The sequence below is a fragment of the Cherax quadricarinatus genome, chromosome 51 (assembly GCF_038502225.1).
Source record: "Cherax quadricarinatus isolate ZL_2023a chromosome 51, ASM3850222v1, whole genome shotgun sequence".
NCBI classification, from domain to species: Eukaryota; Metazoa; Arthropoda; class Malacostraca; order Decapoda; family Parastacidae; genus Cherax; species Cherax quadricarinatus.
This window is the reverse complement of record NC_091342.1, coordinates 19,301,220-19,437,350: the sequence shown is the minus strand read 5'-3', so window position 1 is coordinate 19,437,350 and position 136,131 is coordinate 19,301,220. Positions and strand designations below refer to the sequence as shown.

The window sequence follows — 136,131 nt, the reverse complement described above, 5'->3', positions numbered from 1 at the left end:
ACAAGGTTCTTGTCTTAGTCCAATTCTATTCAATATTTATGTGAATGATCTTCCTCAACCAAAGTTTAATGATACAATTATAACGCAATTTGCAGATGATGTTATCCATGTCGTCTCGTCAACTCCAGTAAGAGGAAAATACAGGTATGAGAGAGTCATAGAAAAAATGAATATTGAACTTCGTCGAACATTTAATTGGGAAAAGAAATGGAGAATTACGACTAACCCTGACAAAGTCCTGGTTAACACGATAGGATGTTTTGCATCAACCATCGAAGATAAGGGGGGTATCTCCATCAGAGGTACACCTGTAGCCATTAGAAGTCCTAACAAGATCTTGGGATATGAAATAGACAGGCTGCTCCACTCAACATCTCACGTCAATAAAAAGATCAACATAGACAAAGCCGGTCTTAACAGTCTCTTTAGATTTAATCAAGCCACTTCACATGTCAAAAAACATCTGTATAAAATGATGATAAGACCAATACTCGAATACCCATGTGTTCCAATGTCGTTAACAACAAAGACCAACATGCTAAAGTTGCAACGGGTCCAGAATAGAGCTCTCCGCTTTATTACGGGTACCAGGAGGAGAGACAGAGTCAAAATGGAAGATTTACACGTACAACAGGATATTACTGCCTTAATGTACGCCTTGATACGCAGAAGAAGAGACAACTCTATGCAATGCAAGAACTCTACACACCAGATAGAGAACATCCTCCCCAAGTTGAAAATACTACTGACTATATCATTAATACTCCTCCTCACAGGACCCAAAGAATGACTCTCCCACAGAGGCTGCGTCGCTTCATCCACAAAGACGATTACCATCGACCAATGATCTTGAGCAACCTCCCTGCAGATGAAGTTGATTGGGTAACACCAGAACCCTTCTATGTCTACTAAGAAAATTATCGCCCCTAATTATGGAGATATCTTGTATAACATTTCTACTTCTACATCTATTGTTATAAATACGCTACATTTACTATGGCAGGACACCACCTTAAAAGAAGCTAACGTGTCAAGTAATTCTTAATGAATTGTTCAGACAATTATCACCTTGTCTTGTCGTTTAAATATTCGTTATGCAATCCCAAAAAAAGCAATTGCAACTTGTATATCTACTACCAATTCAGAGTCATGTACCTATATATCTGTTATATCTATGTGACTCTGATGGTTTAGTATTATACCCCTTCAAGAATTTTCTATTACTACACATACACTTTTTAAATTGCACCAAAGTGGTTGTGCCACTTACCTTTTATATCCTACCTCACTCCCCCTCCCACCCTTTTATATCCTACCTCACTCCCCCTCCCACCCTTTTATATCCTACCTCACTCCCCCTCCCACCCTTTTATATCCTCACTCCCCCTCCCATCCTTTTATATCCTACCCCACTCCCCCTCCCACCCTTTTATATCCTACCTCACTCCCCTCTCCCACCCTTTTATATCCTACCTCACTCCCCCTCCCACCCTTTTCCAATATTTCTATCCTTACCCATCCTTCTTCTTTACCCTTCTTACCAAAGCTCTGGTCACAAAAAGACGAAACCCGGTTCGACACCCTCAGTACTTTATTAATATCTCCTTTGTTTATGCCCGTCATCCACTTATACACTTCAATGATATTTCCCTTCATTCTACGTCTCTCTAGAGAGTGGAGATTTAAGGCTTTAAGTCTATCTTCATACGGGAGATTCCTTACACAGTAAATCATTTTAGTCATTCTTCTCTGTATGTTTTCTAATGAGTCTATATCCACCCTGTTGTAAGGGGACCAAAACTGAGCAGCATAATCTAAACGAGGCCTCACTAGTGATGTATTGAGCTGTAAAATAACTTTTGGACTTAGGTTACTTATACTTCTTGAGATAAATCCAAGTATTCCGTTAGCCTTGTTGCGCACACTTAGGCACTGCTGTCTTGGCTTCAGGTTTCTGCTTACCATGACTCCCAAGTCTTTTTCACATTCTGTATGATCAAGCTTTACTTCACCTAGTTTATAGCTTCGAGGGTTATTTTCATTACCAAGGACTAGTACCTTACACTTATCCACATTGAACTTCATCTGCCATTTTTCAGACCAAGACATTAATTTGTCCAAATCCTCCTGGAGTTCATTGCTATCCTCCTCAGAATGAATCATACGGTCTATCTTTGTATCATCAGCAAATCTGCTCATGTCACTCGTAATCCCTTCAGCAAGGTCATTAATGTAAATTATGAACAAGAAAGGGCCTAAAACTAATCCTTGTGGAACGCCACTAGTGACTAATCCCCATTCATATTTGACCCCATTAATCGAAACTCTCTGCTTTCTATTGGTAAGCCATGCCTCTATCCATGCTCGAACTTTACCTCCTATACCATGAGCTGCCACTTTTCTTAAGAGTCTCTTGTGAGGTACTCTATCGAAGGCTTTACTAAAATCCAAATAAACAATATCATATTCTTTATCACTGTCTACTGCCTCAAATGTTCTATTGAAGAACGTCAGTAAATTTGTCAGGCAGGAACGACCTCTCGTGAACCCATGCTGAGATTCATTTATCAAGTTATGTTTTTCAAGGTGACTTCTAATAATGTCAGCTATAATTGATTCTAGTAACTTGCCCACTATAGATGTCAGGCTTATTGGACGGTAATTTGAAGGAGTGGACTTATCCCCTGATTTGAATATAGGAACCACATTAGCCAGCCTCCACAACTCTGGCACAACACCAGTAAGGATGGACGCATTAAACACACTCGTTAATGGCTGACTAAGTTCCATCTTGCATTTCTTAAGTACCCTGGAAAACAACTCGTCGGGCCCCGGGGACTTACTTTGCTTCAGTTTGTCTATCTGTTTGATAACCATGTCCCTCGTGACAGTAATATTAGTTAATTTGAATTCGTCAGGAACTGAATAATTGTTAATTTATGGAATCTCATTTATGCCTTCCTGTGTAAAAACTGACAAAAAATAGTCATTAAATATGGAACACATTTCCAGTTCGTTATCCGTCAGCTGTCCATTCCCAATTTTCAGAAGTCCTACTTTTTCCTTCACCTTCGTCCTATACACTTGAAAGAACCCCTTAGGATTGGTCTTTGATTCATTAGCAACTCTAATTTCATAGTCACGTTTAGCCTTTCTAATCCCCTTTTTCACTTCTCTTTTAAGCTGAACATATTGGTCAGTAAGGTTAACCTCTCCTCTTTTGATGCGCCTATAAATTCCCCTTTTCTCCCCTAATAGATGCTTCAGTCTCCTGTTAACCCATTTGGGATCGTTATTATTAGACCTAATTTCTCTCTGGAGAATGTATATACTCTGAGCATGGTGTACATTATTAAGAAAAAATCATAAATGGAGATCCCTCCGTAATCATAAGTATGATCATCGTCAATAAAATCATTAGCTAGATAACCCCAATCGAGATTAGACAGGTGTTCCCTAAGTCCATTGTAATCGTCAGAACGAAAATCAGGGATTTTTACCGTATTATCGTTATTCTTGCATTCCCAGTTAATGCTAAAAGTGATGGATTTGTGATCACTTGCGCCAAGCTCTTCAGTGATTTCCAGATTATTTACGAGTGTCCTTATTTGACAAGACTAGACCGAGCAAATTATTACCCCTGGTAGGCTCTGTTACACACTGCTTTAGAAAACAGTCTTGAACTGTTTCCATAAAGTCACTGAACTCCAGATTACCGGTCAAAGAAGTCGAATCAATTGACTAAAGTTAAAATCCCCTACTGAAGTCTCCCTCTATCGTGATCCAAGCCTGGAGGTCGGTATATTATACCTAGAATTAGTTTTTCTTGACCTTCTACAAACTCTACCCAAACAGATTCTGTTACTGTTCCATCTATTTTTATATCTGTTTTTATGCAACAAGTAATATTTTCTCGAACATATAATGCAAATCCTACCCCCTTCCCATTACATCTATCCACATGGAACAACTTAAACCCTTGAATATTACACTCAGCAATCATATCCCGACTCTTTAAATCATACCACGTTTCAGTTAATGCAATGACATCAAAGTTCCCAGCACATGCTACCAAACGTAGTTCATTAATCTCATTTCTTGCACTTCGACTGTTAGCATAAAATACTATCATATGTTTTTTCTTCTGCACATTTTTCCTATTAACCTTTGTTTTTACACAATTTCTGAAATTATCATTACCCAGAGTTACTCCATGACAGTTACTATTAAGATTCTTAATATCAGAGCATAAGTCAATATATCCATACTCATTATTTATCATTTCTAAACCCATACCTCTAACTAATCCTAGTTTAAAGTCCTAACAACCCCCTCAACTGAGCTAACAAGAAAACCCACACCTGCCCTGGATAAGTGAACCCCATCCCTGGCATACATGTCATTTCGGCCATAGAAGTTGTCCCAGTTGTCAATAAATGATACTTCTTTATCCTTACAGTGTTTATCCAGCCAACAATTAATACCAATTGCTCTGGACAACCATTCATTTCCAACACCCCTTCTTGGCAAAATGCCACATATAACAGGGCACCCCCTCTTCTTCCTAATTATGTCTATTGCTGTCCTGAACCTTCTAACTAAATCCTCACTTCTGCGCTTGCCTACATCATTGCCTCCAGCACTGAGGCAGATAATAGGATTGATCCCATTACCGTTCATGATGTTGTCAAGCCGGCTAACAATATCTTCCATCCCAGCCCCAGGAAAGCAAACCCTGTCTCCTACTCCTGTCCTTCAAGCAGAACACCCTATCCATGTACCTAACCTGGCTATCCCCAACAACAACAATATTCTTACCTTCCTTGGTGTCGTTCGTTGTGACGTTTCCAGTAGTCGACTCACATTCGTCGGGTAGCACGGAGAATGCATTAGATGTTTCCACAACAGTTTCCACAGCAGTCTCTTTCTTCTTCATCGTTTCTACCTTTCCATTCGTCTTCTTGATCGTCAACTTCGTTCCATGCTGTCCAGCCACTGTCCAGGTTCCCTTCTTGACCTGAGGACTCAAAACAGGAGGACTACTACGAATCCTCTTGTTTTCCTCAGTCAATCGCCGTATCTCCATCTTCACTACTCCCAATTCTTCCTTAAGCTGCTGGTAAAGTTGCTTGATGGAGGGCATCTTGGTACAGCCCAAGGAGAGTACACTAACGTCCTCACTGAGCTAAGTACACATCACATACTACTATATAGAAAGCCCCTTGTTATACAGAGCATTTCGGGCAAAATAGGTCAGTTATGACCCAGGATGCGACCCACACCAGTCGACTAACACCCAGGTACCCATTTTACTGATAGGTGAACATAGACAACTGGTGTAAGGAAATGGGTCCGATGTTTCCACCCTTTCGCCGGGACTCGAACCCGGACCCTCACCGTGTGAAGCGAGAGTTTTTGCCACCACGCCACGGGGCACCCTTAGTTTAATTAAGAACATAAGAAAGAAGGAACACTGCAACAGGCCTACTGACTCATGAAAAGCAGGTCCATGTCCCCCGCCCCAGATTAGCCCAATGACCCACCTCGTCAGGTCACTTCCACTTAAGGGAGGAGCAAGGCATCAGACCTAGTAGCACAAGCTAGTCAGATCCAACTCACACCCACCCACACCCACTCATGTATCTATCTAACCTATTTTTAAAACTACCCAACGTTTTAGCTTCTATAACTGTACTCGGGAGTTTGTTCCACTTATCCACAACTCTGTTACCAAACCAGTGCTTTCCTATATCCTTCCTGAATCTGAATTTTTCCAGCTTGAAACCATTGCTGCAAGTCCTGTCTTGGGTGGAAATTTTCAGCACGCTATTTACATCCCCTTTATTTATTCCTGTTTTCCATTTATATACCTCGATCATATCCCCCCTAATTCTACGTCTTTCGAGAGAGTGCAGATTCAGGGCCCTCAGTCTATCCTCATAGGGAAGATATCTGATACATGGGATCAACTTTTTCATCCTCCTCTGTACATTTTCCAGAGCATTTATATCCATTCTGCAATACGGTGACCAAAACTGTGCAGCATAATCTAAATGAGGCCTAACTAAGGATATATAGAGTTGAAGAACAACCTGAGGACTTCTATTATTTATACTTCTAGATATGAAGCCAAGAATTCTGTTAGCGTTATTGTGAACACTAATGCACTGTTGTCTTGGTTTTAGATTACTGCTAACCAGAACTCCTAAATCCTTTTCGCAGTCAGTAGTATTAAGATCTGCATTAGTTTAACATCTTTATTATGTACCCCATACCCATCCCGTGGGCGGTAGTCAAAGGATCACAGTGGTACATAAAGAGTCCAGGGACGGAGGAGGAGAGTGATTTCTTGTACATCTAACATAAATATACTGGATCTTGGTTCGATTCCCAGCCAGGGTAAAAACATTGGCGTTTTTCTTTACACCTGTTGTCTATGTTCACCCATCAGTGAAATGGGTACCTGGGTGTTAGTCGACTGGTGTGGGTCGCATCCTGGGACAAAATTGACCTAATTTGCCCGAAATGCTCAGCATAACAAGCGGCTTTCTATATAGTAGTATGTCATTGATGTCAGCTAGGACTATACCTTGTACATGTACTTGTGGTAAATAAAGATAATAATAATAATAATAATAATAATAATAATATTAATATTATTATCTGATCCTATCTTTAATGTTAATGTAAATAACTGAATTTCCTTACCCCTAGTCTATATCCTTTTATTATAACTACTTTTCACATAGTTAAATTACTTATCTGTTTTAACTGTTAAATATAAATAATGCTTATTACAAGGACCCCAATGGAAATAAGTCACTTTATGTGACTCTTTTGGATGATCCTAGGTAATCTACACATATGCTGCTATGTATGATAATCTACCTCCCTATGTATATAATATAATATATCTTAATTTCTACAAGTACATGGAGGGATGTGTAATAGGACGGTATATATATAATTGGGGCCCTGATATTGTAATTATTTCAAGTCACTTTTCATATTGTATCTTTATATATGCTTCTAAACTTTTGTATCTGGGAGCCTCTGCAAAAACAGTGATTATGTATGAGTGAGGTGAAAGTGTTGATTGATGAAAGTATTTTCATTTTTGGGATTTTCTTTTTTGGGTCACCCTGCCTAGGTGGGAGACGGCCGACTTGTTGAAAAAAAAACATGTACAAGGTATACAGTCCTAGGTGACATCAATGATATACTACTATATAGAAAGCCCCTTGTTATCCTGAGCATTTCGGGCAAATTAGATAAATTTTCTCCCAGGATGCGACCCACACCATTTGACTAACACCCAGGTACCCATTTTATACCGATGGGTGAACATAGACAACCGGTGTAAGGAAACACGCCCAATGTTTCTACCCTCGCTGGGAATCGAACCCGGAAGCTCGCTGTGTAAAGCGAGAGCTTTACCTGTACTCGAATAAACTTACTTACGGAGGCAGTATAAAGACTTGCCTTGATACTAATCTGTACTGATACAAATCTATTTCAAAATTACTGAAGGACCACACGATGCACAGAATTTATAGTCAAATGCAAACGTCTCTAAATCATTTGTAGACAACCTGTGATAAGCTTTGCCTCATAATTTCCGTAGGGAAGACCATAATGTTTAATTCACACAAAGGTAACTGTAAAAGTGGACTAATACAATTAAAAGGCTAATGACAGGCCTTTTTATAATGTGGAAAATAATTTCCCAATATTATGCTGTGTAAATAAACCTTATTAAAAGTGTATTTTTAAAAGAAGAGAATGGAGCTGACAGGGAGGCTCTGCGCCTGTGCAGAAGAGACTGGCCATTGTTGTTTGAATTTGGATTAGAAACGTTGGTGAAATCGGAAGAATTTTCGTGCTCTAGAGGTTAAAATTGGGCTGACACCTCTCAAATAGGAGGCGAAATTGTTGGATGTGCATTCCTGCATAACTTGAGATATCAGGTGACTGGACAAGACAGCTCCAGGAACCTCAGATAAGTCTGTTATGTTTGTAGCTCTGGCCAGTGTTATTTTCATGTATAGACAGTGAGGTTTTCTGAGTATGATACATGATACACCTTGATTTCCAGTCAAATTGGTGAGTGATATTAAGATATTCTCCTGTTATGTATATGTGTATATATATAATTCTTTATTAATTTAATATACAGTCCACCAAATTTTATTTACCAGAATTCTTGTTGATGCATCTTTCATTTGTAATTAATAGGTCTAGAGCAACTTGTGGATATGACAGTGGTAGGTATCGAAGGGGGACATTTTTTGCGACCTAGGTGTCCCAAATTCCTACTTGTCTAACTGATAAATAATAATTATCTTTGTTCATTTACTGTTATGTACATAATGATACATTCAGATAAATGCAATTTTCCACATATAATATGTCTTGCAAATATATAGGTATTATTGCTTCACGTACACTAACAAGTATAAATACAATTAACCAACAATGTGAAGAAAGATAAAGCCTCAGAACTGTTGTAATAAAAATGGTGCAAACGTTAGAATTGCAAAATGGAAGAAATATTTAACATACACAAGATCACTGATAGTTTACCGCGCATCAGTAAAATCAGTGATTTTTTTTAAAAATTACACAAAACGAAGCCCTAAGAATTATTCTTTGCTCTCCTATAATCACCAAAATACTTGTGAAGGCTTACTCAGCCCTGTAACAACTTCAGTCAGTATTACCAAGGCTGGCTCCTCCTCAGGAAAATTAAATTGAAAAAGAAATAATAACATTCAATGATAAACATTTTATCATTTAGAAACAGAAAATGTAAAACAATGAAACATGAATGGGTATCCTAATTGAAAGAAAAATGAAAAATGAAATGAAAAAAATTACATTTGAACTCAATGCTAATATAGGTATATCGTGGTAATGGGGTGTCAGGTGTTGGTGACACTGAGTGTTTTGAAATCGTAGCCGTTGCTGATGTGGGGGGAGGGGGGTAGCAGGTGTTGGTGACCACCACTGGCTTGTTCTTCATAGAGTATAGCCGTGTGTAATTACTTTAGATGACCGGAAAACAGGTTTGTTACCACTGCTATGATGAGGGGTTAGGTCCTGTGTTGGCTTACATAACAGGTAAGTAGACTAAACATGGGACATCTCAGGACGTTAGTCCATCTCCTTCTATTCTTCTCGTTGGTTGGCAGGTGACCCTCTCTGTCATTCCAATCTGTAAAGAGAGACAGATTACCCACTGCTTAAGAAATCACTCTCCATGATAAGTACAATACCTAAAAGATGTGGTGATTATTAAAACATTTAACAGATAAAGACTGAAAGGACTAAGTTAATTATTGGTCAAAAGTGAAGCTTTCAACCAATAAGTCCACTAAAATATGATCAGGCGTGTACTTACAGTAGTGTTGGGAGCTGTGAGTCAAGTGATTTACTGTTTGACTGGAGCCCCACACGTCACCTTTCGGGGGGGGGGGGGAAGAGAGAGGGGAAGGGATAGCGGGAGCTAGACTGACCCTACCTTAACAAGCAGCTGGCAATGAAACTGTTGTTACTATACACTCCCTCGCTATTCCTATCGAACTTTTCCCTCACAGTACTTAATATTAAGGAAAAAAAAAAAGGTATACCGAGTGTTGCTCCAATCATATTATGATATGTAAACATACATTGTAACCTTAGCAAAGAAATAAATATTTTATTTTATTTTATTTTAAGACGTGAAATGTGATCGGACAGAAGTTGCTGCGTGGTGATCAAAACAGCGTCTTGAGAGACTTGCTAGAACATGCAGTTCATGGGACAAAACAATCAAAATGGGTTAAAATAACAGCCATACACAAAAATGTTGGATGCTCAATAAACCAGCTGTTCAGGAGGTACAACCAACTTTTGCCTCTGGAGCAGTTACTTTATTGTGTACATTGTGCTCATCTTGTGAGCAGTAGCAAATACATATATGTCGTGCCGAATAGGCAGAACTTGCGATCTTGGCTTAAATAGCAACGCTCATCTTGCCATATAGGACAAGTGAAAATTTGTGTATGCAATAATTTCGCCAAAATCATTCTGAACCTAACGAAAAAAATATATTTCACTGTGTTTGTTTAGTATTAAATTACTGTAAACAAATCTAAAATATATTTAGTTGGGTTAGGCTAAAATAAATTGTTCTTGTTATAATAAGGTTAGGTAAGTTTTCTAAGATTCTTTTGGTGCAAAATTAAAAATTTTTACATTAACATTAATGAAAAAAATATATCTCTAAACGTATAAGAGAAAATTTTAGAAAGGACTTAATTTTAAATGAGTTCTTTTTGCTAACTGACCAGTTTTACATATTCGGCACGACATATATATATATATATATATATATATATATATATATATATATATATATATATATATATATATATATATATATATATATATATATATATATATATATTTATATATGTCGTGCCTAATAGGTATTATACTTACTCTATGGAAAAATTTAATAATTTTCCTATGATTTAAATGTAATTATTGGAAGGGATAATAATCTTTATATAATAATGTCGGCGTGTGATGTTAATATTGGATACCGGTGATAAGTCACCGGGAACCAATATGTTACCCATAATTTACTTATATAATAAGGTAATTAAGTGGAATTATTGTAATATTGAAGAAATTAATATTCTGATAAGGGAAATGTATTACAAATCCAGAAATATCACTAATTTTAAATAAATATATGTGTACAAGATAGGAGAATGGGAGAAGCAAAAACGAGAAGGATGGAAGAGGAGCTGGATAGTTGATGAATGTTTCTCTAATTTTGTAGTGTTCGTTAGTAATATTAGCGGTTAATTCAACGCTACAATATAAGTGAAGAAGACAGACATCTGTAAATGTCCAGACAGAGAATGAAATGGAAGAACCTAATGATTGGACGACAGAAAATGTGACGTTGACTGTGAATGAGACTCCATATTGCCTACCACCCTGTGCACTCTTCAGTATTGTAGGTTCGCTTCGCAGTGTGTATTACAAATCATACAACAGGTAAGGTTACTTGATATTGGCTAATTTTCTTTGTAGGATATACAGGATATATAGTGGAACCCCGGTGTTAAACTTAATTGGTTCCTAGGTGGTGATTGAACTGCGAAAACTTCGATGCCTGAATCAATTTTTCCTATTGAAATACATGTAAATGCAATTAATTGATTCTGGGCCACGAAAAGTTACCCCCAAAAAGCAGCCCATAATATACTGTAATTATTTTTATGCCATATAAACTATGTAATTAATATAATGACTGTTAATAAAATATATAAACAGAGAAACTAGAACTTTACCTTTATTGATTTGAGCTGACTGGCACAGGTAGAAGTTGTAGAGGAAGGAGGCTACTGTTTGGAAAGGGAGATCATCCTCCATAAAAAAAACTTCCGGTAACTACCTCTGAAGTGATGTGGTCTCCTTTCTGTCTCTGCACTAACGGTGGAAGATTCTGGGGGCTCAGAACTGGCAGGTACATTCGACTTTTTCTTTTCTAAAAGGAATCTGTCCAATGCCTACCTCTCATAATCTTCCTAAAGTATTCAGCCACATTATCATTGAAGGAATTGATGTTGTGGCTCACCAGAGCAATGTCAGTGTGCCATTTCTCCACTGTGCTATGCGTTTTGACCAATAAGAAAACCTTTCAAGTTCATCAGTGGAAATTTTGGCATCGCGAACCTCCTCCTCATCATTTGGCGAAGAAAATTCTTCTGCCAGTTCCTCTTCCTGCTCCTTTAGAAGATCTTGGAGTTCTTTTGTTTTGAGTCCTCTGCTGTGGATATATATCAACTCCACATCCTCCTGGTTCACCTAGGGAGATGATTTCCTGAACCACTGGCTCTGCCTCAAAGTCTCTTCTTGCCACAGTCAGGCCACAACTTCAAAACAGAATTAATTGTCCTTTGAGAAACATCTCCTGGGCTTTAATTACCAGACTCACACACTGGAGGATGTTGAACTGACTCTTCCAAAAGTCTGAGTTAGGCCAGTGTCAGGGGTCACTTCAAAGCACTTTTGAAACAGGGCTTTCGATGTCAACTGAATTGTAAACAAGCCGGTGTGTTCGGACTCCAGAAAAACGTCCGAAGACTAGGTCAATTTTTTAATGAACGAAGTTGTTTGGACTCCGGTTTGTTCGAGGTCCGGTACGTTCGAACGTCGAGGTTCCACTGTACCACCAATGTAATCATTTGGTAAGTGTAATAATGTATGTCTTTAATATGAAATAATGTGATTAATAATTGCAACCTAGTAGACCAAACAAAATACTTAAATCAGTCAAGTCCACTTATGTTCTTCATAATTATACAGTCCACTTAATAGTCGGGAAGCTTGAGATGGAGGGCATCAAAGGAGGGATAGCGTTCGAGATCCCAGTGTTCCTGAAGTCCCACCAAGTCTCCAGGATGCATCAACTGCTTTAAGTTGCAATGCAGTGCTCTGTGTTCTCCCCAGTGTGTGGGTGGAAGGTTAATTCGAGATTGTGTTCTCGTGAAAATCCCCCCACATCCCCTATAGTCTCCAGAAAATTACTAGAACATATAAATAATATAATATATGAATCAAGGGGGATTCAAACAAGAGCCACACAAAAGTATTTGGAGTACATGAACTATATCATATGGGAGAGGTGGACAGCATTTCCGTCACCATGGTGAGTAAGTTTTCGATACCACCATGCTTACCTACCACCATGCTTACCACCATGCTTACCTACCACCATGCTTACCTACCACCATGCTTACCTTCCACCATGCTTACCTACCACCATGCTTACCTACCACCATGCTTACCTACCACTATGCTTACCTACCACCATGCTTACCTACCACCATGCTTACCTACCACCATGCTTACCTACCACCATGCTTACCTACCACCATGCTTACCTACCACCATGCTTACCTACCACCATGCTTACCTACCACCATGCTTACCTACCACCATGCTTACCTACCACCATGCTTACCTACCACCACGCTTACCTACCACCACGCTTACCTACCACCATGCTTACCTACCACCATGCTTACCTACCACCATGCTTACCTACCACCATGCTTACCTACCACCACGCTTACCTACCACCATGCTTACCTACCACCATGCTTACCTACCACCACGCTTACCTACCACCACGCTTACCTACCACCACGCTTACCTAGCACCATGCTTACCTACCACCATGCTTACCTACCACCATGCTTACCTACCACCATGCTTACCTACCACCATGCTTACCTACCACCATGCTTACCTACCACCATGCTTACCTACCACCATGCTTACCTACCACCACGCTTACCTAGCACCATGCTTACCTACCACCATGCTTACCTACCACCATGCTTACCTACCACCATGCTTACCTACCACCATGCTTACCTACCACCATGCTTACCTACCACCATGCTTACCTACCACCACGCTTACCTAGCACCATGCTTACCTACCACCATGCTTACCTACCACCATGCTTACCTACCACCATGCTTACCTACCACCATGCTTACCTACCACCATGCTTACCTACCACCATGCTTACCTACCACCACGCTTACCTAGCACCATGCTTACCTACCACCATGCTTACCTACCACCATGCTTACCTACCACCATGCTTACCTAGCACCATGCTTACCTACCACCACGCTTACCTAGCACCATGCTTACCTAGCACCATGCTTACCTACCACCATGCTTACCTACCACCATGCTTACCTACCACCATGCTTACCTACCACCATGCTTACCTACCACCATGCTTACCTACCACCATGCTTACCTACCACCACGCTTACCTACCACCATGCTTACCTACCACCATGCTTACCTACCACCATGCTTACCTACCACCATGCTTACCTACCACCACGCTTACCTAGCACCATGCTTACCTAGCACCATGCTTACCTACCACCATGCTTACCTACCACCATGCTTACCTACCACCATGCTTACCTACCACCATGCTTACCTACCACCACGCTTACCTACCACCATGCTTACCTACCACCATGCTTACCTACCACCATGCTTACCTATCACTATGCTTACCTACCACCATGCTTACCTACCACCATGCTTACCTACCACCATGCTTACCTACCACCATGCTTACATAAGAACATAAGAAAGGAGGAACACTGCAGCAGGCCTGTTGGCCCATACTAGGCAGGTCCTTTACAATTCATCACACTAACAAACATTTGACCTACCCAATTTTCAATGCTACCCAAGAAATAAGCTCTGATGTGCAAGTCCCACTCAAATCCAACCCATCCCACTCATTTATTTATCCAACCTAAATTTGAAACTACCCAAAGTCCTAGCCTCAATAACCCAACTAGGTGGAAATAAATGGTATGAAATACCGACACAATGGCAATATAAACACAAATGCAGTATAATGTGATCCTTTATTGACTACGTTTCGCCCACACAGTGGGCTTTTTCAAGTCACAAACAGAACTACCTGGGGTGGAAGGAACGCGAGTATTTATAGTCCGGCTGAGGTCAGGTGAAGAATGCTGCATCTGATGATGTACCGAGTTGGGTTGTAGAGTCTAAAAACTTGGGTAGCTTGGAAAGGAGACTGGACAAGTTTGTGAGCAGACCTTCTACAGTGTTCTTATGTGGGATAGCGATGAAGAAGTTTCTTGGCAAGTGGTTCAGCTATGTTATAGAAGCCACTATTCTGGTTGAAGTTGTCGGATATAGAAATAAGTGATGATTCCAGGATTCTTCGGTATTGGGTGTTGTCTTCTGTGGCGATAAGTCTTGAGTTTCTGTAGTGCACTCAGAATCTGCAGCAACGAGTTCCTTGAGGAAGAATGCACTATAATTGAACAGGTATTTTCCAAACTCCACTATCCTCGTCACTTCATCAGAGACTGCAGACGGCGAGCACTAAACATCTTCAACACACCCAGAGAAGACACTGCCGAGAAGAGATACATAGTCCTTCCCACCAACTCCATTGCCAAACATGTTTCCAACATCTTTGCCAAAACATCATTCCAAGTATCTACCTCCACAACCACGACCATCAAGGACATCACCAGTAGTAGGCAGGACAAGCCTCCATCCTCTGCAGGGGTATACATAATCCCTTGTGTGGGCGAGGCGTTTCAGGATAGGGATGCCTAACTGTTGCATATGTGTCTTACCTAACAACCTGTCGGTGTTTTATACCATTTTAATGTTCAACCTGTCAGACACTGCAACACAAGAGTATCTTGGTGCGGACCTGCAGTCAACTTTTGCAACCTCTACTAGTGAGAACGGCTGGATTTGAGAGGGACCTGACCTCCCAGCATCTGAGTTCTTGCCTCTCCTAGTGACCTACGTCTCACCTGTTGGCGCTATGAATAGGCTCCATCCTGTCACTTCATCTCCATATTGTTTCGTTCTATGGAGCAGTGCTCTCCAGACTGAGGGACTGACCACCTCAAGACTTTGGGGGTGGTGGGCTGGTTACATCGTCTTCGGGTGTCTTCTGCTTATGTCAGCTTTCCTGTTCTTGACTGAAGAAGCCTGCTGTGTGGGCGAAGCGTTTCAAGGTAGAGATACCTAACTGTTGCATATGTGTCTTACCTAACAACCTGTCGGTATTTTATACCATTTTGGTGTTCAACCTGTCGGACACTGCAACACAGGGGTATCTTGGTGCAGACCTGCAATCAACTTTTGCAGCCTCTACTGGTGAGAACGGCTGGATTTGAGAGGGACCTGACCTCCCAACATCTGAGTTCTTGCCTCTCCTAGTGACCTGCGTCTCACCTGTTGGCGCTATAAATAGGCTCCATCCTGTCACTTCATCTCCATATTGTTTCATTCTATGGAACAATGCTCTCCAGACTGAGGGACTGACCACCTCAAGACTTTAAGGGTGATGGACTGATTACATCGTCTTCAAGTATCTTCTGCTTCTATCAACTTTTCTGTACTTGACTGAAGAAGCCTACTGTGTAGGCGAAACGTTTCAAAATAAAGATACCTAACTGTTGCATATGTGTCTTACCTGTTGCATATGTGTCTTACCTAACAACCTGTCGGTATTGTATACCATTTTGATGTTCATCTTGTCAGACACTGCAACACGTGGCATCTTGGTACAGAAAACACCTTGAACAAGCTTTTCAAGTGAGAAGGGTTGGATCTGAGAGGGACATGACCTCTCAGTTGCCTCTCACTACTACTATTACTACTACTACTACTACCCTGCACCTCTCTTTCCGACAGTATTTAAGTCTCCGCACTGTCGCTTGATCTTCAGATAGTTCCTGACTATGGAACCGAACTTCTCCAGGCCGAGGGACTGACAACCTCAAATTCTACTACTTTAAGGGTGATGGACTGATTACATCGTCTTCACATCTCTACTGTTCCTGCCTACTTTCTGTATTCGACTGAAGAAGCCTACTGTGTAGGCGAAACGTTTCGGAATAAAGTTGTCTAACTGTTGCATATGTGTCTTACCTAACAACCTGTCGGTATTGTATACCATTTTGATGTTCATCTTGTCAGACACTGCAACACGTGGCATCTTGGTACAGAAAACACCTTGAACAAGCTTTTCAAGTGAGAAGGGTTGGATCTGAGAGGGACATGACCTCTCAGTTGCCTCTCACTACTACTATTACTACTACTACTACTACCCTGCACCTCTCTTTCCGACAGTATTTAAGTCTCCGCACTGTCGCTTGATCTTCAGATAGTTCCTGACTATGGAACCGAACTTCTCCAGGCCGAGGGACTGACAACCTCAAATTCTACTACTTTAAGGGTGATGGACTGATTACATCGTCTTCACATCTCTACTGTTCCTGCCTACTTTCTGTATTCGACTGAAGAAGCCTACTGTGTAGGCGAAACGTTTCGGAATAAAGTTGTCTAACTGTTGCATATGTGTCTTACCTAACAACCTGTCGGTATTGTATACCATTTTGATGTTCATTAGAAATCTTCCTTATGAAGAAAGATTGAAGACTCTTAAGTTACATTCACTTGTTAGACGAAGAATGAGGGGAGACCTGATCGAAGTGTATAAGTGGAAGATAGGTATTAATAAAGGGGATATTAACAAGGTCTTGAGGATATCTCTCCAAGAGAGAACCCGCAGTAATGGATTTAAATTAGATAAGTTTAGATTTAGAAAGGACATAGGTAAGTATTGGTTTGGAAATAGGGTAGTAGATGAGTGGAACAGTCTACCTAGTTGGGTTATATAAACACAAATGCAGTATAATGTGATCCTTTATTGACTACGTTTCGCCCACACAGTGGGCTTTTTCAAGTCACAAACAGAACTACCTGGGGTGGAAGGAACGCGAGTATTTATAGTCCGGCTGAGGTCAGGTGAAGAATGCTGCATCTGATGATGTACCGAGTTGGGTTGTAGAGTCTAAAAACTTGGGTAGCTTGGAAAGGAGACTGGACAAGTTTGTGAGCAGACCTTCTACAGTGTTCTTATGTGGGATAGCGATGAAGAAGTTTCTTGGCAAGTGGTTCAGCTATGTTATAGAAGCCACTATTCTGGTTGAAGTTGTCGGATATAGAAATAAGTGATGATTCCAGGATTCTTCGGTATTGGGTGTTGTCTTCTGTGGCGATAAGTCTTGAGTTTCTGTAGTTTATCAAGTGGTTGTGTGAATTACGGTGTTGTACGCAGGCATTCCTTGTGTCGTCAGACCTGCTTGCGTATTGGTGTTCTGAAATACGTGTTTGGAGGTCCCTTGATGTTTCGCCCACGTATAACTTGTTGCAGTCATTACAAGGGATTATGAACATTAAAATGGTATAAAATACCGACAGGTTGTTAGGTAAGACACATATGCAACAGTTAGGTATCTTTATTTTGAAACGTTTCGCCTACACAGTAGGCTTCTTCAGTCAAGTACAGAAAAGTTGATAGAAGCAGAAGATACTTGAAGACGATGTAATCAGTCCATCACCCTTAAAGTTTTGAGGTGGTCAGTCCCTCAGTCTGGAGAGCATTGTTCCATAGAATGAAACAATATGGAGATGAAGTGACAGGATGGAGCCTATTTATAGCGCCAACAGGTGAGACGTAGGTCACTAGGAGAGTTAAGAACTCAGATGTTGGGAGGTCAGGTCCCTGTGTGGGCGAAGCGTTTCAAGGTAGAGATACCTAACTGTTGCATATGTGTCTTACCTAACAACCTGTCGGTATTTTATACCATTTTGGTGTTCAACCTGTCGGACACTGCAACACAGGGGTATCTTGGTGCAGACCTGCAATCAACTTTTGCAGCCTCTACTGGTGAGAACGGCTGGATTTGAGAGGGACCTGACCTCCCAACATCTGAGTTCTTGCCTCTCCTAGTGACCTGCGTCTCACCTGTTGGCGCTATAAATAGGCTCCATCCTGTCACTTCATCTCCATATTGTTTCATTCTATGGAACAATGCTCTCCAGACTGAGGGACTGACCACCTCAAGACTTTAAGGGTGATGGACTGATTACATCGTCTTCAAGTATCTTCTGCTTCTATCAACTTTTCTGTACTTGACTGAAGAAGCCTACTGTGTAGGCGAAACGTTTCAAAATAAAGATACCTAACTGTTGCATATGTGTCTTACCTAACAACCTGTCGGTATTTTATACCATTTTAATGTTCAACATATGCAACAGTTAGACAACTTTATTCCGAAACGTTTCGCCTACACAGTAGGCTTCTTCAGTCGAATACAGAAAGTAGGCAGGAACAGTAGAGATTTGAAGACGATGTAATCAGTCCATCACCCTTAAAGTAGTAGAATTTGAGGTTGTCAGTCCCTCGGCCTGGAGAAGTTCGGTTCCATAGTCAGGAACTATCTGAAGATCAAGCGACAGTGCGGAGACTTAAATACTGTCGGAAAGAGAGGTGCAGGGTAGTAGTAGTAGTAGTAATAGTAGTAGTGAGAGGCAACTGAGAGGTCATGTCCCTCTCAGATCCAACCCTTCTCACTTGAAAAGCTTGTTCAAGGTGTTTTCTGTACCAAGATGCCACGTGTTGCAGTGTCTGACAAGATGAACATCAAAATGGTATACAATACCGACAGGTTGTTAGGTAAGACACATATGCAACAGTTAGACAACTTTATTCCGAAACGTTTCGCCTACACAGTAGGCTTCTTCAGTCGAATACAGAAAGTAGGCAGGAACAGTAGAGATGTGAAGACGATGTAATCAGTCCATCACCCTTAAAGTAGTAGAATTTGAGGTTGTCAGTCCCTCGGCCTGGAGAAGTTCGGTTCCATAGTCAGGAACTATCTGAAGATCAAGCGACAGTGCGGAGACTTAAATACTGTCGGAAAGAGAGGTGCAGGGTAGTAGTAGTAGTAGTAATAGTAGTAGTGAGAGGCAACTGAGAGGTCATGTCCCTCTCAGATCCAACCCTTCTCACTTGAAAAGCTTGTTCAAGGTGTTTTCTGTACCAAGATGCCACTGATTACATCGTCTTCACATCTCTACTGTTCCTGCCTACTTTCTGTATTCGACTGAAGAAGCCTACTGTGTAGGCGAAACGTTTCGGAATAAAGTTGTCTAACTGTTGCATATGTGTCTTACCTAACAACCTGTCGGTATTGTATACCATTTTGATGTTCATCTTGTCAGACACTGCAACACGTGGCATCTTGGTACAGAAAACACCTTGAACAAGCTTTTCAAGTGAGAAGGGTTGGATCTGAGAGGGACATGACCTCTCAGTTGCCTCTCACTACTACTATTACTACTACTACTACTACCCTGCACCTCTCTTTCCGACAGTATTTAAGTCTCCGCACTGTCGCTTGATCTTCAGATAGTTCCTGACTATGGAACCGAACTTCTCCAGGCCGAGGGACTGACAACCTCAAATTCTACTACTTTAAGGGTGATGGACTGATTACATCGTCTTCACATCTCTACTGTTCCTGCCTACTTTCTGTATTCGACTGAAGAAGCCTACTGTGTAGGCGAAACGTTTCGGAATAAAGTTGTCTAACTGTTGCATATGTGTCTTACCTAACAAGATTTCTAATGCTATGTATTAATTTAGTCATCCTACGCTGAATGTTTTCTAACGAATTTATGTCCATTCTGTAATATGGAGACCAGAATTGAGCTGCATAATCTAGGTGAGGCCTTACTAATGATGTATAAAGCTGCAGTATGACCTCTGGACTTCTGTTGCTTACACTTCTTGATATAAATCCCAGTAATCTATTTGCCTTATTACGTACGCTTAGGCATTGCTGTCTTGGTTTAAGGTTGCTGCTTACCATAACCCCCAAGTCCTTTTCGCAATCTGTATGGTTAAGTTCTACATTATTTAACTTATAAGTGCTAGGGTTATGGACACTCCCGAGCTTCAGAACCTTGCATTTATCTACATTGAACTGCAACTGCCACTTTTCTGACCAAGAGTAGAGTTTGTCTAAATCCTCCTGAAGTTCCCTAACATCTACGTTTGAATCAATTATCCTACCTATCTTCGTGTCATCGGCGAATTTGCTCATATCACTAGTAATTCCTTCATCAAGATCATTGATATATATTATAAACAACAACGGGCCCAAGACTGATCCCTGTGGAACGCCACTTGTTACTGATCCCCACTCGGATTTAACCCCATTTATGGACACTCTTTGCTTCCTGTCTGTGAGCCATGATTCGATCCACGAGAGCACCCTTCCCCCAATGCCATGAGCTGCTACTTTCTTCAACAGTCTTTGGTGCGGAACTCTATCAAATGCCTTACTAAAATCTAAGTAAATAATATCAAATTCTTTATCGTGGTCAACAGCCTCAAAAGCTTTACTGAAGAAAGTCAATAAATTAGTTAGACAAGACCGGCCTCTTGTGAATCCATGCTGAGTATCATTAATCAAGCTATGCTTATCAAGATGGCTTTTTATAATCTCAGCTATAATTGACTCTAGTAATTTGCCTACAATTGAGGTCAGGCTTATTGGGCGGTAATTTGACGGTAACGACTTGTCCCCTGTTTTAAAAATAGGAATTACATTAGCCATCTTCCACATATCAGACACTGCACCTGTTTGAAGAGATAAATTAAAAATATTAGTTAATGGTTCACAGACTTCCATTTTGCATTCCTTTAGAACCCTTGAAAAAACCTCATCAGGACCCGGTGACTTATTTTGCTTCAGTCTGTCTATCTGCTTCACAACCATTTCACTAGTGACTGTGATGTTACATAATTTATCTTCTTCTGATCCACTGTAAAAATTAATTACCGGAATATTATTAGTGTCTTCCTGTGTAAAAACCGAGAGAAAATAATTATTTAAAATCGAGCACATTTCATTCTCTTTGTCAGTAAGATGCCCATAGTTATTTTTAAGGGGACCTATCTTATCTCTGACTTTTGTTCTATAGACCTGGAAAAAACTTTTTGGGTTAGTTTTAGAATCCCTAGCAACTTTAATTTCATAGTCCCTTTTAGCTTTTCTTATCCCCTTTTTAATGTCCCTCTTAATGTCAATATACTGATTCATAAGATGACCCTCGCCTCTTTTGATACGCCTATAAATTCCTTTCTTATGCCCTAGTAGATATTTCAGCCTATTATTCATCCATTTTGGGTCATTTCTATTTGATCTAATTTCCTTATAAGGGATAAACGTTCTTTGAGCAGCATGTATTGTGTTCAGAAAACTGTCATATTGATAGCTCTCTTCGTTACCCCAGTCAACAGATGATAAGTGTTCTCTAAGCCCATCGTAATCTGCTAAGCGAAAATCTGGGACTGTTACTGAGTTATCCCTACTATCATACTTCCATTCAATTCTACATGTAATTGATTTGTGGTCGCTAGCACCCAGTTCCTCTGAAACTTCTAAATTATTAACAAGGGATTCATTGTTTGCCAGAACTAAGTCAAGCAGGTTATTACCCCTTGTTACCTACCACCATACCATACATACCTACCACCACGCTTACCTACCACCATGCTTACCTACCACCATGCTTACCTACCACCATGCTTACCTACCACCATGCTTACCTACCACCATGCTTACCTACCACCATGCTTACCTACCACCATGCTTACCTACCACCATGCTTACCTACCACTATGCTTACCTACCACCATGCTTACCTACCACCATGCTTACCTACCACCATGCTTACCTACCACCATGCTTACCACCATGCTTACCTACCACCATGCTTACCTACCACCATGCTTACCTACCACCATGCTTACCTACCACCATGCTTACCTACCACTATGCTTACCTACCACCATGCTTACCTACCACCATGCTTACCTACCACCATGCTTACCTACCACCATGCTTACCTACCACCATGCTTACTTACCACCATGCTTACCTACCACCATGCTTACCTACCACCATGCTTACCTACCACCATGCTTACCTACCACCATGCTTACCTACCACCATGCTTACCTACCACCATGCTTACCTACCACCATGCTTATCTACCACCATGCTTACCTACCACCATGCTTACCTACCACCATGCTTACCTACCACCATGCTTACCTACCACCATGCTTACCTACCACCATGCTTACCTACCACCATGCTTATCTACCACCATGCTTACCTACCACCATGCTTACCTACCACCATGCTTACCTACCACCATGCTTACCTACCACCATGCTTACCTACCACCATGCTTACCTACCACCATGCTTATCTACCACCATGCTTACCTACCACCATGCTTACCTACCACCATGCTTACCTACCACCATGCTTACCTACCACCATGCTTATCTACCACCATGCTTATCTACTCTCCCAAGAAACTAATACAATACTCATTTTCGACGAATTTCTAAACTTTGTTGTTCTCATGTATTTATAAAACATAGAACCATGTGGTTATTCAGTACTTTAAATTTACACATTCTGTTTCAAACATGATACTATAACGAACTGACACCATGAACACCAACTTTATATTGTAGTAGCCAGTTAATTCCCATATTACATAAATCAGTCACAATTCAAGTAAGATTTCACTTTTCATTGCATGTGGAAACGACAAGTTTATCAACGTATGTGTACAACACTACAATTCAAGTTTATTAAATGTTCCACATCATCTGCTAGGAGTGTGAGCAAATTTAGACGAAAGAGGAAATATCCCGATGATTTATGCCAAAAGAGATGCTGGATTTTAGGCAAGCACCCTGTAGGGAGAGAGGCCACCTACCAGTAATTGCAAACTACAAATACTGCTACTATAACTGGGCTACAAAGTATCTCTGGGAGGTTGCGTCACTAGCTGATGTAGCTACAACTAAATGTAAATTTGCCAGATGGACTATTGTCACATCTTGCGTCGTTATTTTCTGGAATACGATTAAATTAATTCAGAGACAACTCACTCACAGATGTTCAGGAAAAGTTAAAGTATTTTATCCACAGCTACATATTGCCAATCATTCTCGAAAAATACCCTGATATTGCCTATAGTAATTAACTCATAACCCCTTAAACTGTGTGACTGGTTAATGGGCCAAGTTGGACCGAAACATCGTCATAAGTTTCATTCTACTACGTGTGGGTTATTAATGTATTGTTTAAATTGAACCACGCACAAAATGCGCGCTAAAGGAATAACAGGAAAAGTCGGTCGATGGATCTATAATTTCCTCACTAACAGAACACAGAGAGTAGTCGTCAACAGAGTAAAGTCCGAGGCAGCTACGGTGAAAAGCTCTGTTCCACAAGGCACAGTACTAGCTCCCATCTTGTTCCTCATCCTCATATCCGACATAGACAAGGATGTCAGCCACAGCACCGTGTCTTCCTTTGCAGATGACACCCGAATCTGCATGACAGTGTCTTCCATTGCAGACACTGCAAGGCTCCAGGCGGACATCAACCAAATCTTTCAGTGGGCTGCAGAAAACAATATGAAGTTCAACGATGAGAAATTTCAATTACTCAGATATGGTAAACATGAGGAAATTAAATCTTCATCAGAGTACAAAACAAATTCTGGTCACAAAATAGAGCGAAACACCAACGTCAAAGACCTGGGAGTGATTATGCCGGAGGATCTCACCTTCAAGGACCATAACATTGTATCAATCGCATCTGCTAGAAAAATGACAGGATGGATAATGAGAACCTTCAAAACTAGGGAGGCCAAGCCCATGATGACACTCTTCAGGTCACTTGTTCTATCTAGGCTGGAATATTGCTGCACTCTAACAGCACCTTTCAAGGCAGGTGAAATTGCCGACCTAGAAAATGTACAGAGAACTTTCACGGCGCGCATAACGGAGATAAAACACCTCAATTACTGGGAGCGCTTGAGGTTTCTAAACCTGTATTCCCTGGAACGCAGGAGGGAGAGATACATGATTATATACACCTGGAAAATCCTAGAGGGACTAGTACCGAACTTGCACACGAAAATCACTCACTACGAAAGCAAAAGACTTGGCAGACGATGCACCATCCCCCCAATGAAAAGCAGGGGTGTCACTAGCACGTTAAGAGACCATACAATAAGTGTCAGGGGCCCGAGACTGTTCAACTGCCTCCCAGCACACATAAGGGGGATTACCAACAGACCCCTGGCAGTCTTCAAGCTGGCACTGGACAAGCACCTAAAGTCAGTTCCTGATCAGCCGGGCTGTGGCTCGTACGTTGGTTTGCGTGCAGCCAGCAGCAACAGCCTGGTTGATCAGGCGCTGATCCACCAGGAGGCCTGGTCACAGACCGGGCCGTGGGGGCGTTGACCCCCGAAACTCTCTCCAGGTAAACTCCAGGTAATATAATTAGGTAATTCAAAACCACATAAGCTACACGAATATTTTTGTGACTGAATTCATGTTTGCACAAAGAACTCATCTGGATCCATTATGTGCCTTTGTAATCTCGACTATCCCCCACAGGATGGGTATGGGGTACATGATAAAGATATTAAACTTAGCATTCTACTGTGTTAATTAAGGTGACCCGAGGGCGGGGTGGAGGTAGGTAAAGGGATTCTTAACTCGGTGTACCGAAACAAACATAACCTGCACACTGTAAACGATGGCCCTGACAATGGGAGGTAGAAAAAGGACGTTATCTAAACCAGCCTGATGGTACTATAGTACAAGGCTGCATTAGAATTAATGTATTAATTTTGCTTTAATTTGTTCACTGAGATGGCAAACAAAGGTGATGATTATGACAGTATAAATATTGTACGGTGGCCATGAGGACAGTTCTGTATAAAAACTGGATATATACTTCCTATCAACTGTGCTAAGTGGGGGAAAAAATTGTTGACATTTGAAAACCAATTCTTCTTTGATTTGAAGGATAACACGACAAACACATCCTAAAACCGCAGACAGCAAGGTCTTGAAGGCTAGTAAGATTTCTAACTTCTTTGCTATACTCCATAATAACAAAAAAAAAAAAAAGCTTAACCCGTGTGTCATTCAGAAAGATTTTATATTAAAACAAAAAATGCTGCTTAAAACTATAATAAAATATAGCATATTAAAATGTCTTTTCCCTATATCCGGTTAACTAAGTTTTAATAATATTAATGCACTTTATTAACTCGCTATTAATTATGGTAATATATAGGGCAAGGAGGAATAACATCTTGTAGGAGTGAGGAAGAGCCAGTTGTGAGTGTGGGGGAAGTTCGTGAGGCAGTAGGTAAAATGAAAGGGGGTAAGGCAGCTGGGATTGATGGGATAAAGATAGAAATGTTAAAAGCAGGTGGGGATATAGTTTTGGAGTGATTGGTGCAATTATTTAATAAATGTATGGAAGAGGGTAAGGTACCTAGGGATTGGCAGAGAGCATGCATAGTTCCTTTGTATAAAGGCAAAGGGGATAAAAGAGAGTGAAAAAATTGTAGGGGAATAAGTCTGTTGAGTATACCTGGCAAAGTGTATGGTAGAGTTATTATTGAAAGAATTAAGAGTAAGACGGAGAATAGGATAGCAAATGAACAAGGAGGCTTTAGGAAAGGTAGGGGGTGTGTGGACCAAGTGTTTACAGTGAAACATATAAATGAACAGTATTTAGATAAGGGTAAAGAGGTTTTTGTGGCATTTATGGATTTGGAAAAGGCATATGACAGGGTGGATAGGGGTGCAATGTGGCAGATGTTGCAGGTGTATGGTATAGGAGGTAGGTTACGGAAAGCAGTGAAGAGTTTTTATGAGGATAGTGAGGCTCAGGAGAGAGGAGAGGGAGATGATTTCCCACTAAAAGTAGGCCTTAGACAAGGATGTGTGATGTCACCGTGGCTATTCAATATATTTATAGATGGGGTTGTAAGAGAAGTGAATGCTCGGGTGTTAGCAAGAGGTGTGGAGTTAAAAGATTAAGAGTTTAACACAAAGTGGGAGTTGTCACAGTTGCTCTTTGCTGATGACACTGTGCTTCTGAGAGATTCTGAAGAGAAGTTGCAGAGGCTGGTGGATGAATTTGGTAGGGTATGTAAAAGAAGAAAATTAAAAGTGAATATAGGAAAGAGTAAAGTGATGAGGATAACAAAAAAGATTAGGTGACGAAAGATTGGATATCAGATTGGAGGGAGAGAATATGGAAGAGGTGAATGTATTCAGATATTTATGAGTGGACGTGTCAACAGATGGGTCTGTGAAGGATGAGGTGAATCACAGAATTGATGAGGGAAAAAGGGTGAGTGGTGCACTTAGGAGTCTGTGGAGACAAAAGACTTTGTCCGTGGAAGCAAAGACGGGAATGTATGAGAGTATAGTTGTACCAACACTCTTGTATGGGTGTGAAGCATGAGTGATGAATGTTGCAACGAGGAGAAGGCTGGAGGCAATGTATAGTGTGAATATAATGCAGAGAATTCGTAGTTTGGAAATTAGGAGAAGGTGTGGGATTACCAAAACTATTATCCAGGGGACTGAGGAGGGGTTGTTGAGGTGGTTCGGACATGTAGAGAATGGAATAAACCAGAATAACTTCGAGTGTATAAATCTGTAGTGGAGGGAAGGCAGGGTAGGGGTCGGCCTAGGAAGGGTTGGATAGAGGGGGTAAAGGAGGTTTTGTGTGCGAGGGGCTTGTACTTCCAGCAACCATGCGTGAGCGTATTTGATAGGAGTGAATGGAGACAAATGGCTTTTAATACTTGACGTGCTGTTGGAGTGTGAGCACAGTAACATTTATGAAGGGATTCAGGGAAATCAGCAGGCCGGACTTGAGTCCTGTTGATGAAAAGTACAGTGTCTACACTCTAAAGGAGGAGTGTTAATGTTGCAGTTTTATAACTGTAGTGTAAAGCACCCCTCTGGCAAGACAGTGATGGAGTGAATGATGATGAAAGTTTTTCTTTTTCGGGCCACCCTGCCTTGGTGGGAATCGGCCGATGTGTTAAAAAAAATATAACCAATAAAAGTGTAATGAACACTCGTCGATGATAAGTAATAACCGCCCACTTGGAGACAAACATGGAAAGTAAAGTTGGTCTTTATACTTTGACCTCCTACTTGGGGTCGAAAGATACTATCATTTGTTGAAGAGCACTCCAGCTGAAATATGCTAATACTGCCTTGAATTATTGAATCCAGTTAGTGAAATTAAATGTACAAATAAATAACAGTATGAATATATTTTCCACAAGATGCTTGAAGGTCACACCAGAGTTAGGAAGACCCGTTGTTGGCAGAGGCAGTGGTGCAGCGGCATCTTACATCATTAAGCTACCTTCAGAGTCATGTATTGACAAATGTGTAAGGGGATAGTGGAGGCCATGCAGATTTTTAGCCGAGTGATGTCATTACTGCCCCAGGAGACAGCTGTTTCTGGTCAATATACCACTGTGACCTGTCGCAATAGTGTTGTTTTTAAGGATCATGCAGCACGTTGCTTGGTTAATGGGGGGATAAAGTCAGTCCATTGCACGAGGGTCATTAAAGATTCACTAGGCAAAAGTACTTCCATCCCTAAGACAGACCTAAAGTAAACTATCACTATATATACACTTAAATACACCTTTCAAGGTACATATCCTGTGTTCATACACTGATAAATCTCCTTTTAAAGTTTCTTATAAATTTCCATTTCATGTGTACATCTGTATTAATATTTCAAATAGATAATTGCTAGCCCTGAGTCAGAAACTGAACACAATTCACAATACGTTTCACTCGCTAAAAATGTAGAAGATGAGTAATAATAATGATAATAAAATACTGATTAATAATAATAACAGCAACAGCAATAATAATAATAATAATAATAATAGTAATACTACTACTACTACTAATAATAATAAACGCTAGTGTTGCCAACAGAATGAGTAATGAAAAATAGATGTCAGCAAAGACGCTATACAGGTAACATTTTTCTCCGGACACTTATGCCCATCCTAAGAACCTTCACCTCTGGTATTTGACGGCCACTCTGGCGTCGCATCAAGATATTTAATATTTTAGGCCACGTTTGTACGCATTAGTGACTTTTGCCACCAGAACACTGATACTGTGTCAAGGTCAGGGGGAGACTGTATCAGAAATAGACATTAATTTCCAAAAACGGTGAAAAAATGCTTCTCAGCATTTTTTCCGTCGTTGCTTCGGGACTAATGTTTTTAGAGCATTCCACCAAGATCCAAGGCCATTTGATGCGCACAATAGTGAATTGACTTCGTCAGTAGTTTAGGAGTGAGATGACCTGGTCAGTAGTGAGTTGATCTCTTCAATAGTGAGTTGACCTCGTCAGTAGTGAGTTGACCTGTGTTGCATGTCTTATGTGAGTTCTAAGTAGCGGCACTCTCAGATGAAGGCACAGCTGCTAGGAAGGAGATACAGCTTGAGAAGCAAGAACCATTCCCAAGAACTAGGAAAAGAATACCAATAACAACGAAAGGAAATTAGTCTGAGAAAGGATTAAAACTGAAAATGAATAAGGTTGAAGAAATTGTAGTCGAGACTACCAGTTCGTTTTCTGCATTACCAGAAGAATGTGGTTCAGCCATTGAGGACACAATGAAAGCAACTAGTGAAGATAAAAATGTTCTTGTCTACTCTCGGATTAAATTTATGGAAAAGGGGTTCTGTCACAGGGATAGAAAGAGGAGGTAGAGGGTATATTTTCCCAGGGCTGGGATGGAGGATATATATTATAAAATATATAGATAATATACAGTACCGACAAGCTGATTAAGTAAGCTATATGTTCAACACTTAGATATCTTTGTCGAATCGTTTCAGAATGCTTCTTCAGTCTAATACGTACAGGCAATTATAACACTGGAGACAGTAGAAATGGAGAGGTAATTATGACGTAAACAGTCCCTCAGCTTTGATAGAAGATGGTCAATCCCTTACCCTAAAGAAGAGGCATGAAGCCAGAGACTTGTATATGAGAGCTAGATGTGATGTGTAGTAGCTGGAAGTAATGTCACAGGTGAGTGAGGCCCACTAGTAGAAGTAGGTCATGCTAAGCAATTGCTAGCAACAAATTTGTAAAAGACATATCTGTACCTGGATGCCATGGTGATGAGCAAGACACACATGCAACGCCTGGGTATCTTTATTGTCGAAATGTTTCGCCCATGCAGCAGGCTTCTTCTGCAGGATAAAGGCGATTATATTATTGGAGATATTAGAAATGGAAAGGTAATTTCGAAGTGATAGAGTCCCTTAGCCTTGATGAAAGTTGGTTAGTCTTTTCCAACTATGTTGTTAACAACTATATAATGTCACAAACATCCACTAGTGGGCCCCGTTCACCTGTAACGTCATCTCCAGTTGCCACAACTCACTTCTAGTTTCAGTATATAAGTCTCTGGACTCATGTCTCTACTTCAGGCTAGGCTTAAGGAATGATTGCCTCAAATTGTACTATTTTCAGTGCTATAATCGCCTGTATTTGACTGAAACAGCATGCTGCTCAGGTGAAACGTTTCGACATAGGGATACCCAAGTGTTGCACATGTATGTTACTCATCATGGAGAATATAGTTAGCAGATCAGGAAATATTATGAATAGTAATGTGATCAACTCTATTATCTGCTCCATCACTGGAAGATCCACTTACCATGAATATGACAAGCATAGACATAATTAGGGAGAAGGGAGGGAACCCTGTCATATGTGACATTTTACTTTATGGTAATGATAGCAATGAATAATTGTCCAGAGCAAATGACGTTATTTGCTGACTGAACAAGGACTGATGGGATATTTAGTACCATTTACTGATAACTGTGACCACTTCTGCAGCAGGAATGACACGTATTCCAGGGATGGGAGCATATAACTCGAGCATGGGTAGCATCATCTTTTAGATCAGTCAAGGATGCAGTTATTGTAGTGTGTTAATCTTTAATCTATGATGTTTTAAGTAGCAATTAAGGAGACTATTGCAGTGCTGCCTATTCCTCCTGGGTTCTCTGTAGATTATTTCAGCATTTATTCAGTGCATGAGATGGTTCTCTTTAAACCTGTGTACGACAGGATGTTTACAGCGTTGTGTCAGCTATAAGCATACTTGTGTTCTTGAAGACGCTTGAAAGGATTTCTCCCCGTTTCTCCCATGGGAAGGAATCTCGGAAATACATCATCTTAAGTACTGTGGCACACAAGATACTACTACGTGCTTTATCTCGGCTGTCACGTGTTGCAACAGTTATATGACCTCAAGTTGTTACCGGACCATCCACTATATACTGTGTTCTCACTCTCCTGTATCATATGGAGTGACCAAGGTCCCAGGGCTGAAATGTTCTAATTAATATATCCTTTCATAATGGGAATCCTACATTCGGACCAAATTTTAATTTATAATATTAAAGCAAGATGGAATTGTCTACTGATTTAGCACTCGGTAACCTGTGTTAGACGGCAGTAGTCGTGCAAGGCAGCAGTGGAGCATGTTTGACGCTGGGACACCTGTTTACTTAACTGAGCCGGTTTGGGTGTGGCTCCCGCACCCCACTGCCTCATAAGTAATATTTTTGATTTTTAGGTAAAAGGTCACAAGAGCAACTAATGAGATATTACTGCGGCCACTGTCGCTCTCCAGGAGCTTTATCAAGCTAGAGGGAACATCTCTATTTCAGACACCGTTAGATAGAACAAAGGCAGCTTCGTTGTCTGAAATGTTAGCTCAAATACTTAAAACAATTAACCACGCCGTTACCTGACAACAAGAAGTCGCGTCTGCTACTACTACTGTTACCAACATTGGGCAGTAAGCTTGCTGTAGTGCTTATGTGAATAAAGATATGCAAAGTTTAATAAATGTATTAAGGAAACGTCATGAACTGCGAGTTCTGTTGCTGTACATAGTCTGTCAGAATTACCGAACCTGTTCTTCCCCTCCCTGCAGTGCTGCTGTTCTCCCTGCAGTGCTGCTGTTCTCCCTCCCTGCAGTGCTGCTGTTCTCTCTCCCTGCAGTGCTGCTGTTCTCCCTCCCTGCAGCGCTGCTGTTCTCCCTCCTTGCAGTGCTGCTGTTCTCTCTCCCTGCAGTGCTGCTGTTCTCCCTCCTTGCAGTGCTGCTGTTCTCCCTCCTTGCAGTGCTGCTGTTCTCCCTCCTTGCAGTGCTGCTGTTCTCCCTCCCTGCAGTGCTGCTATTCTCCCTCCCTGCAGTGCTGCTGTTCTCTCTCCCTGCAGTGCTGCTGTTCTCCCTCCCTGCAGCGCTGCTGTTCTCCCTCCTTGCAGTGCTGCTGTTCTCTCTCCCTGCAGTGCTGCTCTTCTCCCTCCTTGCAGTGCTGCTGTTCTCCCTCCTTGCAGTGCTGCTGTTCTCCCTCCTTGCAGTGCTGCTGTTCTCCCTCCCTGCAGTGCTGCTGTTCTCCCTCCCTGCAGTGCTGCTGTTCTCCCTCCCTACAGTGCTGCTGTTCTCCCTCCCTGCAGTGCTGCTGTTCTCCCTCCCTGCAGTGCTGCTGTTCTCCCTCCTTGCAGTGCTGCTGTTCTCCCTCCCTGCAGTGCTGCTGTTCTCCCTCCCTGCAGTGCTGCTGTTCTCCCTCCCTGCAGTGCTGCTGTTCTCCCTCCTTGCAGTGCTGCTGTTCTCCCTCCTTGCAGTGCTGCTGTTCTCCCTGCAGTGCTGCTGTTCTCCCTCCCTGCAGTGCTGCTGTTCTCCCTCCTTGCAGTGCTGCTGTTCTCCCTGCAGTGCTGCTGTTCTCCCTCCCTGCAGTGCTGCTGTTCTCCCTCCTTGCAGTGCTGCTGTTCTCCATGCAGTGCTGCTGTTCTCCCTCCCTGCAGTGCTGCTGTTCTCCCTCCCTGCAGTGCTGCTGTTTTTCCTCCCTGCAGTGCTGCTGTTCTCCCTGCAGTGCTTCTGAACTCCCCCCTGCAGTGCTGCTGCTCCCTCCTGCATTGCTGCTGTTCTCCCCCTGCAGTGCTGTTCTCCCTCCCTGCAGTGCTGTTCTCCCCCCCTGCAGTGCTGCTGTTCCTTCCTGCAGTGCTGCTGTTCTCCCTCTGCAGTGCTGCTGTTCTCCCCCTGCAGTGCTGCTGTTCCCCCTGCAGTGCTGCTGTTCTCCCTCCCTGCAGTGCTGCTGTTCTCCCTCCCTGCAGTGCTGCTGTTCTCCCTCCCTGCAGTGCTGCTGTTCTCCCTCCCTGCAGTGCTGCTGTTCTCCCTGCAGTGCTGCTGTTCTCCCTGCAGTGCTGCTGTTCTCCCTGCAGTGCTGCTGTTCTCCCTGCAGTGCTGCTGTTCTCCCTGCAGTGCTGCTGTTCTCCCCCCTGCAGTGCTGTTCTCCCTCCTGCAGTGCTGCTGTTCTCCCCTGCAGTGCTGCTGCTCTCCCCCTGCAGTGCTGCTGTTCTCCCTCCCTGCAGTGCTGCTGTTCTCCCCCTGCAGTGCTGCTGTTCTCCCTCTGCAGTGCTGCTGTTCTCCCCCTGCAGTGCTGCTGTTCCCTCCTGCAGTGCTGCTGTTCTCCCTCCCTGCAGTGCTGCTGTTCTCCCCCCTGCAGTGCTGCTGTTCCCTCCTGCAGTGCTGCTGTTCCCCCTGCAGTGTTGCTGTTCCCTCCTGCAGTGCTGCTGTTCTCCCTCCATGCAGTGCTGCTGTTCTCCCCCCTGCAGTGCTGCTGTTCCCTCCTGCAGTGCTGCTGTTCCCCCTGCAGCGCTGCTGTTCTCCCTCTGCAGTGCTGCTGTTCCCCTTGCAGTGCTGCTGTTCCCTCCTGCAGTGCTGCTGTTCCCTCCTGCAGTGCTGCTGTTCCCTCCTGCAGTGCTGCTGTTCTCCCTCCCTGCAGTGCTGTTGTTCTCCCTCCCTGCAGTGCTGCTGTTCTCCCCCCTGCAGTGCTGCTGTTCTCCCCCCTGCAGTGCTGATGTTCCCTCCTGCAGTGTTGCTGTTCCCTCCTGCAGTGCTGCTGTTTCCCTTTGCAGTGCTGTTGTTCTCCCCCCTGCTGTGCTGCTGTTCCACCCTGCAGTGCTGTTCTCCCTCCTGCAGTGCTGCTGTTCTCCCTGCAGTGCTGCTGTTTCACCCTTGCAGTGCTGCTGTTTCCACCTGCAGTGCTGCTATTCTCCCCCCTGCAGTGCTGCTGTTTCCCCCTGCAGTGCTGCTGTTCTCCCCCCTGCAGTGCTGCTGTTCTCCCCCTGCAGTGTTGCTGTTCCCTCCTGCAGTGCTGCTGTTTCCCTTTGCAGTGCTGTTGTTCTCCCCCTGCAATGCTGCTGTTTCCCCTGCAGTGCTGCTGTTCCCCCTGCAGTGCTGCTGTTCCCCCTGCAGTACTGCTGTTTCCCCCTGCAGTGCTGCTGTTCCCTCCTGCAGTGCTGCTGTTCTCCCTCCATGCAGTGCTGCTGTTTTCCCCCCTGCAGTGCTGCTGTTCCCTCCTGCAGTGCTGCTGTTCCCCCTGCAGCGCTGCTGTTCTCCCTCCCTGCAGTGCTGCTGTTCTCCCTCTGCAGTGCTGCTGTTCTCCCTCCCTGCAGTGCTGCTGTTCTCCCTCCCTGCAGTGCTGCTGTTCTCCCTCCCTGTAGTGCTGCTGTTCTCCCTCTGCAGTGCTGCTGTTCTCCCTCCCTGCAGTGCTACTGTTCTCCCTGCAGTGCTGCTGTTCTCCCTGCAATGCTGCTGTTCTCCCTGCAGTGCTGCTGTTCTCCCTGCAGTGCTGCTGTTCTACCCCCCTGCAGTGCTGCTGTTCCCTCCTGCAGTGCTGCTGTTCCCCCTGCAATGCTGCTGTTCTCCCTCTGCAGTGCTGCTGTTCTCCCCCCCTGCAGTGCTGCTGTTCCCTCCTGCAGTGCTGCTGTTCTCCCTCCCTGCAGTGCTGCTGTTCTCCCCCCTGCAGTGCTGCTGTTCCCTCCTGCAGTGCTGCTGTTCCCCCTGCAGTGCTGCTGTTCTCCCTCTGCAGTGCTGCTGTTCTCCCCCTGCAGTGCTGCTGTTCCCTCCTGCAGTGCTGCTGTTCCCCCTGCAGTGCTGCTGTTCTCCCTCTGCAGTGCTGCTGTTCTCCCCCTGCAGTGCTGCTGTTTCCCCCTGCAGTGCTGCTGTTCCCCCTGCAGTGCTGCTGTTTCCCCCTGCAGTGCTGCTGTTTCCCCCCTGCAGTGCTGCTGTTCCCCATGCAGTGCTGCTGTTCCCCCTGCAGTGCTGCTGTTCCCCCTGCAGTGCTGCTGTTTCCCCTGCAGTGCTGCTGTTTCCCCCTGCAGTGCTGCTGTTCCCCCGGCAGTTCTGCTGTTTCCCCCTGCAGTGCTGCTGTTCCCCCTGCAGTGCTGCTGTTCCCCCTGCAGTGCTGCTGTTTCCCCCTGCAGTGCTGCTGTTCCCCCTGCAGTGCTGCTGTTCCCCCTGCAGTGCTGCTGTTTCCCCCCTGCAGTGCTGTTCACCCTGCAGTGCTGCTGTTTCCACCTGCAGTGCTGCTATTCTCCCCCCTGCAGTGCTGCTGTTCTCCCCCTGCAGTGCTGCTGTTCCCCCTGCAGTGCTGCTGTTTCCCCCTGCAGTGCTGCTGTTTCCCCCTGCAGTGCTGCTGTTTCCCCCTGCAGTGCTGCTGTTTCCCCCTGCAGTGCTGCTGTTTCCCCTGCAGTGCTGCTGTTCCCCCTGCAGTGCTGCTGTTCCCCCTGCAGTGCTGCTGTTCCCAATGCAGTGCTGCTGAACCTCCTGCAGTGCTGCTGTTTCTCCCTGCAGTGCTGCTGTTCCCCTGCAGTGCTGCTGTTTCCCCCTGCAGTGCTGCTGTTCCCCCTGCAGTGCTGCTGTTCCCCCTGCAGTGCTGCTGTTTCCCCTGCAGTGCTGCTGTTCCCCCTGCAGTGCTGCTGTTCCCCCTGCAGTGCTGCTGTTTCCCCCTGCAGTGCTGCTGTTTCCCCTTGCAGTGCTGCTGTTCCCCCTGCAGTGCTGCTGTTCTCCCTGCAGTGCTGCTGTTCCCCCTGCAGTGCTGCTGTTTCCCCCTGCAGTGCTGCTGTTTCCCCCTGCAGTGCTGCTGTTTCCCCCCTGCAGTGCTGTTCACCCTGCAGTGCTGCTGTTCCCCCTGCAGTGCTGCTGTTCCCCCTGCAGTGCTGCTGTTCCCCCTGCAGTGCTGCTGTTCCCCCTGCAGTGCTGCTGTTTCCCCCTGCAGTGCTGCTGTTCCCCCCTGCAGTGCTTCTGTTCCCCCTGCAGTGCTGCTGTTCCCCTGCAGTGCTGCTGTTCCCCCTGCAGTGCTGCTGTTCCCCCTGCAGTGCTGCTGTTTCCCCCTGCAGTGCTGCTGTTTCCCCCTGCAGTGCTGCTGTTTCCCTCTGCAGTGCTGCTGTTCCCCCTGCAGTGCTGCTGTTCACCCTGCAGTGCTGCTGTTCACCCTGCAGTGCTGCTGTTCCCCCTGCAGTGCTGCTGTTTCCCCTGCAGTGCTGCTGTTCCCCCTGCAGTGCTGCTGTTTCCCCCTGCAGTGCTGCTGTTCCCCCCTGCAGTGCTGCTGTTTTCCCCTGCAGTGCTGTTCACCCTGCAGTGCTGCTGTTCCCCCTGCAGTGCTGCTGTTCCCCCTGCAGTGCTGCTGTTTCCCCTGCAGTGCTGCTGTTCCCCCTGCAGTGCTGCTGTTTCCCCCTGCAGTGCTGCTGTTCCCCCCTGCAGTGCTGCTGTTTCCCCCCTGCAGTGCTGTTCCCCCTGTAGTGCTGCTGTTCCCCCTGCAGTGCTGCTGTTTGCCCCCTGCAGTGCTGTTCCTCCTGTAGTGCTGCTGTTCCCCCTGTAGTGCTGCTGTTTCCCCCCTGCAGTGCTGTTCCCCCTGTAGTGCTGCTGTTCCCCCTGTAGTGCTGCTGTTCCCCCTGCAGTGCTGGTGTTCCCCCTGCAGTGCTGCTGTTCCCCCTGCAGTGCTGCTGTTCCCCCTGCAGTGCTGCTGTTCCCCCTACAGTGCTGCTGTTCCCCCTGCAGTGCTGTTGTTCCCCCTGCAGTGCTGCTGTTCCCCCTGCAGTGCTGCTGTTCTCCCTGCAGTGCTGCTGTTCCCCCTGCAGTGCTGCTGTTCCCCCTGCAGTGCTGCTGTTCCCCCTGCAGTGCTGTTGTTCCCCCTGCAGTGCTGCTGTTCCCCCTGCAGTGCTGCTGTTCCCCCTGCAGTGCTGCTGTTCCCCCTGCAGTGCTGCTGTTCCCCCTGCAGTGCTGCTGTTCCCCCTGCAGTGCTGTTGTTCCCACTGCAGTGCTGCTGTTTCCCCTGCAGTGCTGCTGTTCCCCCTGCAGTGCTGCTGTTCCCCCTGCAGTGCTGCTGTTCTCCATCCTCTAGGCTTACCATTATTATTATTATTATTACATTCATGGAACAGCTTTAAAATTCGGAGGGTCGTTCAGAGTGGTGAATGGAAGACAATTTAGTTTGATTAAAGTATGGAGAGAATAGCTCCAATTCTTCGGAAACTGACAATTTTAGCGGCATCAAGGCTCTCCCATCCTCCTCGAAGGTATCACTGTTGGATTTCCACCACTCGTAAAATCAGTCATCAGTGTAGTGTTAAAAGTTACTTAACTACACGAGGGCCACCAGTCAATGATCTTAATTATTAATTATTAAGAAGAGAATAGATTATAATCATAACCATAATTTTTAAAGTGGTGGACCGGTAAGCCAGCGGAAGGCCTCGGTCAGATGACAAAAATCTCCCGCTGAGGGTCATTGTTACGACTTTGATGTCGTAACTTAAATAAAATGTTCCTGGCTCCTAAAGGCTGCTCACACTGCTGTCTAGGGGTTATAAAATTACACTGAAAAACACAGCACTCTAGGGCCAGCATGTACTCATATAAATTATGAAGCATGAGTGCAAATAATTAACGTTTTATAAGGAAGGACACAAACTCACCTATATAAAAATATATCTGTATTAATAATGAATAACTTATATACAACTTACAATCTTATACAGAAAACCACTACACTCCCGTTCACATTAACTCACTAGCGCACTGCTACTAATGCGTTAAACAAAATAAATGAACATTTATGAACAGGGAGGCTCCATAACACCCCCCCCCACCCTTTTCTGCAGGCTACATAGCCTACAGTGGAAACGTTAAATACTCTCCGAAACACAGGCTCGTGCACACTAGGGTTTTACAGCTATATGAGAGCACTTAAACACAAAACTACCTATAGCATACAAAAAAAAAAAAAAACTCGGCAAACCACCTATTCACACTAACGTCAACCCATGACGACTTCACCCAGCAGCCTTCCTACACTTCCTGAACTAAACACACCTCTCATCTGCTTCTGTCCTGGCCACTGCCTGACTGACAGGAATAAAACGCGTTTGCTTTCAGTTCAGTCCCGGGAACTATGTTATATAGAATATTTTTCTGCATTTCACTGTGTAACAGTCGTCAAATGACTAAGACCCGTGTCAGGAAACACTTGCCCTGTTGCCTGGCAAACATTGTATACGAATACCAGTTAAAGATATTTTGAGCCTTAAAATTAAAGTCAACCCTCAATACATTTACTCTGAGCGTTACACACTCAGTGTATATATATATATATATATATATATATATATATATATATATATATATATATATATATATATATATATATATATATATATATATATATATGTATATATATATATATATATATATATATATATATGTATATATATATATATATATATATATATATATATATATATATATATATATATATATATATATATATATATATATATATATATATATATATATATATGTAACCTTGCTCTGGCCTACACTGTATATATTGCTGATTGAATTTCTCATAATAAATAAAAACCGGGTTCTCTGTAGGTTAACCTCTTCTGAGTGTTTATTCCATGTATTTAGGTTTTTGTTTCCTATGAATTTTTCTTTATTCACAGGAAGTCCTAAACTGGTGTTGCCACACAGTGAGACTCACTGTAGATACATGCTGAAGCAGAAAGGAAAAAGAGACATCCTTAGCACTTTATTAGTTTGTGAAAACATGAAAGGAAGTGAGCATTGGTAGAGATCTTGACTCAAAACACCGGCGAAGATTGAGGTGTTAATTTTAAAATTTCAGTACTCTTGTGGTGGTAATCATGGGCTTCAACTAACCCCGGTTTATGTTTATATAAATGTTCAGGTGTGTACGTTACGTCGGCAGACTGTGACTGAACTCTCCTGTATTCACGTCTCTTATCTATGGTGAATTAACTTTTATTCTTAGACTTTGTTTCCATATATACAGACATACGTACTAGAAATATTGCTAATCTACATCCATCAAAATGAAAGTAGATTTTTTTTATCATCTGATACGTTTCATTAATAAGAAACCTTTCGTCCACAACTTAAAAACTTGCAGCAGGTGTCGGGAGTTTTCATATTCATTGTTACTGTTGCCCTGGACTTGACTTCCAGCAGGGCTGTTTGAGAGGCTAAAGACTCTGCTAGTATGAAAGAACAGTATGGCTCCTCTCTTTGTTTTCCGTATACGGTTTCTTTTTCTGGTAGTACATTCATATAGTAACTTCTTGTAACTGGTGGGTAGCTGACGTATATCTGGACCAAGGGAAGGATGGGAGCTGGTAACCAGGAAGGAAGGAGGGAGAGAAAGGCACCAGATTTTATTTATAAACTTCATTTATAGAACTAGCCTCTCTGGGAAAATGGTTTCTGTCTTTAGCGCATATCTGTATGGCGCGCCCCTTGCTGCTGCAAAATGGGGAAGCTCAACTTCTTGGACTCCTCCACGCAAGTTAATCCTCACACTCATTTATTTTACAAAAAAAATCAGAAGATAGACTTAAGGTCTTTACCTCTTATTAATGATATTAATCCCTTATTTAAATTAATTTTTGTCATATTTTTTTAAACTGCCAAAATAAAGATAATAAAATAAAGAGAGGCAAGCGAATATATATATATATATATATATATATATATATATATATATATATATATATATATATATATATATATATATATATATATATATATATATATATATATATATATATGCTTGCCTCTCCCTAAACTATTATCTTTATTTTGGCAGTTTAAAAAATATGACAAAAATGAATTTAAATAAGGGATAAATATCATTAATAAGAGGTAAAGACCTTAAGTCTATCTTCTGATTATTATTATTATTATTATTAGTATTATAATTATTATTATTATTGGTGTCACTCCTGGCACTTCTTTTCCTACATAAAACATGCTGTGCAAAACTTTATGGTTAAAAATCTTATGAAAGTTTATTTTTCAGAAATATAATAGCAATAAATATCTCCTTAAGGGAAATGTGTAAAAAAATATATCTCAGTGTATAATTAAGCCGAGATGTTTACTTTATTTTTTCAGCTTAATATAAAAATTTTTCGATGGTCATGAAGGGATAATATAACCCCAGTTTTTAATATAATCAGAAAATTGTCACCTACGAAGGCCAATAAAATTTCAAATTTTCTTTGAGTATGACTCCCCAGCAGCGAATGTTTGAAGTTGTTGTAAATAGCATCGTTAAGTCATCACTTAGAAGTAACTCACAATTTGTACAATAAAATTGGCAAATTGGCTCCTATATAGAACAAAATTCATACAATCTTTCCGCTAAAAATGGATCAGATTATGTTGCGTTAACTAAATAAATTCGAGTAATTATAACATGCAATAACATCAATTAATGAAAAGAAAGATGCCCGTGGCCCGGTTTTTAGGGTACTCAGCTTAGACTCTGAGTGTCCAGGGTTTGATCCTCATTACGGGTGGAATTTGGAAACATTGGGAATGCTTCCTTACACCTGCTGGCGCTGTTCACCTAGCAGTAAGTTGGTACTTGGGTGTTAGTCGACTGTTGTGGGTGGCATCCTGGGGGTGGTAGTATATCTTAGATAGCGCAAGGCTTTGATCTGAGGAAGGATAACAGTTCTTAGCCTGTAAAATTGATTTGTGTTTAAAAACCCATACATATAGGCGAGGCTGTTTCGATACGCAAAAAAATGGAGAGCCACCTGACAAAACTGAAGAAGAGTGACGGCGAAGTCCCGACGTTCACATTTTAGTACGGCATTCACTTCAGCGACGGTCTTGAGTCACAGTAAAATACCAAAGTGTGCAGAAGATGGGTTGCCATACTAGGTGACTTTGTCATCACTTGCCCGAGGTCTAGAGTGGTCATAAGGTCGACCACTATAATAAGAGTGGACATCAGATGACCTAGACGTCGAGGACACGCTACAAGTATATGTTGCCTTCTTCCCATGAGCCCGTCAAGAATCCAGTATATTAAAACTTGCAAATTAATGATCTCTACTAATCTGGTTACCTTAAAGATACACAAACAAGATGGGCATTCTCGAGGCGGGTTTTTTAAAGGAGGTTATTTTTTGACTAGTCTATATTTGTTTTCTCTTAATCGCTTTTCATAAGACTAGATACAATCGCACTCTGCGGCTACCATAATCTGAGATTAACCTCAAATAAACAAAAGTAACTTTGTTTCCCGATCCTATTCCACCCAGCATACTGAGATTTATACATAACATAATTAGATCTGTAGATGAATGGTTCAAAGAACCGAAACGTTAAATTAGACAAATGTGCAACTCTTGGGTATCTTTATTGAGGAAGCGTTTCGCCACACAGTGGCTTCATCAGTCCATACAAAGGATAAACTTGAAGAACAGGAGGAGAATGAGGCAATCAGTCCCTCAACCTTGAGTCGATGTGGTCAGTCCATCAATCTTGAATAGAATACGGCATATGAGCGGAGAAGCAGCTTATAAACCGTATGGCAGGAGAGGTGCAGCAGTCGTAGGTGGTGTCACATTTGTTCAATGTGGAAATAGGTCGTGCCCAAGGGTTAGGCAAGCGAAGAATTCCCAAGTATTAAGATCCCAAGAAGTTGCAGTGTCTGACAGGTTTGTAGATGAATGGTTCAAAGAACCGACACGTTGTTAAATTAGACACATGTGCAACTCTTGGGTATCTTTATTGAGGAAACGTTTCGCCACACAGTGGCGAAACGTTTCCTTGTGGTAGGGGACCTAAATGCTAAAGTAGGAGAAACATTTAGAGAGGGTGTGGTAGGTAAGTTTGGGGTGCCAGGTGTAAATGATAATGGCCTTGATTGAACTTTGTATAGAAAGGGGTTTAGTTATATGTAATACGTATTTCAAGAAAAAGAGAATAAATAAGTATATAAGATATGATGTAGGGCGAAATGACAGTAGTTTGTTGGACTATGTATTGGTAGGTAAATGACTGTTTAGTACACTTCAGGATGTACATGTTTTTAGAGGGGCCACAGATATATCAGATCACTTTCTAGTTGTAGCTACAGTGAGAGTAAAAGGTAGATGGGACACAAAGAAAATAGAAGCAGCAAGTAAGAGAGAGGTGAAGGTGTATAAACTAAAAGAGGAGGCAGTTACGGTAAGATATAAACAACTAGTGGAGGATAGACGGGCTAGTGAGAGTACAGGTAATGGGGTCGAAGATGTATGGGGTAGGTTTAAGAATGTAGCGTTAGAGTGTTAAGCAGTAGTTTGTGGTTACAGGAAAGTTGGTGCGGGAGGGAAGAAAAGTGATTGGTGGAAAGATGATGTAAAGAGAGTAGTAAGGGAGAAAAAGTTAACATATGAGAGGTTTTTACAAAGTAGAAGTGATGCAAAGAGGGAAGAGTATATGGAGAGAAAAAGAGAAGTTAAGAGAGTGGTGAAGCAATGTAAAAAGAGAGCAAATGAGAGAGTGGGTGAGATGTTATCAACAAATTTTGTTGAAAATAAGAAAAAGTTTTGGAGTGAGATTAATAAGTTGAGGAAGCCTAGGGAACACATGAATTTGACAATTAAAAATAGGAGAGGAGAGGTATTAATTGGAGAGTTAGAGGTATTGGGAAGATGGAGGGAATATTTTGAGGAATTGTTAAATGTTGAAGAAGATAGGGAAGCTGTGATTTCGTGTATAGGGCAAGGAGGAATAACATCTTGTAGGAGTGAGGAAGAGCCAGTTGTGAGTGTGGGGGAAGCTCATGAGGCAGTAGGAAGAATGAAAGGGGGTAAGGCAGCTGGGATTGATGGGATATAGGTAGAAATGTTGAAAGCAGGTAGGGATATAGTTTTGGAGTGGTTGGTGCTATTATTTATTAAATGTATGGAAGAGAGTATGGTACCTAGGCATTGGCAGAGAGCATGCATAGTTCCTTTGTATGAAGGCAAAGGGGATAAAAGAGAGTGCAAAAATTATATGGGAATAAATCTCTTGAGTATACCTTGCAAAGTGTATGGTAGAGTTATTACTGAAAGAATTAAGAGTAAGGCAGAGATTAGGATAGCAGATGAACAAGGAGGCTTTAGGAAAGGTAGGGGTATGTAGACCAAGTGTTTACAGTGAAACATATAGGTGAACAGTATTTAGATAAGGGTAAAGAGGTTTTTGTGGCACTTATGGATTTGGAAAAGGCATATGGCAGGGTGGATAGGGGGGAAAGGTGGCAGATGTTGCAGGTGTATGGTATAGGAGGTAGGCTACTGAAAGCAGTGAAGACTTTTTACGAGGATAGTGGGGCTCAGGAGAGAGGAGAGAGGGAGATGATTTCCCGGTAAAAGTAGGCCTTAGACAAGGATGTGTGATGTCACCGTGGCTGTTCAATATATTTATAGATGGGGTTGTAAGAGAAGTGAATGCTCGGGTGTTGGCAAGAGGTGTGAAGTTAAAAGATGAAGAGTCTAACACAAAGTGGAAGTTGTCACAGTTGCTCTTTGCTGATGACACTATGCTTTTGGGAGATTCTAAAGAGAAGTTGCAGAGGTTAGTGGATGAATTTGGTAGGGAGTGCAAAAGAAGAAAATTAAAAGCGAATATAGGGAAGAGTAAGGTTATGAGGATTACAAAAAGAATACGTAACGAAAGATTGGATATCAGATTGGAGGGAGAGAGTATGGAGGAGGTGAATATATTAAGATATTTAGGAGTGGACGTGTCAGCAGATAGGTCTATGAAGGATGAGGTGAATCACAGAATTCATGAGGGGAAAAGGGTGAGTGGTGCGCTTAGGAGTCTGTGGAGACAAAAAACTTTGTCCGTGGAGCAAAGAGAGGAATGTATGAGAGTATAGTTGTACCAACACTCTTGTATGGGTGTGAAGCATGGGTGGTGAATGTTGCAACGAGGAGAAGGCTGGAGGCAGTAGAGATGTTATGTCTGAGGGCAATGTGTGGTGTGAATATAATGCAGAGAATTCGTAGTTTGGAAATTAGGAGAAAGTGTGGGATTACCAAACCTATTATCCAGAGGGCTGAGGAGGGGTTGTTGATGTGGTTCGGACATGTAGAGAGGTTGGAACAAAACTGAATGACTTCGAGAGTGTATAAATCTGTAGTGGAGGGAAGGCGGGATAGGGGTCGGCCTAGAAAGGGTTGGAGGGAGGGGATAAAGGAGGTTTTGTGTGCGAGGGGCTTGGACTTCCAGCAAGCGTGCATGAGCGTATTTGATAGGAGTGAATGGAGACAAATGGTTTTTAATACTTGACGTGCTGTTGGAGAGTGAGCACAGTAACATTTATGAAGGGATTCAGGGAAACCGGCAGGCCGGACTTGAGTCCTGGAGATGGAAAGTACAGTGTCTGCACTCTGAAGGAGGGGTGTTAATGTTGCAGTTTTATAACTGTAGTGTAAAGCACCCCTCTGGCAAGACAGTGATGGAGTGAACGATGATGAAAGTTTTTCTTTTTCGGGCCACCCTGCCTTGGTGGGAATCGGCCAGTGTGTTAATAATTAAATAAATAATTATGTATATATATATATATATATATATATATATATATATATATATATATATATATATATATATATATATATATATATATGATCAATTTTTTAAATTTGGAGAAAAATACAAGTTTATATATACTTTTTTTACTTCTCTTTAAATGTTTTGCAAAACAAAGTACTTATCGAGTAATTTACATTGTACAGAAGACATAAGAAAAATAGGTTTAAGAACGATGGTGCTAAGTATCTTAACTTTTGCTGCATTATTATAGTTTCGTTTAAAATTGTGAGCATAGCTATAATATATTTTATACAGACAAATTATATTTCAAACAGTTAGAACTGTTTATATGCCATAAACCTGCATAGTCGAGTCTACTACAGAGGCTATTGAAAAACAGTCGTCGGAGAGAATTATGCCATTGGGTCATTCTAAGAGGATGGAGGTGAAGGACCTCTTGAATAGGACACCTTGGCCCCAGGAAGTGAGCATGCTGGAGTCGCTATCGATGTATTGCTAGACGCGGTGCAAGCCTGTGGTCAGTTGAACATTCTTACCAGACTTAGTCACGATCCCGGAGTCTCCAATGGCAACAATGTCATGGGTGAAGTCACCTGGGAAAGCATCAATGGTACCATCAGTGCGGACAATACCAGATAAACCAACACTTCCCTCAGGGCGAGTAAAGCCATAGTATGCTCGCCTAACCCTGTGAAGGTTCCTGTCTAGCTGAACGTTTTTGCCAGACTTGGTCACGATTCCAGAGTCTCCAATGGCAACAATGTCATGGGTGAAGTCACCTGGGAAAGCATCAATGGTACCATCAGTGCGGACAATACCAGATAAACCAACACTTCCCTCAGGGCGAGTAAAGCCATAGTATGCTCGCCTAACCCTGTGAAGGTTCCTGTCTAGCTGAACGTTTTTGCCAGACTTGGTCACGATTCCAGAGTCTCCAATGGCAACAATGTCATGGGTGAAGTCACCTGGGAAAGCATCAATGGTACCATCAGTGCGGACAATACCAGATAAACCAACACTTCCCTCAGGGCGAGTAAAGCCATAGTATGCTCGCCTAACCCTGTGAAGGTTCCTGTCTAGCTGAACGTTTTTGCCAGACTTGGTCACGATTCCAGAGTCTCCAATGGCAACAATGTCATGGGTGAAGTCACCTGGGAAAGCATCAATGGTACCATCAGTGCGGACAATACCAGATAAACCAACACTTCCTTCAGGGCGAGTAAAACCATAGTATGCTCGCTTAACCCTGTGGAGATTCCTGTCTAGCTGAACGTTGTTGCCAGACCTAGTCACAATCCCAGAGTGTCCGATGGCCACAATGTCACGGGTGAAGTCACCCGTGAAGCCTTCAATTGTGCCATCAGTGCGGGTAATGCCCGAGAGGCCGATGTTACCAGCAGGGAGCACAAAACCTGGGTTGGTGGGGAGGGCACTCACAGCAGCCACTGCTGCTGCAACCACAACCTGTTGGTATAACAAATATTTTCATACGTAAAATGTACACTAAATTATTCTGGAAAAATATTTCAGGAATCTGATAATTTAACCACATGTGTGCAGCACTTGGGTATCTTTCCTGAGGAAACGTTTCGCCACACAGTGGCTTCATCAGTCCAATACAAAGGATAGTAGTAAAGATCAGAAGCAACTTGAGATAAACAGTCCCTTAACCTGGAGTCGATGTTTTCATTCCATCAATATTTTCAAGATTGATGGACCGATTACATCGAGCCGAGACTGAGGGACTGATTACTTCAACCTTGTTCTGATCGTCACCACTCTTCTTTGTATTGGACTGATGAAGCCACTGTTTCGATACGTTTCCTCAGTAAAGATACCCAAATGCTGCACATGTATCTGATTTATCAACTTGTCGGTTCTCTGAACCATTTATCTACGTTTTAGGAAGTAAAGGCATATGTTGTGCATCGAGTGTTTCTTAATTTAGAAGGCTCTATATTTTAATTCCAATAGATGTGGTGTCTCTCGGGTGAAACTTGAAAAACAAGTGAAGTCACAGAACGGGTGGGTCTCGAATCCATGGTAAGCGAGTCCTAAGACTCGAAGACTAGTGTACTAATCACTGTACTATATCAGTCTCACAAGATTAACCCAACTAGGTGGATTTTTGTTCAGTATAGCAATGTTAGAATGGATCCCACTGTGACCACAAAAGTATGGTTTTACATACGAATCACACAGCAACATAACTGTGGCTGCTCTAGTTAAAGTTCTCTCATAGGAGGGAACACTTATGACGACGTTTCGATCCCACTTGGGTCATTAATTAGTTAATGGTCCAAGTCGGAACGGGCCAGAACCCGTCATGGCAAACCTACCTGAACCTGGATCGAAACGTTGTCATAAGTTTCTCCTAGAATATGTGTGCGTGCGTGTGTGACTCGCAGCTAAAATACTCACCAAGAACTTCATGGCTGCTCGCTACGAGTCAACTTGTCTCGATGTCGGAGAGCAGAGTTGTGTACTGGTGTCCACATTTGCTCCACCTTATATACCCAAATTCACACCTGTTACTAGACTAGTAAAAACAATGACCACGCCCTCGTACACCGTTGAGATGTCCCGTCAATGAATAAATCAACCTTTACATCCTAAACCTGCCCGCCCTTCAACGCACTTTGATTTGAGAATCGCTCAGTTTGTACAAAACTGTTGAGTCTGGCCCGTAACTGGATTAGTGACCACAGTGATACAGCATCACCCTTAGCTAAGCTGGATTACCTATGCTCATTCTTGAGGTCACGGAACTGGTAAGCAATACACCATCATATCTCTAACAACGAGTGTCTGTGAGACCTTCTAGAGTCTGGTCTCCCCCCGGGCCTCAGGTAAACATTTTAGGCCATGTGTCCCTCTGTGATCTCTGGGCTGCTATTATGCAGTTCGTCTGAAACAGGCTGTGTGAGGATGTTACGGTTGCACCCGCATCACATGCAGTTTTTTCAATCTTATAAACAACCAAGAGCACTTACGTGTCACGTTTTATGGAATACTGAACAACCTTGTTGACATGCTCAGTTAAACAACGTAAACAATTATTTTTATGTGTGCCGCAAATCATTAGTAATGACAATCGTAACTAGATTACAGAATCTCAATTTGCAGTTTTTCTTCGTCTACAGCAAAGTTTTTTCAATCACTGTAAGGAGTGAGGATCAGTACATCATTAATATGCTGCGTCAGTCGCTTCCTACTTTGAACGATAACTTGACTCACGAAATCGTAATAACACGATTACAGATAAATCATGGATTGGGTGGTACTCGAACCCATGGCGTGGAGTTTTAGGACTCACTCGCCATGGGTTCAAACTTCAGTTGAGTGGAGGCAGGAACTATATATAGATTTAAAACGAGGTATGATAACGCTCATGGAGCAGGGAGAGAGAGGACCTAGTAGCGATTAGTGAAGAGGCGGGGCCAGGAGCTGAGTATCGACCCCTGTAACTACAATTAGGTGAGTGCAATTAGGTGAATTAGGTGAGTACATAGTCCGTTTTCTAGCTTATAAACAAGCGAGGGTACTAGCGTCTTGTGTCGTACAACAGCTAAACAAATATTTTAGCGTGCTGAAGGACCACAAAAATTGCCACAACATCTTGTGTGCGTAGTCTGGGGAAAAATACAATATTTAGCTGTTAACTACGCACCGGAACCTAATTCTCTCGTTGCTATTACCAGCTCTTCTGAAGCAAAACCTGTAAAGCTGCCGTAGCTACTGAATCTTTAATAAAATTTTTTGACGACATCCCCACCGCCCTACTGGTGTCTCCCAGCTCAGGCTGACAGATTTCCACACTATTAAATTCACATTGTATGATGGAATATAACAATAAAACCACCCCTCCCTCTCCCCCCTCCCTCTCCCCCCTCCCTCTCCTCCCCTCCCTCTCCCCCCTCCCTCTCCCCCCTCCCTCTCCCCCCTCCCTCTCCCCCCTCCCTCTCCTCCCCTCCCTCTCCCCCCTCCCTCTCCCCCTCCCTCTCCCCCCTCCCTCCCCCCCCTCTTCCTTTTCTCAAAATGTTGTGCATTCTGAAGGCTTTTCAAAAATTATATATGTACATAATAATATTTTGAAAATAAATATTTTAAATTAACTTTTCTGAGTTTCTCACCTACTTCCTTCCTCTGACTTTCTTTCCTTCATTCCCTGATACACTAGGACACCTGCCAGCGTAATAAGTCACTGGCCGCTAGTTATTCCTCTAATATAGGAAGGATTGATAGATCGAGGGAGGGAGGGAGGAATGCAGGCAGGAAGGCAGGACTTAATAATAATAATAATTATTTATAATAATAATCCTTATTTCTACAGATACATGTTACAACTTATACAGACCTAGCTGATAACAATGACATACTATATAGAAATCCCCTGGTTATACGGTGCATTTCGGGCAACTTAATTTTGTCCCCAGGATGCGACCCACACCAGTCGACTAACACCCAGGTACGTACTTACTGCTAGGTGAACAGGAACAAAAATGTCTTAAACACGCCCAGTGTTCTCACCCGTACAGGGGATCGAACCACGAACACTCAATGTGAGCTGAGTGCGCTACCAACCGAGCTACGGGAGGGAGGGAGAAATTAAAGTAAAAAGGCAGGAAAGTTAGGGAATAAGGCTAAGTGAATCATGATACGGCTTAATTAATAACCAACAACTTTTAAAACTCTTTTGCTGTTTTGAATTTCAACGTTCCAAGAAGTTAGCTAGTAATGTGACGACGGCGGAGACTGAAATTCAGGTGTGTAGATGCACCTCTGCCGATTTTATGTGCAAAATAGTGTGAAATGTTCATTCCCGTTTAAATCATGTTATACATGAAGAATTTGACATATTTGCAACATGTACATGTACATCCTGTTATTTATACTTCTTGATATGAAGCTAATAATTCTATTTACATTATTGAGAACATTTACGCGCTCTTGTCTTGGTTTTAGATTACCGGAATTCCCAAATCTTTTTCACAATCAGAATGATAAGATCTATATTAGTTAGTTTATATGTACCATGGTTATTTTTCTTTTCAACGCCTAGAACTTTGCTTTTGTTTGTATTAAACTGCATCTGTCACTTCCCCGACCACTTCATCAGTTTATTCGGATCTTCCTGCAGCGCTCTAGCGTTCTCGTCAGAATTAACAACTTGTGACGCGTCCTCTGATTTCTGCTCGTTTATGTAAACTCTGTTGCCTGTCAACCACACATCTATCCATGAAAAGTCCATATACATACCTGGAGTTTACCTGGAGATGGTTTCGGGGGTCAACGCCCCCGCGGCCCGGTCTGAGAGCAGGCCTCATGGTGGATCAGGATCTGATCAACCAGGCTGTTACTGCTGGTCGCACGCAAGCTGACGTACGAACCACAGCCTGGTAGGTCAGTTACTGACTTTAGGTGCCTGTCCAGTGCCTTCTTGAAGACAGCCAGGGGTCTGTTGGTAATCCCCCTTATGTATGCTGGGAGGCAATTGAACAGTCTTGGGCCCCGGACACTTATTGTGTTGTCTCTCAGTGTACTCGTGGCGCCCCTTCTTTTTATTGCGGGAATGTTGCATCTCCTGCCGAATCTTTTGCTTTCATATGGAGTGATTTTCATGTGAAGGTTTGGTACCAATCCCTCCAGGACCTTCCAAGTGTATATTATCATGTATCTCTCTCGCCTGCGTTTGAGGGAATACAGATCAAGGACCTTCAACCGTTCCCAGTAGTTTAGGTGCCTTATCGCATTTATGTGTGTGTCATGAAAGTTCTCTGTACACTCTCCAGGTCTGCAATGTCGCCAGCCTTGAAGGGGACCGTTAGTGTACAGCAGTATTCCAGCCTAGAGAGCACAAGCGATTTGAAGAGAATCATCATGGGCTTGGCGTCCCTAGTTTTGAAGGTTCTCATTATCCATCCTATCATTTTCCTAGTGGATGAGGTAGATACATTGTTATAATCTTTGAAGGCGAGATCCTCTGACATTATCACTCTCAGGTCCTTCACATTACTTTTCCGCTCTATTGTATGGTTAGAATTTGTGGTATACCCTGACACATTTTTAATTTCTTCAAGTTTTCCATATCTGAGTAGTTGAAATTTCTCTTCGTTGAACTTCATATTGTTTTGAGTGGCCCATTCGAAGATTTGGTTGATGTCCGCTTGGAGTCTCGCTGTGTCTTCGATGGAGGTCACTGCTATGGTGATCCGGGTGTCATCCACAAAGGAAGACACGGAGCTATGGCTTACATCTCTATGTCAGAAATGAGGATGAGGAATAGAATGGGAGCGAGTACTGTGCTTTGTGGAACAGAGCTTTTTACTATGGCTGCCTGTGACTTTACTCTGTTTATTATTACTCGTTGTGTTCTATTTGTCAGGAAGCTATAAATCCATCTACCAACTTTTCCCGTTATTCCTTTATCCCGCATTTTGTGTGCTATTACACCATGGTCAAAATGTCGAAAGCTTTTGCAAAGTCTGTGTATACTACATCTGTATTTTGTTTATCCTCTACCACATCCAGGACCTTGTCATAGTGGTCCAGAAGCTGGGACAGGCAGGAGCGACCTGCTCTAAACCCGTGTTGCCCTGGGTTGTGTAACTGTTGGGTATCTAGGTGGTTGGTTATCTTGCTTCTTAGAACCCTCTCAAAGATTTTTATGATATAGGATGTTAGTGCTTTCGGTCTGTAGTTCTTTGCAATTGCTTTACTGCCACCTTTGTGGAGTGGGGCGATGTCTGCTGTTTTTAGTGTGTGTGGGATGACCCCTGTGTCCATGCTCCCTCTCCATAAAATGCTGAAGGCACGCGATAGGGACTTCTTGCAGTTCTTGATGAACAGGAATAAGACAGGGAAACATGCACCAACAGGGAATACAGTCACAGAAACCCAAGGCAAACGGAAACCAAGCCTGTGCACATACTATGCACTTGGTATCTGCAGACATGGGAAATCTCGAAAAACAGACGGGACGTGCAACTGTGACCACCCTAGAAAATGCCATGCCCATATGACAACAGGAAAATGCAAACTCCCTTCCTGTAAGCTTTTTCACCCTGAAATGTGTACTTCTTAAGTACAGGAAAGACTGTGCTATAACTTAAATTGCCAGGCACACCATCTAAAGGGGACAAAAAGATACAAAACATCCAGGCCATGGGAAAACCTGGGTAGCCACAGCCACTCAAGAGGGAGAGGTTTTTCAGTGCCAGGAAAGAAAAAAAACTGGCAGGAAATGGCAGAAATCGTACACCAAATCCAGTCATTCCTGGAGTGGAACCACAGTCGATGGCCTCCACTCCAAACCAACAGATATAGATACTAATGCCGGAAAAAAATCCCCCCCCAGTACCAACAATACCACCAGTCCGATAACATTCTTCTTTGCAAATATACAGGGTCTAAAGCCAGCAACAAACAACAAAATACCTTTCATCCGTGGACTGCTTGCAGAGGCAAAGGCAATGTTCGCGGATTTCACTGAGACCCACATAAAGGATCACTTGGACAACGAAATATGGATCCCAGGTTACAACCTATACAGATGTGACAGAGTAAACAGGCAAAAGGGGGGGGGGTTGGCCTGTACATTGCAGAGTCACTTGTTTGCACAGAACTGCTTAATGCCTCAAATGATGCAGTGGAGGTTTTAGCAGTAAAGGTCGAGAACCAAAATCTAGTCATTGTGGTAGTCTACAAGCCTCCGGATGCAACATCCCAGCAATTCCAGTAACAGCTGTTAAAAATTGACCACTGTCTGGAAAATCTTCCAGCTCCTGCACCCAACATCTTGCTCCTGGGGGATTTCAACTTAAGGCACCTAAAATGGAGGAATATAGCAAATAATATTGTTGCAGTAATAACACCAGGAGGCAGCTCTGATGAAAACTCACACTCACACGAGCTTTTAAATCTCTGCACAAAATTCAATTTAAACCAGCAAATAATAGAGCCTACTAGACTGGAGAATACACTAGACCTCATCTTCACTAACAATGATGATCTGATAAGAAATGTCACCATATCAAAAACAATATACTCAGATCACAACATAATTGAGGTTCAGACATGTATGCGTGGAGCCCCAGACCGACATAATGAGACTAGTCACGAGGGAGCATTCACCAAATTCAACTTCAATAACAAAAACATAAAGTGGGACCAAGTAAACCAAGTCCTAACTGATATAAGCTGGGAAGATGTACTAAGCAACACAGACCCCAACTTATGCCTAGAACAGATTAACTTGGTGGCACTCGATGTATGCACAAGGCTTATTCCTCTAAGGAAAAGGAGGAGTAGATGTAAAATAGAAAGAGACAGGCGCTCCCTTTACAGGCGACAGAAAAGAATAACAGAGCGGCTAAAAGAGGTCAATATATCTGAAATGCGTAGGGAGACACTGGTCAGAGAAATAGCAAGTATCGAACTTAAGCTAAAGGAATCTTATAGGAGTCAGGAATCGCGGGAAGAACTAAAAGCCATAAATGAAATCGAAAGAAACCCAAAGTATTTCTTCTCCTATGCCAAATCAAAGTCGAGAACAACGTCCAGTATTGGACCCCTACTTAAACAAATGAGTGAGCTACTCAAGTCCCAATATGACTCAGTTTTTAGCAAGCCGCTAACCAGACTGAGAGTCGAAGATCAAAATGAATTTTTTATGAGAGAGCCACAAAATTTGGTTAACACAAGCCTATCCGATGTTATCCTGACGCCAAATGACTTCGAACAGGCGATAAATGACATGCCCATGCACTCTGCCCCAGGGCCAGACTCATGGAACTCCGTGTTTATCAAGAACTGCAAGAAGCCCCTATCACGAGCCTTTTCCATCCTATGGAGAGGGAGCATGGACACGGGGGTCGTCCCACAGTTACTAAAAACAACAGACATAACCCCACTCCACAAAGGGGGCAGTAAAGCAACAGCAAAGAACTACAGACCGATAGCACTAACATCCCATATCATAAAAATCTTTGAAAGGCTCCTAAGAAGCAAGATCACCACCCATCTAGAAACCCATCAGTTACACAACCCAGGGCAACATGGGTTTAGAACAGGTCGCTCCTGTCTGTCTCAACTATTGGATCACTACGACAAGGTCCTAAATGCACTAGAAGACAAAAAGAATGCAGATGTAATATATACAGACTTTGCAAAAGCCTTCGACAAGTGTGACCATGGCGTAATAGCGCACAAAATGCGTGCTAAAGGAATAACAGGAAAAGTCGGTCGATGGATCTATAATTTCCTCTCTAACAGAACACAGAGAGTAGTCGTCAACAGAGTAAAGTCCGAGGCAGCTACGGTGAAAAGCTCTGTTCCACAAGGCACAGTACTCGCTCCCATCTTGCTCCTCATCCTCATATCCGACATAGACAAGGATGTCAGCCACAGCACCGTGTCTTCCTTTGCAGATGACACCCGAATCTGCATGACAGTGTCTTCCATTGCAGACACTGCAAGGCTCCAGGCGGACATCAACCAAATCTTTCAATGGGCTGCAGAAAACAATATGAAGTTCAACGATGAGAAATTTCAATTACTCAGATATGGTAAACATGAGGAAATTAAATCTTCATCAGAGTACAAAACAAATTCTGGCCACAAAATAGAGCAAAACACCAACGTCAAAGACCTGGGAGTGATCATGTCGGAGGATCTCACCTTCAAGGACCATAACATTGTATCAATCGCATCTGCTAGAAAAATGACAGGATGGATAATGAGAACCTTCAAAACTAGGGAGGCCAAGCCCATGATGACACTCTTCAGGTCACTTGTTCTATCTAGGCTGGAATATTGCTGCACACTAACAGCACCTTTCAAGGCAGGTGAAATTGCTGACCTAGAAAATGTACAGACAACCTTCACGGCGCGCATAACGGAGATAAAACACCTCAATTACTGGGAGCGCTTGAGGTTCCTAAAACTGTATTCCCTGGAACGCAGGCGGGAGAGATACATGATTATATACACCTGGAAAATCTTAGAGGGACTAGTACCGAACTTGCACACGAAAATCACTCACTACGAAAGCAAAAGACTTGGCAGACGATGCAACATCCCTCCAATGAAAAGCAGGGGTGTCACTAGCAAGTTAAGAGACCATACAATAAGTGTCAGGGGCCCGAGACTGTTCAACTGCCTCCCAGCATACATAAGGGGGATTACCAATAGACCCCTGGCACGTAGTCCGAGACACCATTCTCCGCAGCGTAAGCACTGTTCTAGGGCACGTTATCACCCTTATTTACAGTCATTTGACACGCATCGAAATTTCTCACATGTTCCCCAGTATGTATCACATGTCCCAACTGTACACCAGAATATTTCTCAGCAGCAATATCTCGAAAGTATTCATCGGAACATACAACGGCGGTATTCATCAGGAATGCCGTTGTGTATTCCACAACAGACCCCTGGCAGTCTTCAAGCTGGCACTGGACAAGCACCTTAAGTCGGTTCCTGACCAGCCGGGCTGTGGCTCGTACGTTGGTTTGCGTGCAGCCAGCAGCAACAGCCTGGTTGATCAGGCTCTGATCCACCAGGAGGCCTGGTCACAGACCAGGCCGCGGGGGCGTTGACCCCCGGAACTCTCTCCAGGTAAACTCCAGGTAAATACGGAGTTCCACTAGTCTGGGCCTGGGGCAAAGTGCATGGGCATGTCATTAATTGCCTCTTCAAAATCTTGTGGAGTTATAATAATATCCGAGAGTTTTGGGATGGCCAGATTTTGGGTTTCGTTCAAAAAGAATTCATTTGGATTGTCGACCCTTAGAGTGGGCAGTGAGTCATAGTGGGACTTTAGTATCTCACTCATTTCTTGGCTATCATCTGTGTATGTCCCATCCCGCCTAAGCAGGGGCCCAATACTGGATGTTGTTTTTCCCTTAGATTTGGCATAAGAGAAGAAGTATTTTTTTTTAATTTCCTTTGTGGCTTTTAGTTCTTCCTGTGATTCTTGTCTCCTATAAGATTCCTTCAGCTTAAGTTCGATATTTGCAATTTCATTGATTAGTGCTTCCCTTCGTATTTCAGATATATTGACCCCACTCAGCAGCTCTGTGACTCTTCGCCTTCGTCTGTATAGGGAACATTTCTCTCTTTCTAGTTTACATATTTCTTTTTCTTAATGGAATGTGTCTTGAGCAGATCTCAAGAACCACAGAATTCATTTTTTTAAGGCAGATGTTCGGGTCCGTGTTGTTTAGGATATCTTCCCAGCTTGTTTCATTCAGGACATGGTTTACTTGATCCCATTGTATGTTTTTGTTATTGAAATTGAATTTCGTGAAGAGACCTTCATGACTGCTCACATTTTGCTGGTCCGGAGCCCTGCGCATACATGTCTGTACCTCTATTATGTTGTGATCTTTGATACAGTTATATTACGTATCAGACCATCATTGTTAGTGAAGATGAGGTCCAGCGTATTTTCTAGTATTGTAGGCTCTACTATTTGCTGGTTTAAGGTGAATTTATTGGAGAGATTTAATAGTTCGTGTGTGTGTGTGAATTTTCATCTGAGCTGCCTCCTGGGGTGATCTCTGCTAAAACATTGTTTGTTATACTCCTCCATTTTAGGTGTCTCAGGTTGAAATCTCCTAGTAGTAAAATGTTTGGGGCAGGAGTCAGGAGATTTTCCAGGCAGTGGTCAATTTTCTCAAGCTGCTCTTGGAATTACTGGGAAGTTGCATCTGGAGGCTTGTATACTACCACAATGACAAGGTTTTGGTTTTCGATCTTTACCGCCAAAACTTCAACTACATCATTTGAGGTGTTTAGTAGTTCTGTGCAAATGAGTGACGCTGTGACATACAGGCTTCGAATAGCCTCGGTAATTATTGATTCCATCAATTTTAACACAATGGAGATTTGGCTTATTGGTCTATAATTCGAAGCTATGGACCTGTCTCCTACTTTGTAGATAGGTATCACATTTGCCATTTTACACTTATCTGGCACAATGCCAAACTGTTTTAAAAAGGAATTCTGGATTGTATCAAGAAAGCCTCGAGACTCAAGATTTCCTGTCAGATTGCTCCAGTCAATTTGTCTACAGTTAAAATCTTCCATCGTAACATTTTCGTATCTAGATGCCTTATGAATTTTGTCCCATGGATGTTTACTGCATTCCCTATCAAGGTTTGGGGGCCTGTAAATCACCCCCAAGCTTAGCTTTTCACGACCCCCTCAAGAACCTGTAGCCAAACAGAATCAGTGTCAAACGCTTCTAATTTTCTACCTTGCCTAATGCAACACTTTAAATTATCTCTAATATACATCTTAACTCCACTACCTTTTTTGTTGACCCTATCGATGTGGGCTAATTTGCTATGTATGTGGAATTCAGATGCCATTTCTCTATCTTTTAGGTTGAACCAGGTCTCTGTTATAACAGTAATATCTATGCTTCCTGCACATGCAATTAATCATTGTTCTATCTTATTTCTTATACTCCTACTATTAATATAGTAAACCTTAAGGGAGCTAGTCACTCGCTGCCCTATACTATTTCTCTTTGTTTGTTGACAAGTTCCATTGCATTTATTAATAACTTTATGGTGAACAATGTCTTTTAAACATATCCCTGAGGCATCCTGATAATATTTACTGCTTTCATCTAGCGTGCTGCAACCTGTTTACACACCTATACCTCAATCTTCTATCAGTTGAAAGTCCTGGACAAGTCAGCAGTGACCCCCATCAACCGAGTTGGCTAATGCTACCACTCCTGCCCCAAAGAGATGTACCCCGTCCCTTGCATACTTATCACATTTGCCATAGCAATTGTCCCAGTTGTCAATGAATGGAATTGCAAATGCTTTGCAGTACCTGTCTAACCAGCAATTTACACAATTGCCCTAGACATTTATTCATTGCCCACTCCCCTTCTAGGCAAGATGCTACATATGATCAGGATCACTCCCTTAGACATAATTAAATCAATAGCTGACCTGTACTTATCTAGGAGTGCCTCCTGCCTTTCCCAATATCGTTTCCATCAGCACTGAAGCAGGCTTGTTCCCATTACCTGACGTGATATTATCCAACCTGTTGACTATGTCTCCAGCACCAGCTCATGAGAAACACCTTTTGTCTCACAGTCAATATATCTTACTTGTGTCACCGACCACAAGGATATTCTTACCTTTATTAGCAGAGGAGTTAGTGACACCTGACCATTGAAGTACATTCGTCTTGGAGAACAAAGAAGCGATTTTCTACCTTCAAATCTTCTCTTTTAATCTTAATTACTTTGATGTTTCTTCCTTTACTGGAAACTTCTACCAACTTGTAACGGCTGCCAGTCTGTTCCTCACTGCTGGTAACCTGTTTTCCTTCACTAACACCAACATCCTCACTGTTAATGCTACACTTATCCAGGCGAATTTTCAGCTCCTCATTTTCCTCCTTATGAAGTACAACCTTATCCTTCAACATGTCATGTGTTTTAAATTTTCATGAGTTTTGTGAGCCCTTAAATACTGTACAACTTTATGCCACAGCCGGCACAATGTTGTAATAAAGTTGGTAGAATTACCGACAATATGTAAAGTAAAAGGACACAAGTGCAACTAATGTGACATTTATTGTAGCAACGTTTCGCTCTCCAGGAGCTTTATCAAGCCATTACAAACAATACATGGACACAGAGGGTATATAAAGGCTCAGAGTGAGGTGAATACTAGTGAGGTACCATTTCGATGTTCACTAGTGGTAGTAGTAGTAGTAGTAGTGGTAGTGACAAAAGCAATTAATTCGTACATGAGTAAAAGGATATAAAAGCTATTACTTGGGTAACATAAAAATAGGTTGGACAAATATAAACTGGAATGAGGCAGGTTGTTTCAGTGTTCACTCTCTGTGCTTTGTGTAGTATAACAGGAGAGACTATGTGATGGCAGGGTTTACTGTTTTCAGGAGGATTCTTGCTAAGACTTCGGAGATGGTGAAGCTGCCGTTGTTTTGTTTAATTGTATTCGAAACAGCGATCAGTGCTGATACAAGGCACTTGCGTGTGCGGAAATTAGTTTCTTTTATCACTAATTGGGCGTCTCTGAATTTCATAAGATGATTGGTGGAATTTCGGTGTTGTACACAGGCGTTGTTTAAGTTGTCGTTCCTACATGCGTATATGTGTTCATTGAGGCGGGTGTCGAGGTTTCTTGCTGTTTCACCTACGTAGATCTTGTCACAGCCTCCGCAGGGTATAGTGTAAACTCCTGCATTGACTGGTTCGTGGTGCTTGGGTTTTGTCCTGGTTAGATCCTTTATTGAAGTGGTAGAAGCGATGGCGACTCTGGTGTTGCTTTTGTCACTACCACTACTACTACTACTACTACCACTAGTGAACATCGAAATGGTACCTCACTAGTATTCACCTCACTCTGAGCCTTTATATACCCTCTGTGTCCATGTATTGTTTGTAATGGCTTGATAAAGCTCCTGGAGAGCGAAACGTTGCTACAATAAATGTCACATTAGTTGCACTTGTGTCCTTTTACTTTACGGCACAATGTTCTTGTCTTTCACTAACTTACTTCAAGGTTTTCCTTTATGACTACAGAATGACTTATCTGATCAGCTTCAAATTTTAAACTGGTGAACTAGTACTAGGTGAAGGTTCATGGAACAATTAACAAGTGCAGGTTCCTGTCTGTTCAGTTTCGTGTAGACTGTCCTCGAAAATATTTTCCATGCAATAACTTTAAAAAGCCTCTTCTGATCGGCATTAAAATTTCGACAATCATATATGCTACTTAGAGGAAGATTGGTGTTGTTAATGGAGTATGTAGGTGCAATTTTGCCACCATCAATCTTGAAATGGTATAAAATTATTTTGTATTAAATAAATGGAGTTTGGGTTTGCAAGGGTGCCTCGGTACTGGTGAGGGGCTCTTGATCCACAGAACTGGATTTATCCTCCCCTTCCTCGGCTTGAATCTGAATGCCTCCCAATCACCAGCCGCTATACAACACCTATGGTTTTACTGTTTTCCTCTGATTACAATAAGTCATTTCTCAGTGGCATTAGTTTTTAATGGATGATGCGTCTTATGGAACAAATTAATTTTTTGTTTACGCTGTGGAGATGCAATATTTTTCATTCTTTACATTAACTGTGACTATATCTGGTCACCTTCAAACTTTTAATGCTGATGTGTTTTCCTCAAATAAATTTTCTCTTTGATTTTAGGTTGTGCAAGTCTTAACGCACTAATTTTCTTTTATTGGTTTTTCTTAAAATAACAGGAGAATGTTTCTTCTGATCAGAAATAAGTCACAGCATTGAACTTTATTGGGTTATTCAAGGTTAAGTCTATATAATGTACCCATAACAAGATTGAATATTATCTACCCAAAATCTAAATAACAGTTACTCATTTGTCGCTTACTTATTATTTACGTATTCCTTAAACGCTGGTCAGCCTTATTTAGAGAACAATTTTGACTGATTTTCGAATGTGAAAGATCTAATTTGCCTTTTTCAAGGAAGAAATTTGGAAAATTTAAATATTGTTTTTCATGCAATAATTTCTGAATGACTCATCTGATTAGCTTTGATACTTCCATGTTGAGAACTTGATGATAGAACTTCTGAGCGGCTTAAGACCTAATGTGCTTGTGTAATTTAGAATATTGGTCTATGTGAGATAACAAGGGAAAGCTTCTTCAGTTTCGCTTCAAAGTTGGTGTTTCTAAGTGAGAAGTTTGAATTAGTTCTGGACTGTGTATGTCTTAATTTGCCATTTTAGTGAAGAAATCGGGATGTTACTTCCTATATGATAACCTATGAAGGACTCTTCTAATTTTTCAATTGTTTTCTAACTGCACTACAAAACTTATGCCTCACTCTGCACAGTTGTTATCCCGTCCATTGAGGTACAAGAGACTAGAGTTACGTGATACACAGATACCTTCCTCGGATCACAAAGCAACCAAAATATATCTAGTATTTTTCAGATTGTGTTTTCTGAAAAATATTGAACATTACATCATGCCTCCTATGAAGCATGTGTAAAATATACAGTATGTGTATTTTTTTATTATTTTTTTTTATTATCACACTGGCCGATTCCCACCAAGGCAGGGTGGCCCGAAAAAGAAAAACTTTCACCATCATTCACTCCATCACTGTCTTGCCAGAAGGGTGCTTTACACTACAGTTTTTAAACTGCAACATTAACACCCCTCCTTCAGAGTGCAGGCACTGTACTTCCCATCTCCAGGACTCAAGTCCGGCCTGCCGGTTTCCCTGAACCCCTTCATAAATGTTACTTTGCTCACACTCCAACAGCACGTCAAGTATTAAAAACCATTTGTCTCCATTCACTCCTATCAAACACGCTCACGCATGCCTGCTGGAAGTCCAAGCCCCTCGCACACAAAACCTCCTTTACCCCCTCCATCCAACCTTTCCTAGGCCGACCCCTACCCCGCCTTCCTTCCACTACAGACTGATACACTCTTGAAGTCACTCTGTTTCGCTCCATTCTCTCTACATGTCCGAACCACCTCAACAACCCTTCCTCAGCCCTCTGGACAACAGTTTTGGTAATCCCGCACCTCCTCCTAACTTCCAAACTACGAATTCTCTGCATTATATTCACACCACACATTGCCCTCAGACATGACATCTCTACTGCCTCCAGCCTTCTCCTCGCTGCAACATTCATCACCCATGCTTCACACCCATATAAGAGTGTTGGTAAAACTATACTCTCATACATTCCCCTCTTTGCCTCCAAGGACAAAGTTCTTTGTCTCCACAGACTCCTAAGTGCACCACTCACCCTTTTCCCCTCATCAATTCTATGATTCACCTCATCCTTCACAGACCCATCCGCTGACACGTCCACTCCCAAATATCTGAATACATTCACCTCCTCCATACTCTCTCCCTCCAATCTGATATCCAATCTTTCATCACCTAATATTTTTGTTATCCTCATAACCTTACTCTTTCCTGTATTCACTTTTAATTTTCTTCTCTTGCACACCCTACCAAATTCATCCACCAATCTCTGCAACTTCTCTTCAGAATCTCCCAAGAGCACAGTGTCATCAGCAAAGAGCAACTGTGACAACTCCCACTTTATGTGTGATTCTTTATCTTTTAACTCCACGCCTCTTGTCAAGACCCTCGCATTTACTTCTCTTACAACCCCATCTATAAATATATTAAACAACCACGGTGACATCACACATCCTTGTCTAAGGCCTACTTTTACTTGGAAATAATTTCCCTCTTTCCTATGTACTCTAACTTGAGCCTCACTATCCTCGTAAAAACTCTTCACTGCTTTCAGTAACCTACCTCCTACACCATACACCTGCAACATCTGCCACATTGCCCCCCTATCCACCCTGTCATACGCCTTTTCCAAATCCATAAATGCCACAAAGACCTCTTTAGCCTTATCTAAATACTGTTCACTTATATGTTTCACTGTAAACACCTGGTCCACACACCCCCCTACCTTTCCTAAGGCCTCCTTGTTCATCTGCTATCCTATTATCCGTCTTACTTTTAATTCTTTCAATAATAACTCTACCATACACTTTACCAGGTATACTCAACAGACTTATCCCCCTATAATTTTTGCACTCTCTTTTGTCCCCTTTGCCTTTATACAAAGGAACTATGCATGAACCTGGTTTCGATAGCCAGAGTGCATGCTCTCTGCCAATCCCTAGGTCCCTAGGTACCTTACCCTCTTCCATACATTTATTAAATAATTGCACCAACCACTCCAAAACTATATCCCCACCTGCTTTTAACATTTCTATCTTTATCCCATCAATCCCGGCTGCCTTACCCCCTTTCATTTTACCTACTGCCTCACGAACTTCCCCCACACTCACAACTGGCTCTTCCTCACTCCTACAAGATGTTATTCCTCCTTGCCCTATACACGAAATCACAGCTTCCCTATCTTCATCAACATTTAACAATTCCTCAAAATATTCCCTCCATCTTCCCAATACCTCTAACTCTCCATTTAATAACTCTCCTCTCCTATTTTTAACTGAGAAATCCATTTGTTCCCTAGGCTTTCTTAACTTGTTAATCTCACTCCAAAACTTTTTCTTATTTTCAACAAAATTTGTTGATAACATCTCACCCACTCTCTCATTTGCTCTCTTTTTACATTGCTTCACCACTCTCTTAACCTCTCTCTTTTTCTCCATATACTCTTCCCTCCTTGCATCACTTCTACTTTGTAAAAACTTCTCATATGCTATCTTTTTCTCCCTTACTACTCTATTTACATCATCATTCCACCAATCGCTCCTCTTCCCTCCCGCACCCACTTTCCTGTAACCACAAACTTCTGCTGAACACTCTAACACTACATTTTTAAACCTACCCCATACCTCTTCGACCCCATTGCCTATGCTCTCATTAGCCCATCTATCCTCCAATAGCTGTTTATATCTTTCCCTAACTGCCTCCTCTTTTAGTTTATAAACCTTCACCTCTCTCTTCCCTGATGCTTCTATTCTCCTTGTATCCCATCTACCTTTTACTCTCAGTGTAGCTACAACTAGAAAGTGATCTGATATATCTGTGGCCCCTCTATAAACATGTACATCCTGAAGTCTACTCAACAGTCTTTTATCTACCAATACATAATCCAACAAACTACTGTCATTTCGCCCTACATCATATCTTGTATACTTATTTATCCTCTTTTTCTTAACTAAACTAAACTTTTCTATAACTAAACCCCTTTCTATACAAAGTTCAATCAAAGGGCTCCCATTATCATTTACACCTGGCACCCCAAACTTACCTACCACACTCTCTCTAAAAGTTTCTCCTACTTTAGCATTCAGGTCCCCTACCACAATTACTCTCTCACTTGGTTCAAAGGCTCCTATACATTCACTTAACATCTCCCAAAATCTCTCTCTCCTCTGCATTCCTCTCTTCTCCAGGTGCATACACGCTTATTATGACCCACTTCTCGCATCCAACCTTTACTTTAATCCACATAATTCTTGCATTTACACATTCATATTCTCTTTTCTCCTTCCATAACTGATCATTCAACATTACTGCTACCCCTTCCTTTGCTCTAACTCTCTCAGATATTCCAGATTTAATCCCATTTATTTCCCCCCACCGAAACTCCCCTACCCCCTTCAGCTTTGTTTCGCTTAGGGCCAGGACATCCAACTTCTTTTCATTCATAACATCAGCAATCATCTGTTTCTTGTCATCCACACTACATCCACGCACATTCAAGCATCCCAGTTTTATAAAGTTTTTCTTCTTCTCTTTTTTAGTAAATGTCTACAGGAGAAGGGGTTACTAGCCCATTGCTCCCGGCATTTTAGTCGCCTCATACGACACGCATGGCTTACGGAGGAATATTAAAAATATTTTCTAAATGCATAGAAAAAATATAAATTGATATAGTTTTTTATTTGTCAGGAAATGTGCAATGCGGAACAAAAGTAGCAAGTAGGTAATTCTTTCCATGCAAGGCAAAATAAAATGGGTTGTAAGATCGACAGTGCTAACTGACTTTTGTTACATTCTTATATCTCTCAGCATTTTACTCATAATCAGAAAATATGCTTTATACAGACAACCCTACTGTCAAGTATGTGGCGTCAGACAGTTGCAAGACCTTATGCACCAGTCCGGCACATAAATTTATATGACAGTTTATTGAACAATATATACAAAGAGAATTATCTGGTTCTTGGATAGAAAACAGTAACAACATGAAGTGTATGATATGAGAAGAGTAGGTCATTTGGCACGTTATGGTCAGGTCTACTCAACAGGCTTTTGGAGAAGCTGGCCGTCGGAGAGGACTATGCCGCTGGGTCCATCTAGCAGAATGGTGGTGAAGGGCTTCTTGAACAGCACGGCTTGGCCCCAGGATGTGAGCATTCCTGAGTCACCGATGATATGTCGCTTAGCGCGGTGCAGGTCTGCGGTCAGCTGAACATTCTTACCAGACTTGGTCACGATCCCTGATGGTCCAATGCTAACAATGTCATGGGTGAATTCACCTGGGAAAGCTTCGATAGTGCCATCTGTCCGGACAATACCAGATAAACCAACACTTCCCTCAGGGCGAGTAAAGCCATAGTATGCTCGCTTAACCCTGTGGAGGTTCCTGTCTAGCTGAACGTTTTTGCCAGACTTGGTCACGATTCCAGAGTCTCCAATGGCAACAATGTCATGGGTGAAGTCACCTGGGAAAGCATCAATGGTACCATCAGTGCGGACAATACCAGATAAACCAACACTTCCTTCAGGGCGAGTAAAACCATAGTATGCTCGCCTAACCCTGTGAAGGTTGCTGTCTAGTTGAACGTTGTTGCCAGACCTAGTCACAATCCCAGAAGGTCCGATGAGCAAAATGTCACGGGTGAAGTCACCCGTGAAGCCTTCAATTGTGCCATCAATGCGGGTAATGCCCGAGAGGCCGATGTTACCAGCAGGGAGCACAAAACCTGGGTTGGTGGGGAGGGCACTCACAGCAGCCACTGCTGCTGCAACCACAACCTGTTGGTATAACAAATATTTTCACACATAAAATTTACATTGCATTTTCAGAGAAAATAATTTGCTGAGAAGTAGAAATGTTTGCTATGTAATGAACGAATGATGGATGTGTTATTCTCTTAGCATCCTGCCTGGGTGGGACACTTCGATGTCATAAGAAAACCCTTCGATGTGTCTGACCAATAGGGATGAAAGGTGGGATCTGGTGACTGGTAATGACAACTGTGATCCAAGGAGAAGCATCTGTTTGGCCGTCATAGAAACAGTAGTAGACAATATATGTAAACGACAGACTTTATTTCTGAAGTCTGTTTCATTTACACTTACAGCATATACACATATAAAATAGAGAAAGTAATAGTATCATAGGTGAACCACAATACATGGTTTCTTAAGATACTCACCAAGAACTTCATAACTGCTCTCAACAAGTCAACTTGTCTTGTGTTGGAGGAGGAGAGCAGAGTTGTGTGCTGGTGTCCACAGTTGTTCCACCTTATATACCCACTGCTCACCATCACACCTGTTGCTAGACTAAAAAAAAAGAAAAAAGAAAACGACCACACCCTTCACAGCTGAGATGTCCTGACCGGGCAGTCCACCTCTTCTTCCTCTTCCTCATGTAAGTCACTGGGATGATGATACGATTAAAGTGCGCTTCTTCTATTTAACTCTGGCTAGTAACTAGATGGGTGAATGCGTGCACACAGCCTTGCCTTTATCTAAGGCTCGATGAGCCTTGAAATTTTTGCTCTTGTTCACATACACTGTCTTTCTAACCACGTACATAAGAAGTGGCCTCTGTTTATAATATAAATTCATGGCACACACACAAACACACGCACAGGTAAGGGACACGTAAGGGACAGGTAAGGGACCACTGAACTCCACATTCACTCTCATACACCACAATTCACAATTCCACTTAATAAACCCTCATACAGCTACATACACACACACACACACACACACACACACACACACACACACACACACACACACACACACACACACACACACACACACACACACACACACACACACACACACACGTTTACGACCACACATTCTCACAGACTCACACACACTCTCTCCCCCCTTACCCTCCCCCGCCAATCCCCCACTCCTTCCTCTGATCCCCCTGCCAATCCCCCACTCCTTCCCCTGATCCCCCCCTCTCTCTCTCACCCTCTTTCTCCCCCACCTCTACCTCTTTCCCCCTCCCCATCTCCCATTCTTCCCCCCCCCTTTTTTTTTTTACACAGGGTTTGACAAGGTTAGGTTAAGGATCCCTAGCTTTATTGACAAGCTATGTACAGGTTAAGGATTCCTAACTTTATTGACAAGCTAAGAGCTGTTACCTACATCAGCTTATTTGAAAGAATTTTTATTGTTATGAAACATACAAGTAGGGAACAGGATGAAGTTGGAGCCACCTGTGGGCCAGCATTTTCATTTGATCAACTGACTTTATCTCGTTGACATCATAATACTGTACGAATGTGTTCCAGACTCGAGTCATCCTGGGAAAAATGATCTCAGATGAAGTGATGTTCTGGAGAAGGGTACAACCAGAGTGAAGCTGCTGCTTTCTGCCCGTCTTGTGGTATAGAAGCTTGCTTCACGCTGTCCTCGAAGTGGATCCAAGTGTGGTACTTTGACGATGTTGGCCTTGTACATAACAGTAAGGCCACCCACATTCTTCCTGTGTTGAAGGCTCTGCTGAAATGACAGATCTATCCAGGATTGGTCCAGGCGAGAGATGAGACGACTTGCTCTGTTCTCTACTCTGTCAAGCAGTCGCAGATCAGAAGGGGGGCAGGCAAACCAAGAAAGTGGAGTATACTCAAGGTGCGAGCGTACTTGTGCAAGATTTACAACTTAGTTTTTCATGGTCAGTTTGTAGTCAAATTTCACCCCAAGGATATCAATTTCTTCCCCAGGTGCCAACACCCTCCCATTCATCCTTATTACTGCACCGGCATTACCATCATGGTGCCTAGAGATCATCATCATTTGCGTTTTCTCAGGTGCAAATGTTACTTGCCATCTATTTCCCCAAGCTGATATAGCTCTTAGCTGGTGATTGATGCAGTTTAGAGCAGCTGGCATTTCTTCTCTTGGATAAGTGAATGTCAGTGTACAGCCGTCTGCATATGCATGGGATTCTGAGATGAGATGAAGAAGGTCGTTGAAGTAGACATTCCATAACAATGGTCCCAGAACGCTTCCTTGTGGAACACGCCCCAATAGGATGTCTTGCTGATTCTGTTCTATTGAGAACTACCCTTAGAGATCTACCATGAAGGTAATCACTGAGGAGACATAGCGTAGAGCTTGAAATTCCCAGAGCTTGCAGTTTTGCTAAGAGGCCCTGGTGCCACACCCGGTCGAAGCACCAGCAATGTCCAGTGCTACTACACAGCTGACTTTGGATTCATCCAGTGACTGGTGCCTCTTAATGGAGAGGTTTAACAACAGATCAGCAGCAGCGTAACCTTTCCTGAAGCCATATTGAGGGTCACAAAGTAGTGAGTGGTAGTCAAAAAACTCTGTCATTTTTTTTGAGATTATTGTCTCAAGGAGCTTGCCAGTGATTGACAGGAGTGACACTGGTCTGTAGTTGCTGATTTCTGCTCTGCTCTTCTTTTTATGAACAGGGACTACATTTGCCTCTTTCCACAGAGAAGGTCATTTACACTGCACTAGGCAGTGCTGAAATTGCGAGTTAGAGGTGCTGCTAACTGGTCTGCACATCTCAGCAATTTTGGGCTCAACTTGTCTGGGCCCACAGCCTTTTCTTGGTCAAGAGATTTAAGAAGGAAATCCACCTCTTCCTGCCTCATTGTCACCACTGACAGTTTTGACACCGTTCTTGCAGCTAGCCAAGGAGGGTCCCTTGCTGGATCAGAAACTTGCATTTTGGTAGCAAAGTGTTCGGCAAAAAGATCTGCTTTCTTTTGACTACTAGTAGAAATGGTCCCATCCTGTCGGTTTAGAGGTGGAATGAGTTCATCAGGCAGATAACCTTGTCTGTCCTTGACCAGGGACCACCAGATTTTGGAGCCTACCCTACCTGATGCTAGCTTTCTTTTTGTATCCATCTCCCATTTAGCGATGGCCCACTTTTGAAAGTCACCCACATGCCTACAGGCTTGCCTGTGCAAGTTCCTGTTATAGGTGGTAGAATGTCTCCTATACCTTCGCCATGCCTTGTACTTAGCAGTAGCAGCCTCTCTACAACGAAAGCCAAACCAAGGCTGATCTGTAGGCTTAGTTACATATTGCCGGTGAGTAATGTGTTCTTCTTGTAGATTAAGGATGTGTCCAGTGAAGGCCTTTACTTGGTTGCCAACATCCCCTTGGAGAAGAGCATTCCAATCGGTGGTGACGAGTTCAGAGCAAAGGACTGGCCAATTACCTCTTTCCCATAGCCAGGTTGTGCGTGTGGACTCCTCACCTTGTTCTGTTGGGATCTTAAATGTCGTAAAAACAGCCTTGTGGTCAGATGACCCAACGTAGCCGAGGGGTTGTCAAATGACTATACCTTCCTTTGCTTCTCCCTCCTCCTCACTCCCCATATTTCCCACTCATTCCACCTCCCCATCCCTCTCACATTTAGCCACTGTCTACAGCTTCCTCCTCTACCTCCCTCCCCCACACTCGGATAAACACACCACAAAACGAACACACAGAATTACATAAGTTTTTCATTCTGTGGCAACCAAAACAAACAAAAAATGGGTTGCCAGAGGGCAGGAAGGTAAACCAAGGGACTGCAGGATGAATCTGCAAAGGAAGATTGGGCAGCAGAGCTCATGAAAAAGGAAATTGAATAGGGAAAGGAGCTAGAACTAAGCATGAGAATGGAAGAGAGGTTAGATGCAGAAAGCAAGAAGTGGGAGATGCAAGTCACAGCAGCAGAGGCTAGGATACAGAGATTAGAAGAGGAACTGAAAAATCTGAAGCAGTCTAAAGAACTAAAGAACAATTTGGGAATGACATCACAGACTGTTACCTCAGTCACAAACAAGGGGACTGTAGGGAACGAAGGGGTGAAACTGCATGCAGAAGCCCTATCAGACCATTGTAGAGCCCAAGGAAAAGAGAGAAACACATCAGGAGCAATCGAGGGGACTGTAGAAAATGAAAGAACTAAGCTATATGTGGAGGCCCTAACAGACTACAGCAGAGCCCAGGGAAAGCTGAGATGGGAAAATCACAGGCCGCTGAGCCCAAGGACAATAGATAGTTTAGAAACTGAAGAAAGGAAAGCTGAAATAGAGGAAACTAAACCAAATCATGGGATACATAGGGATATGCAGTGGGAGAATGAAAGGGAGAGGTCAGTTTTTGTTTATGGGCTCCAGGAAGTTGAAGGGGAAGCTTACAAAGCAAGAAGACAAGGGGAGAAAAATGCAATCGAAAGCATCATAAAGGCAATAGGAAAAGATGACATGAGCCAGTTGGTAAATTTTCGGAGAATAGGGGGGTTTGCAAGGAGAGCCTGGCCAGTGAAAGTGACTTTCAAGACAGAATCAACTCGGAACAAGATCCTGCAGGAGAAAGCAAGACTAAGGGATATGCTGGCATACCGGAAGGTGTATCTCGACCGTGACAGAACACAAGAAGAAAGGCAGAAACTGAGAGAGATGGTACAAAGACGAAAGGAGGAAAGAGAGGTGAGGATGGAGATGGACAGGAGAACCCAAAATCAGGAGGAAGATCAAATACAGCCTCCCTCACAACCACCTACAGAAGCCCCCTAATCAGGACTACCCCAGTGCAACCAAACATTCTAACCCAAAACACACATGCCATATCCAATGCCCCCACCCACCTCATTACAAACTCCATCCCCACAGCAACTACCCATAGTTCCATATCAGGTCTCCTACTTCCCCAACCCCAGTGTAACCCCCAAACCACAGTTTTAGAAAAGAAGTTGAAGGTGTGGTATACAAATGCAGATGGAATAACAAATAAGTGTGAGGAGTGGCATGAAAGAATCAAGGAGACATCCCCAGACATAATAGCACTCACAGAAACAAAGCTCACCAGGATGATAACAGATGCAATCTTTCCACCCAGATATCAAATCCTCAGGAAAGATAGAGGGAGGAGAGGGGGAGGAGGAGTTGCACTGCTCATTAAAAACCAGTGGGGATTTGAAAAAATGGAAGGAATGGATAGCATAGGCGAAAGGGACTACTTAGTAGGAACAATCCAGTCTGAGGGCCATAAGGTGGTAATTGCAGTAATGTACAACCCACCACAGAACTGCAGGAAGCCAAGAGAAGAATACGACAAGAGCGACAGAGCAATGGTCGACACACTTGCAGAGGTGGCCAGAAGAGCTCACATGGGGGGAGCAAAGTTACTAGTCATAGGTGATTTCAATCACAAGGAGATTGACTGGGAAAACCTGGAGACCCATGGGGGCCCCGGAACATGGAGAGCCAAGATGATGGATGTGATACTTGAAAATCTCATGCATCAACATGTTAGACACACTACCAGAGAGAGAGGCAAGGATGATCCAGCAAGACTGAACCTTGTATTCACCTTGAGTAGTTCGGACATCGAGGATATCATGTATGAAAGGCTCCTAGGAGCTAATGATCATGTGGTTCTGTGCTTCGACTACATAGTTGAGCTAAAAGTGGAGAGAGTAGCAAGAATAGGATGGGAAAACCAAACTACAAAAGGGGGGACTACACAGGCATGAGGAACTTCCTGCAAGCAGTTCAGTGGGAGAGAGAAATGGAAGGAAAATCAGTAAAGGAAATGATGGACTATGTGACAACAAAATGCAAAGAGGCAGAGGAGAGGTTTGTTCCCAAGGGAAACAGAAATAGTGGGACGACCAGAACGAGTCCTTGGTTCACCCAAAGGTATAGGGAGGCAAAAACTAGGTGTAATAGAGAGTGGAAAAGGTACAGAAGACAAAAGACCCAGGAAAACAAAGAGATCAGCCAAAGAGCCAGAAACGAATATGCACAGATAAGAAGGGAGGCTCAGCGACAATACGAAAATGACATAGCATCGAAAGTCAAGTCTGACCCGAAGCTGTTGTATAGACACATCAGGAGGAAAACAACAGTCAAGGACCAGGTAATCAGACTGAGGAAGGATGATGGGTAGTTAACAAGAAACGACCAAGAGGTATGTGAGGAGCTCAACACGTGATTTAAAGAAGTATTTGCAGTGGAAACTGGTAGGACTCCATGAAATCAGAACAGGAAGGTACATCAACAAGTGTTGGATGAGGTACACATAACCGAGGAGGAGGTGAAGAAGTTGCTATGTGAACTTGATACCTCAAAGGCAGTGGGACCAGACAACATCTCTCTGTGGGTCCTTAGAGAGGGAGCAGAGATGCTGTGTATGAAACTAACAAAGATCTTCAACACATCCATTGAAACTGGGCAACTCCCTGAGGTACGGAAGATGGCAAATGTAGTCCCAGTTTTTAAAAATGGAGACAGACATGAGGCATTAAACTGAAGACTTGTGTCACTAACGTGTATAGTATGGAAAGTCATGGAGAAGATCATCAGGAGGAGAGTGGTGGAGCACCTGGAAAGAAACAAGTGTATAATCGACAATCAGCACGGTTTCAGGGAAGGAAAATCTTGTGTCACAAACCTACTGGAGTTTTTTGACAAAGTGACAGAAGTAAGACAAGAAAGAGAGGGGTGGATAGACTGCATTTTCTTGGGCTGCAAGAAGGCCTTCGACACAGTTCCTCACAAGAGGTTACTGCAAAAGCTAGAGGATCAGGCACACATAACAGGAAAGGCACTACAATGGATCAGAGAATACCTGACAGGGAGGCAACAACGAGTTGTGGTACCTGACGAGGTGTCAAAGTGGGCGCCTGTGATTGACATATCGGAAGGGATAGACTCAGAAGTGTCCTTGTTTGCGGACGATGTGAAGTTAATGAGAAGAATCAAATCGGATGAGGATCAGGCAGGACTACAAAGAGACCTGGACAGGCTACAAGCCTGGTCCAGCAACTGGCTCCTTGAGTTTAACCCCGCCAAATGCAAAGTCATGAAGATTGGGGAAGGGCAAAGAAGACCGCAGACACAATATAGTTTAGATGGCCAAAGTCTGCAAACCTCACTCAAGGAAAAAGATCTGGGGGTGAGTATAACACCGAGCATATTTCCTGAGGTGCACATCAATCAGATAACTGCTGCAGCATACGGGCGCCTGGCAAACCTACGGATAGCGTTCCGATACCTCAGTAAGGAGTCGTTCAAGACTCTGTATACCATTTACGTCAGGCCCATACTGGAGCATGCAGCACCAGTTTGGAATCCACACCTAGTCAAGCACGTCAAGAAATTAGAGAAAGTGCAAAGGTTTGCAACAAGACTAGTCCCAGAGCTACGGGGATTGTCCTACGAAGAAAGGTTGAGGGAAATCGGCCTGACGACACTGGAGGCCAGGAGGGTCAGGGGAGACATGATAACGACATATAAAATACTGCGCGGAATAGACGAGGTTGACAAAGACGGGATGTTCCAGAGATGGGACACAGACACAAGAGGTCACAACTGGAAGTTGAAGACTCAGATGAATCAAAGGGATGTTAGGAAGTATTTCTTCAATCATAGAGTAGTCAAGCCGTGGAATAGCCTAGAAAGTAAAGTAGTGGAGGCGGGAACCATACATAGTTTTAAGGCGAGGTACGATAAAGCTCATGGAGCAGGGAGAGAGAGGACCTAGTAGCAATCAGTGAAGAGGCGGGGCCAGGAGCTATGACTCGACCCCTGCAACCACAAATAGGTGAGTACAAATAGGTGAGTACACACTCACACACACACACACACACACACACACACACACACACACACACACACACACACACACACACACACACAAGGGTAACAGGATTAATGAAAAAGCCAGGATGAGCCCATGGTTTACCCAAAGGTGCAGGGAGGCAAAAACCAAGTGTGCTAGGGAATGGAAGAAATATAGAAGGCAAAGGACCCAGGAGAATAAGGAGAACAGTCGTAGAGCCAGAAACGAATATGCACAGATAAGAAGGGAGGCCCAAAGACAATATGAAAATGACATAGCAGCGAAAGCCAAATCTGACCCGAAACTGTTGTACAGCCACATCAGGAGGAAAACAACAGTCAAGGACCAGGTAATCAGGCTAAGGAAGGAAGGAGGAGAGACAACAAGAAATGACCGTGAAGTATGTGAAGAACTCAACAAGAGATTCAAAGAAGTGTTCACAGAGGAGACAGAAGGGACTCCAGAAAGACGGAGAGGTGGGGCACACCACCAAGTGCTGGACACAGTGCACACAACCGAGGAAGAAGTGAAGAGGCTTCTGAGTGAGCTAGATACCTCAAAGGCAATGGGGCCAGATAACATCTCCCCATGGGTATTGAGAGAGGGAGCAGAGGCGCTATGTGTACCCCTAACAACAATATTCAATACGTCTATCGAAACAGGGAGATTGCCTGAGGCATGGAAGACAGCAAATGTAGTCCCAATCTTTAAAAAAGGAGACAGACATGAAGCATTAAACTACAGACCAGTGTCACTGACATGTATAGTATGCAAAATCATGGAGAAGATTATCAGGAGAAGAGTGGTGGAACACCTAGAAAGGAATGATCTCATCAACAGCAGCCAACATGGTTTCAGGGACGGGAAATCCTGTGTCACAAACCTACTGGAGTTCTATGACATGGTGACAGCAGTAAGACAAGAGAGAGAGGGGTGGGTGGATTGCATTTTCTTGGACTGCAAGAAGGCGTTTGACACAGTTCCACACAAGAGATTGGTGCAAAAACTGGAGGACCAAGCAGGGATAACAGGGAAGGCACTACAATGGATCAGGGAATACTTGTCAGGAAGACAGCAGCGAGTCATGGTACGTGGCGAGGTGTCAGAGTGGGCACCTGTGATCAGCGGGGTCCCGCAGGGGTCAGTCCTAGGACCAGTGCTGTTTCTGGTATTTGTGAACGACATGACGGAAGGAATAGACTCTGAGGTGTCCCTGTTTGCAGATGACGTGAAGTTGATGAGAAGAATACACTTGATCGAAGACCAGGCAGAACTACAAAGGGATCTGGACAGGCTGCAGACCTGGTCCAGCAATTGGCTCCTGGAGTTCAATCCCACCAAGTGCAAAGTCATGAAGATTGGGGAAGGGCAAAGAAGGCCGCAGACGGAGTACAGTCTAGGGGGTCAGAGACTACAAACCTCACTCAAGGAAAAAGATCTTGGGGTGAGTATAACACCAGGCACATCTCCTGAAGCGCACATCAACCAAATAACTGCTGCAGCATATGGGCGCCTAGCAAACCTCAGAACAGCATTCCGACATCTTAATAAGGAATCATTCAGGACCCTGTACACCGTGTATGTTAGGCCCATATTGGAGTATGCGGCACCAGTTTGGAACCCACACCTAGCCAAGCACGTGAAGAAACTAGAGAAAGTGCAAAGGTTTGCAACAAGACTAGTCCCAGAGCTAAGAGGTATGTTCTACGAGGAGAGGTTAAGGGAAATCAACCTGACGACACTGGAGGACAGGAGAGATAGGGGGGACATGATAACGACATACAAAATACTGAGAGGAATTGACAAGGTGGACAAAGACAGGATGTTCCAGAGATTGGACACAGTAACAAGGGGACACAGTTGGAAGCTGAAGACACAGATGAATCACAGGGATGTTAGGAAGTATTTCTTCAGCCACAGAGTAGTCAGTAAGTGGAATAGTTTGGGAAGCGATGTAGTGGAGGCAGGATCCATACATAGCTTTAAGCAGAGGTATGATAAAGCTCACGGCTCAGGGAGAGTGACCTAGTAGCGATCAGTGAAGGGGCGGGGCCAGGAGCTCGGACTCGACCCCCGCAACCTCAACTAGGTGAGTACAACTAGGTGAGTACACACACACAGTAGAGACAGGAAGGGCTCTGGGAAGACAGCACAGAAGGGAACATCAACAGGGAATATACCAACAAGTGTTGGATGACATACGAACAACCGAGGAGGAGGTGCAGAAGCTGCTAAGTGACCTTGATGCCTCAAAGGCGATGGGACTGGACAACATCTCCCAGTGGGCCCTTAGAGAAGGAGCAGAGATGCTGTGTGTGCTGCTAACCACAATCTTCAACACATACCTTGAAACTGGGCAACTACCTGAGATATGGAAGACGGCAAATGTAGCCCCCATTTTCAAGAAAGGAGACAGAAACGAGGCACTAAACTACAGACCAGTGTCTCTGACGTGTATAGTATGCAAAGTCATGGAGAAGATTATCAGGAGGAGAGTGGTGGAACACCTGGAACAGAACAAGATTATAAATGACAACCAGCATGGATTCATGGAAGGCAAATCCTGTGTCACAAACCTTCTGGAGTTTTATGACAAGGTAACAGAAGTAAGACACGAGAGAGAGGTGTGGGTTGATTGCATTTTCCTGGACTGCAGGAAGGCCTTCGACACAGTTCCTCACAAGAGATTAGTACAGAAGCTGGAGGATCAGGCGCGTATAACAGGAAGGGCACTGCAATGGATGAGAGAATACCTGACAGAGAGGCAACAACGAGTCATGATACGTGAAGAGGTATCACAGTGGGCGCCTGTGACGAGCGGGGTCCCACAGGGGTCAGTTCTAGGACCAGTGCTATTTTTGATATATGTGAATGACCTGATGAAAGGGATAGACTCTGAAGTGTCCCTATTGGCAGATGATGTGAAGTTGATGAGAAGAATTAAATCGGATGAGGATGAGGCAGGACTGCAAAGAGACCTGGACAGGGTGGACACGTGGCCCAGAAACTGGCTTCTCGAATTCAACCCTGTCAAATTCAAAGTCATAAAAATTTGGGAAGGGCAAAGAAGATCGCAGACAGAGTATATAGGCTAGGTGGACAAAGACTACAGACCTCTCTTAGGGAGAAAGATCTTGGGGTGATCATAACACCGAGCACGTCACCGGAGACACACATCAACCAGATAACTACTGCAGCATATGGGCGCCTGGCAAACCTGAGAATAGCGTTCCGATACCTTAATAAGGAATCGTTCAAGACACTGTACACTGTGTACGTTAGGCCCATACTGCAGTATGCAGCACCAGTCTGGAACCCACACCTGGTCAAGCACGTCAAGAAGTTAGAGAGAGCACAAAGGTTTGCAACAAGGCTAGTTCCAGAGCTCAGGGGAATGTCGTACGATGAAATGTTGAGGGAAATCGGACTGACGACACTGGAGGACAGAAGGATCAGGGGAGACATGATAACGACATACAAGACACTGCTTGGAATAGACGAGGTGGACAGGGACAGGATGTTCCAGAGAGGGGACACAGAAACAACGGGTCACAACTGGAAGCTGAAGACTCAGACGAGTCACAGGGACGTTAGGAAGTATTTCTTCAGTCATAGAGTCGCCAGGAAGTGGAATAGCCTAGCAAGTGACGTAGTGGAGGCAGGAACCATACATAGTTTTAAGACGAGGTATGACAAAGCTCAGGATGCAGAGAGAGAGAGGACCTAGTAGCGATCAGTGAAGAGGCGGGGCCAGGAGCTGAGTCTTGACCCTGGCAACCACAATTAGGTGAGTACAATTAAGTGAGTACACACACACACACACACAAACACACACACACACACACACACACACACACACACACACACACACACACACACACACACACACACACACACACACACACACACACACACACACACACACACACACACAGGAAGTATTTCTTTAGTCATAGAGTTGTCAGGAAGTGGAATAGTCTGGCATGTGACGTAGTGAAGGCATGAACCATACGTATTTTTAAGACGAGGCATGATAAAGCTCATGGAGCAGGGAGAGAGAGGACCTAGTAGGGCCAGGAGCTATGTCTCAGTCCATGCAACCACAAATAGGCGAGTACACACACACACATACACAAAAGGGTGGATGGGACGTAAATTGACAATCAATTTACGGACCGCAGTTTGAGGCCCCTCGTCCACCCTTCTATTTATTCATTGTTTATTATAACTGAATATATATATATATATATATATATATATATATATATATATATATATATATATATATATATATATATATATATATATATATATATATATATATATATAATTAGAATTTGTTTTTGATAGTGTAAGTGGAAATGGGATTAGTTTACAAGAGGTCACTTGGACAGCACAGTGTGTGGTAAAATATTGAGTGTGGATCCTTCAAAGAGGAGGATTTTGATTCCAGTGAAACACAATTGACGTTACCTTCCCCTTGTTTGGATCAAGTCCAATTGCTCCCATTCCACAGTCGCAATTATAAATTTAATATTAGGACAATGTACAGAAATATTTATAATTAGAACGAGAGAAACCGGTTAGCCGGCCTTGCGTTCATGGTGTGGAATATAAAAGGGAAAGACATGATGCAGTTCTGAGGGTCATTTGTACCGCTATGTCTAAGCACTTCTGGCAAGACAGATACTGAATGAATGACGGTAACAAAATTATTGACTGTAGGTGTTATTATAGACAAAAGTTTGCTACTGATAGATGATATTGTCATGTGCAGCGCTGGATAACATTATCATGTGCAGCGCTGGATAACATTATCATGTGCAGCGCTGGATAATATTGTCATGTGCAGCGCTGGATAACATTATCATGTGCAGCGCTGGATAACATTATCATGTGCAGCGCTGGATAATATTGTCATGTGCAGCGCTGGATAATATTGTCATGTGCAGCGCTGGATAATATTGTCATGTGCAGAGCTGGATAACATTATCATGTGCAGCGCTGGATAACATTATCATGTGCAGCGCTGGATAACATTATCATGTGCAGCGCTGGATAATATTGTCATGTGCAGCGCTGGATAACATTATCATGTGCAGCGCTGGATAATATTGTCATGTGCAGAGCTGGATAACATTATCATGTGCAGAGCTGGATAATATTGTCATGTGCAGAGCTGGATAACATTATCATGTGCAGCGCTGGATAACATTATCATGTGCAGAGCTGGATAAGATTATCATGTGCAGCGCTGGATAACATTATCATGTGCAGAGCTGGATAACATTATCATGTGCAGCGCTGGATAACATTATCATGTGCAGCGCTGGATAACATTATCATGTGCAGCGCTGGATAACATTATCATGTGCAGCGCTGGATAATATTGTCATGTGCAGCGCTGGATAACATTATCATGTGCAGCGCTGGATAATATTGTCATGTGCAGCGCTGGATAATATTGTCATGTGCAGCGCTGGATAATATTGTCATGTGCAGCGCTGGATAATATTGTCATGTGCAGCGCTGGATAACATTATCATGTGCAGCGCTGGATAACATTATCATGTGCAGCGCTGGATAACATTATCATGTGCAGAGCTGGATAACATTATCATGTGCAGCGCTGGATAACATTATCATGTGCAGCGCTGGATAATATTGTCATGTGCAGAGCTGGATAACATTATCATGTGCAGAGCTGGATAACATTATCATGTGCAGCGCTGGATAACATTATCATGTGCAGCGCTGGATAATATTGTCATGTGCAGAGCTGGATAACATTATCATGTGCAGAGCTGGATAATATTGTCATGTGCAGAGCTGGATAACATTATCATGTGCAGAGCTGGATAACATTATCATGTGCAGCGCTGGATAACATTATCATGTGCAGAGCTGGATAACATTATCATGTGCAGAGCTGGATAACATTATCATGTGCAGAGCTGGATAACATTATCATGTGCAGCGCTGGATAACATTATCATGTGCAGAGCTGGATAACATTATCATGTGCAGAGCTGGATAACATTATCATGTGCAGAGCTGGATAACATTATCATGTGCAGAGCTGGATAACATTATCATGTGCAGCGCTGGATAACATTATCATGTGCAGAGCTGGATAACATTATCATGTGCAGCGCTGGATAACATTATCATGTGCAGCGCTGGATAATATTGTCATGTGCAGCGCTGGATAACATTATCATGTGCAGAGCTGGATAACATTATCATGTGCAGCGCTGGATAACATTATCATGTGCAGCCCTGGATAATATTGTCATGTGCAGCGCTGGATAACATTATCATGTGCAGCGCTGGATAACATTATCATGTGCAGCGCTGGATAACATTATCATGTGCAGAGCTGGATAACATTATCATGTGCAGCGCTGGATAACATTATCATGTGCAGCGCTGGATAATATTGTCATGTGCAGCGCTGGATAACATTATCATGTGCAGCGCTGGATAATATTGTCATGTGCAGCGCTGGATAACATTATCATGTGCAGCGCTGGATAACATTATCATGTGCAGCGCTGGATAACATTATCATGTGCAGCGCTGGATAACATTATCATGTGCAGCGCTGGATAACATTATCATGTGCAGCGCTGGATAACATTATCATGTGCAGCGCTGGATAACATTATCATGTGCAGCGCTGGATAATATTGTCATGTGCAGAGCTGGATAACATTATCATGTGCAGAGCTGGATAACATTATCATGTGCAGCGCTGGATAACATTATCATGTGCAGCGCTGGATAACATTATCATGTGCAGCGCTGGATAACATTATCATGTGCAGCGCTGGATAACATTATCATGTGCAGCGCTGGATAACATTATCATGTGCAGCGCTGGATAACATTATCATGTGCAGCGCTGGATAACATTATCATGTGCAGCGCTGGATAATATTGTCATGTGCAGCGCTGGATAATATTGTCATGTGCAGCGCTGGATAACATTATCATGTGCAGCGCTGGATAACATTATCATGTGCAGCGCTGGATAACATTATCATGTGCAGCGCTGGATAATATTGTCATGTGCAGCGCTGGATAATATTGTCATGTGCAGCGCTGGATAACATTATCATGTGCAGCGCTGGATAACATTATCATGTGCAGCGCTGGATAACATTATCATGTGCAGCGCTGGATAACATTATCATGTGCAGCGCTGGATAACATTATCATGTGCAGCGCTGGATAACATTATCATGTGCAGCGCTGGATAATATTGTCATGTGCAGCGCTGGATAATATTGTCATGTGCAGCGCTGGATAACATTATCATGTGCAGCGCTGGATAACATTATCATGTGCAGCGCTGGATAACATTATCATGTGCAGCGCTGGATAACATTATCATGTGCAGCGCTGGATAACATTATCATGTGCAGCGCTGGATAACATTATCATGTGCAGCGCTGGATAACATTGTCATGTGCAGCGCTGGATAACATTATCATGTGCAGAGCTGGATAATATTGGCATGTGCAGCGCTGGATAATATTGTCATGTGCAGCGCTGGATAACATTATCATGTGCAGAGCTGGATAACATTGTCATGTGCAGCGCTGGATAATATTGTCATGTGCAGCGCTGGATAACATTGTCATGTGCAGCGCTGGATAATATTGTCATGTGCAGCGCTGGATAATATTGTCATGTGCAGCGCTGGATAATATTGTCATGTGCAGCGCTGGATAACATTATCATGTGCAGCGCTGGATAACATTATCATGTGCAGCGCTGGATAATATTGTCATGTGCAGCGCTGGATAACAAGCGCTGTACTCAGCTGTACTCAGCACCAACACCTGTCCTCAGGGAGGCACACATGATCAAGCTGTACAGCCCTAAAACTGATATTTTTTTAATTATATATTTTAGTGAATTTATATAGTATACATTTTTTACAAATATACCAACACCTAACTTAGGACTATAACCTTATTATAATTAATGCAATATAATTTAGCTCAGTTATACCTTACTTCTCATGCATGATCTTAAATTTAGTATTCATTATTAACATCAACAAAATATGTTATTTTTCTTAATTCTTAGGCTGTTTTTTTTTTTTTTTGTAAAATTGTTGGAACAATGATTTTACACTCTGGTTTATTAAATCACTCGTTGTTGAATATGTCTTGCAAGTTGCTTACACCTGTGCTTCCCCTAGCAACTTAAATAAGTACCTGAGTGTTAGTTGTTGACTGTTGAGGGGGGTCATTCTTCGAGAAACGTAATACAAATATATGAGAAACTTCTGTTCTAGTGGAAATTACAGCATATTCAGCACAAGAACACCAAGGAGTAAGAATCTGAAAGGCCTGCTGGAAGTATTCAGGTGTTGAGTGAATGGTATCCGCGATCTAATGATGATATTTTGAGCAAAAAACTCTCCCGAGCCCAAGATGAGCATGAGGATACAGAATTATATGAAGATGAATAAGTTATATATTGAATACTTTTTCTCTCGTCTTGTTTTTCTACTCGAGGCTGTGAAGATTAGGAGTTGCAAGGACGGCAGCTAGAACAGGATTCACCCCGCCCATCTTAACGGACCCGCCCATCTTAGCAGAGTATCTCTTGTTACTGATGGTCGTCCTCTCGCTGAAGAATCCACGATAAAAAAAATATAACCTCTTTTTTCACATGTCTACTGCTTAACTCAAGGCCAGGTTTACGAGTTCTACTTGATTGGCTCCAGCAACTAAACATTGTCAGTTGTCAAGTAGAAAAAAGTATTTAGCGAAGATCACATGGCATCTGTCTAAAAGTTAGCCGAATGTAAAGATTAAACTACTTGACCGAACAGACACACGATCAACCACACAATATACATTATATTTCATAACTCACAGTGTCAGGCAAAAATATTCTAGTAAGGTATAATTAAAGCGATCTAGCTGGAGGGGAAAATAAATAAATAATTATATATATATATATATATATATATATATATATATATATATATATATATATATATATATATATATATATATATATGTGTGTGTGTGTGTGTGTGTGTGTGTGTGTGTATATGTTTGTATATAAAACAACACTGCACTAGCCAGGAGTCGAACCCATGCTGTTTTAGGCGGGCCAAAACAGCATGGGTTCGACTCTTTGGCTAGTGCAGTGTTGTTACTGATCAATACCACTTGTTACGTGGGTACAATAATATAATACACTGCTTGTTGAGCTAGTACACAAACAGGGAGTAGAACGAAATTAGCTCAGAGGCATCCACACCACCGTATGTCCTTCGATGGTGGGTACAACATCTAGCTTTGCTGGATGCACCATTGTTAGGATTGTGTGGTCTAGTAGTCTAAAGCGTCATGCATTTTCTCTCACCATGAGGCGGGCCAAAACAGCATGGGTTCGACTCTTTGGCTAGTGTAGTGTTGTTATTGATCAATGCCACTTGTACCGTGGATACAATAATATACATATATATATATATATATATATATATATATATATATATATATATATATATATATATATATATATATATACATATATATATATATATATATATATATATATATATATATATATATATATATATATATATATATATATATATAAGGGTCCACCTCAGGTGTAAATTGTGGGACCCATAGCGTCGGAGAAGTGGATAAAAAGGCTTCAAGGAAGAATATTTGGATTTCTTTCTGAAGTCGTTTGAATATTCCACTTCCCCTACCACCCCATCTTTTCATTTTTTTTTACCAATAGGAATATTTTATTACATAATATGGAACAGAAGATTTAAGAGATACATTGTTGATATAAAGGGGGCATATATGGTACATGTTGTTACGTGTGTATCACCGATTATAAGGCGAAAATCTCATCCAGCTCTTCAGAGCTGGGGCGTGTGCCCAAAATACAGCAGGCATTACCCCTTTGAACAGCCGCACTGAGCCGCTGGAACAGAAAACTGGCTGCCCTGGGATCCCTAGTTACCCTGATGAGTTTTTTTTCCCAGCTCCTTAAGGAATTTAAATGAATATATATATATATATATATATATATATATATATATATATATATATATATATATATATATATATATATATATATATATGCAATAAGATCACAGTAAACAGGTGATTTCAGAATATGCAAAACAACCACTCTGAAAGAACAGAGAAATTCCAAGCGCTTTCGTGACTACTCACATTATCAAGGAACTATGAAAGTAAAGCATCCAAGGAAGCTATATAAGGGGTCTGATGCGAGGAATAATAGTGGACATATGAACAGTTATTTGTAGGTTTTCTGTAAATTTTAAATTTGAATTCATTATTACCCTTAATAATTAAAACATCTAGAAAAGGCAATGAGTTATTTTCTTCAAACTCAACAGTCAAGTTTATAGAATGGGCTAAGCTATTTTGTGTCTTATGCCCAAAAATGTAGATATACACCATTTCCTAGGAAAATTAAATAGCTTAGCCCATTCTATAAACTTCACTGTTGAGTTTGAAGAAAATAACTCATTGCCTTTTCTAGATGTTTTAATTATTAAGGGTAATAATGAATTCAAATTTAAAATTTACAGAAAACCTACAAATAACTGTTCCTATGTCCACTATTATTCCTCGCATCAAGATAGAGTCAAACTGTCTGTTTTCTCATCAATGTTTTTGAGAGCTTTACGAATTTGTAGTCCTGAGTTCATAGATGAGGAAATATCCAAAAATTATGAAATAGGTAATGATTTAAAATACCCAAGAAATGTAATTGATAAATCTTTTAAAGTTGCTAGAAATACTTTTTACAATCCAAAAAGGGACAACCAGCCTTATTCAACTAAAAATATGTTGGTTCTCCCTTACCATGAAAACTTGGTTGATATGCCTTCTCTTCTTAAGACTTTTAATATTAAAGTTGTATTCAAAAATCTTGATACAGTAAAAAAACTTTTGATAAAGAATTCCCCCCAAAATGCCGATGGATGTGTCTATAAGATTCCTTGTAAAATTTGCGATAAAGTTACGGTCAAACTGGTAAAAATCTCGAACTAAGATTAAAACAACATAAATATAGTATTAGAACTGGACAAGATTCCAATGCTCTATTTATTCATGTAAGAGATTTTAACCATCCAATTGATTTTCAAAAAGTTGAGAAAGTAGTATCAAGCAAGTCCATGGTCGACAGGAATATAATTGAATCTTGTTTCATAAAAAGCAGTTTTGACAATAATATGAATATTTCCTTTGGTTTATATAAATTAGATCCATTTATAATTAATAGAATTTGGGAAGAATTTAATAATACACTGGACAAATAATTTTTAAATTTTCTTGGGTAGAATAGTTTGTGGGGTGAGTTGTGCAAAGGACCTATCCAAGTTGGGTCGGCGCGCGTCAGGTGTTTAACCGTTGTGGGATCTGATAGTGAGGTGCTGGCCAGACCCCTTATATAGCTTCCTTGGATGCTTTACTTTCATAGTTCCTTGATAATGTGAGTAGTCACGAAAGCGCTCGGAATTTCTCTATTCTTTCAGAGTGGTTGTTTTGCATATATATATATATATATATATATATATATATATATATATATATATATATATATATATATATATATATATATATATATATATATATATATATATATATATATATATATATATATATATATATATATATATATATATATATATATATATATATATATATATATATATATATATATACCAATGAAGGAGGGTACCAATGAAGGAGGGTACCAATGAAGGAGGGTACCAATTAAGGAGGGTACCAATGAAAGAGGGTACCAATGAAAGAGGGTACCAATGAATGAGGGTACGAATGAAAGAGGGTACCAATGAAGGAGGGTACCAATGAAGGAGGGTACCAACGAAGGAGGGTACCAATGAAGGAGGGCACCAATGAAGGAAGGTACCATTGAAGGAGGGTACCCATGAAGGAGGGTACCAATGAAGGAGGGTACCGATGACGGAGGGTACCAATAAAGGAGGGTACCAATGAAGGAAGGTACCAATGAAGGAGGGTACCAATGAAGGAAGGTACCAATGAAGGAGGGTACCAATGAAGGAGGGTACCAATGCCTGAGTTGCTACTCATGACTTTCTACTTACAGTTTAAAGGACCGTGAAGATTTCTAATTGGTATTGTTCTTAAAATAAGAGCTAAACCTGAATGGGTAATGCGGTGATGAAGATAGCTCAGAATTCTGGGTTTAACAATCGTCGTCCGTGATATTCAGAATTGATCGTTATTGTTGTGGTCTGCTGGGCAAATTGATGTTTTTCAGTCTAACGGACAAAATACGTTTTTAAATCCACGTTATGATCATGGAAAAAATAGTATCATCATTCAGTTTTAACGGATGTGAAAATTATTATTATGTGAGCAAATTATCTGCAGGAAGCTGAACTGTAACTCCCTCGTCGAACACTCCCTGCCACTCTCACAAAAAGATAGACCTGACATTAAATTAATTATAATATTAAAACCAGCTACTCTGGTAAATTAAAGTTGTGGACTATATATAATTAGGCTTGCTGGGTACACAAAATATAATTGATATTAACACTTACCATTTAATTACTGTAGATGGATCACACCACAACACTTAACATCTGGACCTTACACTGGCCAGCTAGAGATCTAAATGCAAGACTTAATGGTGTACTTCCCCGTGAGTAATGTTTGCATCCTTTATCTTCCACCATCCACAAGTAACTCTTGAGGTCCTGTAAATTTCCTGTCCCAATTCTTCAGCAGGGGACATTAACACAAGACGCCCGATCACATTACACAACTCATTCCAGCATTCACACATTAAATTCAATATGACGTCTCCCCCGGCGTCACTCCACAGCTCTTCTACACCCCCTTCACTCGAAATTTCTCGAAGGGTCCAAATAGCATCACATTTTAATACACAGTTATTATATTATTCATTTATACGTTCTACATTTAGGAAATTATGTAAAAAAATTTCCACAACGGATGCCCCCTCACCTCCTTATTAAATAATTTCCGTAGTATCATATGATCTACCCGAGGAAGTACTGACATAAACTAGTAATCAGAATATATCCTGTACCAATTTATATATAGTACTCGATAAGTACTCACATAAACTAATGCTAAGAACATCCTAGTGCTATAAACACATATTTTAGTGCAAATGTGCTCAGAACATAAGCAATAAATGGATTTCTGTTTATTACCAAGTTTTTAAGGCGAGTTTAGCCCTTGAGATGGACTGTACTTGCTGCAGTATTAAAAAGTTGGGCCTTCTGTTTAACTGTTCTTATTTAACTCAGCCAAGGTCACTTCAGACGCAGACTAGCAGGTGGGTGGGCAGATGGGTGGTGGGTGGATGTATCGGTGGTTAGGTGGGCAGGTTTGGGCTGTAAGTGGCCCACATCGAGAGGTGAACTAATAAATTGAGGAAGGGCCTTGAGGCTGGTGAGCTAAGTTAGTTAGGGTGGGTAAGTGGGTTAAAACGGGTAGGTGGGTAAGGTAGATTGGAGAAGGTGGCAGTTGGGTCGACCAGGTGATTTCCCCTACAAATCATACACTTGTCATATATCATTATGAAAGTTGGACATGATAGTCAGAGATCCGTACTTTTACGTATGGACAAATTCTCTTACACCTGCTATTCCTAATCACGTAGCAGTAAATAGGCACTTGGGTGTTAGGCGATTGCTACGAGTAGTATCTGGCCAAACCTCAAATGCAAATAAGAATAATAACTACAAATAGAAAATCACACAAACCCACAGACACATGCAATAATAATAATAATAATTGTGGAAAATACTGTATATATTTTCCGGAAATACGGTAATTTATAGGTAAATAGATGCCCTATATTGTATTTTTAAAAGAAGTATGATATCGAAAATGGGAAGCCTGCGGCTGGGGGGGTCACTCGCCATCTTGGTTTTGAATTTTGTACAAACGTTGGTGTAATGGGAAGAATTTTTCGTGCTCTAGAAGTTAAAATTGCGTTGACACCTCTCAAATAGGAGGCGAAATTGGTGGATGTGCATTCCTGCATAACTTGAGATATCAGACGACTGGACAAGACAGCTCCAGGAACCTCAGATAAGCTCTCTAGATTTGTGTGTAATTCTGGCCAGCATTATTTTCATAGATTTAGTTAGAGTGAGGTTTTCTGAGTATGATCCACATGCAAGATTTCAGGTACGTCTTGCTACTTCTACTTACACTTAGGTCACACTACACATACATGTACAAGCGTATATATACATACCCCTCTGGGTTTTCTTCTATTTTCTTTCTAGTTCTTGTTCTTGTTTATTTCCTCTTATCTCCATGGGGAAGTGGAACAGAATTCTTCCTCCGTAAGCCATGCGTGTTGTAAGAGGCGACTAAAATGCCGGGAGCAAGGGGCTAGTAACCCCTTCTCCTGTGTATATTACTAAATTTGAAAGGAGAAACTTTCGTTTTTTCCTTTTGGGCCACCCTGCCTCGGTGGGATACGGCCGGTGTGTTGAAAGAAAGAAAGATATATATATATATATATATATATATATATATATATATATATATATATATATATATATATATATATATATATATATATAATATCGGGAGGTACCACCTCTAGAACTGTTATAGGGACCCTCATCCTCAGAGAAAAGAATAAACTTGCTTCAGGGAAAACTCAAGGTTCTCCCTGAAGCTGTTTGAGAATTTTCTCCTACCACCCCCTATATTTTATGTATATTTTATTTAAAGACAAAATACATTGACAAAACATATATATATATACATATACATATATATATATATATATATATATATATATATATATATATATATATATATATATATATATATATATATATATATATATATATATTATTTTTTTATTATCACACTGGCCGATTCCCACCAAGGCAGGGTGGCCCGAAAAAGAAAAACTTTCACCGTCATTCACTCCATCACTGTCTTGCCAGAAGGGTGCTTTACACTACAGCTTTTAAACTGCAACATTAACACCCCTCCTTCAGAGTGCAGGCACTGTACTTCCCATCTCCAGGACTCAAGTCCGGCCTGCCGGTTTCCCTGAATCCCTTCATAAATGTTACTTTGCTCACACTCCAACAGCACGTCAAGTATTAAAAACCATTTGTCTCCATTCACTCCTATCAAACACGCTCACGCATGCCTGCTGGAAGTCCAAGCCCCTCGCACACAAAACCTCCTTTACCCCCTCCCTCCAACCTTTCCTAGGCCGACCCCTACCCCGCCTTCCTTCCACTACAGACTGATACACTCTTGAAGTCATTCTGTTTCGCTCCATTCTCTCTACATGTCCGAACCACCTCAACAACCCTTCCTCAGCCCTGTGGACAACAGTTTTGGTAATCCCGCACCTCCTCCTAACTTCCAAACTAACTTCCACACATTGCCCTCAGACATGACATCTCCACTGCCTCCAGCCTTCTCCTCGCTGCAACATTCATCACCCACGCTTCACACCCATATAAGAGCGTTGGTAAAACTATACTCTCATACATTCCCCTCTTTGCCTCCAAGGACAAAGTTCTTTGTCTCCACAGACTCCTAAGTGCACCACTCACTCTTTTTCCCTCATCAATTCTATGATTCACCTCATCTTTCATAGACCCATCTGCTGACACGTCCACTCCCAAATATCTGAATACGTTCACCTCCTCCATACTCTCTCCCTCCAATCTGATATTCAATCTTTCATCACCTAATCTTTTTGTTATCCTCATAACCTTACTCTTTCCTGTATTCACCTTTAATTTTCTTCTTTTGCACACCCTACCAAATTCATCCACCAATCTCTGCAACTTCTCTTCAGAATCTCCCAAGAGCACAGTGTCATCAGCAAAGAGCAGCTGTGACAACTCCCACTTTGTGTGTGATTCTTTATCTTTTAACTCCACGCCTCATGCCAAGACCCTCGCATTTACTTCTCTTACAACCCCATCTATAAATATATTAAACAACCACGGTGACATCACACATCCTTGTCTAAGGCCTACTTTTACTGGGAAAAAATTTCCCTCTTTCCTACATACTCTAACTTGAGCCTCACTATCCTCGTAAAAACTCTTCACTGCTTTCAGTAACCTACCTCCTACACCATACACTTGCAACATCTGCCACATTGCCCCCATATCCACCCTGTCATACGCCTTTTCCAAATCCATAAATGCCACAAAGACCTCTTTAGCCTTATCTAAATACTGTTCACTTATATGTTTCACTGTAAACACCTGGTCAACACACCCCCTACCTTTCCTAAAGCCTCCTTGTTCATCTGCTATCCTATTTTCGTCTTACTCTTAATTCTTTCAATTATAACTCTACCATACACTTTACCAGGTATACTCAACAGACTTATCCCCCTATAATTTTTGCACTCTCTTTTATCCCCTTTGCCTTTATACAAAGGAACTATGCATGCTCTCTGCCAATCCCTAGGTACCTTACCCTCTTCCATACATTTATTAAATAATTGCACCAACCACTCCAAAACTATATCCCCACCTGCTTTTAACATTTCTATCTTTATCCCATCAATCCCAGCTGCCTTACCCCCTTTCATTTTACCTACTGGCTCACGAACTTCCCCCACACTCACAACTGGCTCTTCCTCACTCCTACAAGATGTTATTCCTCCTTGCCCTATACACGAAATCACAGCTTCCCTATCTTCATCAACATTTAACAATTCCTCAAAATATTCCCTCCATCTTCCCAATACCTCTAACTCTCCATTTAATAACTCTCCTCTCCTATTTTTAACTGACAAATCCATTTGTTCTCTAGGCTTTCTTAACTTGTTAATCTCACTCCAAAACTTTTTCTTATTTTTAACAAAATTTGTTGATAACATCTCACCCACTCTCTCATTTGCTCTCTTTTTACATTGCTTCACCACTCTCTTAACCTCTCTCTTTTTCTCCATATACTCTTCCCTCCTTGCATCACTTCTACTTTGTAAAAACTTCTCATATGCTAACTTTTTCTCCCTTACTACTCTCTTTACATCATCATTCCACCAATCACTCCTCTTCCCTCCTGCACCCACTTTCCTGTACCCACAAACTTCTGCTGAACACTCTAACACTACATTTTTAAACCTACCCCATACCTCTTCGACCCCATTGCCTATGCTCTCATTAGCCCATCTATCCTCCAAAAGCTGTTTATATCTTACCCTAACTGCCTCCTCTTTTAGTTTATAAACCTTCACCTCTCTCTTCCCTGATGCTTCTATTCTCCTTGTATCCCATCTACCTTTTACTCTCAGTGTAGCTACAACTAGAAAGTGATCTGATATATCTGTGGCCCCTCCATAAACATGTACATCCTGAAGTCTACTCAACAGTCTTTTATCTACCAATACATAATCCAACAAACTACTGTCATTTCGCCCTACATCATATCTTGTATACTTATTTATACTTATTTATTTATTTATATATATATATATAAACATACGTATGAGTGTATATAACATTGTAACTCAAGTTACAGGGGTAGTTTTTTTAATTAACATTAGGTACACGAATACCTTTTACTCAACACTTGAGTACTTCCAGGAGGTGCTGAAGATTTTTCACATACATGACCTAAGTGTTTTCTTACATAAGATATGCCATTTCTTGAAGGGCTAGTTTTCTAATACGATTTTCCCAGGATGCCACCCATAGCACTCGGTAGGGGCAGCTGGGGTATAAGGAAAGATAAGATTTTGTTCTGATTTTTAAACTCGGATGGTTAGTCACCCAGGATAACCCAAGAAAGTCAGTGCGTCATCGAGGACTGTCTGACTTATTTCCATTGTGGTCCTTAAATCTTGTCTCCCATTATGCGACCCACACTAGTCGACTAACACCCAGGTACCTACTTGCTTGCTACGTGAACCGAACAGCAGATGTAAGGAAACACGCCCAGTGTTTCTACCCTTTCCGGGGATCGAACCACGTACACTCAGTGAGTGAGGCGAGTGTTGCCTACCAGGCCACTGGCCCTTGTATGTCTCTGCTGCAGAAAATCGAACCTGAGACCTTGTGCTGGTTATATGATGCAGGGGACACTTCTCCCGGATGTCACAGTTAACAAGTTTATTTAGATACATATACATAAGTGCATAAGTACATATACATAAATACATATACATATACATAAGTACATACATATTAACATATGTGTAAATTACCTAGGTTAACTAAAAAAAAAATAGTCACAGTGACTTATTTCCATGGGTGACCCCTGTAATATCTTATAATTTGAAGCTCAGCTATAGAATAAGTAAGTAAGTTTATTCAGGTATACACAATACAGTTACATAGATTATCATACATAACAGCATATGTGTAGAGAACCTGTGTGTACAGAAACCAGTTACAGAAACACGTCTAGTTCGGATGGGAAAATCTGACAAGAGAGATGAACTGAAAGGTTAATTACGAAGTTTATTTACATACACGAGAGACATCTTACTAGTACCTCCTTACACACATATGCAGGGCTGTGGCATCACTCTCTTAATATTTATGTTAGGCCATAAGCGTATCGTTTTCTTTTATAGCAAATAATAGTAGAAAACTAGTCTCGTATAGTTTAAGGGAAACTATGAAAAAATGTACGTACGTAGCACCATTAAATGTTATATAGATAACAAAAAGGCACAATACCGTGACTGGAACGATACACAAATAACCCACTGGGCACTCCCTTTCCTGATCATGCCCGTCTCCTACTTCAACAGCTCATTCTTTCTACTAAATCACAGGTTGAAGATGCCTTCTTTACTCTCCGTCAACGTCAACGTGCTCTCTTTGCGGCTCTACCACAGGATCTCTGTAACCTTCTCTCTACCATTGCCTTTGACACTGCTCGCCTGAATGCGCAAATTCATTCTTCCAAACTACAAAATAAACTTCAACGTCTCATCTCAGCTCGCCCTTGGTCTAAATTCTCCCTCACTGACTGTGTTACTAATCTGTCTTCTGTCTCACTCTCCCAGTATGAGCTTGAACTTCTTGGTTTTGGTCTTTCCTTTGCCACTTCGCCTACTCCTCGCGCTGGTATTTCCCTGATTAGCTCTTTTGATTCCTTTCGTCAATCTCGCTTCCGTAATCTTCCTGACTTGTCCACTTTTCGTGGTACTGTCTGTTGCTGCTCTTGTTAGTCTGTTTTCCAAGAATCACCACCTTCCACGCCGTTACCAACTTGCCCTTTCTTCTCTTAAATCTAACACTAACATTGTCATACTATCTTCTGACAAAGGTAATTCGGTAGTTATCCTTGATCGCGAGGATTACCTCCGTAAAGCTGATGTCTTGCTCTCTGACTCACGCACCTACACTCCTCTCGTTTCCAACCCTCTTGATCGCATCAAGAGAACTTTCAACAAAAAACTAAGGACTCTCTCCGACCTCTGTCCTCCTGACTTTGACCTTGTTCAACGGTTTCGTGTCATCTGTCCCTCTCTTCCCTATTTCTATGGCCTTCCCAAAACTCATAAACCTGATATTCCTCTTCTTCCTATCATATCCTCTAGAGGTTCTGTCTCTTATTCTCTTGCTTCTTGGCTGGCCAAAACCCTCACTCCCTTTCTTGGTACTTTTTCTCCTGCCCACCTCCGTCACTCTCAAGACTTCATTGAACGGGTTCGCTCTCTCCCAACCTGTAAGATGCTTAGTCTTGACGTTGAGTCCCTCTTCACCAATGTCCCTCTTGATGATGTCCTTGATTTCCTTAGAGAGAAGGCCCATGAAGGGTTTCTTCATCTCCCTATCCTCACTGATGTCTTTCTTGATCTGATCCGCCTCTGTGTGGACTCTAACTCCTTTTCCTTCCAAGGGAAATATTATTCCCAAACCTTCGGTGTCGCTATGGGCTCTCCTCTCTCTCCTGTCCTTGCTAATCTTTACATGGAATACTTCGAGACTGTTCTTCTTCCTACCCTCGATGTGCAACCTTCACTCTGGCTCCGCTATGTGGATGACATCTTTGCTCTGTGGCCTCATGACTCCAGTCTCTTCCAACCTTTTCTTGAAGCTCTTAACAATCTTGCCCCTTCCATTAAGTTTAAAGCTGAATGGGAATCTAATTCCTTACTTCCTTTCCTTGATGTCCATGTCCACCGCTCAGATACAGGTTTTTCCTTTTCCGTTTACCGTAAACCTATGCACAGTGGCATGTACATTCACTACTTTTCCTATCATGCTTCCCCTGTCAAGAAAAGTGTTCTTATCTCCCTCTTTCTCCGTGCCCTCCGCATCTGTGATCCTCAGTTCCTTCCAGCAGAAATTTCCACTCTTTATAATTCGTTCTCCCGTCTTGGCTACCCTTCCCATTTCATAGACTCTGCCCTCTCACGTGCTAAACGCAATTTCTTCTCTCCCAAACTCTCTACTCATGGGAACTCTCCTATCCTCTGCCTTCCCTACATTTCCGGTCTTTCTAATCTCAACAATTCTCTCCGTCCCTTAGACATCAAGCTTACCTTCCGCCAGACTAACACTCTTCGCACTAATCTCGTTCATACCTCTCCTCCCTCTACAGATGTTCCTGGTGTCTACTCTATTTCTTGCTCCTCCTGTCCTCTTCAATAATTTGGAGAAACTGGTCGATCTCTTTCTGACAGACTTAGAGAGCACAAAAATAGTGTTAGGCTTGCCGACACTAACAATGCTCTTTTCTGTCACGTCAGAGATCATAGCCATCCTATTGACTGGTCTTCTGCTAAAACTGTCTTCCCTACTTCCAACTCGAACAGTCGCCGTTTAGTTGAATCCTCTCTTATACACAACTTTCCTTATATGAACCTTAGCCCTGGCTTCGTCTCTGTAGATGCCTTCCTCTCCCACTACATTGTAAAATGCTCCAAACTTCAGAACACCCGTGACTTAACCTGAATCCTCATTTTTTCTTCTTCTCCTTCTTTTTCTTCTTCCTCTTCCCCTTTCCTCTCTCCTTTTCTCCTCTGGGTTGTCTTTCTCTCTCCTGTCTCGTGTTTCTGTTCCTTCTTTATTTTATTTCACCACTTCCCCTTTCACGCACCTCTGTGCGCTTGCTCTCCCTCTGTGGGTTTCTAGCTCTCTTGCAGTGCTCCCCTTCCTTTGTATTTGACTGGCTCGTCTTCCTTATTTCCCACTTCTACCACTACCACTACTACTACCTCTTCTTCTTCTACTACATCTACTGATGAAATTAGACACATGTGCGGCGTCTGGTTGTCTTTGTTGTGGACGTTTCGCCATCCAGTGGCTGGCTGGATGGCGAAACGTCTACGGTGGGGATGCCCGGGTGTTGTGCATGTGTCATTTCATCCTGTCGGTATTATATACTATTCTTGTACTACTACTACTACTACTACTACCACTACTACTACCTCCACCTCTTCCTGCCTATATATAGCCGTCCTGCTCCACCTCTGTTAGTGTGACTTTGTCAATGGTCCAAGTCGGACCGAAACGTCGTCGTAAGCTTCTGTCTTTTATGTGCGGGTTATTTGTGTAAATGTTATATAGTATTGTATCCTCATTTTACTACGTTTATCTTTTACTATGTACTCAACGTCAGCTTCCTAGCACTTCCTGTAAACTTAAAAGCACTATTTTTTTTATTTTTAATTTAGATCACACTAAGTTTGGCTTGATTAACCCAAGTTAGGTTAGGTTGTATCAAAAGTTTAAATATTTTCAGAGTTTAGGTTAAAATCTTTAATAAGCACACCATACCTATCCTGCGGGTGGTAGTCAAAATGTTAGAGGTATATAACGGGTCCAGGGACTGGACCCCAAAGTTTTGATAGCTGAACAAATTATAGTGGTAATGAATAATTTATATCATTTTATCGTATTTTATCTTATCTTACATGCTTATATCTGGTCACAATCGTATTGAGTTATTTATGCAGACATGAATTAGGTCAAACACGCAAGAAAAAGTGATGATGCGTTATTTACGGTGAGGCATTATCACTTTTTTGCGTGTGTGCTCAAAGCAACGATTGTTATTTACTTGTAATACTACCTCGGAGGGTTACTAACCCAGGGTATACCCAGAAAGACCGTCAGTGTGGAATATTTACACTAGGGTCCCTTGATCCTCTTCCCCAGGATGCAACTCACAGCAGTTGGCTAATACCCAGGTAAGTAAGTTTATTCAGGTGTACACAAATACATTTACACAGATTATCATGCATAGCAGCATATATGTAGAGAACCTAGGATAACCCAAAAAAGTCAGACAAAGTGACTTATTTCCATTGCTAGGCGAACAGGGACAGGTGTAAGGAAACATGTCCAGCGTTTCCGTCCGTGCCGGACGTTTCAGATGCAAACCGAAGGAGCTATCACTAGTGCCACGAACTTTCTACTGTACAAAAGATATGTATTTAGAGGGAGATTAAACAACAATATACCATTGGGAGCCGAACAGGACTTTATGGAAGGTTTCATGAACTAACACTACCTCCATCACCATCATTCTACCTCATCACCTAATTCGCTTACCACTACCACATCACCGTGCACCTTCACCTCCACCATTCTACCTTACCACCACGAGGCAACTGTCAGGTGTGCCACAGGGAGTGTGCACTCAGTCCCTCAAATCTCAACATCCGTGCACACAATGGATGTCTAAGCTCCCAGAGAGCTCCAAGTGGGAACAACCAAGAGCTCCTCCCAGCAGACAAGAGCTGAGAGCTACCACGACTTCACCTCTACAGAGGACCTAAAATCTGCAATCAGATTAACGTCCACCAGGACGCTGACACACATCCCCACAGCAGCTCTCCCTCAGGCTGCTAGCAAATTCGCCGACCTTTTGAAGAAAGTCAACGATACCCCTGCAAAACGATGCCCCTGCAAAACGTTGCCCCTGCAAACAGCAAATCCTGGCACAACCTACTGCTATTTGAATGGCTGTCTGGCTGTCCCACCAAGGAAGGACAAGCCACTAGCAACATCTGTTATTAGAGCAATAAATGCATTCCCTTGAGATGTTTATTAATTTCTAATATATATTCATTGTCTTCTATTTTTCGTTATATTCCAACAAAGTGAACTCTATTATGATTTAGTATTCTTCATATTTCTTTCATATCTTGATAATTCTTGTGATCTACTCATTCTATCTTTATCATCTTTTATTCAATATTTCATATAATTTGTTTTATGTGTTATTTTTGTATAATTTCTTATCTGCCACATTTGATTTTTTATATTCATGTAATATTATTGATAAGGTAACAGAAGGAACCAATGGAAATAAGTCACTCTGACTTTTTTGGGTTATCCCAGGTTCTCTACACATATGCTGCTATGTATGATAATATTTGTAACTGTATTTGCATATACCTGGTTAAACTTACTAACTACCACCATCCTACCTCACCACCACCTACTGTCCTAACCACCACCCTCCCTCACCACCACCATTCTCCCTCACCAGTCACCACCACCTCCTTTCTTAACCACCACCTGGAGTTTACCTGGAGTTTACCTGGAGTTTACCTGGAGTTTACCTGGAGAGAGTTCCGGGGGTCAACGCCCCCGCGGCCCGGTCTGTGACCAGGCCTCCTGGTGGATCAGAGCCTGATCAACCAGGCTGTTGCTGCTGGCTGCACGCAAACCAACGTACGAGCCACAGCCCGGCTGATCAGGAACTGACTTTAGGTGCTTGTCCAGTGCCAGCTTGAAGACTGCCAGGGGTCTGTTGGTAATCCCCCTTATGTGTGCTGGGAGGCAGTTGAACAGTCTCGGGCCCCTGACACTTATTGTATGGTCTCTTAACGTGCTAGTGACACCCCTGCTTTTCATTGGGGGGATGGTGCATCGTCTGCCAAGTCTTTTGCTTTCGAAGTGAGTGATTTTCGTGTGCAAGTTCGGTACTAGTCCCTCTAGGATTTTCCAGGTGTATATAATCATGTATCTCTCCCTCCTGCGTTCCAGGGAATACAGGTTTAGGAACCTCAAGCGCTCCCAGTAATTGAGGTGTTTTATCTCCGTTATGCGCGCCGTGAAAGTTCTCTGTACATTTTCTAGGTCGGCAATTTCACCTGCCTTGAAAGGTGCTGTTAGTGTGCAGCAATATTCCAGCCTAGATAGAACAAGTGACCTGAAGAGTGTCATCATGGGCTTGGCCTCCCTAGTTTTGAAGGTTCTCATTATCCATCCTGTCATTTTTCTAGCAGATGCGATTGATACAATGTTATGGTCCTTGAAGGTGAGATCCTCCGACATAATCACTCCCAGGTCTTTGACGTTGGTGTTTCGCTCTATTTTGTGGCCAGAATTTGTTTTGTACTCTGATGAAGATTTAATTTCCTCATGTTTACCATATCTGAGTAATTGAAATTTCTCATCGTTGAACTTCATATTGTTTTCTGCAGCCCACTGAAAGATTTGGTTGATGTCCGCCTGGAGCCTTGCAGTGTCTGCAATGGAAGACACTGTCATGCAGATTCGGGTGTCATCTGCAAAGGAAGACACGGTGCTGTGGCTGACATCCTTGTCTATGTCGGATATGAGGATGAGGAACAAGATGCGAGCGAGTACTGTGCCTTGTGGAACAGAGCTTTTCACCGTAGCTGCCTCGGACTTTACTCTGTTGACTACTACTCTCTGTGTTCTGTTAGTGAGGAAATTATAGATCCATCGACCGACTTTTCCTGTTATTCCTTTAGCACGCATTTTGTGCCCTATTACGCCATGGTCACACTTGTCGAAGGCTTTTGCAAAGTCTGTATATATTACATCTGCACAACACTGTGTACTCACCTATATGTGTTTACAGCGGTCGATTCACAGCTCCTGGCCCCGCTTCTTCGCTGGTCGTTGCTTCGTTCACTCTCGTACGTCGTCTTAAAATTATGTATGGATCTGGCCTTTACTGCTTCACTCTCCAGATTGTTGGGGTGAGAAGACAGCGTAGGTGAGAAAGGAGTGTGGGGGAGAGAGAATAGTAGGAGGAGAAAGGAGAGAGTGTCAGGGAGGGGAGACAGGTGTGGGTGGAGAGTGAAAGTGCTGAAGCCGGTCTCCACCCACTTGGCCGGAAACGGGAGGAGGATGAGTAGGAGGTGGAGGAGGAGGATTTAGATTTTGCCACCGAAGTGGCTAGTTTATTGTGCACCCCATATCCATCCTGTGGACGGTAGCGCGAGAGCATGTGGATACACAAAAGGCCTAGGAACTAGGCCCCAAAGGGTTAACAGGAATACATATGGATTTATATCTACATATCTATAGTTCACTTATCTGTTACAAGCAAATTTAGGAAATTTGATTAGTATATCTGGTATCTTATTTTCATTAATAAGATATCTTGACATGTCACATAGGTTATTATACTGTCTGTCTCTGTATTCCTCAATAAGTGGACAATTAAGCACATAGTGTTCAAGAGAGTGACCATATGCCTGATCACATAATTTACATTTAGTTTGATCATCATCTGTGTGTCTCCCAAACTGCCAGAAGTACTTGTAACCAAGCCTAAGCCTGGCCATTACAACATCAGTCAGTCTGTTCACATTGCAAGTTGCTCCATAAACATACTTATCTACGTTCATGTTATCATAGTGGGTTATAGATCTACTCAGGCTTCTAACTGCATTCCTATAACAATCATCTTCATTATTTACTTCTCTCCTAATATTATTCCTAATGCTAGACACAGTTATACCAAAGTTATATTCTACGTTCTCCTTCTGGATACTCTTCTTGGCTAACATATCAACTTTATCATGAAGGAGTAATCCAATGTGTGATGGGATCCATAGCAATTGTACGTTAATTCCTTTGTCCCTAATTTTTGAGTATCTATACCTGGCTTCCCCATTGAGCATGTTGTTGGAGTCATTATATGAGCCAAGAGCCTTCAATGATGACATAGAATCAGTAATGATGATAGAGTCAAGCTCAGTGTCATAGGTTAGCTTTAGCGCCATTAGGATTGCAAACAATTCAGTTTGCAGTGTAGACGCCCAGTTGTTAATTCTTATGCCTAACTCAACAAATTTATTATCGTTCTTAACTAGGGAGGTGGCAACAAGAGCAGATGCAGCCCTGCCAGAAGACTCCTGTTTAGATCCATCAGTGTATATAACTTGTGATAACTTATTACTACCAGCTAGGCGAAAAATTTCTTCTTGAGCAGTTGCTCTAACAAGAGATTTAAGGAAGGGATTACTAGCAATGAGCTTCTTGGGAGGGACTTGTAGGTATGTGATATTAAATGAACACATCTTCCATGGAGGAGTGAAATGCTCTTGTTGCCTACAGTGATACAGTTCATGCAGGTTATAAAACTTAATGCAATTGCACGTTTTCACAATCCATTTAGATCTGTGTGTATTTACCTCTAGACACTTGGTAAGATTCACTGTGACAGTGTCTGGTTCGTTTCTCAACATTCTAATACCGAGTACAGTGTTAATTTCAACAATCCTATCACTGATACTAGAAATACCAAGCTCCTTCCTCATGTTAAGAACTTTTGTAGATCTGGGACAGCCAAGAATAGTCCTGAGAGCTTCATTTTGCATTAACTCCAAGGGTCGGAGGGAACTTTCTCTAGCTAATATCAACATGGGAGCAGCATAATCAACTAAGGACCTAACATAGGCTATGTACATCATTCTCACGATTCTCACATTAGCACCATAGTTGGGATTGTAGCCAGCAACAGCTTTGAGAGCATTTAGCCTAGCTTTACATTTCTTGTTTAGTTGTGGTATAGTGGATTTGTTAAAGGGTACATCTACACCAAGATATCTGTAAGTTTTAACGTAGCTAATGATTTCACCCTGCAAATAGATGGGTGGGGGATGTCGTTTGCTTGTTAATATCTTTGTTTTAGAGGAAGATATTATGAGGCCTAGTCGATTACAAATTGCTTGAACTTCATTAAGAATGGTATTCATCTTCTTATGCCGGGGAGGAGGAGAAGGAGTAAAAGTAAGTTTATTCAGGTATACACAAATACATTTACATAGATTATCATACATAGCAGCATATGTGTAGAGAACCTAGGATAACCCAAAAAAGTCGGACAGAGTGACTTAAGAACATAAAGAAGGAACACTGCAGCAGGCCTACTGGCCCATGCGAGGCACGTCCATGTCACCCCCGGCTTAGATCAATGACCCACCTAGTCAGGTTACATCCACTTTAGGGAGGGACACTGCATCAGACCCACAAGCACAAGCTAGTCAGGTCCAGCTCACACTCACCCACACCCACTCATGTATTTATCTAACATATTTTTAAAACTACACAAGGTCCTAGCTTCTATGACGGTACTCGGGAGTTTGTTCCACTCATCCACAACTCTATTATCAAACCAGTGCTTTCCTATGTCCTTCCTGAATCTGTATTTTTCCAACTTGAAACCATTGCTGCGAGTCCTGTCTTGGTTAGATACTTTTAACACGCTATTTACATCCCCTTTATTTATTACTGTTTTCCATTTATACACCTCATTTATACGCCTTTCTAGAGAGTGCAGATCCAGGGTCCTCAGTCTATCCTCATAGGGAAGATTTCTGATACATGGGATCAACTTTGTCATCCTCCTTTGTACATTTTCCAGTGCATTTATATCCATTCTGTTAAGTAAAAGGACACAAGTGCAACTAATGTGACATTTTATTGTGGCACAACGTTTCGCTCTCCATGAGCTTAATAAAACTCCCGGAGAGCAAAACGTTGACAATAAAATGTCACATTAGTTGCACTTGTGTTCTTTTACATAACATATTGTCGGTAATTCTACCAACATTAATACACTATATCCATTCTGTAATACTGTGATCAGAGCTGTGCAGAATAATCTAAATGAAGCCTAACCGAAGATATACAGAGTTGAAGAACAACTTATTTCCACAGGGGTCCTTTTAATGCCTTATTATTATACTATAAAGGAAATAATATATTATTATTATACTATAAAGGAGGTATACGAGGAATAAGATAAAATGAGTTATTTATATTTACATGTGTGTTAGCTAAAAAAATAAAAAAATATTTTCTCCTCTTTCTGGCGCTACATTCATTAGGCACCTTTTGGCAGTCTTCTTGAACTGGTTCATGCTATGACTGGCTTTGACATGTGCAGGTAGTCTGTTCCATTCCTTCATTGCTGTACAATAAAAGGTGTTTGAAGCCTGGCCACTGACTGTGGGTACTACAAAGTTGTGTTCTCTCCCCCTAAGTACTATGATTGCTTCGGTTTTCAGCCTTGACAAAATTGGCAGCAAGATATTCTGGACACTGTGAGCAATTTTATAAGCTTGATTTAAATTCAGTTGTTTTACTCTGTCTTCAACATTCAGTATGTCCAATTGTTGTAATTCATCCTGGCCAACATGTTCTCTTGGAGCCATGTCCAGGATGACTCATACTATTTTGTTCAGGGTGATTTGTGCCTATACCTCTCCCCCCCCCACACACACACACATAGGAACACACCTCATTCTTGTTATTAGGTTTACTGAAAATTCTAAACAACAACTAATCTAACACTATTAACAAACGTATTTATTTCACAAATAAAAATTGACATAGTAAACGAATTTATTTAACAATATGAAAGGATAAATCCGATCATCACCAGCACCTACGGCGTCTGCTGTTTGATCTGGCTGGGGTGTGACACGTCAGAACAAACGTTCGAACTTTTAACCTCTACTTCGGACCATTAAATAAAACAAAACTGTGTTGTCGTGTATAACTCTTATGTTAATGTTATTCTTTGTAAAGCACTTGTGTTATTTAAATGTTCGTAACTTAGATTTTGTCATATACATTTTGTAAGACAAACGCTCCCTTGGTTCTGATGCCACCTTGCCGCCCTTTTTTTCCTCAACGACTCCCCTGGATCTTTCCACCTCCCCCAGGGGGGCGGAACCGCTCACTTTGGGAATCACTGATGTAGACAACGTAAAGTTCTATTCCCGGGGAAAAGAAAATAACTATGGCACCTATGAACTAAATAATATAGATCTCAGTTAAACTGGCTATTCTTCTTCTTCTTCTTCTTCTTCTTCTTCTTCTTCTTCTTATTTTTATTATTATTATTATTATTATTATTATTATTATTATTATTATTATTATTATTATTATTATTACATGCATCGGGAGCACTAAACCCACAGGGGTCATACAGTACCTTGGGGAATGGAAGGCATTTAGGCTTGATTCAAAGAATTGAAGTATTGGTCCATTTCCTTAGATCAAGAACCTCTCGCCAACATCAAGGAACCTTCTTTGAGGGGGAATTAAATTGACCACGAAAATGATTTAAGATTTTGGTGATGTAGTCTGAAGCCAAGACAGCAGTGCATGTGTTCACAGCGAAGCTAAGAGATTTCTTGACTTCATATATGCTTGTTACATTTCAGTATGTTTGTTACATTTTAGAATTAATTACCTGTCACTAACTGTGGTCAGCCTGTCACCATCTGTGATCAACCTGTCACCATCTCTTATCCATTTGTCACTATGTCTGATCCACTTGTCACCATCTGGGATCCACTTGTCATGGTGATATGTGGGATGCACCTGTTAGTATGTTACTATATCTGGGATTCACCTGTCACCATCTGGGATCCACCTGTTACTATATGTGATCCACCTGCCATTGTCTGGAATCCACCTGTCACCATCTGGGATTCACCAGAGATAAAGGTACCACTGCACAATCAACATAAAGGCTGACAAACATAACCAAAAAAAGGGTGTGCGAGCTTTCAGATGACAGCTGCTGGTGGCTTTCTCTCTCTCTCTCTCTGTTTTCTTTCAGATGCTGTGACCTCCCATGGAGTACGTAGCAGCTGCTGTAAGATAAGATTTCGTTCGGATTTTTAACCCCGGAGGGTTAGCCACCCAGGATAACCCAAGAAAGTCAGTGCGTCATCGAGGACTGTCTAACTTATTTCCATTGGGGTCCTTAATCTTGTCCCCCAGGATGCGACCCACACCAGTCGACTAACACCCAGGTACCTATTTGCTGCTAGGTGAACAGGACAACAGGTGTAAGGAAACGTGACGAAATGTTTTCCACCCGCCGGGAATCGAACCCGGACCCTCCGTGTGTGAAGCGGGAGCTTTAGCCACCAGGCCACCGGGCCACGTGATGTACTTGTAATCCTTAGGAGTACATGGGATTATCAAATAAATGTATATGGGAGTACTTCAAAGTACATCAGTGTACATGGAGGTACAGGGAAGTACATGGGAAGGTAGTCTATGTAAGATCTCGCTACACCTGTACTACCCTCTCTAAGAACGTGCTCATTCTAGGAGTGTGCTCACCAGAAACTCAGGACTGTAAGACTCGCGGTTAGGTCATCTGGTTGCCCGGAGTGGCCCGTGACCTGACTTCGTAGTTCCAGTCACTCTTGGTAAAGTTTGCATGACCTGAATGTTCCTCTCACCTGTCACTGCCAGTTCTGGCTACGACCACGATTGTTTTTAAGTAAGGCTTTTGTAATTTATGTAACTGAATCTGATATTTGCAAAGTAGTAGTGGCGGCGGCGGTGGCGGCAGCAGCGGCAGCAGCAGCAGCAGCAGTAGCAGCAGCAGCAGCAGCAGCAGCAGCACCAGCAGCAGCACCAGCAGCACCAGCAGCACCAGCAGCAGCACCAGCAGCACCAGCAGCACCAGCAGCACCAGCAATAGGACTAGTATTAGTGCTGGTATTTTTAAAGCTTAATATTCATAATATTAATATTTTAAAGTTCAATATAAATAATACAGTATTAAAATTTACGAGTTTAATACTATTAGTTAAAATAAGTACAACTATATTAGTTTGATGTTAGCTGTTAAATTCCTTTAGCAAGCGTTGACGATCTTAGCCAGAATCAACAGAATATTTTCTTCACAAAATATTACAAGATGTTGTTTCTTTTTCTTATTAAAATAAATACATTTACCGGTGATGAAAAAGAGGAATATTTAGGTATCTAGGTGGCTCGTGGCCTGGTAGGCAAAGCTCTCGCTTCACACGCTGAGGGTCCGGGTTCGATTTCTGTCAACGGTGAAAGCATTGGGCGTGTTTCCTTACATCTGCTGTCCCTGTTCACCCATCAGTAAAATGGGTACCTGGGTGTTAGTCGACTGGTGTGGGTCGCATCCTGGGACAAAATTGACATAACTTGCCCGAAATGCTCTGCATAACAAGCGGCTTTCTATATAGTAGTAGTATGTCATTGATGTCAGCTATGGTCTGTATACCTTGTAAATGTACTTGTAGAAAATAAAGATATTATTATTATTATTATTATTATTATTATTATTATTATTATTATTATAAGTGGAACCTTTTAAGCGGTTACCTGATTTTTTCTTACTCCAACTTTTTGATATTTTTTATTAGCTCACAACACGAGGCCTTATCCAATCTACTTCAAATTTTCAACACTGGTGTACGGTAACTAGTGCAAGATTCTTATATTAATTGCCAAGTGCAGGGGACCCATGACCAGAGTTGTAAAATTCATTCCCAGCATCATGGAATGGCTCCTATAATTTCCAAAATCCTCTGCTGCTTGGCTTCAATTGTTCAAAAACTGAGCCTGATAATCGACGATGGCGGAGTGTGAAATTCCAGTGGTGCACATCTGCCAGATTTATTCATAAAACTGTTAATTTTGATTTCCACTAAATAATTATATTTGAAAGGTTTTAATATATAATAGGTGATGCACTTTATGATCACATTAGTACAAATTAAGTTTAGTTTGTGTGCCGGCCAATGATTCGTTTTAAAACCTAGTAATCTATGAAATTCTTGCAATAACTGCAGAATGCCACTTTTGGTCAACTGAAAATTTTCAGCTCTGGTGTGTCTTACAGAAAGCGTTTTTCACTCTGTTATTAGTCCCAATTTTCCAGTTTTATTGAATAAATAATGATATTGGTTACCATTCACTGATTAAAGAATAACTCGTTGTAACGGTTTCAAAATCTTAACAGTGACGCATTACGCAATAATAATAATAATAATCTTAAAGTTTTGACAATGTTCGGTTGCAAACTTGAAATTTTAGTGAAGTTGTTAAAAACTTAGAGAATCGTTTGATTTAGAGCAGTTACTGGAGAATACCTCCTCTGATAAGCTTCAAATTTAATAGGATTTATTAAAAGCAATTTTGGCTTTTTACTTTGAGCATGTAACTTTGAGCATGTAAATTTTAAATTGGCAATTTTATTAACTAAATGGGTTTTCTTAACGAATATAAAATACTTCCATGAACTGCATCAAACACGGGAGTGAGGGTTCATCCGCTGCTCACATTACTGTCTTCAGTTATGACTGCAGCGGCCAGTCTGTCAACTTACAGAAAAAATATATCAAATTGTACTTCATAAAAATATTAAATTATTTTTTCTTATGGTTGGTAGGGAATTTTGAAGCTAATATAACAAAAAAAATGAAACCTCTTATTTTCACGTGTTGTAATTTTTTGTCAGTTTATTGAAGCCTTAAATAACTGTACCACTGTACCACTGTACCACTGTACCACTGTACCACTGCACCACTGTACCATTGTACCACTGTACCACTGTACCACTGCACCACTGTGCCACTGTACCACTGTACCACTGTACCATTGTACCACTGTACCACTGCACCACTGTGCCACTGTACCACTGTACCACTGTACCATTGTACCACTGTACCACTGCACCACTGTACCACTGCACCACTGTACCATTGTACCACTGTACCACTGCACCACTGTGCCACTGTACCACTGTACCACTGTACCACTGTACCATTGTACCACTGCACCACTGTGCCACTGTACCACTGTACCACTGTACCATTGTACCACTACCATTGTACCACTGTACCACTGTACCACTGTACCATTGTACCACTGCACCACTGTACCACTGTACCATTGTACCACTGTACCACTGTACCACTGTGCCACTGTACCACTGTACCACTGTACAATTGTACCACTGTGCCACTGTACCACTGTACCACTGTACCATTGTACCACTGTACCACTGTACCACTGTACCACTGTACCATTGTACCACTGTACCACTGTACCATTGTACCATTGTACCACTGTACCACTGTACCACTGTACCACTGTACCATTGTACCACTGCACCACTGTACCACTGTACCATTGTACCATTGTACCACTGTACCACTGTACCACTGCGCCACTGTGCCACTGTACCACTGTACCACTGTACCACTGTACCACTGTGCCACTGTACCACTGTGCCACTGTACCACTGTACCACTGTACCACTGTACCACTGTGCCACTGTACCACTGTACCACTGTGCCACTGTACCACTGTACCACTGTACCACTGTACCACTGTACCATTGTACCATTGTACCACTGTGCCATTGTACCACTGTACCACTGTACCACTGTACTATTGTACCACTGTGCCATTGTACCACTGTGCCATTGTACCACTGTGCCACTGTACCACTGTACCATTGTACCACTGTACCATTGTACCACTGTATCACTGTACCACTGTACTATTGTACCACTGTGCTACTGTACCACTGTACCATTGTACCACTGTACCACTGTACCACTGTGCCACTGTGCCACTGTACCACTGTACCACTGTACCACTGCACCACTGTACCACTGTACCACTGTGCCACTGTACCACTGTACTACTGTACCACTGTGCCACTGTACCACTGTACCACTGTGCCACTGTACCACTGTACCACTGTACCACTGTGCCACTGTACCACTGTACCACTGTGCCACTGTGCCACTGTACCACTGTGCCACTGTACCACTGTACCACTGCACCACTGTACCACTGCACCACTGTACCACTGTGCCACTGTACCACTGTGCCACTGTACCACTGCACCACTGTACCACTGTACCACTGTACCACTGTGCCACTGTGCCACTGTACCACTGTACCACTGTACCACTGTGCCACTGTACCACTGTGCCACTGTGCCACTGCACCACTGTACCACTGCACCACTGTACCACTGTGCCACTGTGCCACTGTACCACTGTACCACTGTACCACTGTACCATTGTACCATTGTACCACTGTACCACTGTACCATTGTACCATTGTACCACTGTACCACTGTACCACTGTACCATTGTACCACTGCACCACTGTACCACTGTACCATTGTACCACTGTACCACTGTACCACTGTACCACTGTACCACTGTACCACTGTACCATTGTACCACTGTGCCATTGTACCACTGTACCACTGTACCACTGTACCACTGTACTATTGTACCACTGTGCCATTGTACCACTGTGCCATTGTACCACTGTGCCACTGTACCATTGTACCACTGTACCATTGTACCACTGTACCACTGTACCACTGTACTATTGTACCACTGTGCTACTGTACCACTGTACCATTGTACCACTGTACCACTGTACCACTGTGCCACTGTGCCACTGTACCACTGTACCACTGTACCACTGCACCACTGTACCACTGTACCACTGTGCCACTGTACCACTGTGCCACTGTACTACTGTACCACTGTGCCACTGTACCACTGTACCACTGTGCCACTGTACCACTGTACCACTGTACCACTGTACCACTGTACCACTGTGCCACTGTACCACTGTACCACTGTACCACTGTACCACTGTACCACTGCACCACTGTACCACTGCACCACTGTACCACTGTGCCACTGTACCACTGTGCCACTGTACCACTGCACCACTGTACCACTGCACCACTGTACCACTGTACCACTGTACCACTGTGCCACTGTACCACTGTACCACTGTACCACTGTACCACTGTACCACTGTGCCACTGTACCACTGTGCCACTGCACCACTGTACCACTGTACCACTGTGCCACTGTACCACTGTACCACTGTACCTCATCTGATTGGCTTTAATACTTCTACTCGGATAACTTATTATAATAAAAAAAGTGCTAAACCCACTAGGGTCATACAGCGGTGTCTGATAACTTGTTAATGCAACTGCTGAGCGGCTTCAAACTTAATATGGTTGTATATTTTAGAATATTGGTCTAAGATAACAAGGGAATGTCTCATCAGTTTGGCTTCAAAGTTGATATTTCTTAGTAGAAGGTTTGAATTAGTTTTTGGCTGTGTATGTCCTGGTCTTCCATTTTTAGGGAAGAAATTAGGATATTAGTTTCCATGTGATAACCTGTGAATGTTTCTTCTAGTTTCGTCAAGTCATCGTGTCATTAAAGTAGAGGTGGCTGGGGTTATGCAGTGTCCGGATACATTTTTTGGGGAATCGCTCAGCAACCGAAATACATCTAGTTAAGCTTGTTTTTTTTTCTGTTATTTTATCAAGCAGCGAACACCAGCTTAGTAAAGATGAGTGAGACAATGTCACGGGTAATCAAGTGCTCTCTCACACCTCAGATGACAGCACACACTGATGCTGATGTTCCTTCTCTGTTAGCTGTCACAGTTAGGGAATTAATCTCTTATTTGTTTTGTCATGCTCTCTCTCTCTCTCTCTCTCTCTCTCTCTCTCTCTCTCTCTCTCTCTCTCTCTCTCTCTCTCTCTCTCTCTCTCTCTCTCTCTCTCTCTCTCCACGCTCTCATTCACTAAGAGGACTCTAACATGAGAGTTCGATGGAGTGTTACCCACAATATTCACCTGTGAAACTCTCGTAATTTCAATAAATAAATCAATCAAGTATTAAAAACGTACTTGTTTCACTTCCATTTACGACTTAGTGAATTTGTTGGCTTTCTTTATTCTCTAAAACGGTAAAATCCTCTATAACTGTAAATGGCTCTATAATTGTGGATTGCTTCATAATTATGAACTCCTCTACTTACTAACTTCAGTGGCATCTAAGAAGTCAGTAGCTACGATAAACTTCACCTGGAAACTTCATCTACGATATGTGTAGACACATCAAACTGCACACACGTTAAAAATCTTGCTTTCTGTTAGAGAGAGAGAGAGAGAGAGAGAGAGAGAGAGAGAGAGAGAGAGAGAGAGAGAGAGAGAGAGAGCCGATGTAGGTAAGAGCTTTTAGCTTGTTTATAAAGTTAGAAACCTTTAACTAACCTTGTAAAGCTCTGTGGAAAACAGAGAGAGAGAGAGTGTGTGTGTAAGCGTGAGAGAAAGTAACGTGAAGGGGAAATGGGAAAGTCTGTCATGATACTACTAATGAAACACTAGCTTTTAATTACACTAATTAGGAATATAATTATCAGCATAACCTTGTAAAGTTTACCGACAGGAAGAGCAGAAAGTACGCCTTGAGGGGAAACTTTACTAAGTTATACGTACATGACTTGCAGACACACACACACACACACACACACACACACACACACACACACACACACACACGTGGAGGCAGGAACCATACATAGCTTAAAGACGAGGCATGATAAAACTCATGGAGCAGGGAGAGTGAGGACCTAGTAGCACTCAGTGAAGAGGCGGGGCCAGGAGCTGAGTCTCGGTCCCTGCAACCACAATTAGGTGAGTATACACACACACACAAACCAGTGGATCGCAAAATAAGAGGCGGGGCTTAGGAGCTGAAGCTCAACCACTTTCTCCTATAACGGGCTTGTTTGGTAGTCTGGTAGCGGGTAGTTAAATGATATACGTCTTCGGAGGCTTCTTACTTTATTGTTAAGTAGTGGTGGGTTCACAGGCTTGTGTGTTTGAGCCCATGGCCCGGGAGGGCCATGCCCACGAGAGAGAGCTGGGAGGCCTTGTGTGTTGATGCCAGGCCGCTGTGTGAGTGAGAGCGAGGCAAGTCTGGGCATACTGAAGTGGCAAGGCCTATAGGTGGCAGCACCAGCATGGCGCGAAATATGAACTAAGCTGGCAGACAGCATGGGCTGTCTGTGCAGACAGTACAGGCTGTCTACACTCCCCACACTCTTATTAAGTGAGGATTTTCAGCAGCGTTACCAGCCCCGTGTACGACCTTCCTCGCCACTGTCAACCATTTTACTCGTTACAGAAGTAACTGAGCATGACACACATGACACACATGACACACATGACACACATGACACACATGACACACATGACACACATGACACACATGAACGTAGTGGAGAAAATCTGATGTACAACTGCTATTTTGTAGTGAATAGTTTGCACAGGTAATGCACTCTAGTAGCACGTAAGTCAACAGTCTAGTAGCACGTAAGTCAACAGTCTAGTAGCACGTAAGTCAACAGTCTAGTAGCACGTAAGTCAACAGTCTAGTAGCACGTAAGTCAACAGTCTAGTAGCACGTAAGTCAACAGTCTAGTAGCACGTAAGTCAACAGTCTAGTAGCACGTAAGTCAACAGTCTAGTAGCACGTAAGTCAACAGTCTAGTAGCACGTAAGTCAACAGTCTAGTAGCACGTAAGTCAACAGTCTAGTAGCACGTAAGTCAACAGTCTAGTAGCACGTAAGTCAACAGTCTAGTAGCACGTAAGTCAACAGTCTAGTAGCACGTAAGTCAACAGTCTAGTAGCACGTAAGTCAACAGTCTAGTAGCACGTAAGTCAGCAGTCTAGTAGCACGTAAGTCAGCAGTCTAGTAGCACGTAAGTCAACAGTCTAGTAGCACGTAAGTCAACAGTCTAGTAGCACGTAAGTCAACAGTCTAGTAGCACGTAAGTCAACAGTCTAGTAGCACGTAAGTCAACAGTCTAGTAGCACGTAAGTCAACAGTCTAGTAGCACGTAAGTCAACAGTCTAGTAGCACGTAAGTCAACAGTCTAGTAGCACGTAAGTCAACAGTCTAGTAGCACGTAAGTCAACAGTCTAGTAGCACGTAAGTCAACAGTCTAGTAGCACGTAAGTCAACAGTCTAGTAGCACGTAAGTCAACAGTCTAGTAGCACGTAAATCAACAGTCTAGTAGCACGTAAATCAACAGTCTAGTAGCACGTAAATCAACAGTCTAGTAGCACGTAAGTCAACAGTCTAGTAGCACGTAAGTCAACAGTCTAGTACCATGTAAGTCATCAGTCTAGTAGCACGTAAGTCAACAGTCTAGTACCATGTAAGTCATCAGTCTATTAGCACGTAAGTCTGATTGATCATTATGCATTTCGTCTAACGATAACTACGCCTCTCTGATTACGTCTCCCCACACAACACTATTTCCCACAATATGTCCCACTCTCTCTACCAAACCGTTTCCCACACCCTCCACATCTCCCACACTCTCTACATCTCCCACACCCTCCACATCTCCCACACTCTCTACATCTCCCACACCCTCCACATCTCCCACACTCTCTACATCTCCCACACCATCCACATCTCCCACAGTCTCTACATCTCCCACACCCTCCACATCTCCCACACTCTCTACATCTCCCACACCCTCCACATCTCCCACACACTTCCTCACAACATTCACAGCATCCCTCTCAAGCAGTTTTACAACAAAGACAACAAGGTTAAGTTCGGTAAGGTTCGTCAGGAAACAGGACAAGTGGTTCCTTATGTTGGAGCTTTTGGTCATCTGACCGAGGCCTTCCGCTGGCTTACCGGTCCACCCCTTTAAAAATTATGGTCATAGTTGACAATTAGGTCCCAACAGACATACTGTGCCTCAACTAATACCACCACCACAACACTAGTACGACCACCACAACACTAGTACCACCATCACCACACTAGTACCACCACCGCATCACTAATACCACCACCACCACACTAGTACCACCACCACCACACTAGTACCGCTATCACAACACAAGTACCACCACCACCAACACTAGTACCACCACCACCAACACTAGTACCACCACCACCAACACTAGTACCACCACCACCAACACTAGTACCACCACCACCAACACTAGTACCGCTATCACAACACAAGTACCACCACCACCACACTAGTACCGCCATCACAACACTAGTACCACCACCACCACACTAGTACCACCATCACAACACTAGTAACACCACCACCACCACACTAGTACCACCATCACAACACTAGTACAGCCACCACAACACTAATACCACCACAACACTAATACCACCACAACACTAATACCACCACAACACTAATACCACCACAACACTAATACCACCACAACACTAATACCACCACAACACTAATACCACCACAACACTAATACCACCACAACACTAATACCACCACAACACTAATACCACCAGCATAACACTAATACCACCACCACAACACTAATACCGCCACCATAACACTAATACCACCACCACAACACTAATACCACCACAACACTAATACCACCACAACACTAATACCACCACAACACTAATACCACCACAACAACGCAAATACCACCACCATAACACTAATACCACCACACCACAACACTAATACCACCACAACACTAATACCACCACAACACTAATACCACCACAACACTAATACCACCACAACACTAATACCACCACAACACTAATACCACCACAACACTAATACCACCACAACACTAATACCACCACAATAACACAAATACCACCACCATAACACTGATACCACCACCATAACACTAATACCACCACCACAACACTAATACCACAACCATAACACTAATACCACCACCATGACACTAATACCACAACCATAACACTAATACCACCACCATAACACTAATACCACCACCATAACACTAATACCACCACAACAACACAAATACCACCACCATAACACTAATACCACCACCATAACACTAATACCACCACCATAACACTAATACCACCACAACAACACAAATACCACCACCATAACACTAATACCACCACCACAACACGAATACCACCACCATAACACTAATACTACCACGATAACACTAATACCACCACCATAACACTAATACCACCACCATGACACTAATACCACAACCATAACACTAATACCACCACCACAACACGAATACCACCACCATAACACTAATACCACCACCACAACACTAATACCACCATTATGACACTAATACCACAACCATAACACTAATACCACCACCACAACACGAATACCACCACCATAACACTAATACCACCACCATAACACTAATACCACCACCATGACACTAATACCACAACCATAACACTAATACCACCACCATAACACTAATACCACCACCACAACACGAATACCACCACCATAACACTAATACTACCACGATAACACTAATGCCACCACCACAACACTAATACTACCACGATAACACTAATACCACCACCATAACACTAATACCACCACCACAACACTAATACTACCATTGAATACTAATACATCCACCAGTAACTACCACTGACCACCATAGCCACCACCATCAACAATATTAATACCTCTACCACCACCACTAACAACAGCAAGCTCAACAATAACAACAACAACGACACTTGTTGTTGCATTAAAAGAAGCGCTAAAGCCGTGCGGATGATACAGGACAGGCAGTCTTGAATCCCTTGTCTGCTACATGAGGGTCAATAACACTGCATGTCATCCATACACCGGCTTTAAGATATGTTAAGATTATTAATATATATATATATATATATATATATATATATATATATATATATATATATATATATATATATATATATATATATATATATATATATATATATATATATATATATATATATATATATATAATAAACCTGTAGAATATTCGTAAGATAATACTCTAAATAACTAAATCTATGCTAGTTTCCTGAGTCTTCTCTTCAGATGCTGTTTTGTTTTTCAATTGCAAACTTCTCGAGATCTGATAATATGTATATTACATACTGGTCTGGAATTTAGCATCTGTCGTTTTCCTAATTTTTTTTATATATAAATATACCATAGTGGCCTTTCTCCACTGTGTATGTGTGTGTAAAGGTATTTAAAATTTTGGAAACTTTAGTGGACCTGGCGATTTAATTAAAGGGGTTTTAAACAGCTGGGAGAGAGAGAGAGAGAGGGGGGGGGGGAGAAAGGGAGGAGGGGAGAGATAATGGCACAGGGAGGGGGGAGAGGAAACACCTGTCATCAGCCAAGGTACACATACATACACTACCAAAGTGAAAGCTTCTCTCCCTGTCTGAATTGTCATGGATGGAGACTCTTTTTTCACTTTAATTATGCCTTTTACCTTCGTTTCATTCACTTTTAATAAATAGATTTTCCAAATTTATCCAGATTCATTAAACACGCGAGGAGGAGTATATACAGAGTTTCAAAACAGAATGACAAATTACCCCTTAAAAAAAAAAAGGTTTTAACTGTACCTGAAAGTGTTAAATCGACCATTGTGTAGTCTTATAAAACACTGAAAAACCATTAACCCAACCAGCCTAAAGAAAGGTAAATTACAGATGGAGAAGATTTATTGAATCAGAGTTGCTTTTATCATCCTCGAATTTAACCTCATTACTTCCGTCTCCCCAGGCTGTGTAATACCCTTACACGTTTAGCGCTCCTAATAATGATAAAATATTACTAATAGTCATTATTTCGTTAGATTAACTTCTATTTACGAGGATACCAAGACAGTGCAGTGTCTTCACGAGTAAGACGAGTGAAGTAAGACGAGTGAAGTAAGACGAGTGAAGTAAGACCAGTGAAGTAAGACGAGTGAAGTAAGACGAGTGAAGTAAGACGAGTGAAGTAAGACGAGTGAAGTAAGACCAGTGAAGTAAGACCAGTGAAGTAAGACGAGTGAAGTAAGACGAGTGAAGTAAGACCAGTGAAGTAAGACCAGTGAAGTAAGACCAGTGAAGTAAGACGAGTGAAGTAAGACCAGTGAAGTAAGACCAGTGAAGTAAGACCAGTGAAGTAAGACCAGTGAAGTAAGACGAATGAAGTAAGACCAGTGAAGTAAGACCAGTGAAGTAAGACGAGTGAAGTAAGACAAGTGAAGTAAGACCAGTGAAGTAAGACCAGTGAAGTAAGACCAGTGAAGTAAGACCAGTGAAGTAAGACCAGTGAAGTAAGACGAATGAAGTAAGACCAGTGAAGTAAGACCAGTGAAGTAAGACCAGTGAAGTAAGACCAGTGAAGTAAGACCAGTGAAGTAAGACCAGTGAAGTAAGACCAGTGAAGTAAGACCAGTGAAGTGAGACCAGTGAAGTAAGACCAGTGAAGTAAGACGAGTGAAGTAAGACGAGTGATGTAAGACGAGTGAAGTAAGACGAGTGAAGTAAGACGAGTGAAGTAAGACCAGTGAAGTATAACGAGTGAAGTAAGACGAGTGAAGTAAGACGAGTGATGTAAGACGAGTGAAGTAAGACGAGTGAAGTAAGACCAGTGAAGTAAGACCAGTGAAGTAAGACGAGTGATGTAAGACGAGTGAAGTAAGACCAGTGAAGTGAGACGAGTGAAGACCAGTGAAGTAAGACGAGCGAAGTAAGACCAGTGAAGTAAGACCAGTGAAGTAAGACCAGTGAAGTAAGACCAGTGAAGTAAGACCAGTGAAGTAAGACCAGTGAAGTAAGACCAGTGAAGTAAGACGAATGAAGTAAGACGAGTGAAGTAAGACGAGTGATGTAAGACCAGTGAAGTAAGACGAGTGAAGTAAGACGAGTGAAGTAAGACCAGTGAAGTAAGACGAGTGATGTAAGACGAGTGAAGTAAGACGAGTGAAGTAAGACGAGTGAAGTAAGACCCGTGAAGTAAGACCAGTGAAGTAAGACGAGTGAAGTAAGACGAGTGAAGTAAGACGAGTGAAGTAAGACCAGTGAAGTAAGACCAGTAAAGTAAGACCAGTGAAGTAAGACGAGTGAAGTAAGACGAGTGATGTAAGACCAGTGAAGTAAGACGAGTGAAGTAAGACGAGTGAAGTAAGACGAGTGAAGTAAGACGAGTGATGTAAGACAAGTGAAGTAAGACGAGTGATGTAAGACGAGTGAAGTAAGACGAGTGAAGTAAGACGAGTGATGTAAGACGAGTGAAGTAAGACGAGTGATGTAAGACGAGTGATGTAAGACGAGTGAAGTAAGACGAGTGAAGTAAGACGAGTGAAGTAAGACGAGTGATGTAAGACGAGTGAAGTAAGACGAGTGATGTAAGACGAGTGAAGTAAGACGAGTGAAGTAAGACGAGTGATGTAAGACGAGTGAAGTAAGCCAAGTGATGTAAGACGAGTGATGTAAGACGAGTGAAGTAAGACGAGTGAAGTAAGACGAGTGAAGTAAGACCAGTGAAGTAAGACGAGTGAAGTAAGACGAGTGAAGTAAGACGAGTGAAGTAAGACCAGTGAAGTAAGACGAGTGAAGTAAGACCAGTGAAGTAAGACGAGTGAAGTAAGACGAGTGAAGTAAGACGAGTGAAGTAAGACGAGTGAAGTAAGACGAGTGAAGTAAAACCAGTGAAGTAAGACGAGTGAAGTAAGACGAGTGAAGTAAGACGAGTGAAGTAAGACGAGTGAAGTAAGACCAGTGAAGTAAGACGAGTGAAGTAAGACCAGTGAAGTAAGACGAGTGAAGTAAGACGAGTGAAGTAAGACGAGTGAAGTAAGACCAGTGAAGTAAGACGAGTGAAGTAAGACGAGTGATGTAAGACGAGTGAAGTAAGACGAGTGAAGTAAGACGAGTGAAGTAAGACCAGTGAAGTAAGACCAGTGAAGTAAGACGAGTGAAGTAAGACGAGTGATGTAAGACGAGTGAAGTAAGACGAGTGAAGTAAGACCAGTGAAGTAAGACCAGTGAAGTAAGACGAGTGATGTAAGACGAGTGAAGTAAGACGAGTGAAGTAAGACCAGTGAAGTAAGACGAGTGATGTAAGACCAGTGAAGTAAGACGAGTGATGTAAGACGAGTGAAGTAAGACGAGTGAAGTAAGACGAGTGAAGTAAGACGAGTGAAGTAAGACGAGTGAAGTAAGACGAGTGAAGTAAGACGAGTGAAGTAAGACCAGTGAAGTAAGACGAGTGAAGTAAGACGAGTGAAGTAAGACGAGTGAAGTAAGACGAGTGAAGTAAGACCAGTGAAGTAAGACGAGTGAAGTAAGACCAGTGAAGTAAGACGAGTGAAGTAAGACGAGTGAAGTAAGACGAGTGAAGTAAGACCAGTGAAGTAAGACGAGTGAAGTAAGACGAGTGATGTAAGACGAGTGAAGTAAGACGAGTGAAGTAAGACGAGTGAAGTAAGACCAGTGAAGTAAGACGAGTGAAGTAAGACGAGTGAAGTAAGACGAGTGATGTAAGACGAGTGAAGTAAGACGAGTGAAGTAAGACCAGTGAAGTAAGACCAGTGAAGTAAGACGAGTGATGTAAGACGAGTGAAGTAAGACGAGTGAAGTAAGACCAGTGAAGTAAGACGAGTGATGTAAGACCAGTGAAGTAAGACGAGTGATGTAAGACCAGTGAAGTAAGACGAGTGAAGTAAGACCAGTGAAGTAAGACGAGTGAAGTAAGACCAGTGAAGTAAGACGAGTGATGTAAGACGAGTGAAGTAAGACGAGTGAAGTAAGACGAGTGAAGTAAGACGAGTGAAGTAAGACGAGTGATGTAAGACGAGTGATGTAAGACGAGTGAAGTAAGACGAGTGAAGTAAGACGAGTGAAGTAAGACGAGTGAAGTAAGACGAGTGAAGTAAGACGAGTGATGTAAGACGAGTGAAGTAAGACGAGTGATGTAAGACGAGTGAAGTAAGACGAGTGAAGTAAGACGAGTGATGTAAGACGAGTGAAGTAAGACGAGTGAAGTAAGACGAGTGAAGTAAGACGAGTGAAGTAAGACGAGTGAAGTAAGACGAGTGATGTAAGACGAGTGAAGTAAGACGAGTGAAGTAAGACGAGTGATGTAAGACGAGTGAAGTAAGACGAGTGAAGTAAGACGAGTGATGTAAGACGAGTGAAGTAAGACGAGTGAAGTAAGACGAGTGAAGTAAGACGAGTGAAGTAAGACGAGTGATGTAAGACGAGTGAAGTAAGACGAGTGAAGTAAGACGAGTGATGTAAGACGAGTGAAGTAAGACGAGTGAAGTAAGACGAGTGAAGTAAGACGAGTGAAGTAAGACGAGTGAAGTAAGACGAGTGATGTAAGACGAGTTAGAGGAAAACAAAGATGACAGCGAGCAAGATGTGAGCACAAGGATGAAATATGAGAAAGTTTATCGTATTTGTGTAAAAAATTAGCACAAGTGACCCACAAGGATTTAGCGCTTTCTATAAATATAATAAGATAGATAACACGAATATAAATATAGAACTGTAAACACAACCTAGAAAACTAGCGTCATAACTGGGATAAATTATATATATATATATATATATATATATATATATATATATATATATATATATATATATATATATATATATATATATATATATATATATATATATATATATATCTTTAAGTGTATAAGAGAAAATTTTAGAAAGGCGTTAATTTTAAATGAGTTCTTGCTAATTGACCAGTTTTATCTATTCGGCACGACACACACACACACACACACACACACACACACACACAAACACACACACACATATATATATATATATATATATATATATATATATATATATATATATATATATATATATATATATATATATACATATATATATATATATATATATATATATATATATATATATATATATATATATATATATATATATATATATATATCGCAATCGTGCCACAGTGATATAACCATATTGTGATATTATTTGTTTACCTTGATATATTAACAATACTGACGACTAGCCAGGGATCGAACCCGTATTATTTTAGCCCGCCTCGTGGAAAGCAACCCAAAATCCACGACGCTATAACTAGTGAGTCATTAATGTTACTAACATCAAGTACCCAGTAACACTGAACATATCTCCTGATGAGAACACATACGTACGTGGCTGTGATAAGATCAGAACCTAATTTCATTCTATTCCCGTTTTGAAATTAAAAAAACGGGAGAAGAATGAGGAACGAATGATAGAGGTGGACTGACTGTACAGGTGTGTACGTTGCTGAATAAGACACATGTTCAACATCTGACCATCTTTACTGAAAGAAGTTTTGGCTGCGCAATGGCCTTATTGATTATGAGGAAAATGCTTTTATACCGGAGCTAATAAGAGACGTTGAGAGATACAGCAGTTGAAGACATCAGCACATGTAGACGGGGCCCAATGGTGGAAGTACACTGGGTCTGGCCTGTAAGTTGGGTTATATTTTTATCAATGGAGTTGTAAATGATGTTGATAGATGCAATAGTTGAAGTTGTGGTCATACTTGGGTGCGAAAGGAGAGGGAGAGGGAAATAAGAGGAGAGAGTAACTCTAAGAAAAGGGGGGATAAGTAGGTGGTGGTAATGGGAAGGGGGCATAGAGGAACCTCAGACTATCCATCCATACAAGACCAGTCAGCAAGCAGCTGACGTTTAATAATATAGCATTTACTCTCACAGCGATATTCATCCTCAACTTGTAATTACTTAACAAAATCCATTGAACATTCCTTTCACTTCGATGCCACAATGACTGATAGTAAAAAATCGTTCACTTTCTGATTCATTGTGTGTGTGTGTGTGTGTGTGTGTGTGTGTGTGTGTGTGTGTGTGTGTGTGTGTGTGTGTGTGTGTGTGTGTGTGTGTGTGTGTGTGAGTGTGTGTGTGTGTGTGTGTGTGAGTGTGTGTGTGTGTGTGAGTGTGTGTTTGTGTGTGTGTGTGTGTGTGTGTGTGTGTGTGTGTGTGTGTGTGTGTGTGTGTGTGTGTGTGTGTCTTAGTTACCATTTTGTCCTAGGCACATGTCGATTAGACACTAGGCCTGTTGTATATGAGTGCGTGGTGTGTATGTGTGTGTGTATATATATATATATATATATATATATATATATATGTGTGTGTGTGTGTGTGTGTGTGTGTGTGTGTGTGTGTGTGTGTGTATGTGTGATTACTCACCTACTACATCTACTACTCATCTACTACAATAAAGATATCCAGATGTTGCACATGTGTCTTAACTTTCACATGTGTCTTAACTTTCACGATTACTCACCTATTTGTGGTTGCAGGGGTCGAGTCATAGCTCCTGACCCCGCCTATTCACTGATCGCTACTAGGTCCTCTCCCTGCTCCATGAGCTTTATCAAACCTCGTCTTAAAACTATGGATGGTTCCTTCTTCTACTACGTCACTTGCCAGACTATTCCACTTCCTGACAACTCTATGACTGAAGAAATACTTCTTAAAATCCTTTGACTCATCTGAGTCTTCAGCTTCCAATTGTGACCCCTTGTTTCTGTGTCCCATCTCTGGAACATCCTGTGTCTGTCCAACTTGTCAGTTTCTCGCAGTATTTTGTATGTCGTTATCATGTCTCCCCCGTGTGTGTGTGTGTGTGTGTGTGTGTGTATGTGTGTGTGTGTGTGTGTGTGTGTGTGTGTGTGTGTGTGTGTGTGTGTGTGTGTGTGTGTGTGATGCTTCAGGTATCTTACACACAAGAGATATTCTTCCTGGTCTGAGTTCTTGGTAGGAAATGTGTGAAAGCAACGTTGGGACGAGTGTTACCTCTGTCATGATTGACCATTATTGTATCTAAAGTGAACGATAAATCTCTTAGTGATCACTTCAGATTGTGATGGTGGTGGTGGTGGTAGTGGTGATGGTGTTGAAGTTGGTGGTGGGGTGTTAATGTAGGTAGTGGGGTGTTGATGTTGGTGGTGGGGTGTTAATGTAGGTAGTGGGGTGTTGATGTTGGTGGTGGGGTGTTAATGTAGGTAGTGGGGGTGTTGATGTTGGTGGTGGGGTGTTAAAGTAGGTAGTGGGGTGTTGATGTTGGTGGTGGGGTGTTAATGTAGGTAGTGGGGGTGTTGATGTTGGTGGTGGGGTGTTAATGTAGGTAGTGGGGTGTTGATGTTGGTGGTGGGGTGTTAATGTAGGTAGTGGGGTGTTGATGTTGGTGGTGGGGTGTTAATGTAGGTAGTGGGGTGTTGATGTTGGTGGTGGGGTGTTAATGTAGGTAGTGGGGGGTTGATGTTGGTGGTGAGGGTGTTGATGGTGGTGTTGATGCTGGTGGTGTATTGATGTTGGTGAAGGTGGTGGGGGTGTTGATGTTGGTAGTGGAGGTGTTGATGTTGGTAGTGGAGGTGTTGATGTTGGTAGTGGGGTGTTGATGTTGGTGGTGAGGGTGTTGATGGTGGTGTTGATGTTGGTGGTGTATTGATGTTGGTGAAGGTGGTGGGGGTGTTGATGTTGGTAGTGGAGGTGTTGATGTTGGTAGTGGAGGTGTTGATGTTGGTAGTGGAGGTGTTGATGTTGGTAGTGGAGGTGTTGATGTTGGTAGTGGAGGTGTTGATGTTGGTGGTGGTGGTGGGGGTGTTGATGTTGGTGAAGGTGGTGGAGGTGTTGATGTTGGTGATGGTGAGGGTGTTGATGTTGGTAGTGAGGGTGTTGATGGTTGTGGGGGTGTTGATGTTGGCTCAGGTTGTTTGTGCGCCTTTGTGAACTTTGTCTCTGTGAGTGCTATAATGTCTGTGGATTCATATACTATTCGTACACTAAATATGTCAGTTTTGTTTGTTATAACATCTGTTTACGTATTATACAATACTTTCTGTTATTGTGGTTTACTTTTCGGGTTCCTGATCTGGTCCTTGTCCATGGGACAGGTGGGTGGGAGGGGGTTGTAGGGAGATTTTGGAGTTGGGGGTTAGGTTAATAGGTTGTTGCAGGGACGGGGCTTGCACTAGAAGTGGTCGGTATCGTGGATGTGTGTGAGGGAGGGTGGTGAGTAATGGGAGGCGAGGATTAGTAGGGGATATGGGTTGGGATGAAAGGTAGTTGTGAGGAACCTTTTGGTAATGGAATTGTTTAAGAATATAGGTGAAGATGGGAAGGATGCAGGGGAAGAATATGATTTGTTTAGAGTTATTTTGATTGAGTGGGAATGAGAGGTAGGGCTTGAGAAGTGTGTGTGTGTGTGTATGCACACGTATACACACGCGCATATACGTATGCATACCCGTACGGATATGCACACTACCAACGACAGGCTTACATGTGGACCTTTACATGTCATCGTGGAGGCAATACACAGGCACAGTTACAAACTGGTACTCAGTACATACACTTAGAAAGTGATGAATATAATTCATGAAAAGTAGAGAGTGCAGGTAAAAACCTTTAGCAGCGGTGCGTGAAAAACCTACTTTCTTCCAACCTCTATAACTTAAAAAAAACAAGACATGAGAGTTCCTCCGTTAAGACAACCATAACACAATACATGTATGTGTGAAGGTAAAGATTTATGCTCTAGCAGAAGGTTTAATTGGGACAATATTTCACTCTATGCAGAGCTTTATTAAGCCATACCTTGATTAAGCTCTTTAAAAACCTGTGTTTGTAATCATATTTGTCGGTAATGCATCTTTCTGTCCAGTAAATATTATGTGACTTGATAGACTATGTACATCTAAAACAAACAATAGTATAATACGTAATATATACAGGATGTACAAGGTGGATATGTAATATATACAGGATGTACAAGGTGGATATGTAATATATACAGGATGTACAAGGTGGATATGTAATATATACAGGATGTACAAGGTGGATACGTAATATATGCAGGATGTACAAGGTGGATACGTAATATATACAGGATGTACAAGGTGGATACGTAATATATACAGGATGTACAAGGTGGATATGTAATATATACAGGATGTACAAGGTGGGTACGTAATATATACAGGATGTACAAGGTGGATACGTAATATATACAGGATGTACAAGGTGGATACGTAATATATACAGGATGTACAAGGTGGATACGTAATATATACAGGATGTACAAGGTGAACACGTAATACATACAGGATGTACAAGGTGGATACGTAATATATACAGGATGTACAAGGTGGATACGTAATATATACAGGATGTACAAGGTGGATACGTAATATATACAGGATGTACAAGGTGGATACGTAATATTGTTTACAATTATCTCTTATCATTTGTGAAGATTATGCTAGAAGAGGGATAGTGTCGTATTTTTGATGGTGTACAGCAGCGACAGGTTGATGAATGAGATACCTTAGTGTTGTACCTGGGATAGAGAGAACAGTACAATAAATGCAGACTGAATGTGCAGTGACTGGCAGGCAGTGGTGGTTCCCGTCCCACACCAAATATTGGCGTCGTCTTGCTGCCTTCCACTGCTTCTCTTTCTCTCTCTGTTTTCTTTATTTTGTTTACGTGTTCACACATCGTCTTAATTTTTTCTTTTGTTTTCTATTTTCTCTTTTTGAAGATGTTTGTCACTTCTCACACATCATAAATAACATCATAAACAGTCAACATAATGAAAATTATATAGGTCAGGCACGTTAAATATGATCACATTATCCTTGGCGGTGGCGAAGGGCTCTTGATTCAAGGAACTGAAGCTAGTCTTTCTTAATTTGTATTAAACCTGATTATCTTCTGTTCCCTGGGCGCTTTTTGACCCTTACGAGTTTAACTCTTTTCTATGAATTTAATAACTCAAAAAGGTGGGAGATGGGGAGGGGGGGTTATGAGGAATACTTGATGGCTAGGTGCTCTTGATCCAAGAAATTAGAGCTACCGTCTTCTTGGATCAAACTTTCCATCCCAATTCCAAAACGCTGTATAACTCCTAAGGATTTAGCGCTTCTCTATGACCGCAATAAAAAAAATTCGGCTTTAATTGCTCAAGATAATTGTAAGTCATGAGGTTTCCTGGTAGTATTTTTTTTTGTAATTAAGGAGGCCCCGGGAAGGCAGGAGGTAGAAAATAGTTGTGCAGACAACTGAGAAAGGTAGAAAGTGGATACATCCATCTGTAGGGTGAATGAGGCTCAGTTGTCATGGCTTTCCTTTGCGCGCCGCCAAACTGGTGATTTACTCTCATTACATTTGCAGCTATTGCTGTTGTGGCTGACCGTCTGTGTGTTGACTCGTTAGTTAAGACAGCGCTGACGGTGGATTATCTATAATACAGGAGAATTAATAAAATATTTCATTCACTGGTGCGCTGGTGGCAAGAAACACGGGAAATGAGGTGCTTGGCAACGCTTACCAAGTATTGCGTGGTTATATAAGCCTGGTTGAGGGTGGCTTTCTGTTTAGTTGTGTTAGAGCCCTAATGTGAGTGAGGCTGTTGCTCACACAGTTTAGTGTCTGTTGCTCACACAGTGTAGTGCCTGCTGCTCACACAGTGTAGTGCCTGCTGCTCACACAGTGTAGTGCCTGCTGCTCACACAGTGTAGTGCCTGCTGCTCACACAGTGTAGTGCCTGCTGCTCACACAGTGTAGTGCCTGCTGCTCACACAGTGTAGTGCCTGTTGCTCACACAGTGTAGTGCCTGCTGCTCACACAGTGTAGTGCCTGCTGCTCACACAGTGTAGTGCCTGCTGCTCACACAGTGTAGTGCCTGTTGCTCACACAGTGTAGTGCCTGTTGCTCACACAGTGTAGTGCCTGTTGCTCACACAGTGTAGTGCCTGTTGCTCACACAGTGTAGTGCCTGCTGCTCACACAGTGTAGTGCCTGTTGCTCACACAGTGTAGTGCCTGTTGCTCACACAGTGTAGTGCCTGTTGCTCACACAGTGTAGTGCCTGCTGCTCACACAGTGTAGTGCCTGCTGCTCACACAGTGTAGTGCCTGTTGCTCACACAGTGTAGTGCCTGTTGCTCACACAGTGTAGTGCCTGTTGCTCACACAGTGTAGTGCCTGTTGCTCACACAGTGTAGTGCCTGTTGCTCACACAGTGTAGTGCCTGCTGCTCACACAGTGTAGTGCCTGTTGCTCACACAGTGTAGTGCCTGCTGCTCACACAGTGTAGTGCCTGCTGCTCACACAGTGTAGTGCCTGCTGCTCACACAGTGTAGTGCCTACACGCTGGACATTGCATAAAGACACAAAATATTCGTCGGGTACTTATCATGCGACGGAAGCAAAGATCACTCTCTGCAGGTTCGTTGAAATCTCCAGCATTTGTGTTTATGCATGACCTGTCAGTATCATACGACGTATGTGGAAAATATGTTTTGTCGAATAACTCTGTGTGTGTGTGTGTGTGTGTGTGTGTGTGTGTGTGTGTGTGTGTGTGTGTGTGTGTGTGTGTGTGTGTGTGTGTGAGGGGGGGGAAGTCACTCTTAAATCATACCTTAGGTAAATCAACAGGTAAGTCACTCTGTCTGACTTTTTTGGGTTATCCTAGGTTCTCTACACATATGCTGCTATGTATGATAATTCTATGTAACTGTATTTGTGTTTACCTGAATAAACTTACTTACTTACTTAGTTACAAATAAACCTTTTACGAATGCGTTACAAATATAAAAAAAATGTTCGACAGTGAAGGTGGGGGGGTAGCAAGGTGGAGGGGTAGCAAGGTGGGGGGGGTAGCAAGGTGGGGGGGTAGCAAGGTGGGGGGTAGCAAGGTGGGGGGTAGCAAGGTGGGGGGTAGCAAGGGGGGGGTAGCAAGGCAACATTTAAAGAATTTGTGCAAAATATTGCTTCATTATAATTACAAAAAAAAGGCTTTATCTGTGGTAGGCGTGTAAGGTATCCCACGGTATGGTATCCCACGGTAAGGTATCCCACGGTATGGTATAAACCTTGGTAATAAATACCGACAAGTTGGTTTAGAAAGACACGTAAGCAAACACTATAACATATTTATTAGAAAACGTTTCGGTCCTGGAACCTTGATCACTTCTAACATACATGTATGTATAATGTTCGCCAAGACCGTAGTCCTGGCACGGGTCTCAATCTTGCGATGACCCGTCTAACATACAGAGGTAGAAAGACATTATATATATAGGCGGAGAGTGAGATGTGACGCACGTGACCTGAGGAATGTCATAAGAACATAAGAATGGAGGAACACTGTAGAAGGCCTACTGGCCCATGCGAGGCCTGATTACATCGTCTTCAAGTATCTTCTGCTTCTATCAACTTTTCTGTACTTGACTGAAGAAGCCTACTGTGTAGGCGAAACGTTTCATAATAATAAAATATTAACTTGACATTGGCATACATGATACTTAAGCAGCACCAACCCAACAACACAGGAGTCACGTGATTTCATCGTCTACCCTCGCCTCGCATGGGCCAGTAGGCCTTCTACAGTGTTCCTCCATTCTTATGTTCTTATGACATTCCTCAGGTCACGTGCGTCACATCTCACTCTCTGCCTATATATATAATGTCTTTCTACCTCTGTATGTTAGAAGTGATCAAGGTCCCAGGACCGAAACGTTTTCTAATAAATATGTTATAGTGTTTGCTTACGTGTCTTTCTAAACCATCCCACGGTATCCCCTGGAAACATGGTATCCCCTGGAAACATGGTATCCCCTGGAAACATGGTATCCCCTGGAAACATGGTATCCCCTGGAAACATGGTATCCCCTGGAAACATGGTATCCCCTGGAAACATGGTATCCCCTGGAAACATGGTATCCCCTGGAAACATGGTATCCCCTGGAAACATGGGTAAGCACACTTATCCTTCACAACTTCAAAAAAAAAAATTATTAACTTGTCATTTTTCAGACCTCGTAGTGCCCCTACTGGTTTAATGCTTCATTAATATTTCAATCGACCTACACCAGAGCCTCGTGTTTTGAAAAACTGGAACTGAAAAGGGGGAACTATTATCCCTCCGACGTTCTCTAAACATATATGAAAATTCACGTTATTTTTTTTCCCGTTAGCGAGAAAGTTTTCCTATCTTCAGATTTATTAAATAAATAAATTTATATTTAAACTTCAACTTCACCGCGACCCAAAAATCGTTAAGATATATTACTAACAATGAAGCTAAAAACCACTCAATTAATCTTGGAAACGAACGAAGTAAAAAATCTTGAAACAAAATACACCACAATACTCACCTTGTTGTTGTTTATAGCGGTACTGTATATATCAGAAGTGTGCTGCTAGGCTCTTCTGATAGTTATACAGTGGCAACAAAAGCTAGCTGTGTTTCCTTGTCATATTCCGTCAAACACGATGGTGTTACCTTGACACATTCTATCACAGTACGGTGTTTACCTGTCATATTCCATCACACAGTATGGTGTTTACCTGTCATATTCCATCACACAGTATGGTGTTTACCCGGATTGTAGATGAATGGTTCAAAGAACCGACATGTTGTTAAATTAGACACATGTGCAACTCTTGGGTATCTTTATTGAGGAAACGTTTCGCCACACAGTGGTTTCATCAGTCCATACAAAGGATAAACTTGAAGAACAGGAGGAGAATGAGGTAATCAGTCCCTCAACCTTGAGTCGATGTGGTCAGTCCATCAATCTTGAATAGAATACGACATAGGAGCGGAGAAGCAGCTTATAAACCGTATGGCAGGAGAGGTGCAGCAGTCGTAGGTGGTGTCACATTTGTCCAATGTGGAAGTAGGTCGTGCCCAAGGGTAAGGCAAGCGAAGAATTCCCAAGTATTAAGATCCCAAGAAGTTGCAGTGTCTGACAGGATTGTAGATAAATGGTTCACAGAACCGACACGTTGGTAAATAGACACATGTGCAACTCTTGGGTATCTTTATTAAGGAAACGTTTCGCCACACGGTGGTGAAACTTTTGTTGATAATTGACTAGCAAACAAAATTATCTCGACTTACTCTTCCCAGAGAAAATAACTGATTGTAATTGTTGCAGTGGTAGTTGCAATAGTAGTAATAGTAGTAGTAATAGTAGCGGTAGTGGTAGTAGCAGTAACAGTAGTAGTAGCAATAGTAGTAGTAGCAGTAATAGTAGTAGCAGCAATAATAATAGTGGTAGTAATAGCAGCAGTAGTAGTAACAGTAGTAGTAGCAGTAATAGCAGCAGTAGAATAGTATCAGCAGCAGCTGCTACTATCACCATTGGTAGGTATTAGTAAAACAAAGCTTGGCGCTCACTTGACCTGTGTAAACCTCTGTTTACAACTTTTATTAAATTATGTATCGTGGGTCACATCCTGGGTGTGGTCAACTCTTAGGTCACATCCTGGGTGTGGTCAACTCTTAGGTCACATCCTGGGTGTGGTCAACTCTTAGGTCACATCCTGGGTGTGGTCAACTCTTAGGTCACATCCTGGGTGTGGTCAACTCTTAGGTCACATCCTGGGTGTGGTCAACTCTTAGGTCACATCTTGGGTGTAGTCAACTCTTAGGTCACATCCTTGGTGTGGTCAACTCTTAAATCACATCTTGGGTGTGGTCAACTTTTAGGTCACATCCTGGGTGTGGTCAACTTTTAGGTCACATCCTGGGTGTGGTCAACTCTTAGGTCACATCCTGGGTGTCGGCAACTCTTAGGTCACATCCTGGGTGTCGGCAACTCTTAGGTCACATCCTGGGTGTGGTCAACTCTTAGGTCACATCCTGGGTGTGGTCAACTCTTAGGTCACATCCTGGGCGTGGTCCACTCTCGTGGATCACATCTTGGGGTGGTCCACTCTCGTGGATCACATCTTGGGGTGGTCCACTCTCGTGGATCACATCTTTGGGTGGTCCACTCTCGTGGATCACATCTTGGGGTGGTCCACTCTCGTGGATCACATCTTGGGGTGGTCCACTCTCGTGGATCACATCTTGGGGTGGTCCACTCTCGTGGATCACATCTTGGGGTGGTCCACTCTCGTGGATCACATCTTGGGGTGGTCCACTCTCGTGGATCACATCTTGGGGTGGTCCACTCTCGTGGATCACATCTTGGGGTGGTCCACTCTCGTGGATCACATCTTGGGGTGGTCCACTCTCGTGGATCACATCTTGGGGTGGTCCACTCTCGTTGATCACATCTTGGGGTGGTCCACTCTTGTGGATCACATCTTGGGGTGGTCCACTCTCGTGGATCACATATTGAGGTGGTCCACTCTCGTGGATCACATCTTGGGTGTGGTCCACTTGTGGATCACGTCTGTCTCCTTAATGTTTATTGGTAGGGGCCCTTAGCGACCCGGGCAACCAAAGCGCTCGGTAAACATCACGACGGCTGCTAACTTTCGCTAAAGCTACAATAATATTTAAAAATAAGCTTCTTGCCTCATATATCATAGCTCGGCTGGCTTTAATGTATACTGAGGCAGGATAACAATACTGACCATGTGTGGGTGACCTGTATACTGAGGCAGGATAACAATACTGACCATGTGTGGGTGACCTGTGTACTGAGGCAGGATAACAATGCTGACCATGTGTGTGTGACCTGTATACTGAGGCAGGATAAGAATACTGTGTGTGGGTAACGTGTATTATGTTATTCAAGATATAACTCTGTGCTGATATATCCTCCCGTGACCAATTAAGTTGTTTAATTACGTAGTTAAGTAATCTTATACTCTCCAACCACACACTTGTAATTACAAGCGATGAATGTTTCCTGAGAGGATGTTGGTGTTGGTAAGAAGTTGCAAACGGATGTTGCACAGTGTTGTCACAAAAAGTGATGCAACTGAGGAAAATGATGAACTCTGATGCCTCAGCTGCAACACCCTCCTCCTCCTCCTCCTCCTTCTCCTGCATAAGCTTGAAGAATGGCACTTGTGCAACATTTGGGAATCCTTATTGAGGAAACGTTTCGCCCACAGTGGCTTCATCAGTCTAATACAAAGAAGAACGGTAGAAGAAGAGAAAGAGTTTCAGAAAATCAGTCCCTGATTATATATCTGATTAGGGGCAAGATAGGCCCACTTAAGAGTACATAAGAACATAAGAACATAAGAACGAAGGAACACTGCAGAAGGCCTACTGGCCCATGCGAGGCAGGTCCAAGTCTCCTACCGGCTTAAGCCAATGCACCCAACCTAGTCAGGTCAGGTCACATTGACTTAAGGGAGGAACACGGCAACCGACCTGTTAGCACAAGCTATCAGGTCTAACTCACACCCACCCACATCTACTCATGTATTTATCCAACCTATTTTTAAAGCTACACAACGTTCTGGCCTCTATAACGGTACTTGGGAGTTTGTTCCACTCATCCACAACTCTATTACCAAACCAGTACTTTCCTATATCCTTCCTGAATCTGAATTTTTCCAACTTAAAACCATTGCTGCGAGTCCTGTCTAGGCTAGATATTTTCAGCACACTATTTACATCCCCTTTATTTATTCCTGTCTTCCATTTATACACCTCAATCATATCCCCCCTAATTCTACGTCTTTCTAGAGAGTGCAGTTTCAGGGCCCTTAGTCTATCCTCATAGGGAAGGTTTCTGATACATGGGATCATCTTTGTCATCCTCCTTTGTACATTTTCCAGAGAATTTATATCCATTCTGTAATACGGTGACCAAAACTGTGCAGCATAATCTAAATGAGGCCTACCAAGGATGTATAGAGTTGAACAACCTGAGGACTCCTATTATTTATGCTTCTTGATATGAAGCCAAGGATTCTATTAGCTTTATTGCGAACACCTATGCACTGTTGTCTTGGCTTCAGATTACTGCTAACCAGAACTCCTAAATCTTTTTCGCAATCCGTAATATTAAGATCTACATTATTTAGTTCATATGTGGCATGGTTATTGTCCTGTCCAACATTTAGAACTTTGCATTTGTCTATATTAAACTGCATCTGCCACTTCTCCGACCACTGCATCAGTCTATTCAAATCTTCCTGGAGTGCTCGAATGTCCTCGTCAGAATGAATTCGACGGCCTATTTTGGTGTCATCGGCAAACTTGCCGATGTCGCTCTTTATGCCCTCATCTATGTCGTTTATGTAGATTGTGAACAGCAGGGGGCCCAACACTGACCCCTGTGGAACACCGCTCGTGACGCTTCCCCACTCTGATTTCTCCCCATTTATGCAAACTCTCTGCTGCCTATTTGTCAACCATGCCTCTATCCAGGAAAAAATTTCTCCTCCTATTCCATGTGCTTTAATTTTCCTCAATAGTCTCTGATGTGGGACCCTGTCAAAAGCCTTACTGAAGTCCATATACACAATATCATATTCATTACCATGATCTACCTCCTCAAATACCTTAGTGAAAAAAGTTAATAAATTCGTAAGGCAGGAACGCCCCTTTGTAAAACCATGCTGAGATTCGTTGATTAATTTATGCTTTTCAAGGTGGCTACGAACTGCCTCGGCAATTATTGATTCCATAAATTTTCCCACTATGGAGGTTAGGCTTATTGGTCTATAGTTCGAAGCTAAGGACCTGTCACCTGTTTTGAAAATAGGTATCACATTTGCCATTTTCCACTTATCTGGCACCATGCCAGTTTGTAGTGATATGTTGAAAAGATTAGCCAAAGGTGTGCTAAGCTCCTCTTTACATTCCTTTAGAACCCTTGCATACAGTTCATCAGGGCCTGGGGATTTGTTAGGTTTTAATTTATCTATTTGCCTAAGGACCATGTCACTTGTGACCCTAATAGTGCACAGAGTAACTCCGGTCACATCACTGACAGTGATAAGGATATGTGTGAAGATCTCAATACCTATTTCCTCTCAGTTTTCACCCAGGAAAATACTAGCGATATTCCTGAAATAATAGATTATGTAGAACAGGACGATAAACTACGCACGATTGCGGTAACTAGTGACATGGTCCTCAGACACATAGAGAAATTAAAACCTAACAAATCCCCAGGCCCTGACGAACTGTTTGCAAGGGTGTTAAAGGAATGTAAAGAGGAAGTTAGCATACCTTTGGCTAATCTTTTTAACATATCACTACAAACTGGCATAGTGCCTGGTGAGTGGAAAATGGCAAATGTAATACCTATTTACAAGGCAGGTGACAGGTCCTTGGCTTCGAACTATAGACCAATAAGCCTTACCTCCACATCAGAGGCTATTGAGGAAACTTAAGGCACACGGAATAGGAAAAAAAATTTTCCTGGGTAGAGGCATGGCTGACAAATAGGCAGCAGAGAGTTTTCATAAATGGGGAGAAATCAGAATGGGGGCACGTCACAAGCGGTGTTCCACAGGGGTCAGTGTTGGGCCCGTTGTTCACAATTTACATGAACGACATAGATGAGGGAATAAATAGCGACATAAACAAATTTGCTGGTGACGCCAAAATAGGCCGTCCAATTCATTCTAATGAGGACACTAGAGCACTCCAGGATGATTTAAATAGAGTGATGAATGTTATGTGACAGGTATTTTATACCATTTTAATGTTCAGAGTGATGAATGGTCGGAGCAGTAGCAGATGCAGTTTAATATAGAAAAATGCAAAGTTCTAAATGTTGGACAGAAAAATAACCATGCGACATATAAACTAAATAATGTAGATCTTAATACTACTGATTGCGAAAAGGATTTAGGAGTTCTGGTTAGCAGTAATCTAAAACCAAGACAACAGTGCATTAGTGTTCGCAATAAAGTTAACAGAATTTTTGGCTTCATATCTATAAGTATAAATAATAGAAGTCCTCAGGTTGTTCTTCAACTCTATATATCCTTGGTTAGGCCTCATTTAGACTATGCTGCTCAGTTCTGGTCACCGTATTACAGAATGGATATAAATGCTCTGGAAAACGTACAGAGGAGGATGACAAAGATGATCCCATGTATCAGAAATCTTCCCTATGAGGATAGACTGAGGGCCCTGAATGTGCACTCTCTCGAAAGGCGTAGAATTAGGGGGGATATGATCGAGGTGTATAAATGGAAAACAGGAATAAATAAAGGGGATGTAAATAGCGTGCTGAAAATTTCCAGCCAAGACAGGACTCGCAGCAATGGTTTCAAATTGGAAAAATTCAGATTTAGGAAGGATATAGAAAAGCACTGGTTTGGTAATAGTTGTGGCTGAGTGGAACAAACTCCTGAGTACAGTTATTCAGGCTAAAACGTTGTGTAGTTTTAAGAATAGGTTAGATAAATACATGAATGGGTGTGGGTGGGTGTGAGTTGGACCTGACTAGCTTGTGCTGCTGGGTCTGGTGCCGTGCTCCTTCCTTGAGTGGAGGTGACCAGATTGGACTAATCCGGGGGGGAAGGGGACATGGACCTGCTCCGCATGGGTCAGTAGACCTGTTGCAGTGTTCCTTCTTTCTTATGTTCCTTCCTTCCTTATGTAAACCAGTTGATACATCTGTTTAATAAGCCTCAGCTGCTCATTGTAATCATAATATTAAGTTTGACTAAGCTGTCATTTGACGCATCATATGAGTTGCAGATGACACACTCAAGTTGCAGATGACACACTCAAGTTGCAGATGACACACTCAAGTTGCAGATGACGCATGGCGAGTGAGTCGTAAAACTACAGGCCAGTGTGTAAGCCACTGGACCACCTGGCTGCAATAAGATTCACTCAATTAGGTATATTTATACACCATAGAGGGGTTAGCATGGGTCACAGTGGGGCCCATGCTAACCTCCCTATTGTCTCTGGAATTGTCTCTGACTCTCAAACTTAGGAAAACGATGTTGTGTTGTTTGATAGGACAGGTGTGCAACACATGTGTATATGTGATCAATGGTTTGAAAAACCGACAAGTTGAAGATTGAGACACTTATGCAGCATATGGGAATCTTTATTCAGGAAACGTTTCGCCACACAGTGGCTTCATCAGTCCAATACAAAGAGGAAGGCGTAAGGAGAGGAGGAGTATGAGGTAATCAGTCCCTCAGCCTGGAGTCGATGTGTTCAGTTACCAGGTCATAACAGCAACAAGAGTCTGGTGTCACCACTCAGTTACCAGGTCACAACAGCAACAAGAGTCTGGTGTCGACAACCACTGTCAGTGTTCTACAAGATTGATGGACTGAACACATCGACTCCAGGCTGAGGGACTGATTACCTCATACTCCTCCTCTCCTTACGCCTTCCTCTTTGTATTGGACTGATGAAGCCACTGTGTGGCGAAACGTTTCCTGAATAAAGATTCCCATATGCTGCATAAGTGTCTCAATCTTCAACATGTGTATATCCTCACTGGCGAGACGTTTCGCCCGCGAATAGTCTTTTTCTATCTAATATGTAGGAGACAGGTGTTGGCCGTCTTATTCATCATCTGGTCGGTAATGTATACAATATTTTAATGTTATTAATACTGCATTATTTAACTGTATTACTATACTATAATTAAGGGTAAGCGTGAGATACATTATGTATGGATACATAATGCAATACAATCGCACACAAGCGATCTTAACAATGCAGAACAAACCAAATGGGGATGAAAATCTTTAGTTCAAGATCGTTCACACTGTGTGCGTCGTCAGGAGCTCTGCAGTGTTGCAAGACTAGCAACAGATAGTTGGACGAAAATTTTCTCTGATGCAAGACAGAAGCGTCAAACATTGGTCCTACGCTTTACACTTCTGTGTTGCCTCAGAGAGAATCCTCCCCCCCCCCCCGCCTACTATCTGTTGCTAGTTTTGCAACCTTGCATAGCTCCTGACGACGCACAGAGTGCGAAAGATCTTGAACTAAAAATTTCCATCCTCTTGTGGCTTGTTCTGCATGGATAGGAGCCATACAGTGCTTGGTGGCATGCATAATTAGGTTTGATCCAAAGAAAGACTGGCGAGCAGAGTGTCAGCAGTTGAGGGTGCCAGGTTGAAGGCACTAGCAGTCACCAGTGGCAGTTGAGGGTGCCAGGTTGAAGGCACTAGCAGTCACCAGTGGCACTAGGCAGGTGATCTTGGATTTATCTATTGACTGGTACCTCGTTTATTGTAAGACTGTTTTCAGTATTGTGACTGGTGACTGAGTGTTGACCCCAGACTTGTTGCTGTTGACTGGTGACTGACAGTGGTGACACCAGACCCTTCTTGCTGTTGTGACCTGGTGAGTGACAGTGCTGACACCAGACCTTTGTTGCTCTTGTGACTGGTGACTAACAGTGGTGGCACCAGACCCTTGTTGCTGTTGTGACCTGGTGACTGACAGTGGTGATACCAGACCCTTGATGCTGTTGTGACCTGGTGACTGACAGTGATGATACCAGACCCTTATTGCTGTTGTGACTGGTGACTGACAGTGGTGACACCAGACCCTTGTTGCTGTTGTGACCTGATGACTGACAGTGGTGGCACCAGACCCTTGTTGCTGTTGTGACCTGGTGACTAACAGTGGTGGCACCAGACCCTTGTTGCTGTTGTGACCTGATGACTGACAGTGGTGGCACCAGACCCTTGTTGCTGTTGTGACCTGGTGACTGACAGTGGTGATACCAGACATAAGAACATAAGAACATAAGAAAGGAGGAACACTGCAGAAGGCCTGTTGGCCCATACTAGGCAGGTCCTTTACAATTCATCCCACTAACAAAACATTTGCCCAACCCAATTTTCAATGCCACCCAAGAAACAAGCTCAGATGTGCAAGTCCCACTCAAATCCAACCACTCCCACTCATGTACTTATCCAACCTAAATTTGAAACTACCCAAAGTCCTAGCCTCAATAACCCAACTAGGTAGACTGTTCCACTCATCAACTACCCTATTTCCAAACCAATACTTTCCTATGTCCTTTCTAAATCTAAACTTATCTAATTTAAATCCATTACTGCGGGTTCTCTCTTGGAGAGATATCCTCAAGACCTTGTTAATATCCCCTTTATTAATACCTATCTTCCACTTATACACTTCGATCAGGTCTCCCCTCATTCTTCGTCTAACAAGTGAATGTAACTTAAGAGTCTTCAATCTTTCTTCATAAGGAAGATTTCTAATGCTATGTATTAATTTAGTCATCCTACGCTGAATGTTTTCTAACGAATTTATGTCCATTCTGTAATATGGAGACCAGAATTGAGCTGCATAATCTAGATGAGGCCTTACTAATGATGTATAAAGCTGCAGTATGACCTCTGGACTTCTGTTGCTTACACTTCTTGATATAAATCCCAGTAATCTATTTGCCTTATTACGTACGCTTAGGCATTGCTGTCTTGGTTTAAGGTTGCTGCTTACCATAACCCCCAAGTCCTTTTCGCAATCTGTATGGCTAAGTTCTACATTATTTAACTTATAAGTGCTAGGGTTATGGGCACTCCCGAGCTTCAGAACCTTGCATTTATCTACATTGAACTGCATCTGCCACTTTTCTGACCAAGAGTAGAGTTTGTCTAAATCCTCCTGAAGTTCCCTAACATCTACGTTTGAATCAATTATCCTACCTATCTTCGTGTCATCGGCGAATTTGCTCATATCACTAGCAATTCCTTCATCAAGATCATTGATATATATTATAAACAACAACGGGCCCAAGACTGATCCCTGTGGAACGCCACTTGTTACTGATCCCCACTCGGATTTAACCCCATTTATGGACACTCTCTGCTTCCTGTCTGTGAGCCATGACTCGATCCACGAGAGCACCCTTCCCCCAATGCCATGAGCTGCTACTTTCTTCAACAGTCTTTGGTGCGGAACTCTATCAAATGCCTTACTAAAATCTAAGTAAACAATATCAAATTCTTTATCGTGGTCAACAGCCTCAAAAGCTTTACTGAAGAAAGTTAATAAATTAGTTAGACAAGACCGGCCTCTTGTGAATCCATGCTGAGTATCATTAATCAAGCTATGCTTATCGAGATGGCTTCTTATAATCTCAGCTATAATTGACTCTAGCAACTTGCCTACAATTGAGGTCAGGCTTATTGGGCGGT

General features: G+C 42.4%; 2 protein-coding genes across 3 annotated transcripts in view; one reads left to right on the top strand and one right to left on the bottom strand.

Moving 5' to 3' along the window:
* Window positions 1-44,261: 44,261 nt before the first annotated feature.
* On the bottom strand, window positions 44,262-65,156 carry LOC128694578 (uncharacterized). The gene is made up of 5 exons (XM_070095629.1): window positions 65,092-65,156; window positions 63,956-64,687; window positions 57,337-57,588; window positions 46,561-46,581; window positions 44,262-45,603 (listed from the first exon to the last, which is right to left on the bottom strand). Exons 1-5 carry the CDS (start codon window positions 65,101-65,103, stop codon window positions 44,635-44,637), a joined length of 1,986 nt encoding a protein of 661 aa, XP_069951730.1. The 5' UTR covers window positions 65,104-65,156; the 3' UTR covers window positions 44,262-44,634.
* A 59,034-nt stretch (window positions 65,157-124,190) lies between these two features.
* Window positions 124,191-136,131, top strand: part of LOC128694736 (uncharacterized) — a 70,093-nt gene continuing 58,152 nt past the window's right edge. The window contains exon 1 of one of the 2 annotated variants that reach the window (XM_053785000.2): window positions 124,191-124,491. In XM_053785000.2, the coding sequence (XP_053640975.2) occupies window positions 124,461-124,491 (31 nt within the window). In that variant the 5' untranslated portion in view covers window positions 124,191-124,460. The remainder of the gene's footprint in view (window positions 124,492-136,131) is intronic. The other variant, XM_053785001.2, reaches the window with a different exon arrangement.

Coding starts and splice junctions, on each gene's coding strand:
- LOC128694578 (XM_070095629.1), bottom strand. Junction 57,589..63,955: donor GCCAGCTTCTCCAAAAGCCT/GTTGAGTAGACC, acceptor GACATGTTGAAG/GATAAGGTTGTACTTCATAA. Junction 46,582..57,336: donor AAGACGAATGTACTTCAATG/GTCAGGTGTCAC, acceptor GTTGACTCGTAG/CGAGCAGCCATGAAGTTCTT.